General features: G+C 43.6%; 4 protein-coding genes across 10 annotated transcripts; 1 reads left to right on the plus strand and 3 right to left on the minus strand.

Moving 5' to 3' along the window:
- Positions 1-7,507: 7,507 nt before the first annotated feature.
- Positions 7,508-11,594, plus strand: lhx8a (LIM homeobox 8a). 4 transcript variants are annotated; one of them, XM_014190324.2, is made up of 8 exons: positions 7,508-7,774; positions 8,946-9,095; positions 9,409-9,530; positions 9,980-10,218; positions 10,425-10,522; positions 10,634-10,729; positions 10,819-11,029; positions 11,163-11,594. In XM_014190324.2, the coding sequence occupies exons 1-8, from the start codon at positions 7,691-7,693 to the stop codon at positions 11,237-11,239; spliced, it is 1,077 nt and encodes a 358-aa protein (XP_014045799.2). In that variant the 5' UTR covers positions 7,508-7,690; the 3' UTR covers positions 11,240-11,594. The 4 variants fall into 4 exon arrangements, with proteins under 4 accessions (XP_014045799.2, XP_014045800.2, XP_014045801.2 ...); XM_014190325.2 differs by having other exon boundaries at positions 7,509-7,774; positions 9,980-10,200; positions 11,163-11,589; XM_014190326.2 differs by having other exon boundaries at positions 7,510-7,774; positions 10,819-11,005; positions 11,163-11,578.
- Positions 11,595-24,944: 13,350 nt separating this feature from the next.
- Positions 24,945-98,376, minus strand: LOC106599157 (choline transporter-like protein 5-A). 2 transcript variants are annotated; one of them, XM_014190269.2, is made up of 22 exons: positions 98,235-98,374; positions 45,225-45,273; positions 36,225-36,298; positions 31,706-31,790; positions 30,720-30,804; positions 30,191-30,319; positions 29,993-30,053; positions 29,790-29,913; positions 29,588-29,671; positions 28,749-28,861; positions 28,472-28,603; positions 28,117-28,216; positions 27,915-28,007; positions 27,594-27,681; positions 27,211-27,473; positions 26,927-27,021; positions 26,728-26,831; positions 26,481-26,554; positions 26,313-26,383; positions 26,078-26,166; positions 25,901-25,985; positions 24,945-25,575 (listed from the first exon to the last, which is right to left on the minus strand). In XM_014190269.2, exons 1-22 carry the CDS (start codon positions 98,317-98,319, stop codon positions 25,481-25,483), a joined length of 2,178 nt encoding a protein of 725 aa, XP_014045744.1. In that variant the 5' UTR covers positions 98,320-98,374; the 3' UTR covers positions 24,945-25,480. The 2 variants fall into 2 exon arrangements, 1 of the variants encoding a protein (XP_014045744.1); XR_006769079.1 differs by lacking the exon at positions 26,481-26,554 and having other exon boundaries at positions 25,485-25,575; positions 98,235-98,376.
- A 6,361-nt stretch (positions 98,377-104,737) lies between these two features.
- sdr16c5a (short chain dehydrogenase/reductase family 16C, member 5a) lies at positions 104,738-122,097 on the minus strand. 3 transcript variants are annotated; one of them, XM_014190272.2, is made up of 7 exons: positions 121,963-122,097; positions 115,209-115,540; positions 112,853-112,984; positions 112,492-112,591; positions 111,711-111,855; positions 109,889-110,014; positions 104,738-105,977 (listed from the first exon to the last, which is right to left on the minus strand). In XM_014190272.2, the coding sequence occupies exons 2-7, from the start codon at positions 115,527-115,529 to the stop codon at positions 105,881-105,883; spliced, it is 921 nt and encodes a 306-aa protein (XP_014045747.1). In that variant the 5' UTR covers positions 115,530-115,540; positions 121,963-122,097; the 3' UTR covers positions 104,738-105,880. The 3 variants fall into 3 exon arrangements, with proteins under 3 accessions (XP_014045747.1, XP_045570541.1, XP_045570542.1); XM_045714585.1 differs by lacking the exon at positions 121,963-122,097 and adding an exon at positions 116,197-116,233; XM_045714586.1 differs by lacking the exons at positions 104,738-105,977; positions 121,963-122,097 and adding exons at positions 108,191-108,962; positions 116,197-116,233.
- A 3,405-nt stretch (positions 122,098-125,502) lies between these two features.
- LOC106599210 (proenkephalin-A) lies at positions 125,503-130,583 on the minus strand. The gene is made up of 3 exons (XM_014190330.2): positions 130,283-130,583; positions 129,918-130,058; positions 125,503-126,909 (listed from the first exon to the last, which is right to left on the minus strand). Exons 2-3 carry the CDS (start codon positions 130,053-130,055, stop codon positions 126,361-126,363), a joined length of 687 nt encoding a protein of 228 aa, XP_014045805.1. The 5' UTR covers positions 130,056-130,058; positions 130,283-130,583; the 3' UTR covers positions 125,503-126,360.
- Between the last annotated feature and the right edge of the window lie 13,596 nt (positions 130,584-144,179).

Consider the following 144,179-nt stretch of genomic DNA (forward strand, 5'->3'; position numbering starts at 1 on the left):
CCAGCAGCAGGACCGCTACCTCCGCCTTTGTGCAAGGAGGAGCAGGAGAAGCACTGCCAGAGCCCTGCAAAATGACCTCCAGCAGGCCACAAATGTGCATGTGTCTGCTCAAACAGTCAGAAACAGACTCCATGAGGGTGGTATGAGGGCCCGACGTCCACAGGTGGGGGTTGTGCTTACAGCCCAACACCGTGCAGGACGTTTGGCATTTGCCAGAGAACACCAAGATTGGCAAATTCGCCACTGGCGCCCTGTGCTCTTCACAGATGAAAGCAGGTTCACATTGAGCACGTGACAGACGTGACAGAGTCTGGAGACGCCGTGGAGAACGTTCTGCTGCCTGCAACATCCTCCAGCATGACCGGTTTGGCGGTGGGTCAGTCATGGTGTGGGGTGGCATTTCTTTTGGGGGCCGCACAGCCCTCCATGTGCTCGCCAGAGGTAGCCTGACTGCCATTAGGTACCGAGATGAGATCCTCAGACCCCTTGTGAGACCATATGCTGGTGCGGTTTGCCCTGGGTTCCTCCTAATGCAAGACAATGCTAGACCTCATGTGGCTGGAGTGTGTCAGCAGTTCCTGCAAGAGGAAGGCATTGATGCTATGGACCGCCCGTTCCCCAGACCTGAATCCAATTGAGCACATCTGGGACATCATGTCTCGCTCCATCCACCAACGCCACGTTGCACCACAGACTGTCCAGGAGTTGGCGGATGCTTTAGTCCAGGTCTGGGAGGAGATCCCTCAGGAGACCATCAGCCACCTCATCAGGAGCATGCCCAGGCATTGTATGGAGGTCATACAGGCACGTGGAGGCCACACACACTACTGAGCCTCATTTTGACTTGTATTAAGGACATTACATCAAAGTTGGATCGGCCTGTAGTGTGGTTTTCCACTTTAATTTTGAGTGTGACTCCAAATCCAGACCTCCATGGGTTGATAAATTGGATTTCTATTGATTATTTTTGTGTGATTTTGTTGTCAGCACATTCAACAATGTAAAGAAAAAAGTATTTAATAAGATTATTTCTTTCATTCAGATCTAGGATGTGTTGTTTAACTGTTCCCTTTATTTTTTTGAGCAGTATATATATATATATATATATATACACACACAGTTGAAGTCTGAAGTTTACATACACTCAATTAGTATTTGGTAGCATTGCCTTTAAATTGTTTAACTTGGGTCAAATTACTTTGTATCATGCACAAAGTAGATGTCCTAACCAACATGCCAAAACTATAGTTTAACAAGAAATTTGTGGAGTGGTTGAAAAACGACTTTTAATGACTCCAACCTAAGTGTATGTAAACTTCCGACTTTTATATACACACAATACCAGGCAAAAGTTTGGACACACCTATTCATTCAAGGGTTTTTCTTTATTTTAACTATTTTCTACATTGTAATCAAAATATATTTAAGAGTGGCTTGAATTGTAAATAAGTCACTGACCATGTCACCAGCAAAGCAACCCCACACCACCTCCTCCATGCTTCACGGTGGGAACCACACATGCGGAGATCATCCGTTCACGTACTTTGCATCTCACATGGCGGTTGGAACAAAAAATCTATTAATTTGGACTCAACAGATTTCCACCGGTCTAATGTCCATTGCTCGTGTTTCCTGGCTCAAGCAAGTATCTTCTTATTGGTGTCCTTTAGTAGTGGTTTCTTTGCAGCAATTCGACCATGAAAGCCTGTTTCACGCAGTCTCCATTGAACAAGTGATGTGTCCGTTACTTGAACTCTGTGAAGGATTTATTTGGGCTGCAATTTCTGAGGCTGGTAACTCTAATGAACTTATCCTCTGCAGCAACTCTGGGTCTACCTTTCCTGTGACTGTCCTCATGAGGGCCAGTTTCATCATAACGCTTGATGGTTTTTGCAACTGCCCTTTAAGAAACTTTCAAAAGTTCTTGAAGTTTTACGGATTGACTGATCTTCATGTCGTTTCTCTTTGCTTATTTGAGCTGTTCTTTTCATAATATGGACTTGGTTTTTTTACCAAATAGGGCTATCTTCTGTATACCACCCCTACCTTGTCACAAGACAACTGATTAGCTCAAGCGCATTAAGGAAAGAAATTCTACAAGTTAACAAGGCACACCTGTTAATTTAAATACATTCCAGGTGACTACCTCATGAAGCTGGTTGAGAGAATTGCAAGAGTGTTCAAAGCTGTCATCAAGGCAAAGGGTGTCTACTTTGAGGAATCTCAAATATAAATATACTTTGATTTGTGCAACACTTTTTTGGTTACTACATGATTCCATGTGTTATTTCATAGTTTTGATATATATATATAAACTTCATGATTTAATAAAAAACAATAGCCATAGGTAAATGTTCTGTGCCTGTCCATCAACACAGAAAAACCAAGACATAGCTTCCTTTAGGTTTGTTATTCTTATATGGCTAATGATGAGATGCAATGATTTGAGGGGTATTGTCTTACACACAGGAATATCTGTGGAGCCAGTATATCTCCAATAACACAATAGAGAGAGCCCTGCAACAGACGTAACTGGAAGAACAATTGCAATGCATGAGGAAAGGGGGATGTGAAATGTTTTCAGACTGTTTTGAGGGAGGAAAAATAGCAACAGAAGTCTTAAGTAAAGGATCCATTTCCTATTTTTTTTACACTTTGATCACTTATCAGCTCACTTTGTAGTGTCTATCATTCACCAGTTGTTGTAAGTGTTACCATTTCTACTGTGTGTAAATGCTAGTCCCTCCTCTGACTTCTGCTTCCTCCACGTATGTGTGTAACAGGATGGGGGTTTCACTGTGATGGGAAATCGAAAGAACGCCATGAACACAAGAGAATGGAGGAACCAAGTCACCCTTGGATTGGGCCCATTTCCCAACAACGTTCTAGAATGTGGCGCAGCATCAGAATTCAGAGGGCCCCTCCCCTCTCTTTCGAATACACAGAATTAGGATTAGTAAAATGGAGCAGACTCTCCAATTTAAGTCAACGTTTCAGAGTGGATACACTGGCATCGATATTTTGTGTAACACCCAGAAATCTCTGGACTGACAAGCTTTGTCCATTTAATGAATTATATTTCTATGGTTGTACCCACCCAGAGCTCAACATGATATGCGCTTGGTGACTCACACATAGTAAAGTGAAAAAAGAGAGGCAGAGAGAAGCCAAGTAACAAAAATGATTCAATCTTCAGCTGTGCTGCAGGACTTGCCCAGGAGTTGTGTACCTTGTACATTTTGTTTATTTAGCAGGTGCCCTTATACAGAGCGACTTAGTAAGTACTGTAGCAAAGAGTAACACAGTGCACTTTGGTGATCACTGCAGTTCTATTTGAAACCATTTTTTCAGCACAGGTGGGGAAAAAACAGTCATTGAGTTTGGTGTCAGAGAGGCAAACACACACTGATGTCAAGTCAACCAACAGTATTCCCCCAATGTCTTTTAAATTATGTCATCTGAATTTATACACTACAATACCAAAAGTATGTGGACACCTGCTTGTCGAACATCTCATTCCAAAATCATGGGCATTAATGTGGAGTTGCTGCTATAACAGCCTCCACTCTTCTGGGAAGGCTTTCCACTAGATGTTGGAACATTGCTGCAGGGACTTGCTTCCATTCAGCCACAAGAGCATTAGCATGGTCAGGTACTGATGTTGGGCGATTATAATTAGCTCGCAGTCGACGTTCCAATTCATCCCAAAAGTGTTCGATGGGGTTGAGGTCAAGGCTTTGTGCAGGCTAGTCAAGTTCTTCCACACCGATCGACAAACCATTTCTGTTTGAACCTCGCTTTGTGCACAGGGGCATTGTCATGCTGAAACAGGAACTGTTGCCACAAAGTTGGTAGCACAGAATCGTCTAGAATGTCATTGTATGCTGTAGTGTTAAGATTTCCCTTCACTGGAACTAAGGGGCCTAGCCCGAACCATGAAAAACAGCCCCAAACCATTATTCCTCCTCCAAACTTTACAGTTGCCACTATGCTTTTGGGTGGTTAGTGTTCTCCTGGCATCCGCCAAACCCAGATTCGTCCGTCGACTGCCAGATGTTGAAGCGTGATTCATCACTCCAGAGAACGCGTTTCAACTCCTCCAGAGTCCGATAGCGGCGAGCTTTACGCCACTCCAGCTGACGCTTGAGATTGTGTATGGTGAATCTAGGCTTGTGTGCAGTGGTTTGGCCATGGAAACCCATTTCATGAAGCTCCCGACGAACAGTTAGTGTGCTGACGTTGCTTCCAGAGGCAGTTTGTAACTCGATAGTGAGTATTGCAACTGAGGACAGATGATTTGTACACGCTACGTGCTTCAGCACTCGACATTCCGTTCTGTGAGCTTGTGTGGCCTACCACTTTGTGGCTGAGCCGTTGCTGCTCTTAGACATTTCCACTTCGCAATAACAGCACTTGCAGGTGACCGGGTCAGCTCTAGCAGGACAGAAATTTGACAAACTGACTTGTTGGAAAGGTGGCATCCTATGATGGTACCACATTGAAAGTCACTGAGCTCTTCGGTAAGGCCATTCTACTCCCAATGGTTGTCTATGGAGATTGCATGGCTGTGTGCTCGATTTTATACACCTGTCACTAACGGGTTTGGCTGAAATAGCCAAATCCACTAATTTGAAGGGGTGTCCTCATACTTTTGTATATATAGTGTATCATAACTTAGCCAAAAGATTAGACTCAATACACCTTCATCTGAGCTTTGTACACAATGGTCTGAGTAAGAGAGAGCACTAATTTAGCAGATGACAAAATCCAGATGACAGTTTCGGCAATGATGTCAGGCATACATTGATTTATCTCTCCTATGGACCCATAACAAACTATCACAATAATAGTAGGGCGGCAGGCGGTTAGAGCCTTGCGCCAGTAACCAAAAAGTCGATTACCCAAGCCGACACGTTGGGCACATCGACAGATTATTCTTGAACAAGGCACTTAACCCTAATTAGCAATTGCAGTACAGGGTGCATCTATGGCTGACCCTTTAAAACAATACATTTCTCTGCACCTATTTGGTGATGTACGTGACAAAACGTCTATTTATTTTTTCGAAACAATAGCTTCCTCTTTACAAACTCTAGAAAACCTGTTTTTAGTCTTTCTGTCTGTCTGTACATGATTAAATTAGGTGAATGTCCTCATATAATATACTGTTGGGAGCTCCAAGACTTTGAGAAAAGTGTTATAGAAAATGTGATCCACAATTACGAGGGAATCAATTTGAAAAAAAATGGTGTCATACATGTGATGGACTATACAGTATATCTAACTAACTAATAACATTAACAGCGATTACAAACCAGGAAAAAAAGTTCTGAAATGGGCCATTAGGTTTGTTACGTGGTGAAATTCCCGGAATTCCCTTTGTTACGACGGACTTAAATCATAGGGGGTTTACAAGTACATGTTACAAAAAAAAAAAAACATTTTCCCCTTGCGTCTGAAAATTGATATTTTGAACGCTTGTGGCTTTGCTGTGAAATGTCCACATAGGGAGAAACACAGATGAAGGGGCTGATATTGTCAATCACACACTTTTAAAAAAAATGAATCATGCTTGCATATTTTAGTAAGCATACCGTTCATTTGATCCGATTCAGTGGTTTTCAGTAGTAGCCCAGTGAGAGGTTTAAATTGTTCGGTCTGCTTTTGTGAAATAACATATTCTAGTTAAGGTGAATCTAATAAAAGTAGACATGCATGTTAACTATAGACTACCGAATGTTTAGTCTCGACACATTTTTCCCATGACGAAAAAAACGTCTTGCCCATTCGACAAAATTTGGTTCAAATCGAATTTCTCAAATTATCATTTAACAACGTGGAAAATCATAATAATAATAATAATAATAATAATAGGCTCATTTTGATTAATTTAAAGATATTGGAACGTTTACATTATAGGACTATCTGAAAGCAGTATGTTGCTGTTAACAAATAAATACAGTCTATTTGAAAGAAAGAATAGTTACATTTACAAAACAAATTCATAAAATATTTTTGTTGGTGATGATAAAAAAAATCCGCTGTGTTTGTGTGTGTGTCAGCGCACATGGAACGTACGAAAGCAAAGTCAGAGCTGTCAGTTCACTGTCTTAGAAGAAAAACAATAACTTTGCAAAAACTTTGCAAAAACGAATCAAAGTTCGATGAAATCAAATGTACAGGGATGCAAAGTTTGCACAGGCTATCACAATTTAGGGAAACGTAGGCCTACAGTGAATAATGAATATCAACAACAACAAAAATCGAACAGGATAATTCAACATTAAAAAAAGATTGAGTTGTATTATGCTGGCTATTATAGCAAATTGGTACAATTTCACCTCAACATTATAATAAGTAGGTATTTGTATTATGAAAACGAAAAAAATGGAGTCCTACTGAAAAATCTTGGTACCAAAAAAATACATAAATTCCTGCAGTGGGCCATAGCCAACATTGCATAACAACATAACAGAGGCATGATGACAATTGTTATAGTGCTGAAGATTGCACATCTCTTTTTTTAATCAGATACTTCGAACAGTAAGCTTTCCTATTGAAAAGGGTCCCCACGCCTTTTATATATTGTTTTACTAAAGCTTTGGAAAAACTAAGAAAACATGGGCACACGAAATTATTTTAAAATGATAGTGTCACACCCTGACCTGAGAGAGCCGTTTTTCTCTGTTTGGTTAGGTCAGGGTGTGACATGGGGTGGGCATTATATGGGTTATATTTCTATGTTGTGTTTCTTCCTTTGATTGGCCGAATATGGTTTCCAATCAGAGGCAGCTGTCTATCGTTGTCTCTGATTGGGAATCATACTTAGGCAGCCCTTTTTTTCCCCCCTCCTTCTGTGTGGGATCTTGTTTTTGTCAGCTCAGTAAGGCTGCAAAACGTGACGTTCGTGTTTCCTTGGTTTGTTATTTTGTTTGAGCGTTCTGAGTTACAGTAAATATAAATATGAGCACTTTCCAGCTGCACCTTGGTCTACTCATTACGACGACCGTCGCAGATAGGGGTTTCACAAACCTACTTGTATTTAGCAATTATAGGACCCATCGTTCATTGAACTACCGTCACCATCATCAGCTGCAGCAATAAGATGCTGAACTCAACTACGGGACAATAAACCCAATTGGGCTGCTGTCAGTTGCTCTCTGCCCAGATGCTATCGGTTAGTCCGAATGGGATGGATTAAAAACGAACTGATTGCCGCAATGCGAGTTATTTCTTTTCTGAAACTAAGGTTGCAAACATTGGGCTATACATTTTAAGAGATTAACAAAGCCTAAATTATCTGTTACATTTCTTTTAGTTTATTTTCACCTTTAGCAGCAGCGTGTGAAATAAAACGAAATTTATGACCATCTTATCACGGAGGATTGTTGTATTATGTAAAAATAACGAAAATAAAAAGCTATATCGAGAGATGTGCTATCACCTCTGACGTATTACTGAAATACTTTCCCTATGTATAACATCTCATATCCAAGGCGGGCATATGTTTCAAGGAGGTGCGGCCAAGACAGTCAAAAGGAAAATGGAGAGGAAAAAGTTCCACCCTCACTAATGCAAAGATTGCTTTCGCTAGGGCATGGGGTTAGTGCAGCTGCCTCTGACACTGGATGGAATCTATATGGGACTATTATCGTGGTGGATTTGCGTTTTGTTCTAGGGCTACAACGTAATGTATTGGAAAAGCGAACAAATGTTGGCTTGCTCCGAGGTGGATGACATTGAAAATGGGTTTAACTCGACCTTCGACAGCACGGTATGCCTATATCCATATTGAAAGTCTGAAGAAATTCTCGAGCATTCATTGTTTAGCGAATTTTTCGATTTTATTTGGTGCTATTAGGCCTATCATTTATTGTTTAAAAATCCTACATTCGGTAAAATGTTAGGGTACTCCAAACCGACGGGCGACTGTTACAAGTTAATAATTTTAGATGCCCACCCATTCGTTTTCTCTGCACAAATCAGTGCATTACCTGAGGGAGGTTGCGTTACAGGCTAATCAAAATACATGGCTGCGTGCGCGTTGGTTTGGAGAAAGCTGCCATACAAATCTGTCTGTTTGATTTGGCCATTCGGCTTTTTTGTTAAGTCATTCGTCCTGAATGTGATCATTTTACAAGAATTGCCCTTCTGCAGAGAACTAATGTGATTGACAGCAGAAATGGATAGGCGTTGAACCATGAACGTTATTTTGTTGACAAGTGGTTGAACATTTCAAGAGTTTTGGTTCATGTGTACAAAAAAATTAAAGGGTCCTTGAAGATGGCATCTTAGTCCTATTTTTTTCGTCGTGGTTGTCATAGTAAGCAGAAGTGGAGTAAAAGGCCACCCCCCAGTGCATATTTTGCACCAACCTATTTTGACTAGTCACTATGCCTAAATAAAGGTGAAATAAATTAAAAAAGGAGGGATGTGGAAGGGCATCTTCCGATTCTTTGAGTATACTTTTTTTTTATTTAACCAGGTAGCCCAGTTGAGAACAAGTTCTCATTTACAACTGCGACCTGGCCAAAATAAAGCAAAACAGTGAGACAAACAGTTACACATGGAATAAACAAACGTACGCCGACAAGTAGCATAAGGAAGAGTAATCAAACGGGTATACCGGTAGCCTATTTTTAATAGTAGGCCTATGCGTGAAACCTTACCAGTGGAAATTAGGCCTATGCCTTCACGGGTGCCTTCATTTTACATGTCAATAAGCAGACTCTTATCCAGAGCGATTTAGTTTGGGCATTCATCTTAAGATAACTAGGTGGGAAAACCACGTCAGTCATAACTTCTTTAGATGACAAATGTATGTACTATCAGGAAAGTCAGATATAGGCCTGGTCAAATTTAGGCATATGAAATTGTTCTTAATTTATGCATGGAAAGTTTGCGTTATATCAATCATGACTTATTTTTCTGTTTTATATATCTAGGGCACATCGGATTACATTTTTGGAGATGAGTCGTATTCACCATCTTCGTCTTTGTCTTCCTTGACACTGCAGACGATGGCATCAGCCTCTCTGGGGAAAAGCCTTTGTACAAGTTGTGGTTTGGAGATAGTTGACAAATACCTACTCAAGGTAAGTTGCCGAGCCTATGACCGGCTTAGATATTCAACCAAGGCCTAAAATGCGTATGTAAAAAAATGTTTCTTCTCCCCAACGTCCATAAACTCATAGGCCTAGGATCCCTAAAGTGTTCACATTTTTAACTGTGACAGGAACAAAAAGTTTGACGTAGGCCTATTCGGTAAATAAAATTATATTTAAGTTAAGCAAAATTGTTACTATTAACATCGAATGGTGTTCATACTTGCCTAATTTTCGTGGATAAAACTGTAGACCAGGCTACTCTTTCGGTCGAATAAATCTGACTGTTGTGGCTACATTTCAGGTGAACAACTTGTGTTGGCACGTGAACTGCCTCTCGTGCAGCATGTGCCAAACTCCTCTAGGAAGACATGTCAGTTGCTACATCAAAGACGAGGTGGTGTTCTGCAAACTCGACTACTTCAGGTAGGTGAAAGGGGTGGCCTCTTCCATACAGGGAGGGTTCTAGCGCGATTAGCCAAGTAAAACTCAACTCCACGATGTACTTCACGTCAACGGAGAGGAGTTGAGTTTAGGCTACATCTGAAGTTGCAACTTTGACATGACATTCAATTGTTATCTAATGGTGTTAATGAGACTTTCTACAAGGCAAGATAAATGGCTGTTAACCTTGTGGTTTGACGTTATTACCCTTGGGCCCTCTAGTATTTATAGCCACAACATTCATAGTAGCACTTCTCTACAGCCTTCAATTTAAATTAAATGCATTTTTTTGGGACGACCTATTTCTAGATTCATGATCAAATAATTTTGTTGATATAAAAATGGTTAAAATTGTTAAAAAAAGAGTAAATGGCTACCCTGCCTTTAGTGGTTTTGATCTGTAGTTTGTTTGCAATCCAACTTTCCCACAGGAAGTATGGAACTCGATGTGCCCACTGTGGCAGGAACATGCACTCCAAAGACTGGGTGAGGAGAGCAAAGGGCAACACCTACCACCTGGCCTGCTTCGCCTGCTTCTCCTGCAAGCGCCAGCTCTCCACGGGGGAGGAATTTGCCCTGGTTGAGGAAAGGGTGCTGTGTCGAATCCACTACGACTGCATGCTGGACAACCTGAAACAGGCCATGGAAAGTGGTAAGCAACATTTAAAAGGTGTGTAGAAAGAATAAGGCCTGCATTTTTAAAAATGTGTTAATTGTACTCTAGCTGTTTTTCTACACATGTATGATTGATGTAGCAATTTAATTCTTTTGAAACAATTGATAAATATGAGATTCTAGATTTTCCCTTATCAATTAGCCATCCTCATTTTCCTATGCAATGTGATGACCTATGTGGTCATGTGTTTACATGAAAAGGTGTTACTGTAGAGGGAGCCCCACCATCAGAGCAAGAAGGGTCTCACCCCAAACCAGCTAAGAGGGCTCGCACTAGCTTCACCACAGACCAGCTACAGGTAAACATTTATTACTTTCCTGTCACTCCAGAAATGACTATCCTGCATGTTTGCATATGAATGATATGATTGTGTGTGACCATCTTACATTCTCTGTATCTTGTCTGTCAGGTGATGCAGGCCCAGTTTGCTCAGGACAACAACCCAGACGCTCAGACACTCCAGAAGATGGCAGAGAGGACTGGCCTCAGTCGCAGGGTCATTCAGGTGAGCTCTCTAACATTAGTCTAGTCAAACAATTCTAGGTGTCCCTGAAGTTACAAATGAAGCTTAACCCATCCCTATTGAATATCCAGGTTTGGTTCCAGAACTGTCGAGCTCGTCATAAGAAGCATGTGAGCCCTCAGCACCATGTTCCATCTGCAGCGATGTTGTCACTACAGCAGTCCAGGCTTTCTCTGCCTCTTATGGAGGATCTACACTACACATCCTACATACCAACAGACACACCTGTGCTTACAGCACTACACACTTACATGGATGGTGAGCAAAACCAGCACATCACAGGTGCATCTTTTTTAGGTCTTGTGGTTTAAGCTTTCTTTGTAACATCTTATTCGTTTTGCTTTAGAATTCAGTGCAAAGATCTGAAATCACAATATTTCATAACCTAATGGGCTATTATGTTTGTTCTTCACAGTGCATTCTCCCTCCTCCCTGGTGTTCCAGCCTCTTTTATCCCATTCCATGACACAGCTGCCAATCAGCCATGCCTGATCTTCACATCCCGCACCCTGCAGAACCGGCCCTTACCATTGGTTAGAATGCTGATGAGCCAATGCGATACCCCTGTCCATTAAAGGGTGGGGTGCAAAATTATTTGCTATGGGGATTTATCGAAGGAGATCAAATTCAGATGTAAAATAAGGTTAATATGTAAACTTGTTAATGTATTGTACATATTGGTTGGCATTTAATTTATGAGGTATGTGACTGAGCACTTTGTAAAAAAATAAAAATGTATTAATAGATTAGTTGTGTACACTGAACATGCAACAATTTCAAAGATTTTTACTGAGTTACAGTTCATAAGGAAATCAGTCAATTGAAAAATTAATTTGGCACTAATCTATGGATTTCATATGACTGAATACAGCTATACAGTGCCTTCAGAAAGCTATTCAGACACCTTGACTTTTTCAAAATTGTGTTACATTAGCCTTCTAAAATGGATTAAATAAAAAATCCTCAGCAATCTACACACAGGGTAATGACAAAGCGAAAACAGGTTTTTAGAAATGTTTGCAAATTTATTAAAAATAAACATACCTTATGTAAATAAGTATTCAGACCCTTTGCTATGGGACTCAATTGAGCTCACGTGCATCCTGTTTCCATTGATCATTCTTGAGCTGTTTCTACAACTTGATTGGAGTCCTGAAGTAAATTCAATTGATTGGACAAGCACACACCTGTCTATGTAAGGTCCCACAGTTGACTGTGCGTGTCAGAACAAAAACCAAGCCGTGAGGTTGAAGGAATTGTCTGTAGAGCTCTGAGACCGGAATGTGTTAAGGCACAGATCTGGGGAAGCATTGAAGGTTCCAAGAACACAGTGGCCTCCATCATTCTTAAATGGAAGTTTTGAAGCGGTCCGCCTGGCCGAACTGAGCAATAGAAGGGCCTTGGTCAGGGATGTGACCAAGAACCCGATGGTCACTGACAGAGCTCCTCTGAGGAGATGGGAGAACCTTCCAGAAGGACAACCATCTCTGCAGCACTCCACCAATCAGGCCTTTATGGTAGAGTGGTCAGATGGAAACCACTCCTCAGTAAAAATGCACATCACAGCCTGAATGGAGTTTGACAAAAGACACCTAAAGACTGACCACGAGAAACAAGATTGAACTCGTTGGCCTGAATGCCAAGCATCACATCTGGAGGAAACCTGGCACCATCCCTTCAGTGAAACATGATCGTGGCAGCATCATGCTGTGGGGATGTTTTTCAGCGGCAGGGACTAGACAGGATCGAGGCAAAGATGAATGGACAAATTACAGAGAAAGATCCTTAATGAAAACCTGCTCCAGAGCGCTCAGGACCTCATTCTCGGACAAAGTTTCACCTTCCAACAGGACAACACAGGAGTGGCTTCTGGACAAGAATCTGAATGTTCTTGAGTGGCAGAGACTTGAACCCGATCGGACATCTCTGGAGAGACCTGAAAATAGCTGTGCAGCAATGCTCCCCATCCAACCTGACAGAGCTTGAGAGGATCTGCAGAGAAGAATGGGAGAAACACCAAATACAGGTGTGCCAAGCTTGTAGCGTTATACCCAAGAAGACTGAGGTTGTAATCGCTGCCAAGGGTGCTTCAACAAAGTAAAGGGGTCTGAATACTTATTTAAATGTGGTGGTTTATTTAAAAAAAAAAACATTTCTTAACCTGTTTTTGCTTTGTCATTATGGGGTATTGTGTGTGTAGATTAAGGGGGAAAGAAACTATTTAATCAATTTTAGAATAAGGCTGTAACCTAACAAAAATGTGTAAAAAGTTAAGGGGTCTGAATACTTTCCAAAGTTACTGTATATCTGTTGGTCATGAATCCCTTAAATAAACAGGTACAGTATGGGCAGGGATCAGAAAACCAGTCGGTATCTGGTGTGACCACCGTAAGCCTCATGCATATCTTCTTTGCATAGAGTTGATCAGGCTGTTGATTGTGGCCTGTGGAATGTTGTCCTACTCTTCAATGGCTGTGCAAAGATTTTGGATATTGGTGGGAACTGAAACATGCTGTCAATCCAGAGCATCTGAAACATGCTCAATGGGTGACATGTCTGGTAAGAATGCAGACCATGGAAGAACTGCAACATTTTCATCTTCCAGGAATTGCGTACAGATCCTTGCCACATTGGGCCTGTGCATTATCATGCTGAAGCATGAAGTGAAGGCGGCGGATGAATGGCACAACAATGGGCAATCTCATAACGGTATCTTTGTGCAATAAAATTGCCATCGATAAAATGCAATTGTGTTCGTTGTCTGTAGCTTATGCCTGCCCATACCATACCACCACCACCACGGGGCACTCTGTTCACAACGTTGACATCAGCAAACCTCTAGCCCACACGACATCTCCTGGGTACAGTTGAGACCGGGATTCATCCGTGAAGAGCACAGTGGCCATCGAAGGTGATCATTTGCCCACTGAAGTCAGTTACGACGCCGAACTGCAGAAATTCTTCGGTTGTGCAAACCTACAGTTGCATCAGCTTTCCAGGTGGCTGGTTTCAGACGATTCCGCAGGTGAAGCTGGATGTGGAGGTCCTGGTCTGGCGTGGTTACACGTGGTCTGCAGTTGAGGCCGGTTAGACGTACTGCCAAATTCTCTAAAACAACGTTGGAGGCAGCTTATGTAGAGAAATGAACATTGAATTCTCTGGCTACAGCTCTGGTGGACAAAAAACTTAAGACATCTTTGGCATTGTGTTGTGACAACTTCACATTTTAAAGTGGCCTTTTGTCCACAGAACAAGGTGCACCTGTGTAATTATCATCCTGTTTAATCAGCTTCTTCATATGTCAAACCGGTCAGGTGGATGGATTATCTTGGCAAAGGAGAAATGCTCACTAACATGGATGACACAATTTGAGAGATCAGCTTTTTGTGCATATGGAACATTTCTGTAGGACCAACACTTTACATGTTGCGTTTATATTTTTGTTCATGTATAAATGTATTTATGTTTGGACACACCTACACATTCAAGGGTTTTTCTTTATTTTAATATTTTCTACATTGTAGAATAATAGTGAAGACAAAACTATGAAACACATGTAACCAAAAAAAAAGTGTTATACAAATCAAAATATATTTTATAGTTGAGATTCTTCAAAGTAGCCACCCTTTGCTTTGATGACAGCTTTGCACACACTTGGCTTTCTCTCAACAAGCTTCATGAGGAATCATCTGGCCAGGTCATCTGATGCAGCACCATCACTCTTCTTCCTGGTCAAATAGCCCTTACACAGCCTGGAGGTGTGTTTTGGGTCATTGTCCTGTTGAAAAACAAATGATAGTCTCACTAAGTGCAAACCAGATGGGATGGCGTATCGTTACAGAATGCTGTGGTAGCCATGCTGGTTAAGTGTGCCTTGAATTCTAAATAAAATCACTGACAGTGTCACCAGCAAAGCACGCCCACCATCACACCTCCTCCTCCATGCTTCACGGTGGGAACCACACATGCGGAGATCATCCGTTCACCTACTCTGCATCTCACAAAGACACTGCGGTTGGAACCAAAAATTTCAAATTTAGACTCATCAGACCAAAATGATAGATTTCCACCGGTCTAATGTCCATTGCTCGTGTTTCTTGGCCCAAGCAAGTCTCTTCTTATTGGTGTCCTTTAGTAGTGGTTTCTTTGCAGCAATTTGACCATGAAGTCCTGATTCACGCAGTCTCCTCTGTCCAGTTGATGTTGTGATGGGTCTCTTACTTGAACTCTGAAGCATTTATTTGGGCTGTAATCTGAGGTGCAGTTATTTGGCGATTTCTGAGGCTGGTAACTTTAATGAACTTATCCTCTGCAGCAGAGGTAACTCTGGGTCTTCCTTTCCTGTGGTGGTCCTCATGAGAGCCAGTTTCATCATAGTGCTTGATGTTGTTTGCGACTGCACTTGAAGAAACTTTCACAGTTCTTGACATTTTCCGGATTGACTGACCGTCATGTCTTAAAGTTATGATGGACTGTCGTTTCTCTTTGTTTATTTGAGCTGTTCTTGCCATAATATGGACTTGGTTTTTTTACCAAATAGGGCTATCTTCTGTATACCACCCCTACCATGTCACAACTCAAATGATTGGCTCAAACGCATTAAGGAAAGAAATTCAACAAATTAACTTAACAAGGCACACCTGTTAATTGAAATGTATTCCAGGTGACTACCCCATGAAGCACACAAGAGTGTGCAAAGCTGTCGTCGAGGCAAAGCGTGGCTACTTTGAAGAATTTCAATTCTAAAATATATTTTGATTTGTTTAACCCTTTTTTGGGTTATTACATGATTCCATATGTGTTATTTCATAGTTCTGAATGTCTTCACTACTTTTCTACAATATAGAAAAACCCTTGAATGAGTAGGTGTGTCCAAACTTTTGACTGGTACTGTATGTATATGTGTAAGTGAGGACTTGGTGGTCTGTATATTCTTTTGGTTAGGTTTTCCCTAATGTGTTCGCTCCCGTGTGCTGGTAAGGGCACAGAGGACAGACAGGTAGGATTCCAGTTGAGGTGGTTTAATAACGCTGAAGATGCACAGGCACGGAACAGCACCGCATAGTGTATGTAGTGTGGATGGGCAACTTGCTTCAACCAAAGGTGTGTGTGTGGTCTGCAGGTAAAGATACAATAGTGAATGACAATAGAATCTCCAATTCACATCTCTTATAAACAATATGCTTGGATATAACATTACTATAATGACTTAATGCTATACATGACCATACAGCGCAATACAATGTGACTAATACTAATTTGAGATAAAAAGGGTGCCGCAGCAGGTGTACTACAAAGCATAGCACCATCATCTTCAGTACAGGGCTCCAATTGCACAATGAACTTGAATACCTCTAAACAATGAAATACAATGTAATACCCATATAATTATGTACCATACACCTATACAATTACAGGGCATATAAAACAACACGCTGGGGGACATTACAAACACAGGGTTAAATGTCCAAAATGATAAGACAACCAAACCAGAGCTAGCTCGCAGTATAAACTACTAATTAGCATAACCATAAATATGACATAGTCACAGAGTGCATCTTCAGACATAAACACCGGAAATATATGAAAGATGTACTTGTATATCAACAAGGATGCACACAGCTAACTGGTGGGAAAACACAAGAAGGGCTGGAATTCTTTCTCACTTGACTACTCTGGAGCTGATCTTCTCTGAGCTGGAGATCACCCAGCATGCTCTGCTACACTTCACTGGTGGGCGGAGCTACAGCTCTGATATGATGAACTAACATTACTGATATGATTAACTACAAATACTTCACAGCCTTTTGTTTTATATATATAGATCGATAGATAGATAGATAGATAGATAGATAGAGAGAGAGAGAGAGAGAGAGAGAGATAGATAGAGAGAGAGAGAGAGAGAGAGAGAGAGAGAGAGAGAGAGAGAGAGAGAGAGAGAGAGAGAGAGAGAGAGAGAGAGACAGAGAGAGAGAGAGAGAGACAGAGAGAGAGAGAGACAGACAGACAGACAGACAGACAGACAGACAGACAGACAGACAGACAGACAGACAGACAGACAGACAGATAGATAGATAGACATCTATTTTGGAAGGCTGTGAAGAAATCTAAATGAAAGCCATATGATCACTGCTGAGAGGGACTGGACTTTATAGATGCGGTCTTGTTTTGACGGTCATGACAATCGTAATGCCATTTGACGCGCTTTACAGTTTAACTGACTGAATAGACTGTTTTGTTGTATGAGGCATGTGTGGGCACTCTAAAGCACAGGGCTGCGTTCAGTACGTTTTTACGTTCTGGAACGTTCAATTGAACCAAAGCGATGCTGTAACGAACAACCAGTTGAAAAACTGTACGGATTTGGTTGTGGGTCGGGGAACGCTGTCAGCATAGCCACTGCCCTTTAAATACGTCACCCATAGCTTCAAGCCACAGCCACCAAATGGGAACAAACGTACCTCAGTCTGTTCAAGTACGTACAATAACGTTTTGGAGAAACGTGTCGTTCAGTACAAACTGTTCTGCAACATAGCAAACGTTCAAGCGAACTGAACGCACCTCTGGTTTTCAAACATCTCCTCGGGGACCCTCAGACGTTTCACAATGATTTTGCCCGCTTGATTAATCTACTGAAGTGTCATGTCTAGAAGGGATGCTGCTAATGTCATACTGAAGTCAACACTTACAAATTACATCTGAGAACTTTTGCATTTTAGCTAACCCTTTTCCCAACTTTAACCTCATTATCTAACCTGCTGTGTAAATTTTAACCTGCTACGAAAAGTCACTTGACATTAGCGGCATCCCATCTAGTCAAAACCCTATCATCAAGCACTTAATAAATTAGTTAGCGAGTTGAATCAGGTGTGCTACCTCTGGAGATCCAATACATGGAACGGTCGGGGATTCTCGAGATGTATTTAAAGCCCTGCTCCAAAGTATGTGTAGAAGTCAAATTTCTCTGATGCTGGTAGACAAGATGCTTGGGCGTTGGCTGTTGCCCATGGGCAAGCATGCTGCTCAAACTTTCAGGTGCATTCTCTCCTTCTGAATCTTTTATTCTCCTCTTCCTACTACCTCTGTCTCTTCATCTGGCGACTGCGGAGCACCTCCTCAGAGTTCTAGTCAAATGCCCGTATTCCGGCGCTGACAGAGATGGCCGCCTCACTTCGCGTTCCTAGGATACTATGGAGTATTTTGTTTTTTTTATGTTAATTATTCTTACATTGTTACCCCAGGAAATCTTACGTTTTATTACATACAGCCGGGAGGAACTATTGGATATAAGAGCAACGTCAACTTACCAACATTACGACCAGGAATACGACTTTCCCGAAGCGGATCCTCTGTTTGGTCCACCACCCAGGACAATGGATCGGATCCCAGCCGGCTACCCAAAACAAAGGGGCAGACGGAGCGGTCTTCAGGTCAGGCTCCGTAGACGGGCACATCGCGCACCGCTCCTGAGTATACTACTTCCTAATGTCCAGTCTCTTGACAACAAGGTAGACGAAATCCGAGCAAGGGTTGCCTTCCAGAGAGACATCAAAGATTGCAACGTTCTTTGTTTCACGGAAACATGGCTCACTCGGAATACGTTATCAGAGTCGGTACAGCCACCTGGTTTGTCACGCATCGCGCCGACAGAAACAAACATCCCTCTGGTAAGAAGAAGGGCGGGGGTGTATGCCTTATGATTAACGAGACGTGGTGTGATCATAACAACATACAGGAACTCAAGTCCTTTTGTTCACCTGACATAGAATTCCTTACAATCAAATGCCGATCTACCAAGAGAGTTCTCTTCGATTATAATCACAGTCGTGTATATCCCCCCAAGCAGACACATCGACGGCCCTGAAAGAACTTCATTGGACTCTATGTAAACTGGAAACCATATATCCTGAGGCTGCATTTATTGTAGCTGGGGATTTTAACAAGGCTAATGTGAAAACAAGGCTCCCTAAATTTTATCAGCATATCGAATGCACGACCCAGGCTGGAAAAACCCTGGATCATTGTTACTCTAACTTCCGTGACGCATACAAAGCCCTCCCCCACCCCCCACCCTCCTTTTGGAAAATCTGACCACGACTCCATTTTGTTGCTCCCAGCCTATAGACAGAAACTAAAACAGGAAACGCACATGCTCAGGTCTGTTCAACGCTGGTCCGACCAATCGGATTCCACGCTTCAAGATTGCTTCAATCACGTGGACTGGGATATGTTCCGCATAGCGTCGGACAATAACATTGATGAATACGCTGATTCGGTGAGTGAGTTTATTAGCAAGTGCATCAGTGATGTTGTACCCACAGCGATTATTAAAACCTTCCCCAACCAGAAACCGTGGATTGACTAAAACCGCGAACCACTGCTTTTAATCAGGGTAAGGCGACCGGAAACATGACCGAATACAAACAGTGTAGCTATTCCCTCCGCAAGGCAATCAAACAAGCTAAGTGTCAGTATAGAGACAAAGTAGAGTCGCAATTCAACGGCTCAGACAGGAGAGGTATGTGGCAGGGTCTACAGTCAATCACGGACTACAAAAAGAAAACCAGCCCCGTCGTAGACCACGACGTCTTGTTCCCAGATAAATTAAACAACTTCTTTGCTCACTTTGAGGACAATACAGTGCCACCGACATGGCCCGCTACCAAATCCTGCGGGCTCTCCTTCACTGCAGCCAAAGTGAGTAAAACATTTAAACGTGTTAACCCTCGCAAGGCTACAGACCCAGACGGCATCCCCAGCCGCGTCCTCAGAGCATGCGCAGACCAGCTGGCTGGTGTGTTTACGGACATATTCAATCAATCCTTATCCCAGTCTGCTGTTCCCACATGCTTCAAGAGGGTCACCATTGTTCTTGTTACCAAGAAAGCTAAGGTAACTGAAAGCTAAGGTAACTACCGCCCCGTGGCACTCACTTCCGTCATCATGAAGTGCTTTGAGAGACTAGTCAAGGACCATATCACCTCCACCCTACCTGACACCCTAGACCCACTCCAATTTGCTTACCGCCCCAATAGGTCCACTGACAACGCAATCGCAATCACACTGCGCACTGCCCTAACCCATCTGGACAAGAGGAATACCTATGTAAGAATGCTGTTCATTGACTACAGCTCAGCATTTAACACCATAGTACCCTCCAAACTCGTCATTAAGCTCGAGACCCTGGGTCTCGACCCCGCCCTGTGCAACTGGGACCTGGACTTCCTGACGGGCCGCCCCCAGGTGGTGAGGGTAGGTAACAACATCTCCACCCCGCTGATCATCAACACTGGGGCCCCACAAGGGTTCGTTCTCAGCCCTCTCCTGTACTCCCTGTTCACCCATGACTGCGTGGCCATGCACGCCTCCAACTCAATCATCAAGTTTGCAGACGACTCTACAGTGGTAGGCTTGATTACCAACAACGACGAGACGGCCTACAGGGAGGAGGTGAGGGCCCTCGGAGTGTGGTGTCAGGAAAATAACCTCACACTAAATGTCAACAAAACAAAAGGAGATGATTGCGGACTTCAGGAAACAGCAGAGGGAGCAGCCCCCTATCCTCATCGACGGGACAGTAGTGGTGAGGGTGGAAAGTTTTAAGTTCCTCGGCGTACACATCACGGACAAACTGAAGTAGATAGTGTGGTGAAGAAGGCGCAGCAGCGCCTCTTCAACCTCAGGAGGCTGAAGAAATTCGGCTTGTCACCAAAAACACTCACAAACTTTTACAGATGCACAATCGAGAGCATCCCGTTGGGCTGTATCACCACCTGGTACAGCAACTGCTCTGCCCATAACCGTAAGGCTCTCCAGAGGGTAGTGAGGTCTGCACAACGCTTCACCGGGAGCAAACTACCTGCCCTCCAGGACACCTACACCACCCAATGTCACAGGAAGGCCAAAAAGAACATCAAGGACAGCAACCACCCGAGCCACTGCCTGTTCACCCCGCTGCCATCCAGAAGGCGAGGTCAGTACAGGTGCATCAAAGCTGGAACTGAGAGAGTAAGAAACAGCTTCTATCTCAAGGCCATCAGACTGTTAAACAGCCATCACTAACATTGAGTGGCTGCTGCCAACATACTGACTCAAATCTCTAGCCACTTTAATAATTATAAATTGGATGTAATAAATGTATCACTAGCAACTTTAAATAATGTTAACATACCCTACATTACTCATCTCATATGTATATACTGTACTTTATACCGTCTACTGCATCTTACCTATGCCGTTCGGCCATCGCTCATCCATATATTTCTATGTACATATTCTTAATCATTCCGTTACATAAGGTAGTTGTGAAATTGTTAAGATTACTTGTTAGATATTACTGCATGGCCGGAACAATAAGCACAAGCATTTCGCTACACTCACATTAACATCTGCTAACCATGTGTATTTGACAAATAAAATTTGATAGGCTCGAGCTGCTGAACGAACCATCGTTGTACCAGAGAGGAAGAGAGGGGCCCAACACGGCGGAAAATCTGTCTCCCCTGAGCAGGTGGCGTGTTTTCGTTGTTTTAGCCCTCCAAGCAAAGACTTTTTGTATGGCGGTCAATGAGTGTTGAATTTGGTAAACAAAAAATGTATGGTTTATTTGATCGAGTTGAAGTTTCCAAATGCTTAAGTTGTTATGAGTGTACTGATTCACTACACTCTCATTCCATTAATATGGAGTTGGTCCCCCCTTTGCGGCTATAACAGTCTCCACTCTTCTGGGAAGGCTTTCGACTAGATGCTGGAACATTGTTGAGGGGACTTGCTTCCATTCAGCCACAAGAGCATTAGTGAGGTCAGGCACTGATGTTGGGCAATTAGGCCTGGCTCGCAGTCAGCGTTCCAATTCATCCCAAAGGTGTTTGATGGGGTTGAGGTCAGGGTTCTGTGCAGGCCAGTCAAGTTCTTCCATACCGATCTCAACAAACCATTTCTGTATGGACCTCGCTTGGTGCTCAGGGGCATTGTCATGCTGAAACAGGAAAGGGCCTTCCCCAAACTGTTGCCACAGAATCGTCTAGAATGCCATTGTATGCTGTAGCGTTAAGATTTCCCTTCACTGGAAAAACAGCCCCAGACCATTATTCCTCCTCCACCAAACTTTACAGTTGGCACTATGCATTCGGGCAGGTAGCGTTCTCCTGGCATTCGCCAAACCCAGATTAGTCCGTCGGACTGCCAGATGGTGAAGTGTGATTCATCACTCCAGAGAACACATTTCCACAGCTCCAGAGTCCAACGGCGGCGAGCTTTACAGCACTCTAGCCGACGCTTGGTATTGCGCATGGGGATCTTAGGCTTGTGTGCGGCTGGTTGGCCATGGAAACCCATTTCATTAAACTCCCGACGTTGCTTCTGGAGGCAGTTTGGAACTCGGTAGTGAGTGTTGCAACCGAGGACAGACGATTTTTACGTGCTACGAGCTTCAGCACTCAGTGGTCCTGTTCTGTGAGCTTATGTGACCTTCACGGTTGAGTTGTTATTGCTCCTAGACATTTCCACACAATAACAGCACTTACAGTTGACCGGGTCAGCTCTAGCAGGGCAGAAATTTGAAGAACTGACTTATTGGAAAGGTTGCATCCTATGACAGTGCCACGTTGAAAGTCTCTGAGCACTTCAGTAAGGCCATTCTACTGCCAATGTTTGTCTATGGAGATTGCATGGCTATGTGCTCGATTTTATACACCTGTCAGCAACAGGTGTGGCTGAAATACCCCGAATACTCTAATTTAAAGGGGTGTCCACATACTTTTGTATATGTAGTGTATAAGTAGGTCACTTGAAATCCCGGCAACTTTGAGAACTATACCAGAGTTGTCTTGAGACGGCTATGCATATTAATGGCATGTGGCTAGTAGCATAGCATCTCTCTACATTGAATACAGGTGGTTGATGTCAACAACCCTCATTGAATATTTTAAAAAAGATGACAATAAATGAGATGTATCCACCAATCTAAAGAAAGGATAGGCAGGAGCTAGACAGCCCACCGTGCCGCTTTGTGGATAACGACTCCCATTGTTAGGGCGGAGAGACGAGTACCTTGTCAGAATTTCCATAATCTTTGGTTGTACTCTTGATCCAGCACTGGAAATAAGGGGGCTATTCAATCCGCATTGAGGAAGTTCAGCTCTACAGCTGGGATGAAATTTTAAGGCAATGTTCCCACTTTAGTGGAGATTGCATTCACGGTAAACGCTGCATATTTTGGCTCAATCGTAAATGACCTTAACATTTCTATAGGAGAATCTGTAATGCCTTCTGCTTCAGCGGTTCAGATCGAATAGAGCCCTCAGAGTTGAAAACAAACTCAAAATGAGGAAGAATAGACGGGTAATTGGGATTTATGGATTCTACAGTGATTTTGATGTTTTAGCTGCAATAGCTGTAGCTTTGCACAATATTTTAATATTGCCCATGTTTTCACACTGTAGAAGTTGTTGGTGTAAACGCATTACATGGCACATCAAATGCTGTAAAGCACATGGAACTATTCAAATGTATTTTATTTATAAAGGTCACTTCACATTCTCATTGACTAAATTTTACAAAAGAAAATCCCAAATTAAATATACATTAAATATTCATCCCAAAATGTAGAAAAGAGCATGTACATGTAATTGACATTATAAAAACTTTTTTCATCTGTACTACCACTGAAGTACAAATTCTACCAAAATGTCATTGACATCCTTCCATTGTCAGGAGTCTAAAAAGGTGTTTAGCCTAAAGTAAAAGCCTCCACTATCAACCAGCTAGGCACATTAACTAGAAAATGCAATTAAGTCGTACATAAAACCTTATGCTCAGCTAGGTAAACAGCATTTATTTTTCAATGGATCTTAAATTGCAGTGACACAGACTTATCTGAATATCCACAGGATCTGCCATAGCCTTCTGTTTAATATAGTGGATACTTTTGACCAGTGTTTTGTACACATCCTCTGTATTTGATAGTCTCCCCAAGTATTTGCCAGAGCCAGGGTGGTCATCCAGGTAAAAGGAAAAATCAGTACTTCAGACAACTGTAATCCACCATACAGCAACCAAAGCTAGGCATAGGGATTTTTGTTTGCTTGCAGGTTTTCCTATCACACAACATACAGTATGTCTGGATTATGGAGAGTAGTCCATTGGCCAAGGAGTAACACCATTCAGTTGTAATGAGATCCTATCAGGACCAAGAGATCACATGACTTCAAAATCAAATCCTGATTTGAAAGTGAAACCATTCAGTTTTGACGAAGTTGAAACAGTAGGATTCAATATTCATACAGTAGGACAGCAGCATATCAGATATACAGAAGCCCTTATTCGGAACAGCTCGTTCCTCCAAACATACATCAAAGGAGGTTGGTGGCACCTTAATTGGGGAGAACAGGCTCGTGGTAATGAGTGGAGCGGTATCAGTGGAATGGTATCAAACACATGGTTTCCAGGTGTTTGATGCCATTCCATTTGCTCCATTCCAGACATTATTAGGAGCAGTTCTCCCCTCAGCAGCCTCCACTGACATACATGTACGGTGTAGTATCACACACACAATACAGGCTACCCGTACTGTACCTGAGCCCATTTGTGGGTGTAAAGTTGACAACGGTTTCACGTTTTGACCGCAAACTGCACTGTTGACTGCAGTAGTGTGACAGGGTAGAATTTTCTCATGATTGTCCTTGACACTGTTGTTGCCTAGCCTTTAGTGGCTAAGTATTTGGAACTCCATTAGTAATGAATATTGACTTCGAGTAGCATAAAATCAACCAGTTTGAGCATTAACTAAAAGACAAAGTCTGCAGAACAAGTGTTGGTCAGACTACAATTTAGGGTTCTGTCAGAGTCTGCTGCACTTGTCTTTGCAGTAAGGTCCCTTGTTCATGTAAACTGCAGTTACAGTATAGCTGCTGAAGATGAATGAAGATGATAGGGACAATAGTAGTGTCCTGCAGGTTGGATATGCATAGCCTCTGATGTGTTTGGAGCTCTCTCTCTCTCTCTCTCTCTCTCTCTCTCTCTCTCTCTCTCTCTCTCTCTCTCTCTCTCTCTCTCTCTCTCTCTCTCTCTCTCTCTCTCTCTCTCTCTCTCTCTCTCTCTCTCTCTCTCTCTCTCTCTCTCTCTCTCTCTCTCTCTCTCTCTCTCTCTCTCTCTCTCTCTCTCTCTCTCTCTCTCTCTCTCCCTCTCTCTCTCTCTCTCTCTCTCTCTCCTCTCTCTCTCTCCCCTCTCTCTCTCTCTCTCTCTCTCTCTCTCTCTCTCTCTCTCTCCACCAGAGAGTTAAGAGTTTGTTGGATTAAGTCACAGTGAAGTCTGACCACCTGTCCTTGTTCCAAAAGAGTTGCTGCCTGCAAATTCCTAGTCTTGAGGTAAGGCAGTAGCAAAGTCTTCATGCCTAATAGTCACACTATTAGTCTCATTGTCCGTGTCCTGTACGTCTAATAATTATTTGAATGATCACGAATGTCATAGTCAATGTAAGAGTTCTTAGGAGGAGTCTCATAGTCCCTCAAAATCACAGTCAGTGTTAATTCTGAAGAGTTGAGAAGGTTCTTGAGTTGCAATAGTCACAGCCAGTGGTCTCATCGTCCATTAGAGACTGATATTACTTGCTAGCTGATAGACAGCATAGTGTAGGTAGCTAGTGTTCAGCTCTGTTCAGTTGAGTTTAAAGCATGCTAAATATCTCAGAAGAGTAAAGCTATTAGTTTGTAGGACAGTTTTGTTGTGTGTCCCTCAGTGGTGGTCAGTTTTTCTCAGAATACTGTGGAGCCCAGCGGACATGAGGAAAGGCTTCTCAGAGCTCCCATCATTCCTCTCCAAGTCCTCACCTGGAGGGGTGTATGGGAGGAGTGGAGAAAGGGATACAGGAGGAAGGGAGAGGAGAGAGGGGTTAGAGGTGCTCAGATCGAATGTGAAGCAAGTGAACAGCCATGGTGTTTTTTACAGTTGTAAAGCAGCCAAAGCCTTGATATTGGGATCGACTGAATAGCCAATCCAAGATGCCAGAGGTCAGGATGAGAGCAGGCGTATTCTTTCAGATGTGATTTTTTTGCTTTCAACCATAATGAATACCACAGTGTTTTGGAAGCATATCTATATACCACAGTGTTTTGGAAGCATATCTATGAAGAGGAATACAGAGGTTTTACTTACAGAAACACAGAAACAGTGTGTCTACACACATTGCATATACACTGAAGAATCCATGAGCGATCAAATAGGACCCGAATATCACCGTCTGCCAATGATAAGACACGATAATACACCATCAATACCCAGCTGAATGTAGGATATACCCACTGCTATACCCTTTCTAGATGGGCCTCTTACCAGTAAAGGTACCCAGTAGTAATGCAAGGTCGGCACTTCTTCCTGAAAGATGGGCATTTTGTGTGTGAAGAAAAAGAAGGCTATGACGCCTGCAACACACAAACAACATTGTAAATACCCACAGATACGCTTCATCAAATATTTATACCTTTGACTGATTTTAAATTCTCATAACCTTAGACTAAAACGGTTAGAAGTCACAATAACAAAAATACGTTTTTTTGCAATGACTCACCTACACTCCCTGCTATTAGCACTTTCCCCAGGAACAGTAGGAAGTCAGTCACTCTGTCCAGCACTGCCACCCTGCAGTAGAGAGGGGGGAACCCAGTGAGGTTAGCTCAGTAAGGTGCCACCAACTGGGTAGCCTAACAATCCAGCCCCTGGCTTCAGAGGGCCTTACCTGACTACGTTTCTCATCAGTAGGCAGAAGGCATCTCGAGCTGACATGCAGAAGCCCTTCCCATATATCGCAATCTAGAGTGAACACACAGACCATGGTACCATATTGAGTTACACTATAGCCTACAATTGAGTTGTGCGGTCACATTCAGCTACCCCTGACTGTCGCTAAATTAGCACCACTTCACACCGAGGAACAGCTATGTAAGTGTCAGTGCATATGGACGCCCACAAACCACCATACTCACCATAATGTAAGCATTTCTGTTCATGAATTTGACGAAGCGCTCTAGACACCAGAAACAGCATTTGAGGCAGCAGAGTACGAAGCGTGCTGCCACGTTATTGGAACCTGAACACAAACCATTAGTGACGAGTTACTCCAAAGTCACATTCAGGACTAGATTGTGTAATACTGTACTATACTGTCCTAAAGCCAAAACTCACCTTTGAGTTTAGAATCTAGATACTCCAGGATAATTCGGGCCATCTGAACCACGGCCAGAATTAGAGCACCAAACGCAAGTGAGCCTGTGTGATACCTGTAACCCAGATACGCGCACACGCTCATCTACTTTAGTCAGTCTATCATTAATAAAAACCATCACCTCCCAAACCCTCTAAACACATAAAGACCTGGTTCAAACAACTCCTGAGCCATAATGAAAGTAACTTTTCCAATAACCCTGCTAATCTATTGTATTTGTAGTCTGGTATGAAAGGCTCCTTACCGTATGGCCCTGCTAAATGAAGAGAACAGGGGACAGGGGGGGATGTCCTGGGGCTTCCTCCGGGCCCAGTAGTAGGAAGCGAAGGCCCCAGCCAGGGTACACTGTCCCAGGGCGATGGTGAAGTTGACCAGCCACAGGAAGATGAGCAGGTTGGACAGCTGGAGGATGAAGAGGTAGCGGTGGTAGGGCGTCTCCCCACCGTAGAACGCAAATGTACACTGGGCGCCCGGACATTCCTTAGACACGTTGGTCTTGTTGAACGTCTGAGATGGAAATAGTGAAAATACCGGATTACAATCCATGCAAATCTGGGGTACTCAAAACCCGAGTTTCTGTGTGTGTCTGCAGGATACTTAGATTGAGTGGAGAAAAAGGGGGCTTACCTCAGGATTACATGTCTTGTTTGCATACATGCAGTTGGGCTCAGCAGCCATTACTTTATAGATGGCATCTCCAGAGGAGGCCAGGAATCTGGGTGTAACGCTGATTAAGGTAAACAAAAAAAATTGCTCTTGTACAACAGTACACAATAGAACACCACTTTCTTCAATTAATTCTGTGTCTCTGTATTCCATAAGGCATTCAATACAACAACTGTATAGAATCTGGGAGTTTGGTGGTTATCATGAATGGCACGCTAAACAAAGAAATGCAGAAACAGCACCCTCTAGTGGAGAAATACCACACCAGTAAGAGTAAGATACACAGAGGTGACGGCAAAATAGGAGCTGCAGACGGCCAGCAGCAGGAAAGTGATGATTGGGTAGAAGAGTGTTGACATCATGTAGCTGACGGCCCTAAAGACCAGAGGCACAAGAAGAACATCAGTCATTGAAAATATACTCTTGAACTAAATGAAGAAAGAAAGTGAGAGAACGCCGAAACTGTTACTATTAGTTGACTTACTTGCTTCCCTCTCTCAGTAGAGCGATAGCCACCCGTACTCTCCTCCTCAGGAAGATAAGAATGATCAGGATAGAGGCTTCTATGGTACCCAGAGCTACCACTAACAGAGAGAGAGGGGAGGAGAGACAGCAGAATGTTAGAGAGTCTGAGCCAAACCATACTATCAATCCTAACCAAACATTTTCTTAATTTGTAATGTGTAAAGTAAATGAAAGAATGTATTACAGAACAACCATATACTTTGAGAAATGTTTTACTTTTACTGAAACTGGTCATCAGGCTAAATGCTTTGAAAGAGACTCAGCCCTGAGATAAAGCTGAGAGAGAGATCGTCATGAGAGAGGTGATGACTCACAGAAGATGAGCCATGTCTGGCTGAGCTGCAGGTAAACCATGACATCTGTCTGGAAGCCGATGTCTACGATGGTTACGTCTGCCCTGGGCTGCTGCCTCAGCAGGGAGAACTCCAGGTAACAGTGCCATATTCCTACAGAGTCACAGAAAGCAGAGGTTAAAGAGGTGAGAAGACACTGGTAACACACACGGCTACGCACGCACACAATTGCACACATTCACATAAACACGCACGCAAGCAAACAGGTAGATACGCACAGGCACACACACACACTGACCGTATGCAATGACCAGTATGACTGCGATGATGGTGAACCAGAGGAGGAGTCCGGCAGTGAAACGTAGCAGCAGGATGAATATCAGACTGACCACCAGAGCTATCACCAGACCTCTGGAAATATAATATACAGTACACTCTCTAAATATAGCATTTTACAGTACCGTAAAAGTACCATACAGAACAAGTCATTGTCCATTATAATAACTCAAACCAGTGTATCTCTGCCAGTAAGAGTTCACACATGAAAAAGTACTATAAATACTATAGTATTACTCATTAGTGTTTTTGTAGACTTTACTGTAGTATAAATTCTGTAGTAAAATAAAAGCGTAGTATATACTATAGTAATTCATGTAGTGTTTTTGTAGACTTTACTGTAGTATTACTATAGATCATGTTTTTATTTTGTTTGATGAAGAAGTGCAGGCTACTACTGGTGAAATACTAAAAGAGCACATTTTCCATAACCTGTGGTAGGTAGCTATGTAGGACTGGGGTCTGAACAGATAGTTCATAGCTACTATTCTTTTCTATAACCTGTAGGGAACACAATATATGGGCTATACTTGGCATTTAGGTTTCTCACTTATGGGTGGCACACATTGGGAAACGGGGGAGGGGAATGTTCAGGATATATGCAAATTCAATACTGAAGTATTTATTATAGGGTTTTTGCGGACATTACTGTAGTATTTTTGTGGATAATACTGTAGTATGTAGTAGATTATATACTAAGTATTACACATGATAGAGGGACACTACAGTATGTAGTAAAGTATTCTACAGTTTACTACAGAATTCTATAGTAAGTACTGAAGTATTCATGTAGGTTCTTACATTAAGATCCAGTTCCATGAGGCGGCGTAGTCCTCCACAATCTTCATCCCAACCTCCTTAGCATCCACCAGACCTGTGATGCCACTTTAGGAGACAATACTATTCTAAAACTGCAGTTCTTACAGAAGTGTCTCTGTGTGTTTGTGTGTGTATGCATGAACACGCACATCAACATGTGTGTGTGTCGGTCTTTGTAACTCACTTGGCAGCGTCTCTTAGTTCAGTCACACTGCGGGCTGTGTCCAGGGCATCTTTGAAGTGGGTTCTTTTGGCCACCGTCAGGGTTCCATTCAGAGTGATGAAGTCAGGAAAACAACGCTGCAGGACTAGTAGACAAGACAATTCAGTACCATCACTTCACAATTGCCTGCCAGTTGCCGTCTCTCTCCCCCCCCCCGTACATACATGGTCTGCTAGGCACGATCATCGATGGACAGTCCTCATCTCGTAACACTTGTGCAACGGGCTGAAAGTAAAAAGCAAAGATCAAGATGTTGCATTCAATGGAAACACAGTTCTCATCCTAACAGTATCCTGCCTACACACTGCCTTTGAGAACCAGTATACTCACACATGCAAACAGCCTACATACATGGTACTCGCCTTTGTTGGGTTGTTGAATCCTGGTTTGCAGAACTGCCTGTAGTAGTCCCAGGGTGCTGCAGTGATTTGGTATTGCAACTGCACATCTGTATAGGTGGAAAATTTGTCCGGGCACTTGGAAACACACATCTGTTTGGAAACACACACACATACACACATTTTTATTAAAAGTCAGTAAGATGATATCACAGGAGGCTGGTGAGAGGAGGATGGCTCATAATAATGGCTGGGATGGAGTGAATGGAATGGTATCAAACTCCTGAAGAAGGCAGAGTGATGCCGAAACATTGGTGATTTACCCAATAAATTACTGGGAGTGAGACTATATTTATTTTTAATATCATACTCATGGAAACCACGTGTTTGAATCCATTCCATTAATTCCGTTCCAGCCATTACTATGAGCCCCAAGGTGAACTCATACTGTGGCTGATATGACCCCCATTTCTGAACAGCCACTACACTTAAATACTCCATTACTCTGTTATTTTCTCTATCTGATATCACTTGACCAATATGTTATGAATACCTGAGTGGTTGGGCACTGTAGGTTGATGAGGACAGCAGGGTTGGCACATTTCAGGATGTTGAAGTAGAACAGTGTGGATTTTTTTCTATACAAAGAACAAACATTGACACAGTTTAGAACTGATACAGTACTACCACTAGGTGGCTGTGGAGCACAGAGGAAAGATTCAGAGAAAAGCCCTCATATAGTCTGACATACAATGATGTTAAAAAAGACAACCATTCCTAATATCCGTCTTAATTTTTGTAAAATTGTAGCCTGTATGCTCCAGTGTTTCAGTATAATGGGTGAAAGAGTGGTGTAGTCTCTTCTCTACACGTGTTCCAGGCTAAACTCCATCACAATCCCATAATCCTGGGAGAAAAACACAGTGCTAATTATGAGCTGCTGAGATCTGAGGGCCCTAGCTAGCTGGGAGTAAACACACTACTCCCTATCTCATAGCTTACAAACAGCCTTATCACAGCTTTACAGCCGTCGATAAAGAACAAATCTTCGCCATGGTTACAGCCTGTCAATCACGCTTGAGTTCTATGAGGGGAATTCAACACCGAGCACTTTAGTGTGGGGATGCAGTATTAGACTTTGGATTCACTGGGTTTGGTTTCACTGACAATGGGAACTGTGTGTGGTGGTGAGGTGCCTTTTAATTGTAATGGTCAAATGGTCAATGTAATAGCGTTGAAGTACTTAATGCTCAGATAAAGAACCAGCCAATGGTTCAGCGGACCACACTAGGGCTAGATGGAAGTTAAAGTTAACAACAGATCTAGGATCAGATTATCCTTAACTGAATTCAGGGGGATGAAAAAGTATCTGACGCTGTAGCAGTGGTAGGGGAAACCTCTGACAGGTGTGTTAATTGGCAGGTAAGCACCAATTAATAGCAGCAAATAGGGTACAGGGGAATGATCATGACCTCAAAAGGATCTAAGGCCTATTTAGTACTAATGTTATACTAATCACTCACTACAGTAATTACTCACGCGTTTGGAGTGCCCTTCTGCCCACAGAACTGTCCGTAGCTGTCTGTAGGGTAGATCACCTTCCTGGGGTCACCTTGTAGCCACGCTGGAGAAAAAAAAAGAACGAGAGAGAGAGAGACACGGAGAGACAGAATGAGAGAGAAAGAAGCAAACAGATCGAGAGAGAGAGAGACACACAGAGGGAGAAAGAAGGAGATGGAGAGATGAAGCAAGAATAAATCATCCTCTTTTATCTCTGTTTTCGAATACCGAAATAAAATAAATATAGATGAAAAGTCTGGATAGACTAGAGTCTTATTCCCACTCCCTGAATCAAACTGTTCAGATTCTTTTGTATCGGAGAATCTCAACGTGTTCTTCAGCTCCTCTGGCAGGGTTTTAAAGACGAGGTCATTGTGTGTCTAACTGCTGCTCTGCTGTAAAAAAACGCAATCACACTTCTCATTCCAGAGGCTACTGCTCTTCTAAGGCTTATTTTCTGCATCGTTTACAGCATTGTTCAGAAAGCATACAGGAAAGGAGATTTCGCTTTCTAAGACACCACATGTTTGTCTGTGTGTGTCGATTCGTTTTGATCAATAGTAGTACCTTTTCTCTATGAATGAGAGGCTGTCAGTGACTACCTCAGTCTAACAGTCTGACTGACTGAAGAATCATTAAGGTGGTTTTCCAGAGCCATCAGATTCTAAATGGAATGCTTCTGTACAGTATCTGAAACACTTAGTGAATGCCAACGACAGACTTATAGGGAGATATAGAGCTGGATGGGCATGTGCGGACCTAGCCCTGTTGATATATGGTATGGTTGCAGCTGCTCTACAAATCAAAGCGAATCAGTAATTATGTTGAATAAATCATATACTGAATGATGTCAGAATTCATCTTTCTAGTATGGTCAAAGTTTACTGTAAATCAGCACAGCCAGAGGATTTCCCCCAAACCACACAAGATGCCTCTGGGATGAGAGATCAATTGTGTGTGTGTTAGAGATGCCAGCAGTTTGTTCATCCGCACCTGCCCGCAATTCCTAATAACTTGACTATATGTGATAAAGTTAAAATCTGAGGCCCACACCTGACCTGCTAATAGGGCGATAGAAAATGTCCTGTTCAGTCAGAGACGGCAGAATAATTTGACAGGGGGTGCAGTATTTCTTTGTTGTTGCCTGTTTTAAGGAAATTAAAAGCAGTGAAAATAACCCAACATGTTTCTGATAAGATTTCAGTTTCGGCTTAGATGCATATTTTATCAGCTTTTATGATGCTGATAAGATAGCACCTTTACAGACGGTCCCTAACTTCACATTCTGAAACAAATAAATAATATTTCTCCACTCCTGTTCCTATGTCAATTTACATTTGATGTATACATTTTACTGTAAAAAATGCTTAATTCGGCAGGAGTTAATATTAAGACAATGTGAGAGGTTATAAACCTCCAGTCAGTCCAGATTTCAGTTTCCATTTAACCCATCAGAACAGTAGGTTAGAGTTCCTTGACGTGCTATAGGCCTATTTGAAGTCCCCATCTTGTGACTGTCTAATATGTATAGTGCCTCACAATCACACATAACATAGCTGGCACTGCTATCATCCTCTTTTAACACTTCACCAAATCTTTCCCAAACATTACTTTTCTGATCCTCATTCTCTTTCTTTTCAACTCTCCATTTCGTACCTTTTCTTTTATTGAATTAAGCTCAGACATTGTCTTTTTTGCCTCAGTGGATCGACGTTAAGATTCTGCCCAAGTTCCCAAAAGCATTTGGCGATTGCCGTGTATTTGGCACATGTACAGTAAGGCAATAAAGCTTAGGCTTACGCACTAATGGCAGATAAAAAATTATGAGAAAAAAAACCCAATGTAGCCTATAGATATGAATTGCACAAAAATGATACATTTATGGACTTTTAATGCATTGTTGTTTTCTCTTTATTAAACCCGCTTGCTACACACCCGCACTTCATCCATACAATATTTTATGACCCTAAACCCGCCCGCGGATATAACCACAGGGACTGCCGGTTATTCCCGAGTGTGTGTGCGAGAGAGAAAGGCGAAGGCAGAGAAAAAGAAAGAAGATTGAAGTGAGTGAGTGTTCTTGAGAGGATGAAGTCATTATGGGTGTTTGTGTGGTGTAGAGGGGCTTGGAGTGGAGTAGAATGTAGTAAGGTGTGTGTGTGTGTGATTTTGCACGTGTGTGTATTTTGTGTGGGTTTATGCATATGAAGGAGGGGGAGGGGGGCTCTGCTCTCCTGGTGGCATGAGGTCATTGGTAGCTGGCAGGCAGTATGAAGAATTAAGAGTGACTTCATCATCACTCCAATATCAAGCTCTCTAAACGCTCTATTGGTTTTGACTGCCAGCATCCCTACTGCTCTTTAAAGAATGAGATCACACTAAAATATGAGACCAGAACTCCACACGCCTTTTCCGAGGTGAACTCATACTAAAATATGAGGACAGAGCTACCACACGCCATTAACGAGGTGAACTCAAACATGAGATGGAATGGCCGTGACATATTGAAAAATAATGAACTCATACAAAAATATATGAGTCTATAGCGCTGGGTTGCAGCAAAAGGGGACAACTTATATTATAACGGGACTGTATGGCAAGGTTAAATAATGACATTGGAAGGAATAAGGCCAGATCGGCAATTAAAGGTCATGGGTAGCTGATGGCCAGTAAGTTGCTTCTATGAATTTGAATCAGCTGCATCAAAGAAGGGTTAGGATTGGGATGCTCCTCATCTCAATGTTTCAGAAGCTGAATATATCAACAACAACAAAAAATGATGCCTGCATTCACTTATTCTGAAAATTGGAGGGATTTATTTGTGTGCTGACTTGCCAAGGCCATTCTCTGGTTAAATTTGGCTACAGGACAAAATGTATGTTTTTATAGTGTGCAACTAAGGACTGCAAGTTAGGTTTTGATTGAATGAAGCTCTACGTTCTCAAAGGCAATGTCACAGTATGAAAAGGTCCCTTTTTCAACAGAGATCCCATGTTGGGACTGTCAAAAGGCCTGAATCAAAAGGATTTTTGAACAATGGCTTCTCTCTTCTCTCTCTCCCTGCCTGTTCTTTTCTGAATATCCCTTTATTCAACACTGACCAGATATCAGTCAGAACCCAACTCTACTACAAGAATCAATACACAGGATTGCTGTATATCCCTTTCTGCGTTTTATCCTTCCCTCTTTTCTCAACGATACAGCTTCCTTTTATTGAGCTACAGTTGGGCATAGGGAGTCGGGCTGCCTATAACGTTTGTACCTAGTGGGGATAGTATAAGGGGAACAATTGATTGCATTAACGAGGAAGTATTCACAAGGGGGATGTGTCCACTAACAGGGGAAATTGTAGAGTACAGCATGCATAGTAAATAGCTGCTTGTATTCTATTTTGAAGCAACTTTATCTTCAGTGCAGTCACTCCTAAACCTACACTTTTAATTTGCTAGCTGCTTACCATTTCTGAGATCATTACTATGAGAAAAGGTACAGAACCTTTGAAGCAGAACCAATCATTGAGCAATGGATTGATCTTTAGCAGAAGAGGGGAGAGAGGGAGTAAATAATAAAGAGATAAGAGAGAGAAGAGAAGAAGCGCTTCATAGAGCTGTGGGAGGGACATGAAAACAGTCATTTCTACCATCTTTCAGAGGTGATGTGAACCCAACATCTTCAAACTGTCTCTGAATAGAACAGATGCTACACACCTCTCGCTCTCTCTTTGTATCTCTCTACAGCACAATGTATGATCTGTAGCTATGCTCACTATTTCTCTCTCACACTTGCTACTTTCTTTCTATCTCTTGTTTCTCTGACACAAACACACCCTTTCTTGTGTTTATCTTACTACTCCACCATCTAACTAAGTACTTAGAACCGACTGCTACTCGGTTTTATCTTTCTCTAACACGGTGGTGAGTATTGATGGTGGGATTTCAGAGCCCTCTGATCAAAGGTTCATCTACTGACTCCCACTCAGGGGGACAGTGTGTTTGGGTTTGGGCCAGTGTGTTTGGGTTTGGGCCAGTGTGTTTGGGTTTGGGCCAGTGTGTTTGGGTTTGGGACAGTGTGTTTGGGTTTGGGACAGTGTGTTTGGGTTTGGGCCAGTGTGTTTGGGTTTGGGCCAGTGTGTTTGGGTTTGGGCCAGTGTGTTTGGGTTTGGGACAGTGTGTTTGGATTTGGGCCAGTGTGTTTGGGCCACTGTCCATTATCATTTCTTACAGTAAAAATGTCTAAACACAACTCATGTAGCGTCTCCTTTTCATTGCTTGTTTACACTGTTTTGAACGTAACAGAACTTTGACTCAACTAGGATGATGAAATAAAGGATAATGCTTGTCTCACATTGGCATAATTCCTAGCCATTTGGGAATGCGTGACAGCTGGACATCGAGTTTTGTCCAATGCATGTAGACCTATACGTCATGAAGAGTTGTGAGTTTCCATGTATAGACATCCTTACACTGCCCTGGTAATATAGTGGTCATGGTCCACTCACCCACAGTCCCCAGTGCTATGTATCCGAGGATGACGATGACGAAGATCACACAGCAAAACAAGTCTGTGCAGCTTCTGTAGAGAGGGAAAAAAACAAAGGGAGAAAGAGGTAGATACAGAGAATCTCAATTGCACACTACTTCTCAAAACCCATTGGATGAGAAAGCAAGAGGTCCCTCCCTCTGACCTTCTCGAATGGGTTTTGAGAAGGAGGCAAGGGGAGAGGATGCGAGGAGTATGCAATTGAGATTCTCCCATTGAGATGGAGAGAGAAAGAAGAAAAGGTCAATATCCTTGAGGCTTTCAACATACCCTGAGAGAGAGAAACGAGAGGCGAGCGAGATGAGAGAGGGTGTAAAGAGAGAGAGAAACGAGAGGACAGAGAGATAAATACCCATCAAGGCCTTGCTCATTATTCTGGTAAAGATCAAACAACAGCAGATGGGACCATGGTGATGAGATGCTTTCACAACGGAAATTAAATATTAACCTCAATCTGCTGCTATGACTCTCTCTAGACACATCACATTCCCATACTCTCTTTCTCAGGGTTTGGCAATCAGAATTGCTCTTGCAGTGTGTATACCTGTGTGTGCCAAGTGCTGACATCTTTCTATCCAACCGGTGACGGGATAGTGTCACATATCCACAAACAGTAGTACATGTGTACACATGTGGGGGGGGGTATGTTTACACATGTTCCCATCCTGATTATTGTCAGCGTGTCTTCCAGGAAAATCAGCGACCTACAGTACCAGTCAAAAGTTGGGACATACCTACTCATTCAAGGGTTTTTCTTTATTTTTACTATTTTCTACATTGTAGAACAATAGTGAAGACATCAAAACTATGAAATAACACATATGGAATCATGTAGTAACCAAGAAAGTGTGAAACAAATCAAATTATACTTTATATTTGAGAGTCTTCAAAGTAGCCACCCGTTGCTTGATGACAGCTTTTCACACTCTTGGCAATCTCTCAACCAGCTTCATGAGGTAGTTGCCTGGAATGCATTTCAATAATCAGGTGTGCCTTGTTAAAAGTTAGTTTGTGGAATTTCTTTCCTTCTTAATGCGTTTGAGCCAATCAGTTGTGTTGTGACAAGGTAGGGGTGGTATACAGAAGATAGCCATATTTGGTAAAAAACCAAGTCCATATTACAGCAAGAACATCTCAAATAAGCAAAGAGAAATGACAGTCCATCATTACTTTTTTATTTTACCTTTATTTAACCAGGTAAGCTAGTTGAGAACAAGTTCTCATTTACAACTGTGACCTGGCCAAGATAAAGCAAAGCAGTGCGACACAAACAACAACAGAGTTACACATGGAATAAACAAGCGTACAGTCAATAACACAATAGAAAAAAAGAAAGTCTATATACAGTGTGTGCAAATGGCGTGAGGAGGTAGGCAATAAATAGGCCATAGTAGCGAAGTAATTACAATTTAGCAGATTAACACTGGAGTGATAAATGAGCAGATGACGATGTGCAAGTAGAGATACAGGTGTGCAAAAGAGCAGAAAAGTAAATAAAAACAATATGGGGATGAGGTAGGTAGATTGGGTGGGCTATTTACAGATAAACTAGGTACAGCTGCAGCGATCGGTTAGCTGCTCAGATAGCTGATGTTTAAAGTTAGTGAGGGAAATATAAGTCTCCAGCTTCAGCGGTTTTTGCAATTCGTTCCAGTCACTGGCAGCAGAGAACTGGAAGGAAAGGCAGCCAAAGGAGGTGTTGGCTTTGGGGACGACCAGTGAGATATAACTGCTGGAGCGCGTGCTACGGGTGGGTGTTGTTATCGTGACCAGTGAGAAGAGATAAGGCGGAGCTTTACCTAGCATAGACTTATAGATGACCTGGAGCCAGTGGGACTGGCGACGAATATGTAGCAAGGGCCAGCCGACCAGAGCATACAGGTTGCAGTGGTGGGTGGTATAAGGGGCTTTGGTAACAAAACGGATGGCACTGTGATAGACTGCATCCAGTTTTCTGAGTAGAGTATTGGAAGCTATTTTGTAGATGACATCGCCAAAGTCGAGGATCGGAAGGATAGTCAGTTTTACTAGGGTAAGTTTGGCAGCGTGAGGGAAGGAGGCTATGTTGCGAAATAGAAAGCAGATTCTAGATTTGATTTTGGATTGGAGATGTTTAATGTGAGTCTGGAAGGAAAGTTTCCAGTCTAGCCAGACACCTAGGTATTTGTAGTTGTCCACATATTCTAGGTCAGAACCATCCAGGGTAGTGATGCTAGTCGGGCGGGTGCGGGCAGCGAACGGTAGAAAAGCATGCATTTGGTTTTACTAGCGTTTAAGAGCAGTTGGAGGCCACGGAAGGAGTGTTGTATGGCATTGAAGCTCGTTTGGAGGTTAGTTAACACAGTGTCCAAAGAAGGGCCAGATGTATACAGAACGGTGTCGTCTGCGTAGAGGTGGATCAGGGAATCACCCACAGCAAGAGCGACATCATTGATATATACAGAGAAAAGAGTCGGCCCGAGGATTGAACCCTGTGGCATCCCCATATAGACTGCCAAAGATCCGGACAACAGACTCTCCAATTTGACACACTGAACTCTATCTGAGAAGTAGTTGGTGAAGCAGGCGAGGCAGTCATTTGAGAAACCAAGGCTGTTGAGTCTGCCGATAAGAATGTGGTGATTGACAGAGTCAAAAGCCTTGGCCAGGTCGATGAAGATGGATGCACAGTACTGTCTTTTATCGATGGCGGTTATGATATCGTTTAGTACTTTGAGCGTGGCTGAGGTGCACCCGTGACCAGCTCGGAAACCGGATTGCACAACGGAGAAGGTACGGTGGGATTCTAAATGGTCAGTGATCTGATTATTAACTTGGCTTTAAAGACTTTAGAGAGGCAGGGCAGGATGGATATAGGTCTATAACAGTTTGGGTCTAGAGTGTCTCCCCCTTTGAAGAGGGGGATGACCGCGGCAGCTTTCCAATGTTTAGGGATCTCGGACGATACGAAAGAGGTTGAACAGACTGGTAATAGGGGTTGCAACAATGGCGGCGGAAAGATTTAGAAAGAGAGGGTCCAGATTGTCTAGCCCAGCTGATTTGTACGGGTCCAGGTTGTGCAGCTCTTTCAGAACATCTTTTATCTGGATTTGGGTGAAGGAGAAGCTGGGCAGGCTCAGGCAACTAGCTGCGGTGGGGGGGGGGCTGTTGGCCGGAGTTGGGGTAGCCAGGAGGAAAGCATGGCCAGCCGTAGAGAAATGCTTATTGAAATTTTAGATTATCATGGATTTATCGGTGGTGACCGTGTTACCTAGCCTCAGTGCAGTGGGCAGCTGGGAGGAGGTGCTCTTGTTCTCCATGGACTTTACAGTGTCCCAAAACTTTTTGGAGTTAGAGCTACAGGATGCAAATTTCTGTTTGAAAAAGCTAGCCTTTGCTTTCCTGACTGACTGCGTGTATTGGTTCCTGACTTCCCTGAACAGTTGCATATCGCGGGGACTATTCGATGCTATTGCAGTCCGCCACAGGATGTTTTTGTGCTGGTCTCGGGCAGTCAGGTCTGGAGTGAACCAAGGGCTATATCTGTTCTTAGTTCTATATTTTTTGAAAGGGGCATGCTTATTTAAGATGGTGAGGAAATTACTTTTAAAGAACAACCAGGCATCCTCGACTGACGGGATGAGGTCAATATCCTTCCAGGATACCCGGGCCAGGTCGATTAGACAGGCCTGCTTGCAGAAGTGTTTTAGGGAGCGTTTGACAGTGATGAGGGGTGGTCGTTTGACCGCGGACCCATAGCGGATGCAGGCAATGAGGCAATGATCACTGAGATCCTGATTGAAAACAGCAGAGGTGTATTTGGAGGGCAAGTTGGTTAGGATGTAATCTATGAGGGTGCCCATGTTTACGGATTTAGGGTTGTACCTGGTGGGTTCGTTGATGATTTGTGTGAGATTGAGGGCATCTAGCTTAGATTGTAGGACTGCCGGGGTGTTAAGCATATCCTAGTTTAGGTCACCTAACAGAACGAACTCTGAAGATATGTGAATTGATTGCCCCTCATCTATGGTGTCCAGGGCACAGCTGGGAGCTGAGGGGGATCTATAACAGGTGGCAACAGTGAGAGACTTATTTCTGGAGAGAATGCTGGTTGAGAGAATGCCAAGCGTGTGCAAAGCAGTCATCAAGGCAAAAGGTGGCTACTTTGAAGAATCTCAAATATATTTGTTTAACACTTTTTTGGATACTACATGATTCCATATGTGTTATTTCATAGTTGTGATGTCTTCACTATTATTCTACAATGTAGAAAATAATAAAAATAAAGAAAAACCCTTGAATGAGTAGGTGTGTCTGAACTTTTGACTGGTACTGTATCTAGCATCATGTTTAATATATATTAATCAGCTTATATGTCAATCGAATGCATAGGAATCCCTGCCTGGCTTCCCAGTTGACTACTTAGAGAGCACTGAGGTAATGGCTGATTAAACAGACCATGACTGTCAGGTTGTGTGTTCAAGGAATAGAGACCAGGTTGTGATTGGCAGCACTGGGACAGGACTGTTAGAGGGTCATGTGTGTCACTGAGGTTATATTGCGGCGTCAGTGAGAGGCCTGGTGTTAAGCTGCACAGCAGGCTTTCACAAACATACATAACGCTCCCTGCTGCTCAATAATTCAGCCTTTAGCTGAGCTCAGGCAGCACTTTCCCCTGGTCTAACAGAAATGTATAGACACACAGAACTGTACACACACGCACGGTGAGCAAGAATGTGAGGAGTGGTGGGACAGGTTGAAGTTAACTCCGTCTTTCCTAATCAATCAAAATCATTGTTCCTCTCCTTCTCCATGCGAAATAAACCCTCCTGCCTCCTTGTTGATAGTAGGTCTGTCCGGACTAGTCAGTGTTTTCCTGCTCTGTTTATGCAGTCCTGTCCTTTCCAATCCTCTGGAACGACCCTGCTTGATGCTGAACTGCTGCGCTGCACATTCTGTCCTCTCCTCTTAACTCTCATTCACCAGCTGTTGAGCAGAGTTAAACACACTGAAATGAGAGCAGAAACCTTGGCTAAATTCAGGCAGGGAGAGATGGAGGAGAAGAGAGAGTGTGTTTGTGTGAGAGAAAGAGATAGAAAGAGAGATAGTTCTAGAAACCCGGAGGACACTCAACAGGGCTGTGCTGTTTGCTGAGTCGCTGTCATGGATTCAAATTTCACAGGATAGTTTGGAAGGAAAGAAACAGTCAGTGAGAATTGATGCGACCTGGGATTCAATAGCCTGATCCCCGATCTGTTCGTGCTCTTTTGCCAACTTGTAGCATTGAGTGACAAGCAGTTGGAAAGAGAACACAAACAGATCTGAGATTCAATAGTCGACTGGTTTAATCTACGGCCATCTCTAAAATCACTTAATTAAACGACTCCATATCTCTCACTCAAAATAGACATTGAAGAGACGGAATTAATTTCTAGTTTCTAATTAAAAGCGCTAATCCATTGATCCTGCAGGACTACTTTATGTCTCTGAATCGGAACTCGGTTAATGATTCTAACTATGGCTGTGAACGGTAATGAGAAGTTGATTAATGATTCTAACTATGGCTGTGAACGGTAATGAGAAGTTGATTAATGATTCTAACTATGGCTGTGAACGGTAATGAGAAGTTGATTAATGATTCTAACTATGGCTGTGAACGGTAAATTGACAGCTGGTGAAAAATGGTCTTGAAATTATAACGGCACAGAACAAGAACAGTTCAATATTTTTGTACTGTATGACTTTAAAACAGATAAACCACTTACATATATTTCTATGACTTTAAAATACCAAACATTCATCAAACAGGCTAGGTTTTCTGCATTCTCCATTTGCGCTAGTCTACTGTAAATGACTGGATAAAATGGAATAGACAAGATAAACAGACTAGCTATAACTTCGCCACTACCAACAAACTGCAAGTAGTACATTTGCCACGGGTCTCTTTAGGACGAAAGATAAACAACAGCATTTACTGATGAAAGAGCAAGCGACTCATGCAGGTGTCTCCAGGTGTGAGTCAGCAAGTCTCTCCTACATATGCCTCCTACTGTGTTAGAGGTGAAAAGGGCATTGAACTGGTAAAGCTGGCAAACCAGCACTCTAAAGCAGCAGCCTCACTGCTTTAACATAACAACTAACTTGGTAGGTTCCCATCCACATGGATACACACAGTTGAGTCTGCAGCTTTGCAAAAACTCTAAAAGAGTTTGTCATCTGGGGAGGATCTCTGTATTGCTGGGTAGCTGGAACAAAGCCAGTGTGTCATCAGTAGTTCCTTTAGCTAATAAGATACCAACTGAGGCCTGAAATTACTGCTGGGGTGAAAACACATACAGAGAAATCGTAAAATAATCAAATAGAACAAGATAAAAGCTGGATGCCCGGAAACTTACTGTGTAGCTATAAAAAGTTTTGGTAATTGAATTATTTGTGTGTAATTTTTGCCACCAAAAGAGCTTCACAAGCAGCACCACACACACGCAAGGAAAATCTATAATTACATCTATGCCGCTCCCTGCTCTGACTAAGGGAAGCGTTCAGTAGAAGATCAGAGGAAGTGTTAAAATGGCAGAATGAATTTCTTCTCTCTGGGAATAACAGCAATAATCTAACACGGCATTCCCCTGATCACCAATTAACAACATAGAATCTCCACAACACAACTCCTTCAGCAGAGTCCTACAACAAGATCCATCCCTCTACCCACTTTCAAAACCAATACACTGCAATCCTCACAACACAACAAGCCACTCCTGCCTCTTTTATTCAGCCACTCTTTTCTCCTGGATGGGTTTTGTCAGTGAGTTCTAATTAAGGATTTAAAGGGTCCTCCTCATTTCTTATTTACACATCCAACTCTGCTCCGCTCCCCACCACCCATCTCTGTCTGGGTTAGTGGGGCTCTTCTAGCCCACTGACCTGGTTCCAGTTTCAGCCGGTTTCAACTGCAGCCACACTGATTGCAGCCAGTTACCGGAGTTTCTAATAGCCATCGATTTCCTCCCTGTTTTTCTTTTCTTTGACATGCTTTTATCTGTGACGCTGTCAGACAGGAGGGGGGGTTCTCTCTCCGGCTTCTCTCAGGTTTAATGCTCTGTCTATGAGATTGGTAGGGAAGGGAGGGTCTGTAACATCGATGAATGTTGGCTAGAGAATCTCAAATGTTTGGGTTTGGTTTATAATGGAATGGAGGTTTGGTTACTGCTTCTGACAGTGTTGTTGTGATGTAGTGGCAAATAATTGTATAACATGGATGGTATTAGAATAGATATAGAACATTTGTATCTTTATGGGTAATAGTCTGTCTGAACATTTTGAAGCACCAAATCCTGTTATTGAATACTGTGGAATAATCTTCAGTTATGTCACCAAATAATAATCTCTTATATTACCTGAAATGTAATTGGTCAACACTGGGTTAAGCACAACGGACATTTCAGAGGGTCTGTATGAGTTTATGCTTAGCTCACAGTAAATATTAGCTTTAAAGTTAGTATTAGCTATAGCCTATAAATGTAATTTCCATGACAGTCATTTTCATTTCAGTCAGAGATCAGAGCAGACCATGGGGTCTGTCTCAAATCACACCCTATTCCCCGATTAGTGCACTACTTTTAAAAGGGTAAGGGACGTTGCCCTTAATTCATTTACATGTTCTATTCTATATCAAAATCAGACTACTGTCGATATAGCAAAGGGACTAGCCTGCCAGCAGGGCAGTTCCATGGTGACTACAGCTCTCTTGTGAATGTGTGTCTTTAACATTGATGTGTAGTATTAAAAGTTGTGTAGTACATCACCAAAGCCTTAAAACATGTGTACTACAGTACATCACCAGTGGGACAGCCCTTTGGCAGCACACTCTCCTTTCATAATCACTCCTAGCTATTGGGTGTGTTCGAGTAGTAAGACCAACGAAGCTGACTGTAGACGAAAGTCGATGAGGTGAAGTCTGTGACAGCCAAAAGTCAGACACTGTTGTGGTTTTCAAACAGCAAGGCTCAGATCCGCATGACAGTGTTACCATAGCTGCTATTGTTCATAAACATTTCTTTATAAATGTTTAAAATAAAAATGTTCAATACTCCCATATCATACACTCACTGAAAACATAAAGTGTGTGCAAATAATTGGTTAGAGAGAGGTCTCAAATAAAACTTTCATTTGTAGCCCCTGTAGCTTTAGAATTTTGGCAATGTTGGTTCCTGTTTCAGTCATGTCTTTGATCACGTTCGCGTGGTTAAAAAAAACACCCTAATGATTGGTTGACAAATAGCGCCTCCCACAATGCAGGTAATGGCTGCATGGTGCAGTTACTGAGAAGCAACTACAGCGACTTCATCAAAAACTGCATGACCTTTGATCACATCCATGCAGTCGACATTGTAGGCGCAAGTCGGAACATTTGTATCCCCATAATGCAACACATTTTGAAAGTTGGTGAACAACGATGGTCACCGACTAGACAAAATGTATCCGCTCGAACGTGTCCATTGGCAGCAGTGTATTGAAGAGGTAGCCTCGCAAGCCGCCTGATCTTGCAAGCTTACATTAATGTTCGCTGGCTGGATCAGGCGGCTTGTGAGGCTAGTGAAGAGGCACTGAATCTACATGAACACTCACTGTCTGGAAATGGGATTACACATTCAAATCTTAATTTTACCCTGCTTCTCACAGCAGGAAAATAATCCTGCAGCAACAGGAAAACTGAATTATTATGTGGATTATAATTCATGGACATTTTTACAGGGGTTGATACATTTTTCGTTAGATCAAGTCAAGTCTGAAATTTTCAAGTTGAAATTACTAACTTTTTAAACCTTGAATACATTACAATTTGCATTTCCTGTTGTGCGGGAACAACAGAGTGATCAAATTAAGATAACAAATCTGTAGCAACAAGTCCTCAGTCACAGCAATCAAACAATCAAGACGCACAGTTAAACTGTGATAATGCAAAAGCAAAGTGAAACATTACCTGTTGCAGATTGGTCCTCTAAATGTTGGGTCAAACTTGCGTGGTTCTCCTGAAGAAGAGACATTTCCACATTAGTCAAAGTGATGAAGTGATACAAAGAATAACGATACAAAACATGATTAAGCAGGTGTCAGCTAAGCTAACTCAATGGCCGAACAGCAAGACCCAAAGGGTCCATAGACAAGGAGTGGAGAAACTCTGCAGTGGAGTGTATTGGTCTTTGAAAGATAAATTATAATAAGATAGAGAAGTTCAGGACCAGAGTTTGAATTGATTGATTGAATTTATTTGACAATATTTTAAATACATACATAAGGGCGCTCCAGCCGGTGACGCCTCCACATACAATTTAAGAAAATCAAAGACAACACAATGAAGCTTAAAAGCTTATTTCCATGATGGTCCTTTTGGAGGGGGAAGGGGGGGATGCAGCAAGGTGTTCTGCTAATACATTTTGTATGGGTCTCCGCCGGTATAGTTCCACTTGTCAGTGGTAGGAGATATGGTGTGTGGAGAGAGTAGTGTGTGCAAGCGAGAGGTGAACCGCTTAAGAATCCGCTCCTTTTAAAAAAAAAATTTGCCTAAAATTACATACCCAAATCTAACTGCCTGTAACTCAGGCCCTGAAGCAAGGATATGCATATTCTTGGTACCATTTGAAAGGAAACACTTTGAAGTTTGTGGAAATGTGAAAGGAATGTAGGAGAATAACAATAGATCTGGTAAACGATAATACAAAGCAAAAAACAAATGTTCTTTTGTATCATCATCTTTGAAATGTAAGTGAAAGGCCATAATGTATTATTCCAGCCCAGGCACAATTTCGATTTTGGCCACTAGATCGCAGCAGTGTATGTGCAAAGTTTTAGACTGATCCAATGAACTATTGCATTTGTTTCAAGACTGCCCAAATGTGCCTAATTTGTTTATTAATAACTTTTCATGTTCACAATTGTGCACTCTCCTCAAACAATAGCATGGTATTTTTTCACTGTAATAGCTACTGTAAATTGGACAGTGCAGTTAGATTAACAAGAATTTAAGCTTTCGGCCAATATCAGATATGTCTATGTCCTAGGAAATGTTCTTGTTACTTACAACCTCATGCTAATCGCATTAGCCTACGTTAGCTCAACCGTCCTGTGGATGGGACACTGATCCCGAAAAAGGTTTAAGAGATTGAAGCAGAGAGAGAGTATGTGATTCTGGGCAAAACATTACTTCACTGTGGGTTGTTGAAGGTGACTTTTCTGAGTTTGTGTTTTCACATTTTCACTCAGGTGTATGAACTATTTTTTCTCCTCTCTGGTTTCTGTCATCTTGTCTGAATAATGCAGTTGGATTTTTCAGAGTCAGTTTTTTCCCCCTCCTTATTTTACCAGGTAAGTTGACTGAGAACACATTCTCATGTCTGGCAACAACCTAGGGACTAGTTACAGGAAATGAATGAGTCATTTGGAAGCTGGGGATGATTAGGTGGCCATGATGGTATGAGGGCCAGATTGGCAATTTAGCCATGACACAAGGGTTAACACCCCTACGATAAGTGCCATGGGATCTTTGGTGACCACAGAGAGCCAGGACACCCGTTTAACGTCCCATCCAAAAGACAGCACCTTAGACAAGGAAATGTCCCCAATCGCTACAATGGAATAATTTTTGGGGAGATCAGAGGAAAGAGTGCCTCCTACTGAGCCTCCAACACAACTTCCAGCAGCATCTGGTCTCCCATCCAGGGACTGACCAGGACCAGCCCTGCTTAGCTTCAGAGGCAAACCAGCAGTGGGATGCAGGTCAGTATGCTGCTGGCTAGTTTGTTCACTGAAAATCTGGTACTTAATTTGATTGGTGTGTGTGTGTGTGTGTGTGGGGGTGAAATAATTGTGTTGAATGAGCAAAGCATTAAAAAGATATTCAGTTGATTGGCAGGCCACATTTTGCAGAATGAGCACCTAAATTCAAGGTGCCTTTAAAATAACTACTGGCATGCAGTACCTAAACTACAGTATACATACTTACTGCTGTCCAGCTACCTTCAAACTACTCCCCCGGATAACCAGCATCTCCAACAGCATTCATTCCACTGTGAAATAACATGAACCCTGACCCAAGATGGAGTAGGTAACTGAATAATCCACATTTCTCAAGATTAAGTGAAAGCTTGTGTAAACTACAGTACTGTAACTCTCAATAACGGTCTCAGTTTGTGCATCGTCCCTCCAGTCTGCTAAGCAGAGGGAACAGAAATTGTCCAGATAGTGTTAATCTAATTTCTTACTCTTTCATAAACGGTTAAATCCAATATGGTATCAAAAGAGAATAGGCCACTGTGGAGAGTGTGGGAGTTGATTATCAGGTTTTCCTGGCAAGGATCCTAGATCTCTTTGTATGTCATTGTGATCTTTTCAGAATATGAGTAGGATCAAGAGATTTTCCTGACGTGACCTCGACAGACATTCATATTCACTAAAAAAACAAACACTCTTTCTCTGTCCGTCTCTCCTCCTATCCATCTTAAAGCCACTCTCCCTATTTTCCTTTCTTATCCATCTCAGGCAGTCTCAATACCTCAGGCTTACCTTGGAGTGGCAATCGATTTTTCTAGCCTAGACAGCTGACCCCCTGACCAAACTGCTTCGTGGGGGGGGGGTTGCGCATGAGTCTGGGTGCACATATATATATATATATATATGTGTGTGTGTGTGTGTGTGTGTGTGTGCTTATTCATTTGTGTGTGTCTGAGCGCATGTGTGAGTATTCGTGCATGTGTGTAGAGAAAGAGAGCAGCAATATTGTGTTTCCTCCAGTCAGGCAAGACTACAGCGAAGAAGCACGGTGACTATTGATCGGATGTGCAGGTCCAAACCCCCGCCAAGTGCCTGCTGGCATGGCCAACAGACCCATATCATCCTTGGATTGATCTTTGTATGTGGCTGGAGAGAGAGCCTATACAGATTGAAAAGAGTTGTAGCAGAAGCACCGCAACAAGATGTCAATAATACAGTGCCTTCAGAAAGTATTCACACTGCTTGACTTTTTCCACATCTTGTGTAACAGTCTGAATTTTAAAATGGCCTACACACAATACCCCATAATGTCAAAGTGAAATTATGTTTTTTGTCATTTTTACAAATGAATTAAACATTTTAAGCTGAAATGTGAGTCCATAAGTATTCAACCCCTTTGTTATGGCAAGTCTAAATAAGTTTAGGAGTAAACAAGTCACATAATAAGTTGCATGGACTCACTCTGTGCAATAGTGTTTAAAATTATTTTTGAATGACTACCTCATGCATGTACCCCACACATACAGATAATTGTAAGGTCCCTCAGTCGAGCAGTGAATTTCAAACACAGATTCAACCACAAAGACCAGGGATGTTTTAAAATGCTTCGCAAAAAAGGGCACCTATTGGTAGATTTGAAATGTTTTCCAAAGCAGACACTGAATATACCTTTGAGAATGGTGAAGGTATTAATTACACTTTGGATGGTGTATTAATACACCCAGTCACTACAAAGATACAGGCGTCCTTCTTAACTCATTTTCCAGAGAGGAAGGAAACCACTCTGGGATTTCACCATGAGGCCAATGGTGACTTTAAAACAGTTAGAGTTTAAGGGCTGTGATAGGACAAAACTGAGGATGGATCAACAACATTGTAGTTACTCCACAATACTAACCTAATTGACAGAGTGAAAAGAAGGAAGCCAGTACAGAATAACAAATATTCCAAAACATGCATCCTGTTTGCAAGAAGGCACTAAAGTAACACTGCAGAAAATGTAGCAAATCAATTAACTTTTTGTCCTGAATACAATATGTTATGTTTGGGGCAAATCCAATACAACCCATCACGGAGTACCACTCTCCATATTTTCAATCATAGTGGTGGCTGCATCATGTTATGGGTATGCTTGTAATTGTTAAGGACTGGATAATTTCTCAGGATAAACAAAGAAACGTAATGGAGTTAAGCACAGGCAAAATCTGGTTAAGTCTGCTTTCCACTAGACACCGAGAGATGTCCTTTCAGCAGGACAATAACCTACAACACAAGGCCAAATGTACAGTTGCTTACCAAAACGACAGTGAATGTGCCTGAGTGTGCCAAGTTACAGTTTTGACTTAAATCTGCTTGAAAATCTATGGCAAGACCTGAAAATGGTTGTCTAGCACTGATCAACAACCAATTTGACAGAGCTTGAAAAAAAATGCGAAAAGAATAATGGGCAAATGTTGCACAAAAAGCTGTGGAACGCTTTTAGAGATTTACTCAGAAACTCACAGCTGTAATTGCTTCCAAAAATGATTCTAACATGTATTGACTCAGGTGGTTGAATACTTATCTAATCAAGAGATTGTAAAAAAAAGAAATATAAAACAATGGTGTATATCATTGACAAAAAATGACAACATGTGGAATAAATCAAGGAGTGTGAATACTTTGACGGCACTTTATGTACATTAACTTTTCAATTTACATTTGCAACGGAATGTCATGTGCCAAGAGAGGGTACGGGAGCTTGGCAAAAGACAGTTAAAATGTACCGTAAATATCCCAGTATAGCCTCTAACCAGTACACATGTTTTTAACCCTTAAGAGTCTAGACCATTAGATGGCAATATCTACTAAGCTAACATATGGAATTGTTTTAATATGGTCATTAGATGGACCCTTTAGCTATTTGATTGAGTTTTAGGACCTCTGTAGGTATCCCCCAAAAATGTGTGATGAAACATTGCATTTGGTCTTACTGCCATCAGCCCATAGAAACACATTGAATAATACATCATACATGGCAAAAGATAGTCCAGAAATTAAATCAAAACTAAGTATGGTTTGAGGTGTCTGAAATGTATCAGAGATATACAGGAAAGAATTTGGTACAAAAAAAAGTTACATGTGTAACCCTTGTTCCCCAAAGAACAATTTGAGTTTATTCATTTTTCATTAATTTTTTACCATACTATGAAGCATTCAGCACCATAGTTCCCTCCAAGCTTATCACTAAGCTCAGGACCCTGGGACTGAACACCTCTCTCTGCAACTGGATTCTGAACTTCCTGTCGGGCCGCCCCCAGGTGGTAAGGGTAGGCAACAACACATTCACCATGATGACCCGCAATACGGGACCCCTCAGGGGTGCGTGCTGAGTCCCCTCCTGTACTCCCTGTTCACCCACGACTGCATGGTGGCGCACGACTCCACCATCATCATGAAGTTTGCTGACGACCCGATGGTGGTTGGCCTGATAACCGACAACGATGAGACAGCCACATAGGGAGGAGGTCAGTGACCTGGCAGTGTGGTGCCATCACCTTCTCAGTGGGTCAGAAGTTTACATATACTAATTGAGTGTTTGGTAGCATTGCCTTTAAATTGTTTAACTTGGGTCAAACATGTCGGGTAAAGGCAATGCTACCAAATACTAATTGAGCGTATGTAAACTTCTGACCCACTGGGAATGTGATAAAAGAAATAAAAGCTGAAATAAATCACTACTATTATTCTGACATTTCACATTCTTAAAATAAAGTGGTGATCCTAACTGACCTAAGACAGGGAATTTTTACTAGGATTAAATGTCAGGAATGCGAAAAACTGAGTTGAAATGTATTTGGCTAAAGTGTATGTAAGCTTCCGACTTCAACTGTATGTGCCTCGACACAAACCTGTATCGTAGCTCTACAGACAATTCCTTTGACCTCATGGCTTGGTTTTTGCTCTGACATGCACTGTCAACTGTGGGACCATATATAGACAGGTGTGTGCCTTTCCAAATCATGTCCCATGAGTTGAATTTACCACAGGTGGAAAAAGTCAAAGTAAATGTAAATAAGGTTTTTCGGTTTGTATTTTTTTATAAATTTGCAAACATTTCTAAAAACCTGTTTCCATTTTGTCATTATGGGGTATTGTGTGTAGATAATTGATCAAATCATTTATACCATTTTAGAAATAGGCTGAAAAGTAACAAACTTTTGAAAAAGTCAAGGGGTCTGAATACTTTCCGAAGGTACTGTATCATTGTGTATTTATTCCTCCTGTTATTCACCTTTTTTTTCTCTCTGCATTGTTGGGAAGGGCCGTAAGTAGTCTACACCTGTTGTTTACGAAGCATGTGAAAAATAATATGTGATTTGATCATTTCCTGGTATGGACGCCATGTTGTTGCCAAAAGATGACATCCCTGTTATATGGCCTTATGATGAAGATATCAAGTATAATGTCACCTCTGTCTATAGGCATGTTTGTTCAGCAAAACCCTCTCTGCAACACAGTAAATGTGTTCAGTGCTGAGGACTCAGACCTAGTAAACACACCCAGTCATTCAGGCCCTGCATGGTTCAGGCTGTGTCACAGTGTCACTCAGTGACTTTAATCCTGACTCTTCTGTAACAATCCCATTAGCAACACCATGGCAACAATCTGTGCTGGTGTCTCCTAAATCCCTGTTTAGTTTGGCCTGCCGCACTTGTTTACATTAGCCTTATGTTCCTCAGTACAACACACAAGTCAGGGGTACAGGTCAAAATGGACCAAGCAAGGGTCTATAGGCCAAGCTAGGTGAGACTAACAGGGGTGTGAGACACACCAGTCTTAAACATCTTGATAAGACAGTGGACCTTTACAGCCAAGGGAGGTGACAGTAAGGCAGGCATGCACAACAAGGTCTTCAAGTGCATGTTTGTTTACTTACAATGATGTATTCGTAGATGTCCAGATCCCACTGCTGCCACCAAATGTAAGACAGTGGACTCTATTTTACAGGAAGGCCTGTCAAGTTACAGTACTTCAAGTTAGTATTCGGTATGAGTTCCCTCTCTCAGTTCTCCTTACCTACCTGCTTTGAGTCTCCCCACACCTCACGCACCACACGTTCCCCAGCACATTAACTACCAGGAAGTCTCCCGGGTTTAATATTGCTTTAATTCCCTGGCCTACAATAAAAACACACATTAGGACTATTATTGCTTGTCAGGAGCAGCCCAGAGGAATCAAAGTGCCTATGTTCCTCCTGCAAGCAGATTGCTGTGTAGCGGTGTGCAGAGAGGATGATGAGGAGGAGTGGAGTGGTTCTGCTCTGGGCTGGCCAATCTCATGGTCAGACGCTCACAGTCAAGTGGGTGCTAAGGGTTCTTACAGCTAAATGGTCACGGTCAGATAGATTGACCGTGGGTGGAGTTGTGCGGTCGAGTGGTCAGTTGAGTGTAATGAGATGTGTTGACTGTAGCGCAACAAGAGTAGAAGTTGCAGTGACACAGCAATTTCTACCTGGCGCATCACAACACACCAGTGCTGTAAAAAAGAACAAAAAAAATAAATTGTTGTTGCAGTCTTTCAGTTAAAAAACATTCCCGGGACATAAGCCTCAACGTTTTTCTCTTCACAGAAGTGCAGCTCCCAATACTGTGGTTGTTGCGTTTCATGGCCAGGAGGGGTTAACCAAGTGAGTTAACGGTCGTGAAGGCCACAGGACACGCTGTCTTCGACTTAGGGTTAACAGATGCTGTTGAAAGTTAATGAATGAGGGAGAGACGTTGAGACTTTCACTACATACCTCAACAGCTATTTAAAAAGACGTCTGCTTGTTAATGTGTAGTAGCTAGCTTTAAAGTGCAAACTGCTTAAGTTGGAATAGATGCCCAACATCTCTAAGATCGCTTTCACACATGACAACATTCCAAGTAGGCCTAATGAACATGTAGCGCTTTTATCCCAGGTCTTTTACTTGAGACACTGACGACAGGACTACTGCAATGGCTCAGTGCTACAACAGTAAAACCCACTTACAGCTACCTTCAGCAGAGATACAGAGAGACTTGATATTGTAACAAAGACAGAGGAAGCTTATTCCAGTGTTTTGGTGACCCCTCCCAGTACAAGCAGTGATAGATTGAGGTGCTTTGTTCCAGACAACCTGAATCAAACACCAACACCCAGCGTCAATGACTCTCCATCTACAGAAGCCAGATGGGCTCATTCAATCATAATAACACAGTGAGGTAGAGGAAAAACACTTAGTCCTGTCTTAGGGTGGTTAGAGCTCTGAGCTGACTCCACTTCCGGCCCTCTGAAATACATCACACAGGAACACACACATTCAGACAGACATAGCTCCATTGAGATACAGAATTACATGTTTAAAGGTGTTGAGGTACTACCATGATCAACTCTCAAATATTGTCATCAATCGACAATGTCTCTGTACTTAATCAAATAACTGAAATTGGAACATTAAGTTTGCAGTTCAATGGTTTGTTTGCTTGGAAGCTTTGTTGGTAATGGATCAAAAACTAGCTTGTTGTGGAATCTGCAATAGTGGAGGAAATTAGTGTAGAATTGCCATGGGGAGCAAAAAACATAAACAGTCGAATAGTGGAGGTAGTAGAAATTAAAGTTATAGAAACACGACTGAATAGAATATAGCTTGGTGGTGTTAGGATAATATTCACAGTTCATCAGTCTCAAGTGGCTCCATGTAAAATGTGTGATTTAGGCATTATAAACTGTTAGCCACCATAGACCCTTTCCCATCTATTTTCTAGTGCCTTTACAAGTACACTTTCGCAAGTGTGAATTTAGAGCAGGTTTTGCTGTGTGGTATATAGAGGGCGATACACCCAGCTGTGTTTGTAATAACAGTTTTCCTTTCTCCTGCACCAAACGTGAGGGAATATAATGCTGGCTAACAATTCATATTACATGGAGGGTAACAGTCTCCCTTATCATGCTGGCACAGGACGTCTTACACATAAATAATGGAGTTTCATCTCTGCTGATTTGGGGGCTTATCACTCTTTTTATTTCCCTCTGTCACTCACTCGCACTTACTTACATTATCTATAGTATTTCCCTCCTTCTTGGCCTTTATTTCCCTCTCCCTCTCCCCTTCTCTGCTCCATGCATTTATTTGGCTTTGGAGTTTCATCCACACAGTGGGGTATTCTGGGTAAGAAGAATAAATGAGAGGTATCCATCCATGACAACGGTACAGTAGGTATAAATAGAAACTGGACCTAACTCATCTAACACCTGCAAGGCAGACACTCAGAGCACTGTGGGGTAGCTGTAGTCTCAGACACCCTGAGTTTATCCACTGCTGGGCAATACAATGGATACAGTGGAGGTTCAAAGTCAGATACTTTCACCTTCGAAATCAAAGCAGGGTCAGAGTTCAAAAGCACTATCTGGACCATGGATGGACAAGATGGCCGCCTCGATGTAACACCACACATACTGGCTTTTAGAAAATCGACAACTATAAGTAGTCTTATTGAATGAGGCTCACTGACTGTACAGCCCATTGACTGTAGAACACACTGGCTGTATTAGTGCCTTTGTAAGCAATCCAGTCCATGTTTGTGCTAATTGTATCAGTTGGCCTCAAGTGGAAACAGGTGAAGTTGGCTGTCACGCTGAACACCACCTGCTAATGTATCTTGAAGCCTCACGCTTCAGCCAGGAAGAGTATGTCAAGAGCAATGAATGTAGAGAGACAGAACCAGACTAAGAGAACTTGAAGGAAACGTCCAGGTATAAGTCATTTTATACTGGATCACCATTACCTTGAAGTGTTTGACATTTCTATACATCGCAATTGAACCCTTGACGATTACCCAGACCACGCTTGGCTTTTAGTTGCTGTTTCATATACAGTGTCCAAGTTGATGAGACTGACAACTCCAGATGACATTGACAAGTCCTGCAGAGACGGAGGCTGTCCCAATATGAACACCATATCCATAGGGCCATTTTAAAACTGCCTTTACAGCTCTAAGGTAGAAAAAAAGACAGAAGAAAACCAATCGTGAGAACAGCACTTGAGAGATGGAGCTCCAGACAGTAATGGGATCTAGTTTGTTAGCAAGTATTAAAGTTTAATATGATGCAGCCTGTTCTGAACTAGGTCACATCCACTGGCTGTGTAGATCATTGCTATGGCAGAGGGAGAAAGTATACTACTCTTTATCTTTCCTTTTCCCTTCCTCTCATATCCTCACTGACACACACACATGCAGTGTCAGTCATAAGAACAGAAGTGAACATTTTGTCTGTTCTGGGAACGTTTATTTTAAGGTTGCAAGGATGTTCTGAGAACGTTTTACTCTGATTCCTTGAAAGTTTTATTAATGCTCTGAGAACTGAAATTATAGGTTATTTAGAGATTTTTTAATAACTTCCTTAAACATTTTACTGGATGTTTCAATAAGACTTTATAACACTGCTAGCTTACTTTGTGTGATTATTTTTTTTACTCCAAGCACAGATTGGACACATGGATTTTTGTGTTTTTTATGGAAAGTTTTCTAAACATTCTCAGAACATGACTTTAAATAAAACCATGAGGAAACCTGCAAGACACGTTATGCTGATGTACTGAAATTCCCACAGAAGAACGTTGTTTAACATTCTATGAACAATTTCAGAACATTCCCAATGTCAAACCAGTCGGAGAATGTTCCTAGAACATGACCAAAATGTAAATGAAATGTAACCACGTTTGAACTTTTAGGAAACCTTCTGTAGTAATGAAATACCAAGAAAATAACTTACTTTGTCAAGTTCCTTAAATGTGCTGAGAATGTTCAAAAGCCAAGTAACTATTTTGCACCATTCCCAGAAAGTTGTGGGATGGATGTATGCAAAATAACCATAGGACGACCACTCTCTCACCAAGCTCTAAGAAACATATGGTTCTCAGAATGTTATGTGCTAGCTAGGACAGTATGTGTAGCCCTTTAAACATTGATTGTTGTCAAGTCACGTTCAAAAAAAGATGCCGGATCCCTCCATATTTCATATTTTCAAATATCAACGGATAACAAGCTTCTGAGTCTTCATTATGTCGATAACAGTGCCTTGATTAGGCATAATGGGCAGTGCTCTAATTGACGTGATACAGGATCATTAACTATCAGCCATTAGACATTGATTAAAAACCATAAATTACTGTGTATAAAACATTAAGAACACCTGCTCTTTCCATGAGAGACTGACCAGGTGAATCCACGTGAAAGCTATGATCCCTTATTGATGTCACTTGTTAAATCCACTTCAATCAGTGTAGATGAAGGGGAGGAGACAGGTTGAGAGAAGGATTTTTAAGCCTTGAGACATTTGAGACATTGATTATGTATGTATGCCATTCAGAGGGTGTATGGGCAAGACAAAAAATGTAAGTGCCTTTGAACGAGGTATGGTAGTAGGTGCCAGGCACACCGGTTTGTGTCAAGAACTGCAACGCTGCTGGGTTTTTCACGCTCAACAGTTTCCAGTGTGTATCAAGAATGGTCCACCACACAAAGGACATCCAGCCAACTTGACAACTGTGGGAAGCATTGGAGTCAACATGGGCCAGCTTTCCTGTGGAATGCTTTCGACACCTTATAGAGTCCATGCCCCGGAAAATTGAGGCTATTCTGAAGGTAAAAAGGGGGGTACAACTCTATATTAGGAAGGTGTTCTTAATGTTTTGTTCAGAATCACTCACTCACTACCAAAGCATAAACTTATATTTGTACACATGCCTTAGCCAAGTTTAAACATGTAGGCTAGAGCACTGACATCTCCTTGTCTGGGTCTCCAGTGTCACTATCGATGTGACAGAGCTGAGGAAAGAGAATCCCTGAGCAGGCAGGTTAATCTGAACAAGTAGTGAGGTTTCCAAGACAACCTAAATCAGTGTCACCACTTGCTGAAGTGGTAGGCTTGTACTGTAACTCTGTCTCTGTCAGTCTCTTCTTCATTGACTAATTTCCAGTCTCCACTGTCCTGTCTGTCTATCCTCCCGCCTGTCTGTCCGCCTGTCCTCCCGTCTGTCTTTCTGCCTGGTCTCCCGTCTGTCCGTCCATCTGCCTGTTCTCCCCCCTGTCCGTCCGTCCGCCTGTCCTCCCGCCTGTCCGTCCGTCTTTCCCCCTGTCCGTCCGTCTTTCCGCCTGTCCTCCCGCCTGTCTGTCCGTCCTCCCGTCTGTCCTCCCATCTGTCCTCCCGTCTGTCTGTCCATCTGTCCTCCCGTCTGTCCTCCCGTCTGTCCTCCCGTCTGTCCGTCCATCCGCCTCTTCTCCCCCGTCCGTCCGTCTTTCACCCTGTCCGTCCGTCTTTCCGCCTGTCCGTCCGTCTTTCCGCCTGTCCTCCCGCCTGTCCGTCCATCTTCCCGCCTGTCCGTCCGTCTTTCTGCCTGTCCACCCGCCTGTCCATCCGTCCGTCTTTCCGCCTGTCCTCCTGCCTGTCCGTACGTCTTTCCGCCTGTCCTCCTGCCTGTCCGTCCGTCTTTCCGCCTGTCCTCCTGCCTGTCCTCCCGCCTGTCCTCCCGCCTGTCCGTCCGTCATTCCGCCTGTCCTCTCGCCTGTCCTCCCGCCTGTCCGTCTTTCCGCCTGTCTGTCTTTCCATCTTTCCACCTGTCCGTCTTTCTGCCTGTCCTCCCACCTGTCTGTCTGTCCGCCTAGCCTGTCCGCCCGTCCGTCTGTCCGCCTAGCCTGTCCGCCCGTCCGTCTGTCCGCCTAGCCTGTCCGCCCGTCCGTCTGTCCGCCTAGCCTGTCCGCCCGTCCGTCTGTCCGCCTAGCCTGTCCGCCCGTCCGTCTGTCCGCCTAGCCTGTCCGCCCGTCCGTCTGTCCGCCTAGCCTGTCCGCCCGTCCGTCTGTCCGCCTAGCCTGTCTGCCCGTCCGTCTGTCTGCCTAGCCTGTCTGCAAGTCCGTCTGTCTGTCCGCCTAGCCTGTCCGCCCATCCGTCTGTCCGCCTAGCCTGTCCGCCCGTCCGTCTGTCTGTCCGCCTAGCCTGTCCGCCCGTCCGTCTGTCCGCCCGTCCGTCTGTCCGCCTAGCCTGTCTGTCTGCCCTCCCGCTCTCCCGTCTGCCCTCCCGTCTGCCTGCCCTCCCGTCTGTCTGCCTGCCCTCCCGTCTGTCTGCACGTCTGTCTGTACGCCCGTCTGTCTGTCCTCCCGCCTGTCTTTCCGCCTGTCCTCCCGCCTGTCCGCCCGTCTGCCTGCCCGCCCTCCCGTCTGTCTGTCTGTCTGCCCGCCCTCCCGTCTGTCTGTCTGTCCGCCTGTCCGCCTTCCCGTTCTTTCCGCCCGTCTGTCCGCCCGCCCTCCCGTCTGTCTGTCCGTCCGCCCTCCCGTCTGTCTGTCTGTCCGTCTGCCCTCCCGTCTGTCTGTCTGTCCGTCCGCCCTCCCGTCTGTCTGTCCGTCCGCCCTCCCGTCTGTCTGTCTGTCCGTCCGCCCTCCCGTCTGTCTGTCTGTCCGTCCGCCCTCCCGTCTGTCTGTCTGTCCGTCCCGCCCTCCCGTCTGTCCGTCCGCCCTCCCGTCTGTCCGTCCGCCCTCCCGTCTGTCCGTCCGCCCTCCCGTCTGTCCGTCCGCCCTCCCGTCCGTCCGTCCGCCCTCCCGTCTGTCCGTCCGCCCCTCCCGTCCGTCTGTCCGTCCGCCCGCCCGCTGTCCTTGTCTGCTCCGCTTCGCCCGTCTGTCCGTCCGCCCTCTTGTCTGTCTGTCCGCCCGCCCGTCTGCTTGCTTTCGTCCGCCCGCTCCGCTTGCCTGCCTGTCTCGCCTGTCCTCCCGCCCGTCTGTCCGCCTGTCCTCCCGCCCGTCTGTCCGCCTAGCCTGTCCGCCCGTCTGTCCGCCTAGCCTGTCCGCCCGTCTGTCCGCCTAGCCTGTCCGCCCGTCTGTCCGCCTAGCCTGTCCGCCCGTCTATCCGCCTAGCCTGTCCGCCCGTCTGTCCGCCTAGCCTGTCCGCCCGTCTGTCTGTCCTCCCGTCCTCCCGTCTGCCCTCCCGTCTGCCCGTCTGCCTGTCCTCCCGCCTGCCCTCCCATCTGCCCTCCCGTCGTCCCGTCTGCCTGCCTGCCCTCCCGTCTGCCTGCCTGCCCTCCCGTCTGCCTGCCTGCCCTCCCGTCTGCCTGTCCGTCCGTCTTTCCGCCTGTCCGTCCGTCATTCCGCCTGTCCTCTCGCCTGTCCGTCTTTCCGCCTGTCTGTCTTTCCATCTTTCCGCCTGTCCGTCTTTCCGCCTGTCTGTCTTACCGCCTGTTTGTCTGCCCACCTAGCCTGTTCTCCCTGTCCGTCTGCCTGTCCGTCCGTCTTTCACCCTGTCCTACCGTCTTTCCGCCTGTCCGTCCGTCTTTCCGCCTGTCCTCCCGCCTGTCCGTCCGTCTTCCCGCCTGTCCGTCCGTCTTTCTGCCTGTCCACCCGCCTGTCCATCCGTCCGTGTTTCCGCCTGTCCTCCTGCCTGTCCGTACGTCTTTCCGCCTGTCCTCCTGCCTGTCCGTCCGTCTTTCCGCCTGTCCTCCTGCCTGTCCTCCCGCCTGTCCTCCCGCCTGTCCGTCCGTCATTCCGCCTGTCCTCTCGCCTGTCCTCCCGCCTGTCCGTCTTTCCGCCTGTCTGTCTTTCCATCTTTCCGCCTGTCCGTCTTTCTGCCTGTCCTCCCACCTGTCTGTCTGTCCGCCTAGCCTGTCCGCCCGTCCGTCTGTCTGTCCGCCTAGCCTGTCCGCCCGTCTGTCCGCCTAGCCTGTCCGCCCGTCTGTCTGTCCTCCCGTCCTCCCGTCTGCCCTCCCGTCTGCCCGTCTGCCTGTCCTCCCGCCTGCCCTCCCATCTGCCCTCCCGTCGTCCCGTCTGCCTGCCTGCCCTCCCGTCTGCCTGCCTGCCCTCCCGTCTGCCTGCCTGCCCTCCCGTCTGCCTGTCCGTCCGTCTTTCCGCCTGTCCGTCCGTCATTCCGCCTGTCCTCTCGCCTGTCCGTCTTTCCGCCTGTCTGTCTTTCCATCTTTCCGCCTGTCCGTCTTTCCGCCTGTCTGTCTTACCGCCTGTTTGTCTGCCCACCTAGCCTGTTCTCCCCTGTCCGTCTGCCTGTCCGTCCGTCTTTCACCCTGTCCTACCGTCTTTCCGCCTGTCCGTCCGTCTTTCCGCCTGTCCTCCCGCCTGTCCGTCCGTCTTCCCGCCTGTCCGTCCGTCTTTCTGCCTGTCCACCCGCCTGTCCATCCGTCCGTGTTTCCGCCTGTCCTCCTGCCTGTCCGTACGTCTTTCCGCCTGTCCTCCTGCCTGTCCGTCCGTCTTTCCGCCTGTCCTCCTGCCTGTCCTCCCGCCTGTCCTCCCGCCTGTCCGTCCGTCATTCCGCCTGTCCTCTCGCCTGTCCTCCCGCCTGTCCGTCTTTCCGCCTGTCTGTCTTTCCATCTTTCCGCCTGTCCGTCTTTCTGCCTGTCCTCCCACCTGTCTGTCTGTCCGCCTAGCCTGTCCGCCCGTCCGTCTGTCTGTCCGCCTAGCCTGTCCGCCCGTCCGTCTGTCTGTCCGCCTAGCCTGTCCGCCCGTCCGTCTGTCTGTCCGCCTAGCCTGTCCGCCCGTCCGTCTGTCCGCCTAGCCTGTCCGCCCGTCCGTCTGTCCGCCTAGCCTGTCCGCCCGTCCGTCTGTCCGCCTAGCCTGTCCGCCCGTCCGTCTGTCCGCCTAGCCTGTCCGCCCGTCCGTCTGTCCGCCTAGCCTGTCCGCCCGTCCGTCTGTCCGCCTAGCCTGTCCGCCCGTCCGTCTGTCCGCCTAGCCTGTCCGCCCGTCCGCCTAGCCTGTCTGCCCGTCCGTCTGTCTGTCCGCCTAGCCTGTCCGCCCGTCCGTCTGTCTGTCCGCCTAGCCTGTCCGCCCGTCCGTCTGTTCTCCTAGCCTGTCCGTCTGTCTGTCCGCCTAGCCTGTCCGCCCGTCCGTCTGTCTGTCCGCCTAGCCTGTCCGCCCGTCCGTCTGTCCGCCCGTCCGTCTGTCCGCCTAGCCCGTCTGTCTGCCCTCCCGCTCTCCCGTCTGCCCTCCCGTCTGCCTGCCCTCCCGTCTGTCTGCCTGCCCTCCCGTCTGTCTGCACGTCTGTCTGTACGCCCGTCTGTCTGTCCTCCCGCCTGTCTTTCCGCCTGTCCTCCCGCCTGTCCTCCAGCCTGTCCGCCCGTCTGCCTGCCCGCCCTCCCGTCTGTCTGTCTGCCCAGTCCTCCCGTCTGTCTGTCTGCCCGCCCTCCCGTCTGTCCGTCCGTCCGCCCTCCCGTCTGTCTGTCTGTCTGTCCGCCTGTCCGCCCGCCCGCCTTCCCGTTCTTTCCGCCCGTCTGCCTGCCCGCCCTCCCGTCTGTCTGCACGTCTGTCTGTCGGCCCGTCTGTCTCTCCTCCCGCCTGTCTTTCCGCCTGTCCTCCTGCCTGTCCTCCCGCCCTCCCGTCTGTCTGTCCGTCCGCCCTCCCGTCTGTCTGTCCGTCCGCCCTCCCGTCTGTCTGTCCGTCCGCCCTCCCGTCTGTCTGTCCGTCCGTCCGCCCTCCCGTCCGTCCGTCCGCCCTCCCGTCCGTCCGTCCGTCCGCCCGCCCGTCTGTCTGTCTGTCCGTCCGCCCTCTTGTCTGTCTGTCCGCCCGCCCGTCTGCCTGTCTGTCCGCCCGCCCGTCTGCCTGTCTTTCCGCCCGCCCGTCTGCCTGTCCGCCTGTCCTCCCGCCCGTCTGTCCGCCTGTCCTCCCGCCCGTCTGTCCGCCTAGCCTGTCCGCCCGTCTGTCCGCCTAGCCTGTCCGCCCGTCTGTCCGCCTAGCCTGTCCGCCCGTCTGTCCGCCTAGCCTGTCCGCCCGTCTGTCCGCCTAGCCTGTCCGCCCGTCTGTCCGCCTAGCCTGTCCGCCCGTCTGTCTGTCCTCCCGTCCTCCCGTCTGCCCTCCCGTCTGCCCGTCTGCCTGTCCTCCCGCCTGCCCTCCCGTCTGCCTGTCCTCCCGCCTGCCCTCCCGTCTGCCCTCCCGTCGTCCCGTCTGCCTGCCTGCCCTCCCGTCTGCCTGCCTGCCCTCCCGTCTGCCTGCCTGCCCTCCCGTCTGCCTGCCTGCCCTCCCGTCTGCCTGTCCGTCCGTCTTTCCGCCTGTCCGTCCGTCATTCCACCTGTCCTCTCGCCTGTCCGTCTTTCCGCCTGTCTGTCTTTCCATCTTTCCGCCTGTCCGTCTTTCCGCCTGTCTGTCTTTTCGCCTGTCTGTCTGTCCGCCTAGCCTGTCCGCCCGTCCGTCTGTCCGCCCGTCCGTCTGTCCGCCCGCCCTCCCGTCTGTCTGTCCGTCCGCCCTCCCGTCTGTCTGTCTGTCTGTCTGTCTGTCTGTCCGCCCTCCCGTCTGTCTGTCTGTCCGTCCGCCCTCCCGTCCGTCCGTCTGTCCGTCCGCCCTCCCGTCCGTCCGTCTGTCCGTCCGCCCTCCCGTCCGTCCGTCCGTCCGTCCGCCCTCCCGTCCGTCCGTCCGTCCGCCCTCCCGTCCGTCCGTCCGTCCGTCCGCCCTCCCGTCCGTCCGTCCGTCCGCCCGCCCGCCCGTCTGTCTGTCTGTCCGCCCGCCCGTCTGCCTGTCTTTCCGCCTGTCTGTCTGTCCGCCTAGCCTGTCCGCTTCCGTCCGTCTGTCCGCCCGTCCGTCTGTCCGCTCGCCCTCCCGTCTGTCTGTCCGTCCGCCCTCCCGTCTGTCTGTCCGTCCGTCCGCCCTCCCGTCCGTCTGTCCGTCCGCCCTCCCGTCCGTCCGTCTGTCCGTCCGCCCTCCCGTCCGTCTGTCAGTCCGCCCGCCCGTCTGTCTGTCCGTCCGCCCTCTTGTCTGTCTGTCCGTCCGCCCTCTTGTCTGTCTGTCCACCCGCCCGTCTGCCTGTCTGTCCGCCCGCCCGTCTGCCTGTCCGCCTGTCCTCCCGTCCGTCTGTCCGCCCGCCCGCCCGTCCGTCCGTCCGTCCGCCCGCCCGTCTGTCTGTCCGTCCGCCCTCTTGTCTGTCTGTCCGCCCGCCCGTCTGCCTGTCTGTCCGCCCGCCCGTCTGCCTGTCCGCCTGTCCTCCCGCCTGTCCTCCCGCCCGTCTGTCCGCCTGTCCTCCCGCCCGTCTGTCCGCCTGTCCTCCCGCCCGTCTGTCCGCCTAGCCTGTCCGCCCGTCTGTCCGCCTAGCCTGTCCGCCCGTCTGTCCGCCTAGCCTGTCCGCCCGTCTGTCCGCCTAGCCTGTCCGCCTAGCCTGTCTGCCCGTCTGTCCGCCTAGCCTGTCCGCCCGTCTGTCTGTCCTCCCGTCCTCCCGTCTGCCCTCCCGTCTGCCCGTCTGCCTGTCCTCCCGCCTGCCCTCCCGTCTGCCCTCCCGTCGTCCCGTCTGCCTGCCTGCCCTCCCGTCTGCCTGCCTGCCCTCCCGTCTGCCTGCCTGCCCTCCCGTCTGCCTGCCTGTCCGTCCGTCTTTCCGCCTGTCCGTCCGTCTTTCCGCCTGTCCGTCCGTCATTCCGCCTGTCCTCTCGCCTGTCCGTCTTTCCGCCTGTCTGTCTTTCCATCTTTCCGCCTGTCCGTCTTTCCGCCTGTCTGTCTGTCCGCCTAGCCTGTCCGCCCGTCCGTCTAGCCTGTCCGCCCGTCCGTCTGTCCGCCCGTCCGTCTGTCCGCCCGTCCGTCTGTCCGCCCGTCCGTCTGTCCGCCCGTCCGTCTGTCTGTCCGTATAGCCTGTCTGCCTGTCCGTCTGTCCGCCTAGCCTGTCTGCCCGGGCCATCTGTCCGCCTAGCCTGTCAGCCCGTCCGCCTAGCCTGTCCGCCCGTCCGTCTGTCTGTCCGTCTAGCCTGTCTGCCTGCCCTCCCGTCTGCCTGCCTGCCTGCCCTCCCGTCTGCCTGCCTGCCTGCCCTCCCGTCTGCCTGCCCTCCCGTCTGCCTGCCTGCCTGCCTGCCCTCCCGTCTGCCTGGCCGCCCTCCCGTCTGCCTGGCCGCCCGTCTGTCTGTCCTCCCGCCTGTCTTTCCACCTGCCCTCCCGCCTGTCTTCCCGTCTGCCCTCCCGTCTGCCTGCCTGCCCTCCCGTCTGCCTGCCTGCCCGCCCTCCCGTCTGTCTGCACGTCTGTCTGTCTGTCCTCCCGCCTGTCCGCCTAGCCTGTCCGCCCGTCCGCCTAGCCTGTCCGCCCGTCCGCCTAGCCTGTCCGCCTGTCCGCCTAGCCTGTCTGCCTGCCCTCCCGTCTGCCTGCCTGCCCTCCCGTCTGCCTGCCTGCCCTCCCGTCTGCCTGCCCCTGCCCTCCGTCTGCCTGCCCCTGCCCTCCCGTCTGCCTGCCTGCCCTCCCGTCTGCCTGCCTGCCCTCCCGTCTGCCTGCCTGCCCTCCCGTCTGCCTGCCTGCCCTCCTGCCTGTCCTTCCGTCTGTCTGTTCGCCTGTCCTCCCGCCTATCTGTCCGCCTAGCCTGTCCTCCCGTCTGTCTGTCTGTCCGCCGCCCGCCTAGCCTGTCCGCCTAGCCTCCCGTCTGTCTGTCCTCCTGCCTGCCCGCCCTCCCGTCTGTCCTCCTGCCTGCCCGCCCTCCCGTCTGCCCTCCCGTCTGTCTGTCCTCCCCCGTCTTTCCACCTGTCCTCCCGCCTGTCTGTCTGCCTAGCCTGTCTTCCCGTCTGTCTGTCCACCTAGCCTGTCCTCCCGTCTGTCTGTCCACCTAGCCTGTCCGCCCGCCCGCCTAGCCTGTCCGCCTAGCCTCCCATCTGTCTGTCCGCCTAGCCTGTCCTCTCGTCTGTCTGTCATCCTGCCTGCCCGCCCTCCCGTCTGCCCTCCAGTCTGTCTGTCCTCGCCTGTCCTCCCGTCTGTCTGTCCGCCTAGCCTGTCCTCCCGTCTGTCTGTCCGCCTAGCCTGTCCTCCCGTCTGTCTGTCCGCCTAGCCTGCCCTCCCGTCTGTCTGTCCGCCTAGCCTGCCCTCCCGTCTGTCTGTCCGCCTAGCCTGTCCTCCCGCCCGCCTAGCCTGTCCACCTGTCCGCCTAGCCCATCCGCCTAGCCCGTCCGCCTAGCCTGTCCGCCCGCCCGCCTAGCCTCCCCGTCTGTCTGTCCTCCTGCCTGCCCGCCCTCCCGTCTGCCCTCCCGTCTGTCTGTCCTCCCCCGTCTTTCCGCCTGTCCTCCCGTCTGTCTGTCCGCCTAGCCTGTCCTCCCGTCTGTCTGTCCGCCTAGCCTGTCCTCCCGTCTGTCTGTCTGTCCGCCCGCCTAGCCTGTCCACCTGTCCGCCTAGCCCGTCCGCCCGCCCGCCTAGCCTGTCCGCCTAGCCTCCCGTCTGTCTGTCCGCCTAGCCTGTCCTCTCGTCTGTCTGTCCTCCTGCCTGCCCGCCCTCTCGTCTGCCCTCCCGTCTGTCTGTCCTCCCCCGTCTTTCCGCCTGTCCTCCCGTCTGTCTGTCCGCCTAGCCTGTCCTCCCATCTGTCTGTCCGCCTAGCCTGTCCTCCCGTCTGTCTGTCCGCCCGCCTAGCCTGTCCTCCCGTCTGTCCGCCCGCCTAGCCTGTCCACCTGTCCGCCTAGCCCGTCCGCCAAGCCCGTCCGCCCGCCCGCCTAGCCTGTCCGCCTAGCCTCCCGTCTGTCTGTCCGCCCGCCTAGCCTGTCCACCTAGCCCGTCCGCCTAGCCCCATGTGGGTCTCCAAAGAGAGTAGACACACGGTTGTGTCTCAGCTTATTGTGCATTATACAGTAGCTAGTTACAGAGTTACAATAACCCTTCATTCTGCTATGGGCTGGTGGTTATAGCCTGTTCAGATACGATCAAATTAAGGCACTGTCAGGGCCTGCCTGGGACATCTAGGCTAATTATCCAAAATACAAAACTAGAGAGCCTAGACAAAGTAAACATTGTCTTTTAAAGACATCTTCTTGGTTGTATCTGAGTGTAATAATTTGAGTGCCTGGGAGGTAAATGAGATGAACACATATATAGTCTTAAAGTAATAGAGAGTGAGTGGGTGGCAGGGTAGCCCACAAAACAGGATAGATATTGAGTTGATCTTCACTGGTACAGTATAACAAGATTGTGTTTGTGAGTGAATGATACCCTCCTACACAGACCTGCTGAAGACTCCACTCGCTTGTATTTTCACAGTTAAACATTGTATCATTACTTCCCGGGGCCACCTGTATGTAAAATATATGCACATATGACTGTTAGTCACTAAATGGCATTTATTATATTAGAGAGAGAGATTAAAATAATGTTTTGTCAAAGTGGAGAGCACGCATGGCCTTTCTTTAAATCAGCAGTGTCATATCATATTACCCTCGCCCACACTACAGCATGACGCACACATACACATCTGAATGAGACCCTCTGCACAAAACAAAACAGGAATCAAAGCCCAATTAGGCACCAGATTGCTACTTAATTTCTCTCTTTTCAACAGAAGCCTGGTAATTAGAAACTGCAGTAGCATCTAAGCTGCTGAAACAACAGCTTTTTTACATAAAAGGATGTGAAGATTTATAAAGGGGGTGCTGGATGATTGAGAAGGAGGACAGACAGCGCAGTGAGCCTTGTGGTTGGCAACTTGTCCAACCATTTGTGAGATGTGTCTATGTTTCTCTGGCATCGTCACTCAAAATGTGTATACACAAGACAGAGGCGTGTGTTTGTGCGTGGATGTGCATACGTCTGTGTTTCCCAAAGCCAAGAAAGTGTTGACAATCTGAAACATCAGCAGCTCCAGCTTACATCATCTCTGTCAATCATACAGGCTTTCACACAAAAGTTCAACACGAATGAATTGAAAGTCAAAGTCTTGAGACAACCTAAGTAAAGAGAGAACCCACTGGACACACACACACACACACACAGGTTGAATCAACGTTATTTCCACTTCATTTCAATTAAATTACAATGAGCAAACGTGGAATAGACGTTGAATTGATGTCTGTGCCCAGTGGGAAGACAGTGACAGGGAGGATGTAGATCACAATCTGCTGTTTTCATCGGCCTGCTGAGGTTTGATTGCGAATGAGAGCTCTGGTGCGGCTGTAGTGTATGTCTCAGATCCAGCTACAGGCGTCGCTGGGTGAGAGAGGTCGACTCAGGAGAGAGAGACAAGGCCTCCAGGGCTTCGGAAGAAAACACGGAGAGAGAGAGAGGCTGTCAACGCGAGCCTTTGAGACCGTCTGATGCAGAACGAAAACAGAGATGTAAGGAGATGGGGGGGCTGGCTAGAGGAGTTTTGAATAATAAGAAAAACACAGAACAGAAACGATATCAAAGTGTAAAAAAAAAATGGGAAGAAAAATGGCAAGCGGAGGATCAGAGGTATCAGAATGAAATATATTCTGAGTATTCCGAGGAGTTGGGAGAATAAAGAGGGAGACAGAAAAGAGAGGCTATTACATAAAAACTAAGGCTCTGGGCCAGTCAAACTCTCCTGATGCCAACTGGTAACATTATCCAAAAATCTAGCTGGAAAACATGTGATGAAGTCAGCTTGTATTTGTGTGAAAAGGAAATGGAGCACTTTGTTAGATACAACACCTTATTTTACATATATATTACTATGCGTTCCCCAGGGTGAAATGAATGTACTCCGTAGTTAAACATTTAGCAATCAATTTGTAATAAATGGCACACACATGCAAAGTCACACAGAAATAATGACACAATTATGCAATTCTAGAAACTCATTCAGTGCAAAGATCTCTAATTGAACCGCTATTGATTATGTGAAAATCAAAGCTATTTCTTATTGCACAGAATGTGGCAGTGTCATTACTCTACTCAGAGCCTCCATTTCACTCATTTTGGCATTCTCATTATTAGCATGCACTGAAAGGAGGCCATTACTGTAACACAAAGCACCATCCTCAATCAGCAGTGAAAATCTATTTTGTTCTCTGTGTACGTGTGTAAGCCCTGCACTACCAAGGATATTTGAATTAAGAGTAGGATGCATACTCTGCAAAGTTACGAAATATGCTTTTCTTCCAAAATAAGTCAGATAGCATCATCTAGACAGAGATACTTTTGTTTTATATAGTGTATGTAAAAAAAATTATGTGGACCCCCATTCAAAAATCGGTGGATTCGGCTATTTCAGCCACACCCGTTGCTGACAGGTGTATAAAATCGAGCACACAGTCATGTAATCTCCATAGACAAACATTGGCAGTAGAATGGCCATACTGAAGAGCTCAGTGACTTTCAACATGGCACCGTCATAGGATGCCATATTTCCATCAAGTCAGTTCATAAAATTTCTGCACTGCTAGAGCTGTCCCAGTCAACTGTAAGTGCTGTTATTGTGAAGTGGAAATGTCTAAGAGCAACAATGGCTCAACTGCGAAGGCCACACAACGTGACTGCCGAGTGCACAATAACTGTTTGTCAGGAGCGTCATGAAATGGGTTTCCATGGCCGAGCAGCCTCACACAAGCCTAAGATCACCATGCGTAATGCCAAGTGTCAGCTGTAGTAGTGTAAAGCCGCCACTGGACATTGGAGCAGTGGAAACACGTTCTCTGGAGTGATGGATTAGGCTTCACCATCTGGCAGTCTGGCGGATGAATCTGGGTTTGGCGGATTCCAGGAGAACACTACCTGCCCCATTGCATAGTGACGACTGTAAAGTTTGGTGGAGGAGGAATAATGGTGTGGGGCTGTTTTTCATGGTTCGGGCAAGGCCCCTTAGTTCCAGTGAAGGGAAATCTTAACACTACAGCATACAATGACATTCCAGACGATTCTGTGCTTTCAACTTTGTGGGAACAGTTTGGGGAAGGCCATTTCCGGTTTCAGTATGACAATGCCCCCGTGCACAAAGCGAGGTTCATACAGAAATGGTTTGTCTATCGGTGTGGAAGAACTTGACTGGCCTGCACAGAGCCCTGACCTCAACCCCATCAAACACCTTTGGGATGAATTGCAACGCCGACTGCGAGCCAGGCCTAATCGCCCAACATCAGTACCCGATCTCACTAATGCTTGTGTATGAATGGAAGCAAGTCCCCAAAGCAATGTTCCAACATCTAGTAGAAAGCCTTCCCAGAAGAGTGGAGGCTGTTAAAGCAGGAAATGGGGGACAAATTCCATGTTAATGTCCATGATTTTGGAAGGGGGATGTTTGACGAGCAGGTGTCCACATACTTTTGGTCATGTAGTATATTCAATATACGTCTCTGGCATTACGCATGTAGACCGAAACCACAAAGCAGAATAGAGTATTGCACCTTCTCTGTCACTGTCCATTCTCAGACAGCCCTGACCTTTAGAGCTGTGAGTTTAGTAGTACACTGGAGCGCTACCTCTGGTGATATAACCAAAGATATCCCTCTGCAGTATCTGTCAACTCCACACTAAGGTCACCTCCAATAATAACATACAGTTCTGTCTCATCTCAGCACAGAGTGTGACTCACCTCTAATACAGTACTGTCTCCTCTCACCTCCAAATAGGGTTGCAAAGGGTCGGAAACCTTCCGGTAAATTACCAGAATTTATCTGCTTAAATTCATCTAAAAAAGTTGGCTCATAACAGTGAACCTTTTGTGTTGGATACACATAAGGCAATTCTAGGTCTTGTGGCATAGTTTGGTTAAACTATCCCCAATTCAATGGAATTGCAACACTGCATGCACAGTGCATTCTTCCATCACATGTGCAGTGCACTCTTCCATCACATGTACAGCTGATTCTCAAGATCTTGCACACTAATGAGATGCTATTGAACCCACACTACTACACTGTCTGAGACAAGGACTACATGCTTTCTGGTAAGTTTTGATTACAACACTGGATGGGGTGAATTTATTTTATATGGTGTAGATTATGTTTTGTTAACTAGTAAATAGTCACGTACAGCAAAGTGTTTTTAAATAATTTCTAACTTGTTAACAATTTCTGCTAGTTAGTTTTTTCTACCATGTGGGTTTTAGCTTGCTTGAGCCTGCTAACTGAGTGTTAATTCACCTGTTTCCATACATGTTAAAACATTTATCTTACAAAGGAGTTGTTTAATCTAACTGCTTAACTATTTATCTGTACATGGAATTGTATTTGGGTTTTTTTTACAATTTTTTTTCTAATCTTTACAGGAAAAGGCCATGGGCACTATCTGATGTGTGGAGACATTTCACTGCGGCTAATCAAAAAGGAAAAGCTGTGTACATTTGCAAATACTGTGCCAAATTGTATGTGAAGAACGCAAAAAGATGCAGAATCATCTGGGCAAGTGCATCAAGTTCCCTCAGCACTCACAACCTCTGACAAAAGTCCCTCTACTACTATTCGAGGTGAAAATGATGAATCAGACACCTTATCAATAGCAACGGCTCATGGTCCTCCTGGAATCAGAAGTTTTTTTGACTCAATGGAGGAACGTAGTCAGAGAAATGCTGATGAATGTCTTGGTCGAGCTGTGTATGCAGCTGGTTCACCTCTGATGCTCACAGGCAATGTGTATTGGAAGAGATTTCGGAATGTTCTTCGCCCAGCATACACCCCTTCAAGTGAAGGTCAAACAAATCATAGAGAAAGCAGACTGTATTGCAATCATCTCTGATTGGTGGTCGAATGTTTGTGGGCAAGGAATAATTAACTACATAATCTCCACCACAAAACCAGTATTCTACAAGAGCACAGACACAAGGGACAACAGACACACCGGTCTCTACATTGCAGATGAGCTGAAGGCAGTCATCAATGACCTTGGACCACAGAAGGTATTTGCACTGGTGACAGACAATGCTGCGAACACGAAGGCTGCTTGGTCTAAAGTGGAGGAGTCCTACCCTCCAATCAAACCCATTGGCTGTGCTGCTCATGTATTGAATCTGCTCCCCAAGAACATCATGGCACTGAAAACAATGAATACACTCTACAAGAGAGCCAAGGAAATGGTTAGTTATGTGAAGAGTCATTAAGTTATAGCAGCAATCTACCTCACCAAGTAAAGTGAGAAGAATAAGAGCACCATATTGAAGCTGCCCAGCAACACCCGTTGAGGTGGTGGTGTCATGTTTGACGATCTCCTGGAGGGGAAGGAGTCTCTCCAAGAAATGGCCATATCACAGTCTGCTGATATGGACAGCCCCATCAAGAGGATCCTCATGGATGATGTATTTTGGGAGAGAGTGGTAAGCAGCCTGAAACTCCTGACACCTATAGCAGTAGCCATTGCACGGATTGAGGGAGACAATGCCATCCTGTCTGATGGAAATGCAATATGGCAGCCGTGCCAACATATCTCATCAGCCACCTGGGGGAAGGGACATTGTGGATCTGAGGCCTTTTCCCCTGTTGCCTCCATCACCCTCCAAATCCCACCAACATCAGCCGCCTCAGAGCGCAACTGGTCCTTGTTTGGGAACACACACACCAAATCACGCAACAGGCTGACCAATACAAGGGTTGAAAAATTGGTGGACATCTGGGAAAATGAGGCTTTTTGAGCCTGACAACATCCTCAACAAGGTTGGAAAGTGACAGTGAAGATGAAGCCTCAGAGTCTGACGTTCAAGGAGGTGGACATTGAGGAGGTCCTGGGAGAAGACATGGAAGCCTGAGAGGAAGACAACCCAAGCTTTACTTTCTAAACTACCATTTTACAGATGCATGTTGAAAACGTTTATGGGAGATGCGATGGATCATTGGGGATCATTCAATATTCCCTTTCTTTTGTTGTTCAGTGAAATCATCCCATGTGAAGAGTCAACTAATTTAATTAAAGTTCAAATCGTAACTAAACATTTTTTTTCTATTGGAAGGATGTAATCATGTCTACTTATGATGAGGTAAAAGGTTTAATGTTTCTGTCTCATATGGCATGGTAAATAAACTCTCTAGAAAAAAGAAACGCACACCTATAAAGGCGAGGTGCTGGCTAGCGGAGTAGAACACTAGAAAATAAAGGAAAGCCGCACACTAAGAGCTCAGATGCAAAAATGTAATAACCAACGTTTCGACAGCAAAGCTGTCTTCATCAGGGTATCATCACAAACACTGCGAGATGAGTCATTTATATAGTGTCAAGAAACACACAGGTGTTTGTAATCATGGCCAAGTGTGGCCTAATATCATTGGTTAACTCAAAAATAAAAAAAAATGGCATACAAAGAACATACAAAAAGACAAACAAATGGATAGCATACGATCATAGCATTTGTAGTCTAAAATGTATCTAACAAACAATTACAATGGCAAAATCACAATAATCACAAGAATGGCTTCAGATCAAAGTCTACGTTGAGACCGAAGGGTGCGTGGGTCTTTAAATTAAAGATCCAGGCAGCCTCTCGTTTTAACAATAAATTATCAAGGTCACCCCCTCTCCTCGGGAGGGTGACATGTTCGATGCCAATATAACGCAGAGACGAAATCGAATGGTTTGCTTCCAAAAAGTGGGCCGCAACTGGGTAAGTCAAGTTTTTGCACCTGTAATCATGTCTACTTATGATGAGGTAAAAGGTTTAATGTTTCTGTCTCATATGGCATGGTAAATAAACTCAGCAAAAAAAGAAACGTCCTCTCACTGTCAACTGCGTTTATTTTCAGCAAACTTAACGTGTAAATATTTGTATGAACATAAGATTCAACAACTGAGACATAAACTGAACAAGTTCCACAGACATGTAACTAACAGAAATGGAATAATGTGTCCCTGAACAAAGGGGGGGGTCAAAATCAAAAATAACAGTCAGTATCTGGTGTGGCCACCAGCTGCATTAAGTACTGCAGTGCAGCTCCTCCTCATGGACTGCACCAGATTTGCCAGTTCTTGCTGTGAGATGTTACCCCACTCTTCCACCAAGGCACCTGCAAGTTCCTGGACATTTCTGGGGGGAATGGCCCTAGCCCTCACCCTCCGATCCAACAGGTCCCAGACGTGCTCAATGGGATTGAGATGCGGGCTCGTCGCTGGCCATGGCAGCACACTGACATTCCCGTCTTACAGGAAATCACGCACAGAACGAGCAGTATGGCTGGCGGCATTGTCATGCTGGAGGGTCATGTCAGGATGAGCCTGCAGGAAGGGTACCACATGAGGGAGGAGGATGTCTTCCCTGTAATGCACAGCGTTGAGATTGCCTGCAATGACAACAAGTTCAGTCCAATGATGCTGTGACACACCGCCCCAGACCATGATGGACCCTCCACCTCCAAAATCAATCCCGCTCCAGAATACATGCCTCGTGTAACGCTCATTCCGTCGACAAATGCAAATCCGACCATCACCCCTGGTGAGATAAAACCGCGACTCGTCAGTGAAGAGCACTTTTTGCTAGTCCTGTCTGGTCCAGCGACGGTGGGATTGTGCCCATAGGCGACGTTGTTGCCGGTGATGTCTGGTGAGGACCTGCCTTACAACAGGCCTACAAGCCCTCAGTCCAGCCTCTCTCAGCCTATTGCGGACAGTCTGAGCACTGGTGGACGGATTGTGGGTTCCTGGTGTAACTTGGGCAGTTGTTGTTGCCATCCTGTACCTGTCCCGCAGGTGTGATGTTCGGATGTACCGATCCTGTGCAGGTGTTGTTACACGTGGTCTGCCACTGCGAGGACGATCAGCTGTCCATCCTGTCTCCCTGTAACGCGTCTCACAGTACAGGCATCGCAATTTATTGCCCTGGCCACATCTGCAGTCCTGTTCACGTGCCCCATCTCATCACAGAGCTTAACTCACCTCCAATAATAACATACAGTACCGTCTCCTCTCCCCTCCAATAATAACAACATACAGTACCGTCTCCTCTCACCTCCAATAATAACATACAGTACCGTCTCCTCTCCCCTCCAATAATAACAACATACAGTACTGTCTCCTCTCCCCTCCAATAATAACAACATACAGTACTGTCTCCTCTCACCTCCAATAATAACAACATACAGTACTGTCTCCTCTCACCTCCAATAATAACAACATACGATACTGTCTCCTCTCACCTCCAATAATAACAACATACAGTACCGTCTCCTCTCCCCTCCAATAATAACAACATACAGTACCGTCTCCTCTCACCTCCAATAATAACAACATACAGTACCGTCTCCTCTCCCCTCCAATAATAACAACATACAGTACCGTCTCCTCTCACCTCCAATAATAACAACATACAGTACCGTCTCCTCTCCCCTCCAATAATAACAACATACAGTACTGTCTCCTCTCCCCTCCAATAATAACAACATACAGTACTGTCTCCTCTCCCCTCCAATAATAACAACATACAGTACCGTCTCCTCTCACCTCCAATAATAACAACATACAGTACTGTCTCCTCTCACCTCCAATAATAACAACATACAGTACCGTCTCCTCTCCCCTCCAATAATAACAACATACAGTACCGTCTCCTCTCACCTCCAATAATAACAACATACAGTACTGTCTCCTCTCCCCTCCAATAATAACAACATACAGTACCGTCTCCTCTCCCCTCCAATAATAACAACATACAGTACTGTCTCCTCTCCCCTCCAATAATAACAACATACAGTACCGTCTCCTCTCCCCTTCAATAACAACATACAGTACCGTCTCCTCTCACCTCCAATAATAACAACATACAGTACTGTCTCCTCTCACCTCCAATAATAACAACATACAGTACCGTCTCCTCTCCCCTCCAATAATAACAACATACAGTACTGTCTCCTCTCCCCTCCAATAATAACAACATACAGTACTGTCTCCTCTCCCCTCCAATAATAACAACATACAGTACTGTCTCCTCTCCAATAATAACAACATACAGTACTGTCTCCTCTCCCCTCCAATAATAACAACATACAGTACTGTCTCCTCTCCAATAATAACAACATACAGTACCGTCTCCTCTCACCTCCAATAATAACAACATACAGTACTGTCTCCTCTCACCTCCAATAATAACAACATACAGTACCGTCTCCTCTCACCTCCAATAATAACAACATACAGTACCGTCTCCTCTCACCTCCAATAATAACAACATACAGTACTGTCTCCTCTCCCCTCCAATAATAACAACATACAGTACTGTCTCCTCTCACCTCCAATAATAACAACATACAGTACTGTCTCCTCTCCCCTCCAATAATAACAACATACAGTACTGTCTCCTCTCCCCTCCAATAATAACAACATACAGTACTGTCTCCTCTCCACTCCAATAATAACAACATACAGTACTGTCTCCTCTCCCCTCCAATAATAACAACATACAGTACTGTCTCCTCTCCCCTCCAATAATAACAACATACAGTACTGTCTCCTCTCCCCTCCAATAATAACAACATACAGTACTGTCTCCTCTCCCCTCCAATAATAACAACATACAGTACCGTCTCCTCTCACCTCCAATAATAACAACATACAGTACCGTCTCCTCTCCCCTCCAATAATAACAACATACAGTACCGTCTCCTCTCACCTCCAATAATAACAACATACGATACTGTCTCCTCTCACCTCCAATAATAACAACATACAGTACTGTCTCCTCTCCCCTCCAATAATAACAACATACAGTACCGTCTCCTCTCACCTCCAATAATAACAACATACAGTACTGTCTCCTCTCCACTCCAATAATAACAACATACAGTACTGTCTCCTCTCCCCTCCAATAATAACAACATACAGTACCGTCTCCTCTCACCTCCAATAATAACAACATACAGTACCGTCTCCTCTCACCTCCAATAATAACAACATACGATACTGTCTCCTCTCCCCTTCAATAACAACATACAGTACTGTCTCCTCTCCCCTCCAATAATAACAACATACAGTACCGTCTCCTCTCCCCTCCAATAATAACAACATACAGTACCGTCTCCTCTCCTCTCCAATAATAACAACATACAGTACTGTCTCCTCTCACCTCCAATAACAACATACAGTACCGTCTCCTCTCCCCTTCAATAACAACATACAGTACCGTCTCCTCTCCCCTCCAATAATAACAACATACAGTACCGTCTCCTCTCCCCTCCAATAATAACAACATACAGTACTGTCTCCTCTCCCTCCAATAACAACATACAGTACCGTCTCCTCTCCCCTCCAATAATAACAACATACAGTACTGTCTCCTCTCACCTCCAATAATAACAACATACAGTACCGTCTCCTCTCCCCTCCAATAATAACAACATACAGTACTGTCTCCTCTCCCCTCCAATAACAACATACAGTACTGTCTCCTCTCCCCTCCAATAACAACATACAGTACCGTCTCCTCTCCCCTCCAATAATAACAACATACAGTACCGTCTCCTCTCCCCTCCAATAATAACAACATACAGTACTGTCTCCTCTCCCCTCCAATAATAACAACATACAGTACTGTCTCCTCTCCCCTCCAATAATAACAACATACAGTACTGTCTCCTCTCCCCTCCAATAATAACAACATACAGTACCGTCTCCTCTCCCCTCCAATAATAACAACATACAGTACCGTCTCCTCTCCCCTCCAATAATAACAACATACAGTACCGTCTCCTCTCCCCTCCAATAATAACAACATACAGTACTGTCTCCTCTCCCTCCAATAATAACAACATACAGTACCGTCTCCTCTCCCCTCCAATAATAACAACATACAGTACCGTCTCCTCTCCCCTCCAATAATAACAACATACAGTACTGTCTCCTCTCCCCTCCAATAATAACAACATACAGTACTGTCTCCTCTCCCCTCCAATAATAACAACATACAGTACCGTCTCCTCTCCCCTCCAATAATAACAACATACAGTACCGTCTCCTCTCACCTCCAATAATAACAACATACAGTACCGTCTCCTCTCCCCTCCAATAATAACAACATACAGTACTGTCTCCTCTCCCCTCCAATAATAACAACATACAGTACCGTCTCCTCTCACCTCCAATAATAACAACATACAGTACTGTCTCCTCTCCCTCCAATAATAACAACATACAGTACTGTCTCCTCTCCCTCCAATAATAACAACATACAGTACCGTCTCCTCTCCCCTCCAATAATAACAACATACAGTACTGTCTCCTCTCACCTCCAGTAATAACAACATACAGTACCGTCTCCTCTCCCCTCCAATAATAACAACATACAGTACTGTCTCCTCTCCCCTCCAATAATAACAACATACAGTACCGTCTCCTCTCCTCCAATAATAACAACATACAGTACCGTCTCCTCTCCCCTCCAATAATAACAACATACAGTACCGTCTCCTCTCCCCTCCAATAATAACAACATACAGTACCGTCTCCTCTCCCCTTCAATAACAACATACAGTACTGTCTCCTCTCCCCTCCAATAATAACAACATACAGTACTGTCTCCTCTCACCTCCAATAATAACAACATACAGTACTGTCTCCTCTCCCCTCCAATAATAACAACATACAGTACTGTCTCCTCTCCCCTCCAATAATAACAACATACAGTACTGTCTCCTCTCCCCTCCAATAATAACAACATACAGTACCGTCTCCTCTCACCTCCAATAATAACAACATACAGTACCGTCTCCTCTCCCCTCCAATAATAACAACATACAGTACCGTCTCCTCTCCCCTCCAATAACAACATACAGTACCGTCTCCTCTCCCCTCCAATAATAACAACATACAGTACTGTCTCCTCTCCCCTCCAATAATAACAACATACAGTACCGTCTCCTCTCCCCTCCAATAATAACAACATACAGTACTGTCTCCTCTCCCCTCCAATAATAACAACATACAGTACCGTCTCCTCTCCCCTCCAATAATAACAACATACAGTACTGTCTCCTCTCCCCTCCAATAATAACAACATACAGTACTGTCTTCTCTCACCTCCAATAATAACAACATACAGTACTGTCTCCTCTCACCTCCAATAATAACAACATACAGTACTGTCTCCTCTCCCCTCCAATAATAACAACATACAGTACCGTCTCCTCTCACCTCCAATAATAACAACATACAGTACCGTCTCCTCTCACCTCCAATAATAACAACATACAGTACTGTCTCCTCTCACCTCCAATAATAACAACATACAGTACCGTCTCCTCTCACCTCCAATAATAACAACATACAGTACCGTCTCCTCTCACCTCCAATAATAACAACATACAGTACCGTCTCCTCTCACCTCCAATAATAACAACATACAGTACCGTCTCCTCTCCCCTCCAATAATAACAACATACAGTACTGTCTCCTCTCACCTCCAATAATAACAACATACAGTACCGTCTCCTCTCCCCTCCAATAATAACAACATACAGTACCGTCTCCTCTCCCTCCAATAATAACAACATACAGTACTGTCTCCTCTCACCTCCAATAATAACAACATACAGTACTGTCTCCTCTCCCCTCCAATAATAACAACATACAGTACCGTCTCCTCTCACCTCCAATAATAACAACATACAGTACCGTCTCCTCTCCCCTCCAATAATAACAACATACAGTACCGTCTCCTCTCCCCTCCAATAATAACAACATACAGTACTGTCTCCTCTCCCCTCCAATAATAACAACATACAGTACCGTCTCCTCTCCCCTCCAATAATAACAACATACAGTACTGTCTCCTCTCCCCTCCAATAATAACAACATACAGTACTGTCTCCTCTCCACTCCAATAATAACAACATACAGTACCGTCTCCTCTCCCCTCCAATAATAACAACATACAGTACTGTCTCCTCTCACCTCCAATAATAACAACATACAGTACTGTCTCCTCTCCCCTCCAATAATAACAACATACAGTACCGTCTCCTCTCCCCTCCAATAATAACAACATACAGTACCGTCTCCTCTCCCCTCCAATAATAACAACATACAGTACTGTCTCCTCTCACCTCCAATAATAACAACATACAGTACTGTCTCCTCTCCCCTCCAATAATAACAACATACAGTACTGTCTCCTCTCCCCTCCAATAATAACAACATACAGTACCGTCTCCTCTCCCCTTCAATAACAACATACAGTACCGTCTCCTCTCCCCTCCAATAATAACAACATACAGTACCGTCTCCTCTCCCCTCCAATAATAACAACATACAGTACCGTCTCCTCTCACCTCCAATAATAACAACATACAGTACTGTCTCCTCTCCCCTCCAATAATAACAACATACAGTACTGTCTCCTCTCCCCTCCAATAATAACAACATACAGTACCGTCTCCTCTCCCCTCCAATAATAACAACATACAGTACTGTCTCCTCTCCCCTCCAATAATAACAACATACAGTACTGTCTCCTCTCACCTCCAATAATAACAACATACAGTACCGTCTCCTCTCCCCTTCAATAACAACATACAGTACTGTCTCCTCTCACCTCCAATAATAACAACATACAGTACCGTCTCCTCTCCCCTCCAATAATAACAACATACAGTACTGTCTCCTCTCACCTCCAATAATAACAACATACAGTACCGTCTCCTCTCCCCTTCAATAACAACATACAGTACTGTCTCCTCTCACCTCCAATAATAACAACATACAGTACCGTCTCCTCTCCCCTCCAATAATAACAACATACAGTACTGTCTCCTCTCCCCTCTAATAATAACAACATACAGTACCGTCTCCTCTCCCCTCCAATAACAACATACAGTACTGTCTCCTCTCCCCTCCAATAACAACATACAGTACTGTCTCCTCTCCCCTCCAATAATAACAACATACAGTACCGTCTCCTCTCACCTCCAATAATAACAACATACAGTACTGTCTCCTCTCACCTCCAATAATAACAACATACAGTACTGTCTCCTCTCACCTCCAATAATAACAACATACAGTACCGTCTCCTCTCACCTCCAATAATAACAACATACAGTACCGTCTCCTCTCCCCTCCAATAATAACAACATACAGTACCGTCTCCTCTCACCTCCAATAATAACAACATACAGTACTGTCTCCTCTCCCCTCCAATAATAACAACATACAGTACTGTCTCCTCTCCCCTCCAATAATAACAACATACAGTACCGTCTCCTCTCACCTCCAATAATAACAACATACAGTACTGTCTCCTCTCACCTCCAATAATAACAACATACAGTACTGTCTCCTCTCCCCTCCAATAACAACATACAGTACTGTCTCCTCTCCCCTCCAATAATAACAACATACAGTACCGTCTCCTCTCCCCTCCAATAATAACAACATACAGTACTGTCTCCTCTCCCCTCCAATAATAACAACATACAGTACTGTCTCCTCTCCCCTCCAATAATAACAACATACAGTACCGTCTCCTCTCACCTCCAATAATAACAACATACAGTACCGTCTCCTCTCACCTCCAATAATAACAACATACAGTACCGTCTCCTCTCCCCTCCAATAATAACAACATACAGTACCGTCTCCTCTCCCCTCCAATAATAACAACATACAGTACCGTCTCCTCTCCCCTCCAATAATAACAACATACAGTACTGTCTCCTCTCCCCTCCAATAATAACAACATACGATACTGTCTCCTCTCCCCTCCAATAATAACAACATACAGTACTGTCTCCTCTCCCCTCCAATAACAACATACAGTACCGTCTCCTCTCACCTCCAATAATAACAACATACAGTACCGTCTCCTCTCCCCTCCAATAACAACATACAGTACCGTCTCCTCTCACCTCCAATAATAACAACATACAGTACTGTCTCCTCTCCCCTCCAATAATAACAACATACAGTACCGTCTCCTCTCACCTCCAATAATAACAACATACAGTACTGTCTCCTCTCCCCTCCAATAATAACAACATACAGTACTGTCTCCTCTCCCCTCCAATAATAACAACATACAGTACCGTCTCCTCTCACCTCCAATAATAACAACATACAGTACTGTCTCCTCTCCCCTCCAATAATAACAACATACAGTACTGTCTCCTCTCACCTCCAATAATAACAACATACAGTACTGTCTCCTCTCCCCTCCAATAATAACAACATACAGTACCGTCTCCTCTCACCTCCAATAATAACAACATACAGTACCGTCTCCTCTCCCCTCCAATAATAACAACATACAGTACTGTCTCCTCTCCCCTCCAATAATAACAACATACAGTACTGTCTCCTCTCCCCTCCAATAATAACAACATACAGTACCGTCTCCTCTCACCTCCAATAATAACAACATACAGTACTGTCTCCTCTCACCTCCAATAATAACAACATACAGTACTGTCTCCTCTCCCCTCCAATAATAACAACATACAGTACTGTCTCCTCTCCCCTCCAATAATAACAACATACAGTACCGTCTCCTCTCACCTCCAATAATAACAACATACAGTACTGTCTCCTCTCCCCTCCAATAATAACAACATACAGTACTGTCTCCTCTCACCTCCAATAATAACAACATACAGTACTGTCTCCTCTCCCCTCCAATAATAACAACATACAGTACCGTCTCCTCTCCCCTTCAATAACAACATACAGTACCGTCTCCTCTCCCCTCCAATAATAACAACATACAGTACCGTCTCCTCTCACCTCCAATAATAACAACATACAGTACCGTCTCCTCTCCCCTCCAATAATAACATACAGTACTGTCTCCTCTCACCTCCAATAATAACAACATACAGTACTGTCTCCTCTCCCCTCCAATAACAACATACAGTACTGTCTCCTCTCCCCTCCAATAACAACATACAGTACCGTCTCCTCTCACCTCCAATAATAACAACATACAGTACTGTCTCCTCTCCCCTCAAATAATAACAACATACAGTACTGTCTCCTCTCACCTCCAATAATAACAACATACAGTACCGTCTCCTCTCACCTCCAATAATAACAACATACAGTACCGTCTCCTCTCACCTCCAATAATAACAACATACAGTACTGTCTCCTCTCCCCTCCAATAACAACATACAGTACTGTCTCCTCTCACCTCCAATAATAACAACATACAGTACTGTCTCCTCTCCCCTCCAATAATAACAACATACAGTACCGTCTCCTCTCCCCTCCAATAATAACAACATACAGTACCGTCTCCTCTCCCCTCCAATAATAACAACATACAGTACTGTCTCCTCTCCCCTCCAATAATAACAACATACAGTACCGTCTCCTCTCCCCTCCAATAATAACAACATACAGTACTGTCTCCTCTCACCTCCAATAACAACATACAGTACTGTCTCCTCTCACCTCCAATAACAACATACAGTACTGTCTCCTCTCCCCTCCAATAATAACAACATACAGTACTGTCTCCTCTCACCTCCAATAACAACATACAGTACTGTCTCCTCTCCCCTCCAATAATAACAACATACAGTACTGTCACCTCTCCCCTCCAATAATAACAACATACAGTACTGTCACCTCTCCCCTCCAATAATAACAACATACAGTACTGTCTCCTCTCCCCTCCAATAATAACATACAGTACCGTCTCCTCTCACCTCCAATAATAACAACATACAGTACCGTCTCCTCTCCCCTCCAATAACAACATACAGTACTGTCTCCTCTCACCTCCAATAATAACAACATACAGTACCGTCTCCTCTCCCCTCCAATAATAACAACATACAGTACTGTCTCCTCTCACCTCCAATAATAACAACATACAGTACTGTCTCCTCTCACCTCCAATAATAACAACATACAGTACTGGCTCCTCTCACCTCCAATAATAACAACATACAGTACCGTCTCCTCTCACCTCCAATAATAACAACATACAGTACTGTCTCCTCTCCCCTCCAATAATAACAACATACAGTACCGTCTCCTCTCCAATAATAACAACATACAGTACCGTCTCCTCTCCCCTCCAATAATAACAACATACAGTACTGTCTCCTCTCACCTCCAATAATAACAACATACAGTACTGTCTCCTCTCCCCTCCAATAATAACAACATACAGTACCGTCTCCTCTCCCCTCCAATAATAACAACATACAGTACCGTCTCCTCTCCAATAATAACAACATACAGTACCGTCTCCTCTCCCCTTCAATAACAACATACAGTACTGTCTCCTCTCACCTCCAATAATAACAACATACAGTACTGTCTCCTCTCCCCTCCAATAATAACAACATACAGTACTGTCTCCTCTCACCTCCAATAATAACAACATACAGTACTGTCTCCTCTCACCTCCAATAATAACAACATACAGTACCGTCTCCTCTCCACTCCAATAACAACATACAGTACTGTCTCCTCTCCCCTCCAATAATAACAACATACAGTACTGTCTCCTCTCACCTCCAATAATAACAACATACAGTACTGTCTCCTCTCACCTCCAATAATAACAACATACAGTACCGTCTCCTCTCCACTCCAATAACAACATACAGTACTGTCTCCTCTCCCCTCCAATAATAACAACATACAGTACCGTCTCCTCTCCCCTCCAATAATAACAACATACAGTACCGTCTCCTCTCCCCTCCAATAATAACAACATACAGTACTGTCTCCTCTCCCCTCCAATAATAACAACATACAGTACCGTCTCCTCTCCCCTCCAATAATAACAACATACAGTACCGTCTCCTCTCCCCTTCAATAATAACAACATACAGTACTGTCTCCTCTCCCCTCCAATAACAACATACAGTACTGTCTCCTCTCACCTCCAATAATAACAACATACGATACTGTCTCCTCTCACCTCCAATAATAACAACATACAGTACTGGCTCCTCTCCAATAATAACAACATACAGTACTGTCTCCTCTCCCCTCCAATAATAACAACATACAGTACTGGCTCCTCTCCAATAATAACAACATACAGTACTGTCTCCTCTCCCCTCCAATAACAACATACAGTACTGTCTCCTCTCCCCTCCAATAATAACAACATACAGTACTGTCTCCTCTCACCTCCAATAATAACAACATACAGTACTGTCTCCTCTCACCTCCAATAATAACAACATACAGTACTGTCTCCTCTCACCTCCAATAATAACAACATACGATACTGTCTTCTCTCACCTCCAATACTGACAGCTACTCTCTCTCCTGCTACTCTGCGTACCACAACACCTGTTACAGAAATCTGAAATTCCAAACACATCCACAGTACAGTATGCAAATGCATGTAGAATCACGCATGAATGCAGGAGCATAGATCAGGCACGCACATACCATTCCCTTACACACACTCCCACCCATGTAAACTCAATGGCAGGGAGGGGGGCAGTGGACTCCTGGTGTGTCTGGCAGGTGGCTCCAGCAGCCCAGGACAGCCTGTCCCCCAGGGGTGCCTCGTTCCTGGGTATCCTCCACGCTCCGCCAGCCTTCTCTGATCCACCCCTGGGGGACTCCCCTCCCCGGCTTGCTCCCATATTCCCACTGCCTCCTCCTTTTGACTTTGTGATGCCTTCTCTCTGGAGTTAACCATCACAGTCATGTCCAACTGTAGCCTGACACTTTCCTCTGTTAAATACATTTCTCCTCCCTTTGACTTTCCTCACTCGCTGTCTCCCCTGTCACTCTGCAGAATAATACCACTGTAATCCAAAGTTCCTCACTTCCTCATTGGGTTAAGTTACAACTTGCCCATCACATTGAAATAAGTAATTTACTCAAATAACTATGAGACATCAGACAGAAAAAAACCATGACGTAAGACCAAGCACAAGATTCAGTCGGGACGCAGCCATCACAGAAGGGTGTATAGTCAACAGCTTGTGCTGTAACCATATCCATAGAACCGTGTTATTGTGACCAGCTGCTTAGTAACCGATGACAGTGTCTGTAGGAGAGATACCTGAGGGGCTGATGGTTGTCTGTGTCTTACTGCTAACACATTGTGGCATCCCATCCAGAGTCCTGTCCTCTTGTATGAATCTACATTTCACTCGATTAATCCCTCTCACTATCGATTAGCTTCTCCACAAGTCAAGCAAACACGCGTGGTTACTAATGACTGAACAGGCATACACACATACATGCACGCATAGACGTACACACAGTTACTAATAACTGTACTTGCACACCAACAAAAGTTCCCTCCCTTACAATCCAAATGTCACTCAACAAAACCAAGACATGCAAACGCCAGCATCAGTCCAACATGTACTGTAGGCCTACCCTCTCTACCTAACACAGACAACCAAACTGTTAGTATGGATATGGCCTACCCTCTCTACCTAACACAGACAACCAAACTGTTAGTATGGATATGGCCTACCCTTTCTACCTAACTCAAACAAGCACAGTCCTCCAAACCACACCAAAAATGCTCAAGCATACAGAACAGGGGTCGGCAACAAAGCCATCCCGCGAGTGGCCCCCCAAAGTTTTTAGCTATCTTAAAATGACCGTGAAATCAGCTAAAAATGAGTTTAATTTAGGAAATCTGTTAACTTCTCTAGGGTAGTTGGCAGTATATTTCACGGACGGATGAAAAACGTACCCAAATTAAAACGGCCTACTACTCGGGCCCAGGAACTAGAATATGCATATTATTAGTAGATTTGGATAGAAAACACTCTGAAGTTTCTAAAACTGTTTGAATGGTGTCTGTGAGTATAACAGAACTCATATGGCAGGCAAAAACCTGAGAAAAATCTAATCAGGAAGTGGGAAGTCTGGTGCTTGTAGTCCTTTCAAGTCATTGCCTATCGAACACACAGTGACTTAGGGTTCATTTTGCACTTCCCAAGGCTTCCACTAGATGTCAACAGTCTTTAGAAAGTTGTTTGAGGCGTCTATGATGAACAGAGAGCGAACAGAGGAAGTTGGAAGTTGTTGACTCAGGAAAGCAAATGAGTTCATTTGCGCGCATTCAAGCGAGAGTTAGCTGTGTTCCAAAACGTTTTTCAAGACACTGGAATCGTCCAGTTGGAATATTATTGAAGTTCTAAGTTAAAAAGGCCCTAAAGATTGATGCTATACAACGTTTGACATGTTTGAACGAACGTAAATATAACTTTTTTTGACTTTTCATCGTGACATTTTGGCCGCGCTTCCTACACTTGGAGTAGCTTACTGAACGCGGAAACAACAAGGAGTTATTTGGACATAAATTATGGACTTTATCGAACAAAACATTTATTGTGGACCTGGGATCCCTGGAAGTGCCTTCTGATGAAGATCAAAGGTAAGTGAATATTTCTAATGCTGTTTATGATTTTAGATGACTCCAAAATGGCGGGTATCTGTATTGCCTGGTGTATGTTTCTGAGCGCCGTACTCAGATTATTGCAAAGTGTGCTTTCCCCGTGAAGCTTTTTTGAAATCTGTCACAGCGGTTGCATAAAGGAGATGTTCATCTATAATTCTTTGAATAACAGTTTAATATTTTATCAACGTTTATGATGAGTATTTTTGTAAATTGTTGTGCTGATTCACCGGCAGTATTGGAGGCAAAATATTTTCTGAACATCACGCGCCAATGTAAAAGGCTGTTTTTGAATATAAATATCAACTTGATCGAACAAAAAATGCATGTATTGTGGAACATGATGGCCTAGGAGTGTCACCTGATGAAGATCATCAAAGGTTAGTGCATAATTTTAGCTGAATTTCTGGTATTTGTGACGCCTGTCCTTGCTAGGAAAATGGCTGTGTGTTTTTTCTTGTGTTGGAACTGTCCTAACATAATCTAACTTTATGCTTTCGCCGTAAAGCCTTTTTGAAATCGGACAACGTGGTTACATTAAGGAGACGTGTATCTTTAAAATGGTGTAAAATAGTCGTTTGTTTGAGAACTTTGAATTATGACATTTTGTGGTTTTGAATTTGGCGCTCTGATTTTTCACTGGCTGTTGAATAGAGAGGTTAAAAAAAAAAAAAAGAGACAACGGTATGTGATCATGTCTCAATGTAATCAAGGTAAGAATTTATTGTTATTTTCAAATACAATCTCTTTTTGGTTGTGGTCAATTTGCAGTGTACAAATTATTATTATTATATATTTATTATTATTATTATTATTATTATTATTATTATTATTATTATTATTATTATTATTATTATGTTCCGGCCCACGACCATGCGATCCGACAAAAACCAGCCAGCGGCTGAATCTAGTTGCCTACCCCCGCCATAGACAAACAAACCCATCTAAGAACCCATTACAGTTCATTCTAATCTACACCGCTCAATAAAACCTTATGAAAGGGAGATCCTCTCCTTTCTGGGTTTACCTATACACAGACCTTCAATCCACCTCGCTAAATCTCTCCAGAATCCCTGTGAAATCCAGCAAACAAGACAGCTAATAGCGCGTAAAGAGCGTTAATGAAGTCAACGCTGAGCTTGACACTCCCACTTAGTAGACCAGTGGGAGTTGTCACTTCAAAGACCCAGAATCTGGAGTCCAGATTGATTAACCGATTTAGAATGTCTTATATTCTATGGATTTATAATTTCTTAAATTCTACTGATTTAGAATGTCTTACAGTAGACAAGGACAAAGCTAAGTTAAGCTGGCCTGTCTGGGAGAGAGAGTATGTTGAAGAACATGCATGATGGGTTTTGGGGGCTTATACAGTGGAGCATTTATTTTTGCCTGTGGATGTGTGAGTCTGTGGGAATGACCTTCATTTTCTCAACAAATTAACTAATTTCACTTCCATAGATAGAGATTTCAGCGAACATGCATGTACATTCAGAATGCATGCACACACCACGGATGATAGTCAGCTGCTAGCATGATACTATACTTCAACTGTCACTCCCACAGAGTTCTCCTCAAGGACCCAGTCCCACAAACAATCCAAAAATATCAGCTCGTTCCCTCTAGTCTACACAAACACAGCATCACTCACGCAATTACCTTGTGTTTACCTTACAGTAAGATAAAGTACCTACTAGTTACTCTCCGAAGGGAAGTTTATCAAGCAGACTGTTGTTTACTCTGAGTCAAGCCTACAGGGAGTCTTCCAGCAAGTACACTTGATGACGGAGCAATCACAGCAGTCCAGTCCAGAAAAACAAAAGCATCCAACAACAAACAACAATCCAGCTATAGATTCAAGACTGTTGTTGAGAATCATAAGAGAGAAGTGTTGAACTATGGGAAAGTTCAGTCATACACACTGCTCATTTATGTATTAAATGCCACCCCATACAGAATGCTACTTTTCCCCCCAAAAAAGAGGAATAGTCATCTGAGGACACTACTATTTTCAATGTATTTACTTATGTCATTTCACATGGACCATGTGTATTAATTAACATAACATTTCCAGTTTCACGTCAGTGTAAAAGTTCTGAAGATATGGTAGTTATTCAGTTCATGCATATTCCCTGTGAGGATGAACTGTCAGTCATCTGTAACTCCCAGATACAGTACTGGTCCCTTGTTATGTATGTCAATGAGCAAAGAGGGGACAGAGGCGCTAGGAGACAAACAGACAACAGAAAGCCTCCTCAGTGAGCTCCTCCCAAACACGCCTCTCAGAGTGTACAGTTAAATGGGAAAAAGCTCAATTATGCAAATTGCTCTAGCAACAGCTCACATCCATTTTTCTGAATAGTGGTAATGTATACTGAACAAAAATAAAAAATGTAAAGTGTTGGTCCCATGTTTATGAGCTGAAATAAAAGATCCCAGAAATGTTCCATATGCACAAACAGCTTATTTCTCTCACATTGTGAGCACAAATTTGATTACATCCCTGTAAACTTAAACGTAAAACGTTAGTGAGCATTTCTCCTTTGCCAAGATAATCCATCCATCCATCCATCCATAACAGGTGTGGCATGTTGAGAAGCTGATTAAACAGCATGATCATTACACAGGTGCACCTTGTGCTGGGGACAATAAAAGGCCACTCTAAAATGTGCAGTTTTGTCACACAATGCCACAGATGTTTCAAGTTGAGGGAGCGTGCAGTTGGCATGCTGACTGCAAGAATGTTCACCAGAGCTGTTGCCAGAGAATTGAATATTAATTATCTCCAACGTCGTTTTAGAGAATTTGGAAGTCTGTCCAAACGGCCTCACAACCACGCCAGCCCCGGAGCTTCACATCCAGCTCCTTCACCTGCGTGTCACACCCTGATCTGTTTCACCTGTCTTGTGTTCGTCTCCACCCATCACCAGGTGTCACCCATTTGTCTCCATTATCTCCTATGTATTTATACCTGTGTTTTCTGTTTGTCTGTTGCCAGTTCGTCTTGTCCTACCAGCGTGTTCTCTGTGCTCTTCTTAGTCGTCCCAATTCTGACCTTTCCCGACCCTGCCCACCGTCCTGTACCTGACTGATTACGACCCTTTTGCCTGCCCCTTGTACTATAATAAACTGAGACTCGTACTATCCGCCTCCTGTGTCTGCATCTGGCTCTTTGCCTGAGTCCTGATACTGCGGGATGGTCTGAGATGAGCCACCCAGGCAGCTGATGAAACTGTGGCTTTGCACAACCGAAGACTTTCTGTACAAACGGTCAGAAACCGTCTCAGGGAAGCTCATCTGCATGCATGTTATCCTCACCAGAGTCTTTACCTGACTGCAGTTCGGCGTCGTAATCGACTTCAGTGGGCAAATGCTCACCTTCGATGGGCTACTGTCATGCTGGAGAAGTGTGCTCTTCACGGATGAATCCTGGTTTCAACTGTACCGGGCAGATGGCAAGCAGTGTGTATGGCGTCGTGTGGGCGAGCGGTTTGCTGATGTCAACGTTGTGAACAGAGTGCCCCGTGGTGGTGGGGTTATGCTATGGGCAGGCATAAGCTACTGACAATGAACACAATTGCATTTTATCGATGACAATTTGAATGCACAGACATACCGTGAAGAGATCCTGAGGCCCATTGTCGTGCCATTCATCCGCCGTCATCACGTTTCAGCATGGAAATGCACAGCCCCATGTTGCAACGATCTGTACACAATTCCTTAAAACTGAAAATGTCCCAGTTCTTCCATGGCCTGCATACTCAGACATATCACCCATTGAGCATGTTTGGGATGCTTTGGATCGACATGTATGACAGCATGTTCCAGTTCCTGCCAATATCCAGAAACTTCGCACTGCCACTGGCTGCGTTGCAAACTCAGACAGCCCTCGGCCCTAAACCCTCAGCCCTTGGGGGAATCCCCGCAGTCATATGTCGTCGGTCCAAATGATTAGCCCAGCAAGGGAAGTTTGCATCATAAGCCCCTCAGCCCTCGTTTTTAAATGGAGTTTGCGAATGTAAAATGATGTTCACTTTGGGCCTGAAACACCCCATAATTCAATTCGCGATGACTGTACATCCGCTAAGAAAATTCAGCCAAGGGCCTCCCAGGTGGCGCAGTGGTCTAAGGCACTGCATCACAGTTTTGCTGGCAAGGCCTTACCTGTGCCACCAGAGATTCTGGGTTCGAGCCCAGGCTCTGTCGCAGCCGGACGTGACCGGGAGGACCATGGGGCGGCGCACAATTGGCCCAGCATCATCCGGGTTAGGGAGGGTTTGGCCAGCAGGGATATCCTTGTCTCATCGCGCACTAGTGACTCCTGTGGCAGGCCGGCTGCAGTGCACACTGACCAGGTCGTCAGGTGTACGGTGTTTCCTCCGACACATTGGTGCGGCTGGCTTCCGGGTTGGATGGGCATTCTATCAAGAAGCAGTGTGGCTTGGTTGGATTGTGTTTCGGAGGATGCATGGCTCTCGACCTTCACCTCTCCCGAGTCCGTACGGGAGTTGCAGCGATGAAACAAGACTAACTACTACCAATTGGGTATGCTTTTGATTGGTTAGCTTTTGGAAATTGTAGAAATAAAACAAATGTTCCTTCTTCAGAAGTAGCTAGGCAGGCTAACGTTAGTTAGCTAATTCATTTGCTAGCTATCATACAGTAGGCGTATATTAATAATGATATAGTTAATATAAGTAGACATGCAATCATAATTGACTGTAGCGCATATAAAGCACCCACAAGCTACCGGTCCATTCAAAAATCATTCCTTCCTCCCTCGCCCCTTGCCCTGCAAGTGTATACTTGTCAGACGTCATCAGAAGTGTCCACTTAATTTGAGGGCTGAGGGGATAGGATGTGTCTTTTAAGTGTTTGGAATGTAGCCATTGAAGAGGAGTGGGACAACATTCCACAGGCTACAAATAAACAGCCTGATCAACTCAATGCGAAGGAGACGTGTCATGCTGCATGAGGCAAATGGTGGTCACACCAGATACTGACAGGTTCTGATACACGCCCCTACCTTTTGTTTATGCATCTGTGCCCAACAGATGCATATCTGTATTCCCAATCATGTGAAATCCATAGATTAGGGCCTAATTTATTTATTTCAAATGACTGATTTCCTTATATGAACTGTAATTCAGTATAATCATTGATTGCTGCATGTTCCATTTATATTTTTGTTCAGTGTACAGTAAATAGGGGCCAGAATATATGCCTGTCTTCACAGACTACATGTCGGTGGAAGTGTTTGAGGGCTATTGGTGTGGTGTTGTCAATGATGTGTGTGTGTTGATGTTTATTTGCTGGCAAGGCCTTATCTGTCCTCGGACAGTGATTTGTCTGAGGACAGAGATAATCCCATCCTGTCACCCAGAGATAATCCTGCCTGCCTGCTCCCTCCGTCTGAACACACAGTACCTAGGAGAAGGTGTCTTACACATACATGCATCATGTTCTCACCCTTTCTCTCAGAAACCATCCCTCCCCAACTCATCTTAAAAACGATGTTCCAAAGACAATCCCTCACTGCCCCACATCCAGATACATATCCTACACCAAGGATGGGCAACTGGTGGCGCCTCCCATTCGTAGGCCGGCAGATCAGTTTCCAAAAATCCACAGAGTGTGTAAAGCTGTCAAGGCAAAGGGTGGCTAATTTGAAGAATCTCAAATATAAAATATATTTTGGTTACTACTTAATTCCATGTGTTATTTCATAGTTTTGATGTCTTCACTATTATTCTACAATGTAGAATAATAATACAAATAAAAGAAAAACCCTTTAAATGAGTAGGTGTGTTTTGGGACCCTTCCCCAGAGCTGTGCCTCAACACAATCCTGTCTCGGAGCTCTACAAACAATTCCTTTGACCTCATGGCTTGGTTTCTACTGTGACATCCACTGTCAACTGTGGGACCTTACATAGACAGGTGTGTGCCTATCCAAATCATGTCCAATCAATTTAATTTACCTCAGGTGGACTCCAATCAAGTTGTAGAAACATCTCAAGGATGATCAATGGAAACAGGATGCACCCGAGCTCAATTTCAAGTCTCATAGCAAAGGATCTGAATACTTATTTACATAAGGTATGTTTATTTTTATTAAATTTGCTAACATTTCTTAAAACCTGTTTTCGCTTTGTCATTATGGGGCATTGTTTGTAGATTGATGAGAAACAAAAATTATTTGATCAATTTTAGAATAAGGCTGTAACGTAAAAACTGTGGAAAAAGCTGTCTGAATATTTTCCGAAAGCACTGTGTCTTATGTTGTACACTTATTTTCATAATTTTTTATTTCATGAGAGATGTTGTACTTTATCATTTGTTTCACTTTAACACTTGTTCTTTTTGGGGGTTGTGTTAATGTCAGGATAATTTAATGGCACGTCTCATGCTGGACATGCAATTGCCAGTCAGGATCTCTAGTCTCCACCGAGTGTTGTAAACAGCCCATGGTTCCTCTTATCCAACAGTCGGTGGAGAAACAAGTTTAAGTGTTCAGAGATAAAACAAGTTCATCCGACTGGCATGGAAGTGCCTAGAGTCTTCAGAGGTGTAAGGATAATTAGGAGTCTGAAACTAGGGAATTTGGTGCAGTGATACAGCTTTTGTTTCTAGCAAGAAAAGGAATGGCCTCCCACTGTGATAAGTAGCTATCACCAGCCTGTGATAAGTAGCTATCGGCAGTGAGAATCTCAGTGTGTTTCATGCTTTAGTTTTTATCTGGGAGCTCTGTAAATCCTTTAGGTTTAGGGAGTGAGGATGAAAGGTAAAGATTATCTCTATTTTCACAGAGAAAAAACAGCTTGCAGCTCTTTATTAATCTGATGATAACAATTGTTATCACAACCAATTACGGTATAGTATTGTCTACTATAATCATGTAGGATCAGTGCCATTCAGCATCCTTGGGACATCTCTACCTAACCAGAACCCATACCTGACCCTAGCCTTTACCATTTTAAATGTCAACTTCAATGGGGTAGGGATGTCTCAAGGATCTTTACAGACTGACAACTCACAAGGTAAAGACATAAATGTGTAACCACAAGTGAAAACTGTCATTTGACAGTTGCAAGAAGAGAGAGCACCAATAGACAAGGCAAACAAACCTGTTGTACAGTTATATTCACAAGAACAAGCAACTCATGTCCTGTCTTTGTTCCATTTTCCATTTGTGTGTGTTGCCTAACTTCTCATGATGACTTCCACCCATTTGAGGGTAACCAAGTGTAAAATACAGTGGAGATAGATCAACCTTTACGACACAGACATTTAAAATAAAATCTATTATTGATGTCACCTCATAAAAATTTCAATCTCAATTCCTAAAACACTGAATAATTCAAGCCTTTTATTCTCTAGCCTCACCTAAAATATGTTCATTCATATCTGTGATTTTACCATTTGGTGAGATGTTTACAAGCATAATGAGGAGATGTTACTGGTGGCAAAAACATCAAACTGACTCGGGAAGGTAGTGAACAACTTGACTGCCACACATGAATTACCAAGAGTAGGGTTGCAAAATGATTTCCCAAAATTCACAGGTTTTCCAGAATAACGCATGTCCTGATTTCTCCCCCCATCCCCCTTAGAGTTGTTCCTATTTTGTTGCATTACAAACTGTAATTTAAATTGATTTTCATTTGGATTTCATGTAATGGGCATACACAAAATAGTCCAATTGGTGAAGAAAAAAAACTTACAAAAAAAAAAAAGAAAAATGCATATGTATTCACCCCCTTTGCTATGAAGCCCCTAAATAAGATCTGGTGCAACCAATTACCTTCAGAAGTCACATAATTAGTTAAATAAAAGTTCACCTGTGTGCAATCTAAGTGTCACATGATCTCAGTATATATATATATATACACATACATATATATACACATACATATATATACATATATATATACATATATACATATACATATATATATATATATATATATATATATATATACATATATGTGTATATACACCACACATATATATACACACATATATACACATACACACATATATATACACATACACACACACACACATACATACATACATACATACATACATCAGTTCTGAAAGGCTCCAGAGTCTGCAACATCACTAAGCAAGGGGCACCACGAAGACCAAGGAGCTATTCTAACAGGTCAGGGACAAAGTTGGAGAAATATAAAAAAATATCCGAAACTTTGAACATCCCATGGAGCACCATTAAATCCATTATTAAAACAAATAGAAAGAATATGGCACCACAACAAACCTGCCAAGAGAGGGCCGCCCACCAAAACTCACAGACCAGGCAATGAGTGCATTAATCAGAGAGGCAACAGAGACCAAAGATAACCCTGAAGGAGCTACAAAGCTCCACAGCAGAGATTGGAGTATCTGTCCACAGGACCACTTTAAGCCATACACTCCATAGAGTTGGGATTTACGGAAGAGTGGCCAGAAAAAAAGCCATTGCTTGAAGAAAAGAAATAAGCAAACACATTTGGTGTTTGCCAAAAGGCATCTGGGAGACTCCCCAAACATATGGAAGAAGGTACTCTGGTCAGATGAGACTAAAATTGCGCTTTTGGGCCATCAAGGAAAATGCTGTCTGGCGCAAACCAAACACCTCATCACCCCGAGAACACCATCCCCACAGGGAAGCATGGTGGTGGCAGCATCACACTGTGGGGATGTTTTTCCCTGTCGGCAGGGACTGGGAAACTGGTCAGAATTAAAGGAATGATGGATTGCTCTGGATACAGGGAAGATCTTGAGGGAAAGCTGTTTGTCTTCCAGAGATTTGAGACTGGGAGGGAGGTTCACCTTCCAGCAGGACAATGACCCTAAGCATACTGCGAAAGCAACACTCGAGTGGTTTAAGGGGAAACATTTAAATGTCTTGGAATGGCCTAGTCAAAGCCCAGACCTCAATCAAATTGAGAATCTGTGCTAGGACTTAAAGATTGCTGTACACCAGTGGAACCCATCCAACTTCAAGGAGCTGGAGCATTTTTGCCTTGAAGAATGGGCAAAAGTCCCAGAGGCTAAATGTGCCACGGTTATAGAGACATACCCCACTATACTTGCAGCTGTAATTGCTGCAAAAGGTGGCTCTACAAAGTATTGACTTTGGGGGTGTGAATAGTTATGCACGCTCAAGTTGTTTTTTGGTCTTATTTCTTGTTTAACAATAAAAAATATTTTGCATCTTCAAAGTGATGTTGTGTAAATCAAATGATACAACCCCCCCAAAAAAATCTATTTTAATTTTAGCTTGTAAGGCAACAAAATGCCAAGGGGGGGTGAATACTTTCACAAGCCACTGTAAGGAGTTGGGAAGACAGCACAAACAGATCTGGGAACATGACTAGTTGAAGCACACAGAATTTGGCCAGCTTGTCCTGGGCCAAGAGCCTCACAGCCTGTGCCTCACAGCCTTTTGGATTTAATAGTTGAGGTTCTCTAAAAAACACATCTGGATTGATGCAAAGCCAGAACAAACTGCAGTCGATGGACTAAATCCCTGTGGCTATTACAGTAACTATAACACAGAACTCAGGCAGTTGATATGGTCTGCAAAAGTGTGTATTTGGTTGGTCTGTATTGGTTGGTTTCTAATGTCTTAAGCATATTATCTATTGCAATATGCAGTGTCCGCTCACTGGAATTGAGCCTTTATTCTCAAACAAATGTTTTCGGTCATTAATTTCCTCATGGATCATCATTATCTTCATTTCAATGTGGGCACACACACACACACAGCTGTAAACTGTGAGAAGACAGAAATGAAAAACAGGTACAGAGACAGGGAAGCAGCAGCATGCAGAGAAAATATGTTCTTCAGAAGAAAGAAATCTTTCAGAGGAGATAATAGCCTTTGAAAATCATGAGGAACCACACAGCTACCTTATACAGCAACCATTAGGAGGACTGTCAGCGGTTTCCCTCCCGCACACACCGTTGCCAGGCAGCTCGAGGGAAGAAACTAACAGATTAAAACCACATCTCTGGATCAGAACGATGCAGCAGAGACACCACGGGGGAGCTGCTTCATTATTCATAAGCCTTTGTAAACAGGGGAGAGAAACTTCTCCAAGTACAAAGACACACTGGCCTCCTCTCTCCCTCGCTACACTGCACCACCTCCAGCCCTACACTGTAGTCACCTAGGAAATGACACACAATCCAGTGATGTCTGTCCTTTGGAGTTTTTACTGTCACCAAGTGGATACTGAACCCTGGTCATCAGTGCGAATCGAGACCATGTTAGCCCATTGAACTAAAGCCTTGACACTGGGATACTTCAGGTCTCAGGCAAGGTTAGCTAAATCTGCATGGGCAAGAGAAGAAGTGCCAGGCTTTGGAAATGGAACCCTGAGGAAATCACTGTCAGCAAACAGCTTGACTTTGACTCAAGGACCACAGAAAGAGTACCAGTGCTTTACACTCCATGTAAATGTGTTGAAACTGATCTGAGGCCCGTAACACACTCCAGAATAGAGCTGGGACAATAAACCGCAAATTATCGATACCGACCAAACCGACCATTTATCAAGGACATTTTACTGATAACATTCCTCTAGTAAAGGCTACTTATCGTTAAGTTAGAAATTAAATAAGTCTGCTAATATGGGCTAACGGAACAATGATAGTCACAACTTTGAAAGTAGTAGTAGTTTTAGGGGTAATATTAAAAAAAATAACTGGTGCACATTAATGTTAAACTTATCGTTGAATTGACCGTTATCGTGATAATTCAGCCAATATATAGTGATCTAGATTTGTCTATATCGCCCAGCTCTACCCCAGAACACATTCACACACCTCACCATCACACCTGCACTGCTTCAATGCCTCCAACAATGGATTGTTCAAGTGAGAGAAAACCATTTCCCCACTCTGCTAAGGCATGCAGGCCAGTGAACATAATACTGGTATATACTGGTCTGGTGCACATCCAACTCTTTCACTCAAATGGCAGACTATACACATGCACACCAGAGGCTGGTGGGAGGAGCTATAGGAGGACACGCTCATTGTAATGGCTGGAATGGTATCAAACATAAACATACCAAAACCGCATATTTGATTCCGTTTCATTCATTCCATTCCAGGCATTACAATAAGACCATCCTCCTACAGCACCTCCCACCAGTCTCCTCTGATGCACACCTGACAATAGTTGACAGATTATTTTGACTGAGCAGAATGATACTGCACTCCAAAAACAGTGCAGGTTGCTGTATCCAGCTGGCACTCCAGAACCAATCGACTGTGTCACAGAGAGCCTGGTATTCAGTAGAGCAGAGGGAAATATTCTGTAATTATGAACACAGCAACAATAGCCAGTAGGCTACAGTGTTTCGTGGTGTCTTAATGTCCTTGAAAACCAGAAGTAGACTAGGAATGTTTTTTGTGAAACGCATCAGAAAATAGAGAAGGTCACTTTAATGTTGACAATAATAGAAAATCTTTCTTGCATCATCTTCAAATTCTCAGCGCACTTACCTGGGTATAGACTGCCTGTGTGTTTTGTGCTTAAGGTTTAGTGTGCAAAGAGCAACAGTAAAATAATTTGGGTCGTCTAGTTAAACTCAAATACAGTCATTGGCCTATAAAAGTAGGCAAAAAATGATGAATAGTGTTAAACACAGAGGGTTCCGTTACAGTTCACTGTCAGATGAGGTTGCAGTACAGTTGCCATCCTGCATATATACCGCGCCGAGATTTGCCCTGTGCGCGAGCGGCACACGACGTCTTAGCAACAAAGTTGCATCCCCGGCAATACGCAGGCGAGCGGCTCCTGCCATTGGTTAACCTCCGCGGCTTCGATTCGGACGGCGGACCAAAATAGCAAAGCTAAGTTAATGCGGAGTTGAGGATTTCACGCAGGATTGTTAAGTCATAGCTAGCATTCATCATGTCCCATAGACCAACATTTTCTAATCAATGCATTTGGATGGCAGGTGGAATGCTCAAGGAGGCTCGAGAACGCGCTAGAATTAGTGGTCAAATTAACACCATAATACCCTGATACAAAAATAGACTTAAAATCCCTTTTCCCTGTTGTTTTTACAATATTTGAAAACAATTTCCCGTTATACCATAGAAATATCATGTGCCGGCCCGGTAGGATATCTGAGGGTACAATTTCTCACCTATGCTATTGCTACACACGCAGTTAATGTGCCATATTTATTTAATAACAGACCCCATCAATGTGACACACTTTACTTCAATGAGCCTAGGTTAGGCTACTCACCGTAATAAAGGGAAGGGACGTCCGTTTTTCTTGCCATTTCACTGTGGACGGTAGAATTGTCTGGTGTGTAGTGGTGCGATGGCATGGATGTTGGGAGTCAATGAACACTCCCGTATTTGGCTCCAAGTTTATAGGATAGATCCTCTCACCTGTGTGAAGCTAGCCACAATAAGGATTAGCCACAATTGTGGAATTTGTGGCTCGCCTTCAAAATAAAAGTCCCTAATTGAAAGCGATTTAAACGGATGCCAATGCCATATTTGGACAATATAAAGAATGCTGAACAAGGTCGGAATGTTGTTATATAATTTCCACAAAATAAAATAATTGGGTCATTCCTTCCAATTGGTGCCCTTTCTGTCGCCAGGATAAATCACTACTTATTTAGTGTAAAATAGTGTAAAATGTGGATTCCAAAAGGCTTTCAATATAAGGTAAGGTGTCCTTTTTACCTTAAAACCACAAAATATGAATATTGAAAGGGAATTTTATGCATTTTGAACAAGTATTTTATTTCAGTTGATGGAGTTTTTGCCATGTCCCCAGGTGTTATTTGTCAAGTTCCACAAGAAATAGAAGCCATAAAATAAAATATTTAAAATACAGCCTTACCTATGGATCTTGGGCCCATGAAACGGGGTATCAGCCTACTCAGTTACTCCAACAGATTACAATTCTGAAGCGTTTATACAAATAACGTTGTAGCTCTTTGTGGGACTGTGAAACCACATAGTAGGTTTACTGGTGATATTTTGTGTCTCATTTCATAGTGGTTTCAGAGTCCTACAATAAGAGCTAGGACGCTAACATTTGTGAAAGCTCTTCACAGCTGTGTTCTGTTGGTGTCACTGAGTAGGCTGATGCCCCGTTTCATGGACCCAAAATCCATAGGTAAGGCATTACAGTGCATATAGTATGCCCCCAATGCAATACTAAAGTATAATACATCCACAGATGCCCCCAATGCAATACTAAAGTATAATACATCCACAGTGTGATTAACAGATGTAGCTTTTTTGTGTTTTGTTGAATTGATACACTCACCAGCCAGTGTATCACCCAAGTCAAAGACAGTTTTCTCTGCTACCGCATGGCAAGCAGTACCGGAATGCCAAGTCTAGGACCAAAAGGCTCCTTAACAGCTTCTCCCCCCAAGTCATAAGACTGCTGAACAATTAATCAAATGGCCACCAGACTATTTACATTGACCCCCCCATTTGTTTTGTACACTGCTGCTACTCGCTGTTTATTATCTATGCAGTCACTTCACCCCTACCTACATGTACATGTCGACCAACCTTTATCCCCGTACATTGATTCAGTACCGGTGCCCCCTGTATATAGCCTCTATTTTATTGTGTTACTTTTTATTATTTTTTTACTTTAGGTTATTTGGTAAATATTTTCTTAACTCTTCTTGAACTGCACTGTTGGTTAAGGGCTTGTAAGTAAGCATTTCACAGTAAGGTCTACACTTGTTGTATTGCATGTGACAAAAAGCTTGATTTGATTAGGTACACCACCCTGTTCACGAAAAATTGATTGCTCCCTACAAGACAGTGAGTCACATGGCCGTGGCTTGCTATATAGCACAGGCAGACAGGCATCAAGGCATTCAGTTACTGTTCGATTGAACATTTGAATGGGTAAAACAAGTGACCTAAGCGACTTTGAGCGTGGTATGATCAACGGTGACAGGTGTGCCAGATCCAGGACCTCAGAAACGCCCACCCTCCTGGGCTTTTCACGCACATTGTCTGAGGTTTACAAAGAATGGTGTGATAAATAAAAAACATCCAGTCAGCGGCAGTCCTGTGGGCAAAAACAGCTTGTTGATGAGAGAGGTCAAAGGAGAATGGCAAGAATCGTGCAATCAAACAGGCAGGCCACAGACAGACAAATAACGGCGCAGTACAACAGCAGTGTGCAGAACGGCATCTCGGAACGCACAACTCGTTGATCCTTGTCACAGATGGGCTATTGCAGCAGACAACCACACCGGGTTCCACTCCTATCAGCTAAAAACAAGAAGAAGCGGCTCCAGGGGGCACGCGATCACCATCACTGGACAATTGAGGAGTGGAAAAACTTTGCCTGGAACATGACAGCGAGTTCAGTTTACTAGAGTGGCCTGCACAGTGGCCAGACCTCAACCCAATAGAACATCTTTGGATGAGATGGAATGGGTTGTTCGCAGCATGAATGTACCGCCTTCCAATCTGCAGCAACTGCATGATGCCATCGCATCAGCATGGACCAACATCCCTTTTGGACATCCCTCCCCCTGCTACTACTTTCCCTATTTAGCCCATATCCCAATGACCCAGGGCAGTGATTGGGGACATTGCCCTGTGTAGGGTGCCGTCTTTTGGATGGGACGTTAAACGAGTGTCCTGGCTCTCTGTGGTCACTGAAGATCACATGGCACTTATCGTAAGAGTATGGGTGTTAACACCGGTGTCCTGGCTAAATTCCAATCTGTCCCTCATACCATCACAGTCACCTAATCATCCCCAGCTTACAATTGGCTCATTCATGCCCCCCCCCGTAACTATTCCCCAGGTCGTTGCTGTAAATGAGAATGTGTTCCCAGTCAACTTACCTGGTAAAATACGGGTTAAATAAAGAATATGAATCTCTGAATCTGGAACATTTCCAACACCTGTAGAATGCCCTGAAGAATTCAGGCTGTTCTGGAGGCAGGTCTGACCCGATACTAGATGGGTGTACCTAACAACATTAAGACATTTTATCAATATCTAGTTCAAATATTACATCATTCCACTATTTGTATCCATTTGAATTACTTTCAATAGGGGGACCTCTATTTTGAAGGCTAACTGCAAATTCCACTATTGTGGCTAATCCTTAATGTGGTTATTGTCACACAGGTCCTCCTCACCTCTACCTCCTTTCTCCCCAAGGATGCATGCACATACATAGCTCAGAGAGCCAATTTAGGCCTAGCACCTCTCAAATCTTGTAACACTGAGAGCTCAGTATAGCTCCGCATTGACATAATTGGTTGGTAGGTGAGGGCGGGAGGTCCTGTATAAAACACAAAACTCACTTCCTTGACAACAGCTCTGCGAAGGTTAAGAAGTATGAATGCCCTGACCTCAGAGGCCACATCACCATAAAGGCGCTGCACGGTCAATCTGTGTCTGCATTGGCCGTGCAGTATTTACGGTGATATGGCCTCTGCAGAAGTCAGGGCATTCATACTTCTTGCACTTCACTAAGCAGTGCAAAACTGTTGAGGGAAGTTGTCAAGGAAGTGACTGTGTTCATACAGAACCTCACCTAGTCAACCAATCATGCCAATGTGGAGCTATACTGAGCCCGCCACATTGTTACAAAATGTGAGAGGTGCACCGCGATGCGGTATGGAGCTATTCCCTCCGCAAGGCAATCAAACAAGCTAAGCGTCAGTTTCGAGACAAAGTAGTCGCAATTCAACGGCTCAGACACGAGAGGTATGTGGCAGGGTCTACAGTCAATCACGGACTACAAAAGAAAAACCAGCCCCGTCGCGGACCACGATGTCTTGCTCCCAGACAGACTAAACAACTTCTTTGCTCGCTTTGAGGACAATACAGTGCCACGGACACGGCGCACTACCAAAACCTGCAACCTCTCCTTCACTGTAGCCAACGTGAGTAAAACATTTAAACGTGTTAACCCTCGCAAGGCTGCAGGCCCAGACAGCATCCCCAGCCGCGTCCTCAGAGCATGCGCAGACCAGCTGGCTGGTGTGTTTACGGACATATTCAATCAATCCTTATCCCCTGTTCCCACATGCTTCAAGAGGGTCACCATTGTTCCTGTTCCCAAGAAAGCTAAGGTAACTGAGCTAAATGACTAATGCCCCGTAGCACTCACTTCCGTCATCATGAAGTGCTTTGAGAGACTAGTCAAGGTCCATATCACCTCCACCCTACCTGACACCCTAGACCCATTCCAATTTGCTTACCGCCCCAATAGGTCCACAGACGACGCAATCACACTGTACACTGTCCTAACCCATCTGGACAAGAGGAATACCTATGTAAGAATGCTGTTCATCGATTACAGCTCAGCATTTAACACCATAGTACCCTCCAAACTCGTCATTAAGCTCGAGACCCTGGGTCTCGACCCCACCCTGTGCAACTGGGACCTGGACTTCCTGACGGGCCTCCCCCAGGTGGTGAGGGTAGGTAACATCTCCACCCCGCTGATCCTCAACACTGGAGCCCCACAAGGGTGCGTTCTCAGCCCTCTCCTGTACTCCCTATTCACCCACGACTGCGTGGCCAATGCACGCCTCCAACTCAATCATCAAGATTGCAGACGACACTACAGTGGTAGGCTTAATTACCAACAACGACAAGACAGCCTACAGGGAGGAGGTGAGGTGTCAGGAAAATAACCTCACACTCAATGTCAACAAAACAAAGGAGATGATCGCAGACTTCAGGAAACAGCAGAGGGAGCAGCCCCCTATCCACATCGACGGGACAGTAGTGGAGAAGGTGGAAAGTTAAGTTCCTCGGCGTACACATCACAGACAAACTGAAATTGTCCACCCACACAGACAGCGTGGTGAAGAAGGCGCAGCAGCGCCTCTTCAACCTCAGGAGGCTGAAGAAATTTGTCTTGTCACCGAAAACACTCAAACTTTTACAGATGCACAATCGAGAGCATCCTGTCGGGCTGTATCACCGCCTGGTACGGCAACTGCTCTGCCCATAACCGTAAGGCTCTCCAGAGGGTAGTGAGGTCTGCACAACGCATCACCGGGGGCAAACTACCTGCCCTCCAGGACACCTACACCACCCGATGTCACAGGAAGGCCAAAAAGAACTTCAAGGACAACAACCACCCGAGCCACTGCCTGTTCACCCCGCTATCATCCAGAAGGCGAGGTCAGTACAGGTGCATCAAGCGGGAACCGAGAGACTGAAAAACAGCTTCAATCAAGGCCATCAGACTGTTGAACAGCCATCACTAACATTGAGTGGCTGCTGCCAACATACTGACTCAACTCTAGCGACTTTAATAATGGAAAAATTGATGTAATAAATGTATCACTAGCCACTATGAACAATGCCACTTATGTTTACATACCCTACATTACTCATCTCATATGTATATACTGTACTCTATACCATCTACTGCATCTTGATGTAACAAATGTATCACTAGCCACTTTAAACAATGCCACTTTATACAATGGTTACATACCCTACATTACTCATCTCATATGTTTATACTGTACTCTATACCATTTACTGCATCTTGCATATGCAGTTCGGCCATCACTCATTCATATATTTTTATGTACATATTCTTATTCATTCCTTCACACTTGTGTATAAGGTAGTTGTTGTGAAATTGTTAAGATTACTTGTTAGATATACTGCATGGTCAGAACTCGAAGCACAAGCATTTCGCTACACTCGCATTAACATCTGCTCACCATGTGTATGTGACAAATAAAAATTGATTTGATTTTGATTTGAGCTCATTTTGGCCTCGGCATCCCTCTGGAGGATCCGCAATTGCGTCACACCATCCTTACGGCGCCTCTGACCACATACGTAGATCAAGCATAAATTGGCTTTAAATGCTGCATGGCCAATGCAGACATTGGATTGACCATGCACTGCCTTTCAGCGTGCACTGTTTAGAGCATGTAACGTCATCAAGAGAGCCAAGGAAGGGATGTATGGGCATTGCGCACCTTAGAGAATAACCTTAATCACTTATGATTTGCATTGTGAAATGTCTGTTCTGGAATACAGTATTCCCACATAAATGAATACATTTAAACTATCAAAGTCTATGGAATACAATTCTGTGCAAGAGAACATTTTTTGGTACCAGACTAGAATTTGTTGCACTGTATTTCAGGCTGCTAGGCTTCTGAGGGTTCCAAGAACAGTCTATCCCCTCTGTATGACCAGTGACCTCTAGTGAACAAAATGTAGTATTGCAATGTCCCAAATAATCTCATTTACACTACATACAAGACTATGCAACTCTACACCAAGGTGAGCATCAGTTGAACATTATTTCACATCAGTTATGATAAAACAAGATCAGTATCAGTAAGTCAACTGTACTTAACAATATTGCAATTCTCTCCAGATGAGACAACAAACTGAAGGGTCAGGAGGTTAAATCGGATATTTTAAAAGATTATCTAATACATTATATGAATACATCAAATCTCCCCCAGAGTATCCATTGTATTTGGAGACATCTGGTTTGAATCCAACTGTTGTCATTCACTAGCCTGGCTGATGTGCTGACCGACATGGTACACAGCGAGGAGAGTGATGTGCAGCCCGAGTCTGTCCCTTTAATCAGGAAAGTCATTGACAGGACTAGAAAGGGTTAAGTTCTCCACAAGATGGGGCTATGATCACACAATCACCAAGTAAACACATTTAGTACCTTGTCGGGGACCATTCCAGAACCACCGGAGGAATTAAAAAAATAAATGCCTGACAGAAGACTTTGATTTCAAACTTTTTACTATTAATAAATGTCTCATGACATTTGTCTTTCAACACAAACACATCTAAAAATGGATAATGTTCAGATACCAACAGTTACACACATAACATAATGCTAAAAGAGCAATAATTAATATGTAACATGGTTAAAATAAAATGATTAGCTCATATTGTCAACTCTTCAGTGTCAAAGGAAAACATCTTCCTTTAACCAATAAACAGCTAATTTGTTCAAATATAAAGGGTAGGTTCAGAGGACAAATACTGTATATGCAAACTATTTGATAATTTTCCAACAAAACATTATCCTAACCTTCCGATCCTATGCCTAACACCTCTGTACAGAGCCATTGAATGCATGTGCATTATTACTTCATTGATTATCCTATTGGCAGTAGAGTAAACCTTCATCTGGCTACTGTAGACTTAGCAAACTTCACAAAACTAGTCCAGTACACACAGGTGTCATCCTTTACATGACAGTTTCCTGAGCTTCTCTACTAGACCTTTTCTAATGTATATTGTGCATGTGTGCGCATGAGGTAATCTAACCACTAATGACAACATGGCAGTATACTGTACCTCCATACTACTCTACCACTAATGACAACATGGCAGTATACTGTACCTCCATACTACTCTACTGTGAAGTTGGTTCTGGTTACCACTGTGGGTGAAACTGCTTTGACATCAAAACAATGGACCTCATGACACAAATTCATCAACAAAAAAAAACTAAAAACAAGTGCATCAATAATAAAAACCTTCCAATTTTCCTTTAGACCAAAAAGAGGACGTATTCCACTGAATGTTACAAGAGTGAAATAGCTACCAAGGTTAGCAATACTTACGTGTCAGTGTAGTGAGCTAACACCTTATGTTTATGCTACAAAAATACAATGTTACATAAACTTTTTTTTTAAGGCAATACATTAATTATTTGATTAACAATACAGCCTACACATATCATTTGTCTGCAGAGTTAAACTAGTATGTAGGCTTTTCTTCATACACTAAAATTAATTATAAACAAGAATAAAACATGGAAAAAGAGAAACAAATACAGAAACATGACAGGCACTATTAATCTCCTTTGAGGCACTAATATTACAGAGTATTTTGTCTCTTTTTTCCCTCTCTTCTCTACTCCACCTTCTTCACGCGTCCTTTGAAAGCATCCATAAAGTTGAACGCTCCCAGATACATCCCCAGCAGAATCCCAAGCTTGACGGGCATAATACTGTGGTGATAAAAACAGTCAATTAGGCTACATATTATCAATGATCACTGCAATGCGCAATTTATAGCTTATTAGGAGAACAAACATCGTCTAGAAGAGAAAGTGAGTCCAAATTACTTCATTGGAACTTCATTAGAACCAACTACATTAAGTTATCTATTCTGTTAGTTAGGCTAACTGGTAATCACAGTGAGACTAAATTAAACCCCTTAATTAAAGATGAAAACTGATGAAAATCCAATAAATTATTCAGGGTATAATCGACGCTGTTTGAATGTCTTCCGGTCCAGTAACAAAACTTATTTCAAAGGGCATAATAACCTCATAATTGCACTACTTAAGATGTTAATAAGAGAAGCCATTTCATGCTTTAAATCATTGTCTAATTGGTGGCGAGTGATTACGTCTACTGTATTCGTCATGGCTGTATTCGACATGAAGCCAACGACTCACTCTTTCATTCAGACTCATTCTCAAAGGCCTCAAGGAACTAAAGTAGCCATGGAAGTCATTCCAAATCAAGACTTCCCCACCAGACATACTCAGCCTGTTCAAATTTCTAAAAGCCCTCTTTATCAAGGACATTTCCATAACACAAAAAGCCTTGTGTAGATTTAAAATGTTGAGGTTGCAGATAATTTGTCAACTGCAGTCCTAATCAGGTGTAGGTCTGAATAAATCTGTGTTGTATCCAGCTAAATGTAGTCTTGTAGTCCACTCAACCAGGTGCTTCTATAACAGCAACTGCTCATTGGCATCTGTATTTTACATAAATGCATAAGAAAGTGCTTAGCAACAGCCCAAAGGCTGGCAGATGGCGATATCGAGTCATTTCCATCTTACCATCCAAACGCATTGTATGCAGCCGGTAATAGACTTGTATCCTCCTGGACCGGTTCGTAACTAAAACATTATCCATTCAGGCTGCAAAGGCATCGATTTCCTCCTTAACTAGATTTAATGGCAGGAAGGCCAGAATATATGCATACTTTCTTTATGAAAACACCCTTTTCCACCACCAAGCTAAAGTGGCTAATGCCTAGGAATGCTACTCTCAGGTGTTACGTATCACGTTTAGCCAATCAGGTTGCAGCAGTGTGGTTTACCCCTGACTGAACTCCGGGTGCAACAGTAAGTAGCATTAGCCACTATCTTGGTGGTGGAAAATGGTGTTTCAAAGAACGTACTCATATCTTCAGCTTTTTCCTCCTTCTCACCATTAAAATGTAGGAAATCGACACCTTTACAGCCGGAATAGAAAATGTTTTAGGTATGAACCGGTCCACGGGAATACGAGTGTATTGCCAGCTGCATACAATGCATTTGGACGGTAAGATGGAACCATCAATTCCAGATCAATAGCTCCATCTGTGGCCTTTGGGATAGCTCGGTAAGCGTTTACCGGTACCTGCCAGCCTTATGGAGATACAAAGGCAGCCTAATTCTGATCTTTTTTTCCCCACTAATTGGTTATTTGGCCAACACCTCAGAACTTTTCAGAGCTGATCGGATTGGGCAAAAGACCAATTAGTTTAAAAAAGATCAGAATTCAGCTTACTGGGCAAATACAGCCAAAGACGAGGTGTTGTGATGTCACGTTGGCAGAGGGGGGAGATTGATGACCTTTTGATAGCCTTCAAAATAAATTGAAAAAGTGATTTTTTTAATGATATGATCGATGCAATATGCCCTGGGGTGTACCCAAGCAGCTCTGCCATTACAACAGAAACTGTTTCCTCATTTCTAGGGGCATGTTCAGGAGGGTACAACATTATAAAAAGTTCTGATAGAACTGTATGGGGTAGATAAGAAAATATATGGTTGTCGTACAATTAGAGTCATGTGTCAGGTTGTTTCCCCTCAAACGCACCCCTGTAACGACTGTATTAGCGCTGACTAGGTTTACACTGGGTATGAGTGAGGGTTTGCTGAATGATTGTAGAGTCTAGACTAACAGATGACTTCATCCCATCTGACTAGGTTTGCACTGGGTATGAGTGAGGGTTTGCTGAATGATTGTAGAGTCTAGACTAACAGATGACTTCATCCCATCTGACTAGGTTTGCACTGGGTATGAGTGAGGGTTTGCTGAATGATTGTAGAGTCTAGACTAACAGATGACTTCATCCCATCTGACTAGGTTTGCACTGGGTATGAGTGAGGGTTTGCTGAATGATTGTAGAGTCTAGACTAACAGATGACTTCATCCCATCTTACAAAAACAAATTTTTTATTATAATTCTTGTAGTAGTCACATATCCCGATGGGATTTACAATTATCGCCATATAAAAAGTTGAAGATACACCCAACCACAAAAGTGCATTTCTACATACTGTAACAGGTATTTAATTGATGCACAATGCCTCTTTAACAATGGCATTAGGCCCAAGTGAAACATTCAAACAGCTTTGACAGATTTTTGTAATGCAGTAGTCAAACACAAACTCCCTCACTAGTTCCCTAAAATATGTATCTGTTTGCAAATTCATCAATGCACATGTACAACCCTTCTACAGGGCTTTGGGTGAGGTCTTTGTTTCACAAATAAAGTGACAGAATGTACCTTCAGTACTAGTGATAATGCAGTAACACTATGCAGATTGAATTCCCTGATACCTCTGGTGAAAATTGAATGCTAACAATTTACCTCAAGCTGTTGGATAATGTAAATGCTATGCTAACAGAAATCACCTCGGAGCCCTCTCTTAACAGTGTGAAATGTAGACATAACCGTTAAATCTACATTTTGCTATCGGCAGCCAATGACGCTGATGCACGAATGGCTTCGTATGTTACAGAAAACAATTCACACCCTGAGGGTGTGTGAGTTTGTTGACCATAGGTATGGTTTAAATGATGGTCAGAGTGCAAGGGGCTCAAGTGAAGATCAGTGCAGCTTAAGGCTTGTTGTCTCACAGTGCTCTGGGTTCTCGAAGGCACCCAGGTACTTCCCCAGGAGAGCTGCCTGCTTCCACCTCAAGGAGCTATAAGGACACGGTGAAGGGAGGTCAGCAACTTTATAAACACTCATGTGTGTTTGTGCATTAACCATCTAAGATTAATAACCATCCATAGTGGGTCTGAAGTGACATTTTCAACCAGAACCTGTGATCATTAATATGTGCCCCCAAATAACCACATTGTGTCACAATTTCTTAAGACACCACATGTACGTTAGTGAAAAAATAACATGTAACAAGTTTCTTTGAACTATATCAGAAATGACAGCCTGCCTGATGTAGTGAAGAAACAAGCTTCATAAGTGCTCACAGTTTAGCCTAGCAATGCATTCGTCCATAGACAAAATACTAAAGCTGTTGCTTGGCAACCCAGCTCAACTGCTTGGGTCCACATACACCAACAGTATAAAAATGCTTTGACTTAAAGCTTGGGGTGGTCTGGTTTCTCTACAACTGCTAGTCACTAACCAGATGTTTAAATGTTTGTCTGTCCATCCTCCCTCGTCAATTACTACACTATTTACTACACTAAATAATTCACCATCCTGTCTGAGACTTGAAGACTCACCAACAGGCTAGTTTGGGTCAGGAACAGTAAAAACAAGCCGTAAAAAAAAAAAAAAAGTGACACCTAGGGAAGATATGGACTATGCTAATTAAAAGACTTGAAAGTAAACTACTTCTGTCAGGGAGGGAGGCAAGAAAACTAGACCGAGGGCACACTAACCTGGGCATATAATAGTGAAGGAAACAGTTTGTGACCAGGGGTATGACAATACTGTGCATTTTGAGCATGTAACCATTTCTGAGTATTGGAATGGAGTGACTGACAGTGTCATTGTGCATGTTTGTGCAGCAGATCTCTGTGATTGAGGCAGTGCGACAAATAGCTAAACCCAGCATGCTATCCCATCATGAAGTGTAGAGTGGAAGAACATGAAGGGACTCACTTCTTTAGGCCCATGATAAGATACATGGTCTTTGGGAGCAGAAGGTAGACCTGGTCAGTTAAAATGGCTTCAATGATCTTGTTCGCTACGTAGTCTGGATCCAGGATGGGCAACAAGAGAGGCCACCTGTGGGGGGGGAAACAATTTATTTTACCTAATAGCACAACTGTAGCCAGTCCATAGTATGTAATGCTTCTTCTTGTGTACAGTACACACTTCTATGTTTGTTGTTGATAGTGATAAATTATACAATGTGTGGGTATAATACTGGATGCTGATTGGTTAAAATCGCATTCCAGTCAATATCTATTCCACAAGTTACCACTGGTTAAATCTATGACGTTCAAATGCCCATTTACTCTGTTCCATCTCACTTCGCAATCCACTGTTTTATCAGCCCAGCCAGGCTATTTATAAACTTGATCTCCATTATAAAAAGCATCTATACATGATCTCCCACTTATTTTATACTAGCATTGATTTTTCAACAACGGAGATTTGTATAAACCTTGCTGTCGGTCTCTCCAACATTGTTTCAATATTGAAATTCGATCTTCAGCTGTCCCATAATAATGAACATGTCGGGAGGAGACAGACATGCATCGTTTCTCAGCCAGTGTAAATCATGAATCAGCTGGCATCATTTTTAGGGATATATACAAAGAAATGTCAATAGAAACAGCTAAAACAAAATGCGGCGAGTTTGCCGTCTTTCCAGCTTCAATTTAAAGTGATAGTGTTAGCTGTGTTGTTGCCTAGCTCCTCTGAACAAGTGTCCTGACGAGAGAGCAGATTTCCTATGCCAGGTGAAATTGCGCATCATTAGCTGATTGGTATGGATGTATCCAAATAAAATGTCACTAGAAAACAGATTAAACAAACGCAAATGCAGCTAGTTTGCTGTTATTCTGGCTGCACTGTTTGACGTTACTGTAAGGTAGCCGTAATTGGCTAGCTAGCAAGAGATAAAAACGTTGCCAGACCGTTCTAAATGTTCCATTGCCATACTAACGACTGGGTCGCGTCCTTAGATACAGAACAAAAAGACTGAACGACTGGGCCGCGTCTCTGGCATCTGAACCGATAGAACGAACGACCAGCCGGCTTGGGTAGCAACCCTAGATTTGTGTCAGGACTATATCTTGTGGAAGGATGAAATAGTATGAATAAATTAATCAAAATTACATTAATGAAAATTTGTCAATCATTATTTGAATATATTGGTAACTCGTAGTATAAAAGTGATAATGCCTTTGAAGCCAGTGTTTGGAGGATATATTGGAACGATTTGCCCAACATCCCTGCCAATACATCCTCCAAACGCCAGCTTCTCTGGCATTATCACTTAATTGTACCATAGGGCTAGCAATTTTGACTAGCAACGTTGAGCATCAGTCCACATACTTGACCAATATGCGTGACCTTTTACACATAGTGTTGTGACAATAGGCATTAGTAACTCACAAGCACACAGCTCAGAGAGAAAGTCTCCCAGAACTTTTGTAAGTCCTGCACAACACAATCTATTTTGCCCTGTCAATGCTGAGACGAGGTCATTCAAAAGAACCAAACACAATTTCAAAGGTCTCTCGTGGAGAGTTTCAAAGAAACAGAACTGGCCCTGGCATTTAAAGGGATTGCATATTAAAAGTAGTTTTCTACATGGATGCATACCCTTTTAGCAGGATTCAATCTCAAACTTCTAATGAGAAACTTTATAAAAATATATGCAAGGAGGATAACCCTTTATAAAAGCATTAAAAATATGACAACTTTAAAGTCAAATTAAGTCCCGTATAACACCTTATGGCAGATAACTTACTTAGTATTGCAGCCATCGAACATGCCAGTATTGATGAAGTATGGACACACTATGGTAGTCTTGACTCCATCCTTCCCAGTAGCCAGTAGCTCCAGAGCCACAGACTCAGCAAAGCCAATAGCAGCAAACTTACTGGCACAGTAATCTATCAGGAGAGAGAAACATGTTTTTGCAAACAGTTTTAGAGCAGGTTAAACAAAAGGTCTCTACAGCAAGATAATGTTTGTCTATACTAAATTGTGAAATTGGCAATGTCAACATCAATTGAATGTTGAAATAGTCTGTCCTTGAACCATTTTTCAGTCCATCTACCTCAGTCTGTCTTTGGAACCGTCAACTACAGTACAGTAGTACAATAAGTTACACATTAAACCTCTACCCCATTCGAGGTCGACTGATAACATTGTATCGATCAGCTCCATGATAGGAATCTGATTGCACAATGTACTGGCCAGAGTTTACAGCATTGACAAAGGCAATGTTCTGCACAATGGCTACAGGGTGCGTAGCACTTTTGGGAAAAGGACCTGTAAGTAAGCATTTCACTGTTAGTCTACACCCATTCTTTATGAAGCATGTGGCAAATAAATGTCCTTAGATTTTCTGTGCAGGCTTTTGTTCTTGCATTGCACCAACACCTGATTAAGCCAGTCATCAAACATTGATTAGCCATCAGGTGGTGTCTTGGTGCTGGACCGGAACAAAAGCCTGCACATCCTGTCACTCTCCAGGTCCAGTATTGAGGAACATTGGAGTAAGTCATGCATAGTGGGTGATTTACCTGCTAGCCCATTGACACCAATCAGACCAGCTGAACTGGCAATGCTGACCAGATGACCGTGGTTGTTGGCAGCCATCGCTGGGAGAAAGGCTTTATATGTCTAGAGAGAAATTAGCGGGAGAACTTTTACAATGAAATATGAATCAGTACACAGATCTGTGTTCATTTGATGGGTGTGGGTGGAATTGACAGGGACATAGGCCTACAATGAAGTTAGAGCCATCACATTTTTATAAACATATTGGTGGATTTAGGATAATGCTTTCACATTTAAAATGCATGCACTGACTGACAAAGACAGCAAGTGAGAGAAACCAGACAAGACAGTAGCAGATGTGCACTAGTCATCTCATTTGCTCACCCAGAAGTGTGCCATGGTGTTAACTTCAAAGGTTTTCTCAATGAGGGAGTCTGGTGCATCCATGAACTTCCTGCCCGTGACGATGCCTGCGTTGTTTATGAGAATGCTTACGTCCCCCACCTCTCTCTTGACCTAAACATAGATATGTGTTAACTTTTACCACACTACTTCAAAAACACACGTTGACTCAACACACACGACATCTTTTTGTTTCCTACATCCTGGCAACCCACTTATGGTAAGGATTATATAACATTGTTGCTGTGTAATTATGGACATGGGTAACAGATTGAACCTGGGGGGGGGGTATTTTAAGAGGGAGTGAACTGGTTGATTTCCCAAGTGTTTTTCTGTTGCTCAGATTTCAGTCTTGGGGGTGTGGTTCGATGTGGGTGTGTTATCGTACCCTGGCAGTTAGTGTTGTTTGTCGCTCTAGAGACACCGTAGCAACTAGAGACACCGTAGCAACGTACGGGGGAAAAAAATGTATGAAATGAAATGTAAGGTCGCTCTGGATAAGAGCGTCTGCTAAATGACTAAAATGTAAATGTAAACATAGCCAATAGCATACCAGTTCCTCAAAATAGTCAGAATGAATCAACAAATCTATCATTCATTGACATTTTTGCCAAGGACATTTTAGTCACAATTGGGGTTTGGTGCAGTATTTCGCAAGTTCAAAAATGTGCATGAAAGCTAGTAGTGCACTGTAGACTATCAAGTCTGCTGCTGCACAGGACAGCAAGCTATCGCAAATAAAGCACAAGTTACTGTTTATCAGTGCCAAAAAACACTAGCTAGCAAAGTTCCATCTTTGTTTGTCAATGAAGCTAGCTAGTAGTAGCTTGCAGGCACATTGAGCAGGGAAGCCACGTTAACTATAATCAGCTTATCAAGTCACTGGTGAGCGCGCTAAGGTACTGTTATGTTTTTACAACTTTCTCACTATTATTATAGAGTGCGTCTGTCTGTGGCAGACTCAGTGCTCGACTTGGGAAGGAGGGCATAGAACTGTGTACCGGCACCTCACATTTTCTACCGATTGAGTTCCTGCACCTCTTATAGAATATTAGCTAAAAAGTATAGTGGAGTCCCTGCGCCTTAATACAAAATGGCATCGTCACCCATAATGAGTAGCCAGCTGGCTCCTATTTCCATCCAAGTCAAGCACTGGGCAGACTCAAGTGAACACTAGCAAACACATCAACAAGTGGCCACTCCACAAAGGGCTTAGGGGCCAAGTGTTCTTTCAACATAACATTGGCAACATGTTAACTTATGTAAACAAGTCCGAGGCGCTGCGTAATGTGTCGCACCATCTGTGTTCTGCCGTACGATTGGATGGTGCACAATCAGCACATACATGACAATTCTCCCTACGCGTTACCATCCGGTGTTAGTGGGCATGATTGAACTCAAAACCCAACCTCATGTCAGTCCTGATGAACTCTATTACACAAGTCTCAGTTTTGTAATATACTGACTTTATAACCAAAATGACCAAACTTCCTTCCTACTTGACAAAGAGACAAAAATGGTATCCATGAGTTCATCTGCCTATGGGGAAGGAGATAAATGGCCTCAAATCCCAACGTATCCATTTAAAAAGGTTGTCAGTGTTTCTGATAAGGTTGACAATTACCTGCTAAATGTATTAGTGTGGCTACAATATCTTTAGCTCACAACATTTTCTGGTTTGCAGAGAAATGCATTGAAAGAGAGAAATGACACTTCTGAGGTCTAATAGATCTAACTTCTGATGCATGGATTTGATTGATGTATTCGATGTACTCTCACTGTTCTTTAAATAACTAAATGGCAAGCAAACTCAAAATCAAACTTTATTTGACACATGCGCGGAATACAACAAGTGTAGACTTTACCGTGAAATGCTTACTATACAAGCCCTTAACCAACAGTGCAGTTCAAGAAGAGTTAAGAAAATATTTACCAAGTAGACTAAAACAAAATGTAATGATAAAAAGTAACTCAATGTACAATTGTTCTGTGGTTACTTTTAATTTTTCAGCGGCCGTGTTCACTACACGACAGGATCAATTACATTGATCTCTTGCACTAAATGATGGCAGGTTAAACTGTAAGGATTCTGTGACGTATTCCACTGGGAGAGGACTGTAGATAGTTTATTATGCATGTATGAGCTATACATTGACACGAGTCCAAAATTGAAGGTTTTTTAAAAAATGAGGCAGTTTTCAACCCTCCGGAATCTCTATTTAATATCCCTGCCATCAAATCACAGGACACCATAAGACTTGCTGAGAATTACCCAACAAAGCAGCAACACAAATATACTCTTGATGGAAGACTAGTTGATAAGGATCAGGTGGCTTACCTGGTCAGCCACTCTGTAGACTTCGGCCTTGTCACTGCAGTCACATAAGTAGTAGTGGACCTTAGTCACCCCTTTCTCCTTCACTAGCCTTGAAGTCTCCTTCACGCCCTCCTGGTTGATGTCCCACAAGACCAGAGAAACGCCCAGGGGAGCAAACTTCTCAGCCATGAGCCGGCCAATGCCACTGCCCGCCCCAGTGATGAGGACGATTTCACCGGTGACATTTTTGTTCTTGGGTGGGATGAACAGTCGGACAAACGCCTCCATGTTGTAATAGATCGACATTACGATCACTTGAAGGGTTTCCAGGAGGAAATTCATTTTGCTGATCCCTGGAAAGACAGTTGTGACAATTAAAAGTGAATTTGTTTGTTTGCCAACTTCCGTTTGATTTGATTGTTTTATGCAGGCTTATTTGTTTGTCTATTGAATAGATTGCAGATGAGTGTTATAGCCTAAACTTTGCAGTTTAGTGTTCTGCTTTTGTAGTTGCCAAATATATTTCTGTAGCCTATAGAATCAGCATTCTTTGATATGAAAAGGATAACTTTCAACTGATAATATAATGCATGAAATGCAACTAGGCTATTCATAAAAATCACAATTTTGATTGTGATGTAAACAAAATGCATGTGCACTGAATTAGGGCTGGGCGATATGGACAAAATATCATATCACTGTATTGAAGAAAAAAATTGGATGGTATACTTAATGTTTTTGAATAATAAAAAGTTTGACATTTGGTTAATGAGAGGCGCGCAACCCTAGGGTGGTAACATACCGTAATTTCTGGACTATTAAGCGCACCTGAATATAAGCCGCACCCACTGAATTTTTTTTTAAGTATTATTTTGAACATAAATAAGCCGCACATGTCTATAAGCCGCAGGTGCCTACCGGTACATTGAAACAAATGAACTTTACACAGGCTTTAACGAAACACGGCTTGTAACAAAAAATTTAAAATTTGCAGTAAACAGTAGCCTACCAAGAAAGTCATTGGTCACCATCTTCCTCCTCCTGTGCACTGAAACCACTGAAGTCCTCTCCTTCGGTGTCGGAGTTGAATAGCCTCAGAATTGCTTCATCCGATATTGGATCGTTTTCATTGTCGCTCTCGTCACTTTCATCCGGAGGCAAATCCCCCGTTGAGCCCTCTTCAACACGCAGCAGTCCAGCCTTTCGAAACCCGTTGATGATAGCAGATTTTTTGACAATGCTCCACGCTGTCAGGACCCACTGGCAGACTTGACCATAAATTGCTCTTCGCATGCGGCCCGTTTTAGTGAAGGATTTCTCCCCACTTGTCATCCAAGCCTCCCGCTGAACACGGAGCGCCACCTTAAATGCACGATTTACACTGATGTCGAGTGGCTGCAAATACTTTGTTGTACCCCCAGGAATCAGGGTGAAAAAATGACTCCCGTAATCAGAATGATGGGAAGTTTGAGCGCGCTCGATTTAATCTAAACAGTAAACAAAAAAGATGTTTGACCGTAACCCGTTCGGCAATTTCATTGGTCTAATGAAAGCTTCATGCCGCCAAAAAACTGAGCACGTCACAGAATGTGTTTTTTTGGAGAAAAAATGTTGAAAGTGGGAAAAATCCATATATTAGCCGCTTCATTATTTAAGCCGCTACGTTCAAAGCCTGGGAAAAAAGTTGCGGCTTATAGTCCGGAATTTACGGTACATGCTAAGTGATTTCAAAATCAGTCTTCTCTATCCTGATTGTTTTATACTGTTCTATACTGTTCAATTCAACTTCAACCCAAAATAATTTATACATTTCCTGCACTCATTTGAGATCATTTCCACACTGCCATGTAGGGCTGAACCATCTCGGCCTTATTTTGAACCAAATGTTGCAATTGCAAATTGACTTGCGATTTAGAGCAAAACACTTGGGATAGAATGACTTTTCAAATTCTATAGTTGGAATATAATAGTGGACACTTTGAATATAGTGTTTCACATGACAACGAATGAAAATGCCACGGGGAGGAGTTATTGTGACAGAGTAGGAACCAAATTGTTGACAAGTGTTTCCTAGGGAACCCTATAATCTTCGGCTACATTGAATGTTCTCCCTTAGCTACTTCATGTAGCTAACATTCTTACATCGCGTATTTCTCTGATTTAGAAGACAGTTGCACAAACATGCTGATCTAGGTCTACACCAACACTGGTATTGTCAGGCTGTATAGCTAATTATGTTTGCTCTGATTCAGTACATTTATTAGCTAGCTAGCGATTAGCATTAGCGGCTTTAAAAGATTTAGGCAAAACTTGCTAAGAAAAGACAAACTAGCTGTTGCCAGATGTAAGAATGTATATTAAGAAGCAAAGTGAAAACAGCATTGTTGTAAACATTGTTGCATGCGCTGCATTGACCATGCTGACTGAACGCAAGAGTCTCGTGGTCGAGGAACAACAACTGTGCTCCTTGAGTGACAGTGGGTGGGGCTAGGTCTGTGTGGAAAGCGGCATGGAGAGAGCTGACTGAAGTAGCGAAGTAAACTATAAAAATTGACATTAAACATGCAGTAACACATTTAACACCAAACATTCAAATACCGTTATAGAAGGTAAAGTAAAAACCCAAACCGGTCCGTGCATCAATACCGGTATATTATAAAATACGGTATACCGCCCAGCCCTACACTAAATGACAGGCAAGAGCGAATACAAAGTAGCAAAAATATAAAACGTCAGCGTTTCAAAATGTATCCACATTTTACCGACGCAAAAGTTAGGCCTAAGGTTTCCATCAAATTGGCGAATATTCTAAAATCCTCATAAAACAAAAAACAATATGCCAGAGGGGTGTCTGCATTAAACTGTGCGTGATGACGTAGTGCACATAAATTACGTTTGCGGTTAAAATTACCATGTACCGAAAAAGTCACATTTTCAACTCTGATGGTTTTGTTTGTAAGAATGTTGTGTTATATAGTGAATGTGCCGACTGGTCTTGGCACGTGCGCTCTAGCCAATAGTTCACACATACAATGCGGGTATAGCCTAAATCAGGGATGGGCAACTCCCTTTTTTAGGCATGCGGATCAAAACAAATATTACAAAGAAAATAAGGAAATCAGTCGAGTCTCAACCAGGGCTGTGGCGGTCACGAAATTTCGTCAGCTGGTGATTGTCAAGCAAATAACTGTCGATCTCACAGCAATTGGCATTAACACATTCAGCATCTCCTGGCTTCCTACAAGCCACTGATGCAGACCTTTAGAACATCTACATTTTAAAAAGTCTAATAAATCCATGTAATATAGCCTACGCCTTCAAAATAAATCCCTTATTTATTCTAGACAGGTCTAAAGAAGCATGATATGAAGAAAATGTAGTCTATTTCAGAAGAACAGAATAGCATACTCTTGAGTTGTCCTTATGTTAGGTCGTGATGTGGCTATGCCAAATGGCTGTGGGCTACACTAGTTAATTTAGCTGACAAGATTTGCTTAAAATTCTGTGGCATTATTTTATATTATGAAGAATACAATTGAACAAAGCTGAATAAAACAAAGGATATTTTCTCCAAATGATTTGAGGGAGTGCGCACATGCGGCTATTCTGTGTTGAGTGATTAAGAAATAGGTATTCCTACACACTTCCTAAATATTTAATTCACAATTTGATAATGCCTCGAATTTCATGGCAGCATTCTCTTTGTGTGGCCATAATGACCCTAAAAAAAAAAGAATAATCCTTTTGTGGCCAGAGGCTGTTGTTCCCTTGGCCCAGTATGCTGCGCGCTCCGAAGCACCTCTCACTAGCATGGCTCTCCATCAAGTGATCGGGTCTTTCTCACAGGCTACAAGTGAAGACCGACATCGGAGAAGCAACTGCGCACATCCTTATCCAATTGTATTTATTTGACCTTTATTTAACCAGGTAGGCTAGATGAGAACAAGTTCTCATTTACAACTGCAACCTGGCCAAGATAAAGCAAAGCAGTGCGACAAACACAGAGTTACACATGGAATAAACAAACAGTCAATAATACAGTAGGAAAAAAAATTATATATACAGTGTGTGCAAATGAGGTAAGGCAATAAAATAGGCCATAGTGGCGAGGCAATTACGATATAGCAATTAAACACTGGAGTGATAGCTGTGCAGAAGATTAATGTGCTAGTAGAGATACTGGGGTGCAAAGGAGCAAAATAAATAAATACAGTATGGGGATGAGGTAGTTGGATGGGCTATTTACAGATGGGCTGTGTACAGGTGCAATGATCTGTGAGCTGCTCTGACAGCTGGTGCTTGAAGTTAGTGAGGGAGATATGAGTCCAGCTTCAGCGATTTTTGCAGTTCGTTCCAGTCATTGGCAGCAGGGAACTGGAAGGAAAGGCAGCCAAAGCAGGAATTGGCTTTGGGGGTGACCAGTGAAATATACCTGCTGGAGCATGTGCTGCGGGTGGGTGCTCTTATAGTGACCAGTGAACTGAGATAAGGCGGAGCTTTACCTAGCAAAGACTTATAGATGACCTGGAGCCAGTGGGTTTGGCGACGAGTATGAAGCGAGGGCCAGCCAACGAGAGTGTACAGGTCGCAGTGGTGGGTAGTATATGGGGCTTTGGTGACAAAACAGATGGCGCTGTGATAGAGTGCATCCATTTTGTTGAGTAGAGTGTTGGAGGCTGTTTTGTAAATGACATTGAAGTCGAGGATCTGTAGGATAGTCAGTTTCACGAGGGTATGTTTGGCAGCATGAGTGAAGGATGCTTTGAGGTGCATATTGAAGATATTGGAAGAACTGTCCACATTTACTTTGTCAGCCAACAAGATAAGTAGGCCTAATGAACAGCAAAAGCACTAGCCTGTCAATCTACTATCCCCCATAGTACAAAAGTCAACCTCTTCTATTCTGTGCGAGAAAAAAATATTCCAAACAAAGTCTGGGACAGTTGTGGGATGCAGTAGATCCCAAATTAATACAACCACTAGCATCAACAAAAAAACATTTATTTATAAAAGTTTGTAGTCTTAATATCTGGCACAATTGCCAGAAAATAGCCTAACATCGTTTTTGAAGTTCTTCCAAGTGTTTCTTGCACAGAGATTGAGATCCTCTTTTCAACTTTCAACACTCAAACTCTATTGTCGTATGTGTCTATAGTTAAATCGACATCCATTGATGGAAAATGGTCTGGAGAGTTTAATAAGGGCGATTTATATTTTAACTTGCGACATTCTTCACCTCACAATTATTATTTTTTGGAAAAACGAATTGGCAGGTTTTTAGGGGTCTTCACTCTTGACATTTTAGCTAGACCTGGCAACCCTAACCATTGAACAGTTGGAAAAATGCTAGAGAAAGGCAAGGGACAAGTCCTGTATGGCGAAACTTTGAGAGGTTAAATGAGAAGGAAATACAAACTTTGCGAGGTGGAATTGAAATACAGTAATGTTAATACAGGTGCAATGCATCTGAACTTGAGCACCGTGAGACCCAAACTGTTGCAGCAGCATTGTGAACTCACGTGGAATGATGTTTTTTTTTTACAAAATTTGATTTTACCGCATTTATTTTGTTAGTCACCCTAACTCAGATATCGCATTCAAAACTGCTAAATGTTTCTCCACCCGAAGGCAAAATTGGTAGAGTAGCAGGAAATGTGTTATGAAATTACTAAATCTTTTAACAAGCCCCATGGCAAAATGTGTTGCAAATTGCAATGGCTAGGGCTGGCACTGACTTCATAATTTGTATTTGTCAAAACAGCAGCCAAGACTCGATCATCATGTTACCAGGATAAGACCCTCGATATTTATTGGAAAGGAGCATCAAGATAATTACCGTGCACTTTCACCAACCTGTTCATATCTTAGTTCATCTGTTCATATCTTATTTCATCTGTAGCCTAATAAACTGCAGGCTTTCCAGAGTCGTAGTGGAAGGACCACACAACTGTATCGTGTGACTCCCAAATTCACTTCGATATGATGGTTTAATATATCAAAGATGGTCTATTATATTGATAAGATAGTCAAGTGACCGCTCTAACAATGGAAATACATGTCCTCAAAGATGGAAATCAGGCGAGAACAGGTGGGACCATTCTAGACAATGAGGACAGATACGCGTGTGAACAGGCCATATCGATAAATGACTCATCTTTGTAGCCCTCAATGGCAATGTCCATACTAACGAGTCCATCGCTCTATAAACAGGCACAACTGGTTAAAAGTTGTATTTCCACAGTTGCCGAAATGCCACGTGCGTCCACCTTATAGCAGGGAATATCAACCTAACCATTGCGAAACTTCTATTTGATTAAATAAGCCTCACGTAGCAAATGATCAATTACATTTTTTTAACCAAATGCAACACTGATCTCCATACAAACATTCCTCACTTCGTGGACATGTTTGAGTAAAACCTCTCGCTTCGCCACTTCCCCTCTGAACATCAACATCTGTGCATAAAGGCGTTTCTGCCGTAATTTCTCGCATAATACATTTAACGTATTTTGTCGACATTTGTCAAGTTTACCGACAAATTCAATGTTTCTATCAGGCCCGTCGTGACACTAACAGAGACGTCCTTGACTCGCATTAAAAAAATGCTGGATGTAAACCTGGTTTCTTAGATATTTTGTAACAACGTTCGCTTCATTTCAACACTGTAAATTCGGGTCTGTTAACGACTTGTGCACTCGCGAATGAAAGCAAATAAGACATTAACTGAAACAGGATTTCGTCTCCTTATGTTGAGATATGTCTTCGGTGACGTTACCTGCACCTTCAGCGTGGTTTATCCGTTGCTTTTCCCGTCGTCAAGTGCCTGAACAGCGCAGCCTACTTTCCTTGAATTGAGCTGGAGCCTGGTTATGTAATGTCACATGACACCCAATCAAAGCCACTGATCAAATCCAGAAAGGAAGATAGGCCCAACGCGGGAAAATCTGTCTCCCTCCAGCAGGTGGCGTTTTTTCGTTGTTTTGCTCACCTAGCAAGGAGTATGGAGGTCAATGAAAGTGTTGAATATTATTTATTTATTTATTTTTTACCTTTATTTAACTAGGCAAGTCAGTTAAGAACAAATGATTATTTACAATGACGGCCTACCAACAGGCAAAAGGCCTCCTGCGGGGACAGGGGCTGGGATTAAAAATAAAATAAAGATATAGGACAAAACACCGATCACGACAAGAGAGACACCACAACACTACATAAAGTGATACCTAAGACAAGAACATAGCATCGTAGCAACACAACATGGTTGCAGCACAAACATTATGGGCACAGACAACATGCACAAAGGGCAAGAAGGTAGAGACAACAATACATCATGTGAAGCAGCCACAACTGTCAGTAAGAGTGTCCATGATTGAGTCTTTGAATGAAGAGATAAAACTTCTAGTTTGAGTGTTTTTTGCAGCTCATTCCAGTCGCTAGCTGCAGCGAACTGAAAAGAGGAGCGACCCAGGGACTTGGTCAACGAACAAATAATGGCTTATTTGCTACGTGAGGTTTATTTGATTGAATAGAAGTTTCGTAATGCTTAAGTTGTTACAAGTGCGCTGATATAAGTAGGGTATGTGACATCACGGCAACTTTGAGAAAAAAAAAACACTTTATATCGGATGAGGCTAGTAGCATCGTATCTCTCCATTGAATACAGGCGGCTGACGTCAACAACCCTCATCGAATATTCAAACATGATTGGGAGCTAGACAGCTCGCCCATGTTGCTTTGTGGACAACGACTCCCATTGTTAGGGCACAGAGACTTGTATCTTGTCAGTATATCCATGTTCTTTGTCAAAACTCGAGCTCTGGAACTACACAAGGAATTATGGGATTTATTGATGTTTGTCATTCACAAGTGCCTGCAGACTATATTTTAGAACATTATTTAGATAGTTTCTCTTGTAGAATGTCAAAACAAAAATTTCCACACATAAAAAAAGTTCAAGTTTTTAGTATATGTTTTTTCAAGATGAGTGATATATTTTGACAAAACATTATGACAAAACATTAAGACCCAGGTGCCGACTGTGTCGAAGTAACAGTGTTTATTACAGCAACAGGGGCAAAGGTACAGGACGGCATGCAGGCTCAAGGTCAGGTCAGGCAGAGGTCGGTAATCCAGAGTAGTGGGGCAAAGGTACAGAATGGCAGGCAGGCTCAGGGGCAGGCAGAGTGGTCAGGGGGCGGGTACAGGGTCAGGACAGGCAAGGATCAAAAACCAGGAGGATGAGAAAAGAGAGACTGGGGAAAAGCAGGAGCTGAATACAAAAACGCTGGTTGACTTCACAAACAAGACAAACTGGCAACAGACAAACAGAGAACACGGGTATAAATACACAGGGGATAATGGGGAAGATGGGCGACACATGGAGGTGGGTGGAGACAATCACAAAGACAGGGGAAGCAGATCAGGGTGTGACAGAACTAATCAAACGAACGACTGGGTCGTGTCTCTAGCAACCAAAAGATGAGAAAGTATGAAGTTGCTTATATAAATTAAAATATCAAAGACAACATTTTATTTATATTGCTTATATAAATTAAAATATCAACGACAACATTTTATTTATATTCGGTAAATGTGTGTGTTAGTAATGTTTTCTTTGGCAACTGTGGTATAAACGGGATAAACAGTTTTAACAAACGCAACAGAATAAACTTTGCAGTTATTCTGGCTGCAGAGGTAGTGACTGTGCAGCCATGGCTAGTTGGCTAGCTAGCAGCAAGCAAGAGATTAGAACGTTGCCAATGAACATGGCAACGGAACATAAAGAACGAATGACTGAGTCACGTCCGTAAATGTCGAACTAATCAAAAGAACAACTGGGTCGCATCTCTAGCAACCAAAAGATGAGAAAGTATGAATTTGCGTGTGCTTTCATATTGTTTTCTTTGGCAACTGTTATAAGCGGGATAAACGCCAATGTTCTGTACATAGAACCCCACAGTGGAGGTGTCATAAGACCCATAAAACCTAGCGGTCAAACAGGGAAATGGTTCCTATCGTTTTTAAACCATTAATTTTTCCTATAGGGAATTTTAGAAACACTTAAAATAAGGGCTGTGTTTCGTGTAGGCTTATCCTGGCGTGATGTTTTGATAACATGTAAATCTCTCTCGGACAAGGTGACTTATCAATATATTCAGCTCTATTTACTCTCAGATTCTAAAATGCTAATTAGCATCAAAGTAGGCCTCATGCAAAACTACAAATCCCTGCAAGCTCCTGCACGTCATCTCTAGCTGACACCTTTGCTAACAGGTATTGTGTCAATTTAAAACTTGCATGAGACAGTTCACAGAATTATCAATTCAAAGAAATGTAGCCAAATTTTGAATTACTACATTTAGCTAACATCAGAGATTCTTACCTTTGCCTCGATTCGGCAGTCTCATCCAGATCATCATGGCATTTGTAATTCTTTATGATAGCCAAATTAGTAGCTAATTAGCATTTCATTTTTGGGGGTAAATACAGGCGAATATACTGATAAAAGTCACCTTGTCTTAGTGAGATTTTCAAAACGTCATGCCTGGGTAAACAAACACAAAACACTGCCTTTATTTTAAGTTTTTCTAAAATCCCCTTTGGGAAAAATGAATGGTGGAAAAACGATTGGAATCATTTCCCTGTTTGACTGCTAGGTTTTATGGGTGCTTATGGGTATTACTGTGGTACTCTATGACCTTTGAAAAATGAACTACACAAAGGAACTCGGCTCCGCCTCATCCCGCAGCGTCGTCCATTATTTCCCGAGGTAATGTAAAAAACATACGCGTTTATTCCTTACATTATGTATGTATCTGCCAACATTTTGGAAGTTAATGGCTGTGGATATAGATAGGGTGGTGCCTTTGGAAACAACTACCATTGAGAAGTGAAGTTAGAGAAATTAAAAATATAAATTAATGTGTCTGACAGGAGAGGGGGCTATCTATCCTGTTTTGTATATCTAACTTGTGAGTCATTTAAAATACTGCCTTATTGTGAGGAAGAGCATTCTTCATATAAACCTCTGGGGGGAGATTAAGTTAAGCAAAATATCAATCAGTGAAGTTTTGGTAGTCTGAGACGTTAGGGAGCTAAGAAACTAAAAACGGTTAATATTTTGCGCTCACTTGAGCAATCTGTACAAAAAAAGATAGACATAGGGCTAAGTGAAGCTGAGTGAATGCATCAAATAAATACAATCTTCACCATGAACACCAGAGTTATTATCTCAGGTGGGCTTGGCAGAGTGAGGCAGGAACATTGGCTCCACTTCCCAAGCAGAAAAACACATCAAACAGCCAGTGGAGTCCACTTATTTTTGCAGGATACATGGGTTTATTATGTTTTGTACAACTAATTGGTCTGAAATGCTGCTCTGTTCTCAATGGAAAGAAGAAAAAATGAGGGCATTTATCGACTGAAAGCAACATGTTTCAACATCAGCATACTGGGATAAGTGTGAGCACGGTGGAAAGAGCAACATGGTTATTATAATAACAATGAAAAGCGACCGACACACTGCCATTAGATGGATAACTACAACACACTGGTATAGCAGTACTTAGAGTAGGGTACCTCCATGTTCCAACAACAAAGCAGATAACATTGATGGGCCCTTCAGTTCCAAAGACCAAACCACCAATGGAAAGGCCACAATAGCCTACTCCCCCATAGTTACAGCCTTTTGTGAGACTTTGTGGTGGAAATGGAAGCTTCAGAAAATGTTCTATGGCCACTTAAAGCGATAATTAACTTTTTTGAAGCTGTAGCTTATTTTAATTTTACCTCGCCAGGAGATTCTGGCCATTACTAAATAACCAACTAACAAACTTAAAAATAGTTTGGATGACAGTTTTTAAGTGGAAACTCGACTAACATTTAAAAAAAGTGAACTATCCCTTTAAAAACCAGTGGCAAGACAAAGGGAAAGAAAACAAACAGGTCATGCCACGATTGGTTTTCCACACATGCCCCAGCCTCGTACACCACAATGAACACAGGTTATTTTATAAATAACCAAAACCATAAAACATACAGTACTCTTTTTTTGTCACATTAAACCCAATCAAACAAAAAGCATGACAGTGAAGCTTTACAACGGAACAAGAATGGATAATCTAATCAACATTGAGAGTCCAGACTCAGGAGAGGTTGGAGGAGGGGCCGACCCCTAGTCCATGAATCCTCCATATCTCTTCTGTATTTCAGCCAGGGGGGAGTCACCCCGCCCCCCCTCCCAGGAGCGTTTCAGGAGACCCCCCTGGTTCTTCTGATCCTCCAGCCACTCAGGCCTTCCCACCCTCCTCATGAAGCCCCCGTAGCGCTTCTTCAATGGCCTGCCCACCCCCTCCAGGCCCCCCAAGTCCCCCCCTCTTCTCATGAACCCCCCATAGCGCTTGGCCACTTCTCCATCCCTCTGGTCCTCAGCCTCTGCATTCAGAATCTTCAGGATCTCCAGACGGATGTCCTCTTCCTCAGCCACAGGGCTGTTCTCTCCTCCCTGCACTCGCCCCTCCTCTACGGGTGAGCGCCTCCTGATCATGAACCCCCCGTAGCGCTTCATGAAGCCGCCATACTTCTTGGCCAGTTGGTGCTGCTGGCCCTGCACCTCTTCCTGTTTGACGTCATCTACTACAACGCGCTCCTCCTCTAATAGGACGTCTCGGCAGAGGCGGAGCTTCGTGGTGTCCAGGCTGCCCTCACATTCTATTGAGCATGTCTGTAAAGACAGGAAGGGAAGAGGAACCTCAAAACACAGAGGTGGATCAGCGCTCACAAACCCATACCTTACTGGAAATCTAGTTTCATTGGAGACTTGTCTCTATCAAGGGGCTCATGGTACACAGCCGTGAAGCAGCAATGGCAAGAAAAAGTATGTGAACCCTTAGGAATGACCTAGATTTCTGCATAAATTGGTCATAAAATTTTAAGTCACAACAATAGACAAACACTTTGTGCTTAAACTAATAACACAAATTATTGTATTTTTCTTGTCTATATTGAATACATAATTTAAACATTCACAGTGTAGGTTGAAAAAAGTATGTGAACCCCTAGGCTAATGAATTAGACAAAAGCTAATTGGAGTCAGGAGTCAGCTAACTTGGAGTCCAATCAATCAGACGAGATTGGAGATGTTGGTTAGACCTGCACTGCCCTATAAAAAAAACACTCACTAAATTTGATTTGCTATTCACAAGAAGCATTGCCTGATGTGAACCATGCCTCAAACAAAAGAGATCTCAGAAGACCTAAGATGAAGAATTGTTGACTTGCATAAAGCTGGAAAGGGTTACAAAAGTATCTCTAAAAGTATCTCTTAAAGCCTTGATGTTCATCAGTCCATGGTAAATTGTCTATAAATGGAGAAAGTTCCTCACTGTTGCTACTCTCCCTAGAAGTGGCCGTCCTGCAAAGATGACTGCAAGAGCACAGAGAATGCTCAATGAGGTTAAGAAGAACTCTAGAGTGTCAGCTAAAGACTTACAGAAATCTCTGGAACATGCTAACATCACTTTTGACAAGTTTATGATACGTAAAACACTAAACAAGAATGGTGTTAATGGGAGGACACCATGGAAGAAGCCACTGCAGTCCAAAAAAAACATTGCTGCATGTCTGAAGTTCGCAAAAGAGCACCTGGATGTTCCACAGCGCTACTGGCAAAATATTCTGTGGACAGATTAAACTAAAGTTGAGTTGTTTGGAAGGAACACACAACACTATGTGTGGAGAAAAAAAGGCACACCACACCAACATCAAAACCTCATCCTCAACTGTAAAGTATGGTGCAGGGAGCATCATGGTTTGGGGCTGCTTTGCTGCCTCAGGGCCTGGACAGCTTGCTATCATTAACGGAAAAATGAATTCCCAAGTTTATCAAGACATTTTGCAGGAGAATACCAATTGAAGCTCAACAGAAGTTGGGTGATGCAACAGGACAACGACCCAAAACACAGAAGTAAATCAAGAACAGAATGGCTTCAACAGAAGAAAATACGCCTTCTGGAGTGGCCCAGTCAGAGTCCTGACCTCAACCCGATTGAAATGCTGTGGCATGACCTCAAGAGAATGGTTCATACCAGACATCCCAAGAATATTGCTGAACTGAAACAGTTTTGTATAGAGGAATGGTCCAAAATTCCTCCTGACCGTTGTGCAGGTCTGATCCGCAACTACAGGAAACGTTTGGTTGAGGTTATTGCTGCCAAAGGAGGGTCAACCAGTTATTAAATCCAAGGGTTCACATACTTTTTCCACCCTGCACTGTGAATGTTTACACGGTGTGTTCAATAAAGACATGAAAACGTATAATTGTTTGTGTGTTATTAGTTTAAGCAAACTGTGCTTGTCTATTGTTGACTTAGATGAAGATCAGATCAAATTGTAAGACCAATTTATGCTTAAATCCAGGTAATTCCAAAGGGTTCACATATTTTTTCTTGCAACTGTATTGACTGGAGTGACAGAGTGATGTATTTGTTTTCAATAAAAAAAAGCATATTTTACATATAAAGTAGTGTTTAATTAAACAATATTTAACACGGGATAAAACAAGTCAAATTCTGGTGCATGGAATACTCTGGGTGTGGCTGCTACTCTCGCCATTGTCGGAGAAACACGGTTGGATGTATGAACAAATTCATTCTATTTGCCTATTCCAATGTGATGTTCATGCTCTACTCGTTTTAAGAGTCATTATATTGAAACAGATGGAAAGACACTTATCTGGTGCATTTGACCACTTTTTAGAATAACAGTTAATGAGACATGATGTTCCTCAAAGCCTGATGTTCCTCAAAGCCTACATCTTTAATGCCTCATAAACATGTATTTTTATGTCTGAGCTGTCAAAGCAGAAGGAGAAGAGTGCTTTTGTATAGCCTACATATAATTCTAAATACATTATCTGATAGAAAATAACTTCTCAAATGAATGTTTATTTTACTGGGGGTATTTGAATGATATGAAAATATGCTATCTACCAACATTTTTATTGAGGCTGTATTGGACCACCAACATGCTGCCCCCTGATGGAGCTAAAACATGCTAAGGGCCACAAATAAAGACAGGTTTGATGGAGATACTGAATTTATGCCATTGTGGTAAGATTTTATACTTTTTGTTCGATGTTGAGAATTTGGGATAGGCCAGTACTATTGAATGGCTAATCAGACACTGATTCAGTCACTCCTCAATTGCCTTTAATAGCCAACATTTCAAGAATCGAAGTGACAAGGCTCCCGTGAAATTGATGATGCGCAACAGTCTTGGTTTTACTACAGGCTATATGTAATAAATGAAACCAAATCCTCATCTAATTTCAAAACTTCATGAAGCATGGCAAAAAGAAATGCCTCGTGGTCTCATGTTGTCGCCAGTTAGACCAACAACACAAGTTGTAGCCTAGATTAAAATCCAACCGACATGAATCATTAATGTCAAATTGATGCAATTGACATTATCGGTTGCCTAATTTAATTGGTATTACATTGTCTACGTGCATCAAAATAAATGAAAAAGAGTTTAATAAAGTCGTGTTCCAAGGATACACGCACCTCATGGAACATTGCCTATCCATTGCGTCTTTTGGTGACCAAAAAACACAGGTGCGTAGCCTACTGCGTAATCTTTCCTTACGAACAAGTTAGACGCGGGAAAAAGTATCACCCCGTTACTTTACTTTAAATATATGCTTTAAAACATGTCCAAATGTACTTGACCTACCAGAGTGGTAATCGCCGTCTGATGCCCCCGTAGACGGCTGAGGCAGAGCGCACAGTCCTTCTCGCAGTCCGCTCCGACCGTCAGCGCAAAATACGCACCGAGAAGCAGTATCCGTAGTGAGTTCCCCGGCACAGCCATAGACTAGAGAAAATATTTTGGGCAGAGAAGCAAACAAATACTGGATTAGAAAACGTTTGTGATGAAGAGTTTTACTTACTGTTAATTTCTCACGAAGTGATAAAACATGGACAATACGAAAAAAGCCATGTATGTGCCCAAGTGGACACTAAATTAAACTCAGTGATCTTCTTTCCAAAGTAACAAAGTTGCCAAGAAGAAACAAACCAAGAAAAGCCAATACTTGCCTCTGTTTTTCTGTTTAGTCCAAGTCCTGATGTGTTGCTGTAGGAACTGTTGATTGTGAGGCTCTGTAACAAATATATTACCCTCTTGCAGTTAGAAAAAAACCACTTGCGATTGAGCCAATCAGCTTTCTTTGAAATCGCACGGCTGGACAAGCTTGTGTGTCACGAAGCCAAATACTCAGGAGGATGCTCAAAATGTATGTTGTATGAGTTAAGTTCATAACGCAATTTTAGTGTCTTGATAGGTATAAGTACTTCTCCAAAAACGTCATCATAATGTATCCAGTCATCAGAAGAGAATTTCACGCATAAACGGACGCAATTCCTTAGATTTATTTTACCTTAGATAATAGGATATTTGTGAAATTGTACTTTGACATGTATTATAATACGCTTTGTGTTTGCCTTTAATAATGGAGTAAATATGTAAATTTACATAATGAAAATGTTCACTAGATAACAGAGATCAATAAAATGACTTCTCAGTCATAAAACATGAGATGATCCCGATGCTATCACATTAGTTCTGTCATAAAGTAGGGTGCTAGACATTACAGCTGAGATATTCACAGACATACTCATCTTGCTCTGAGAGATTATATCACATAGAGCCAAGAGTTAGCACCTGTATAATGAAACCAAATCCTCATCTCATTTCAAAACTTCATGAAGCATGGCAAAAATAAATGCCTCGTGGTCTCATGTTGTCGCCAGTTAGACCAACAACACAAGTTGTAGCCTAGATTAAAATCCAACCGACATGAATCATTAATGTCAAATTGATGCAATTGACATTATCGGTTGCCTAATTTGAATGCTACCTGTACCAGACCTGCTGTTTTCAACTCTCTAGAGACAGCAGGACTGGTAGAGATACTCTCAATGATCGGCTATGAAAAGCCAACTGACATTTACTCTTGAGGTGCTGACATGTTGCACCCTCGACAACTACTGTGATTATTATTATTTGACCATGCTGGTCATCTATGAACATTTTAACATCTTGGCCATGTTCTGTTATAATCTCCACCCGGCACAGCCAGACGAGGACTGGCCACCCCTCATAGCCTGGTTCCTCTCTAGGTTTCTTCCTAGGTTTTGGCCTTTCTAGGGAGTTTTTCCTAGCCACCGTGCTTCTACACCTGCATTACTTGCTGTTTGGGGTTTTAGGCTGGGTTTCTGTACAGCACTTTGAGATATCAGCTGATGTAAGAAGGGCTATATAAATACATTTGATTTGATTTGATTTATAAGATACTGAATATGCACCTACATAAAACATAACAGTCAAGATGAATCATGAAGTTAATATTTGATTGTGCATTAGCAATGTCTTCAGTCAATATATGTTTCACATAGGGATTTGTTACAAAAGCGTCCATTGAAATATGTCTAATTGAGTCGTTATAAAACGTTTCCTTGCTGAATTTCTTCTAGGAACCATATCTGTAGAACAGTCCTAGTCAGTCAAGGACTGATCCTTTTGTATTGGGCTGAATGTAGGCCGTCATCTCTCTTTTAATTCAAACTGTCTTGATACTGTTAACAGCTTTATTAACTGTGAAAGTGTTTGTTGGGAAAGAAGAGCTACAGGCAGATAAAGTTGAAAGCAGCCAGTTGCCATAATGATGGTCTACAGCTGTCTTGTCCTTATCACAGTTTGCCCAGTGAGTAAACAGTCAAAAGGGAGAGGACAGGTTGGGAAGGATTTGAGCAATTACTTTCACCTCTGATGATTGCTGATGTTGCCTCTGTCTAGGGTATTAATGGACCTGAATACTATAGTTCGTAGAAACCAGAAACCCTAGACCCACTCCAATTTGCATACCACCCCAGCATATCCACGGATGATGCAATCTCTATTGCACTCCATACTGCCCTTTCCCACCTGGACAAAAGGAACACCTATGTGAGAATGCTATTCATTGACTACAGCTCAGCGTTCAAAACCATAGTGCCCTCAAAGCTCATCAATAAGCTAAGGACCCTGGGACTAAACACCTCCCTCTGCAACTGGATCCTGGACTTCCTGACGGGCCACCCCCGGGGGGTAAGGGTAGGTAACAACACATCTACCACGCTGATCCTCAACACAGGGGCCCCTCAGGGGTGCTTGCTCAGTCCCCTCCTGTACTCCCTGTTCACTCATGACTGCGCGGCCAGGCACGACTCCAACACAATCATTAAGTTTGCCGATGACACAACAGTGGTAGGCCTGATCACCGAAAACAACGAGACAGCCCATAGGGAGGAGGTCAGAGACCTGGCAGTGTGGTGCCAGGACAACAACCTCTCCCTCAACATGATCAAAACAAAGGAGATGATTGTGGACTACAGGAAAAAGAGGACTGAGCACACCCCCATTCTCATCGAAAGGGCTGCAGTGGAGGAGGTTGAGAGCTTCAAGTTCCTTGGTGTCCACATCACCAACAAACTAACATGGTCCAAGCACACCAAGACAGTCGTGAAGAGGGCACAACAAAACCTATTCTCCCTCAGGAAACTGAAAAGATTTGGCATGGGTCCTCAGATCCTCAAAAGGTTCTACAGCTACACCATCGGGAGCATTCAGACTGGTTGCATCACTGCCTGGTACGACAACTGCTCGGCCTCCGACCGCAAGGCACTACAGAGGGTAGTGCGAACGGCCCAGTACATCACTGGGGCCAAGCTTCCTGCAATCAAGGACCTCTATACCAGGCGGTGTCAGAGGAAGGCCCTAAAAATTGTCAAAGACTCCAGCCACCCTAGTAATAGACTGTTCTCTCTGCTACCGCACGGCAAGCGGTACCGGAGCGCCAAGTCTAGGTCCAAGAGGCTTCTAAACAGCTTCTACCCCCAAGCCATAAGACTCCTGAACACCTAATCAAATGGCTACCCAGACTATTTGCATTTCACTGTTGTATTCGGCGCATGTGACTAATACATTTTTTATTATTTGATTTGATTTGATAACTGTGTTTAAAAAGTTAATCCTATTGAAGTGATATGAATGTGCATGCTGTTGTGTGTGGCAATGCCAATGATTATGCAGATAATTATATTGATGACAATGACGATAACGACGAAGGTGAGAATGATGGTGACAATGATGAAGACTAGTCCTGGTTGAGTCACAGTTTATGTAAACCCATGGTGCTATTACACCCACATTACAGCACTCAGCTCTCCAGATGAGATCGGCATGTCAGATGGCACCCGTAATAGCTGTTATTTCATTTAAATGTGTTATTTTTCCTGGAGCAAGGGAAGCCAGTGGGCCAACAGGCTGGGTAGATGACATACTACTGTGCAACAATATGGCTTCCCATGTCCCCTGACTCCTGATGTCATTCTATTCTAGAACCCTAATGGAAGTCTCAGTGGTTGGATGGGAATACTGGTATGAACCAAGAGAAAATAATTTCAGTCTAGCCTACACAATTTTTCGTATCGTTTTTTTTTTCGTTCAAAACGATGAACTATAAGCTTAATCTTTAAACTCAATTGAAGTGGTTATTCCCTTATTTTTGCAGTTTGTGTGTAATTTTTCTGTGTATGAAAGTCCACTCCAATCCAGTGATATCTGATTTCTAAACTAAATACAGTGTAGCTCAACCGTGTGTGATGTGTGTGCGCCTAAACATGAATAATGTAGGAAATCCTTGTTAAGCCTTTCACAAAAATGTCCACTGTACAAACAAACCATCCCCGATGATGACTACTAATATTCAAACACATCCCTGTTTACAATACAACATGTGTTCACGCATCACAGGAAATGATTCTCCTGGCAACACAGCTTCTAGGAACCTACTCAATATGAGGAGTCTATTAGTTATGGGAAGTAAATACTCTGGATGCGTTCCACATGGCACCCTATTCCCTATGTAGTGCACTACCTTTGACCAGGGTCCTCTGGTCAAAAATAGTGAACTATATAGGGAATAGGGTGCCATGTTGGACGCACCCAGAATGACACCATGCTAAACAAGATCAGATATCAGTTTTGACTGCATATCCTGGATGCTGAGCCATATGACAATGAGGTTTTGCGGTTGTGAAACCATTAGGATTTAACCAATCCTGTGTCATGTTGCATTTGATCATTGTGATCCCCTTTAAGGTGATCTGTAGTATTAGCTGTAACAACAATTCCCCCTCCTTATATAAGCTACTGTCCATCTTTGAGTTGTGGGCTTTTACGTCAAAGATACCCTAGTACTGGTCTCTGCTCTATGCTGCCGCTGTCATACGATTTACATATGCAAAATGATCAAATTACTCATCTGATTTAAAAACAAAACCCTTGGTTTTCCACTCTGATGAGAATGATAGATTGTGTTATATGCCCACACATTGTAAATGTCAACCTTTGTTTTCTCATCATCATTTTCATTATTTTCATCATGTTCACCTCTTTCTCTCCTTCCAAATTGCTGTCTGCTACTGTAGAATGCTACATTGTTATCAAAACAATGAAAATATGCATCATCCTGTTTCTGAGAAAGAGCCTATTACGTACACTATGCAGTACGGGCATGAATGTGAATAAAGGATCTTTGTTGGAGTTTAGTACATCAATTCCAGAATCCAGATTATACTCTTTCTTTCTTTCATTTTTTCTGTCTATAGGTCCCTGTCACCCCCTTCTCTCATTACCTCAGTAACTTTGATTTGAATGTAGACCATTATTCACTATTCACACTTTATGATTAAATAAGCTAAAAGAACAATAAACACAGCGTCTCTTGTAATTAAACTGTCAGACAATAGTCAGGCTCTAGTAAAGTGCAGTGATGGCCTGAGCAAGCAAACCTTTAATCATCTCCCATATTCAATTTCCTGTGGTGTGAGAGAAGCAGGGGGGGTTCAACCTGGTAATGACTGTTTAGGTAAGACTGGAGCATGGAGAGATGACAGGAGAGATAATTATTGTGTAGGTAAGACTGGAGCATGGAGAGATGACAGGAGAGATAATTATTGTGTAGGTAAGACTGGAGCATGGAGAGATGACAGGATAGTTCATTATTGTGTAGGTAAGACTGGAGCATGGAGAGATGACAGGAGAGTTAATTATTGTGTAGGTAAGACTGGAGCATGGAGAGATGACAGGAGAGTTAATTATTGTGTAGGTAAGACTGGAGCATGGAGAAATGACAAGAGAGTTAATTTACTGTGTAGGTAAGACTGGAGCATGGAGAGATGACAGGAGAGTTAATTATTGTGTAGGTAAGACTGGAGCATGGAGAGATGACAGGAGAGTTAATTTACTGTGTAGGTAAGACTGGAGCATGGAGAGATGACAGGAGAGTTAATGACTGTGTAGGTAAGACTGGAGCATGGAGAGATGACAGGAGAGTTAATTATTGTGTAGGTAAGACTGGAACATGGAGAGATGACAGGAGAGTTAATGACTGTGTAGGTAAGACTGGAGCATGGAGAGATGACAGGAGAGTTAATGACTGTGTAGGTAAGACTGGAGCATGGAGAGATGACAGGAGAGTTAATTATTGTGTAGGTAAGACTGGAACATGGAGAGATGACAGGAGAGTTCATTATTGTGTAGGTAAGACTGGAGCATGGAGAGATGACAGGAGAGTTAATGACTGTGTAGGTAAGACTGGAGCATGGAGAGATGACAGGAGAGTTAATTTACTGTGTATGTAAGACTGGAGCATGGAGAGATGACAGGAGAGTTAATTTACTGTGTAGGTAAGACTGGAGCATGGAGAGATGACAGGAGAGTTAATATACTGTGTAGGTAAGACGAGCCTGGAGAGATGACAGGAGAGTTAATTTACTGTGTAGGTAAGACTGAAGCATGGAGAGATGACAGGAGAATGAATAGGTAAGACTAGAGCATGGAGAGATGACATGAGAGTTAATTTACTCTGTAGGTAAGGCTGGAGAGATGACAGGAGAGTTAATTGGTAAGACGAGAACATGGAGAGATGACAGGAGAGTTCATTTACAGTGTAGGTAAGATTAGAGCATGGAGAGATGATAGGTAAGACTAGAACATGGAGAGATGACAGGAGAGTTAATAGGTAAGACTAGAACATGGAGAGATGACAGGAGAGTTCATTTACAGTGTAGGTAAGACTAGAGCATGGAGAGATGACAGGAGAGATAATGACTGTAGAACCCTGGCTCTCTCTCTCACATGCACACACACGCATGCACAGGAGCATGCACATCAGTGGAGGCTGCTGAGGGAAGTACGGCTCATAAAACGTCTGGAACTGAGGTAATCGAAACCATGTGTTTGATGTATTTGATACAATTCCACTTATTCCCATCCAGCCATGACCACAAGCTCGTCCGACCCAATTAAGGTGCCACCAACCTTCTGTGGTGCACACACACACACACACACACACACACACACACACACACACACACACACACACACACACACACACACACACACACACACACACACACACACACACACACACACACACACACACACACACACACACACACACTTACTGAAGAGACTGCAGGGTGCATGTAGGGAGTCAGCTGCACTCTAACATTTACGTAGGCCTGCTGAACTGTATGGAGTCCCAATGCCAGAATATTGGTTCATTTGAGTCCTTTATTGTCATTACACTAGTAACTACATATGGATGTTCTAGAGTTGTACGAGTTGCACTCTCTAACTCCCTCTGACTAAAGACAAACGAGACAGATGAACTCTACCCTTCCACCCCAATATAGTACAGTACAGAGGAGACATACTGTCATCTCAGTTTGGTTTGCATGTTAAATAGGGCCCATTATTGAAGTATTCACCATCTTCATCAGCAAAACGCTTCGCTCAAGAGCAACTGTTTTTCCTGAAGAGAGTTTTTACTATAGATGCGTCATATGATTAGTCATCAAACGGCCTGTTCTATCTAATCAACCACTCTGCACTGTTCCCCTGCCCAGTGTTTAATAGAATATGATCCTCTGTTCTATCTAATCAACCACTCTGTACTGTTCCCCTGCCCAGTGTTTAATAGAATATGATCCTCTGTTCTATCTAATCAACCACTCTGTACTGTTCCCCTGCCCAGTGTTTAATAGAATATGATCCTCTGTTCTATCTAATCAACCACTCTGCACTGTTCCCCTGCCCAGTGTTTAATAGAATATGATCCTCTGTTCTATCTAATCAACCACTCTGCACTGTTCCCCTGCCCAGTGTTTAATAGAATATCATCCTCTGTTCTATCTAATCAACCACTCTGCACTGTTCCCCTGCCCAGTGTTTAATAGAATATGATCCTCTGTTCTATCTAATCAACCACTCTGCACTGTTCCCCTGCCCAGTGTTTAATAGAATATGATCCTCTGTTCTATCTAATCAACCACTCTGTACTGTTCCCCTGCCCAGTGTTTAATAGAATATGATCCTCTGTTCTATCTAATCAACCACTCTGCACTGTTCCCCTGCCCAGTGTTTAATAGAATATGATCCTCTGTTCTATCTAATCAACCACTCTGCACTGTTCCCCTGCCCAGTGTTTAATAGAATATGATCCTCTGTTCTATCTAATCAACCACTCTGCACTGTTCCCCTGCCCAGTGTTTAATAGAATATGAGGCATTTATTTATACGTTATATTCTTCAAGACTCAATGGGTACATATCATGAATTTATAAATCCCAAAATGAATGTAGCAACTGCTGATTGCCCCTTTAAATGTCCTGAACACAATCCGTTTCTATCTAAGGCGTATGATTTGTATAATTGCAGTAACCTCAACTGCAGTCTTAATAGGAACCTTATTTAGTTATACCTTAATGTTCTAATTCAAAGTTCAACATTTACATAAAAGACGGGACAATAACAAATCTGCATGCGTACAGGACACAACTGTGTAGGCTTTACGTTTGGGTCACCGCAGAAGATAGTCTGCGAAAGGGAAAGTGAAACACTTCATTAACAGAAAGAACATGGTTTAGGGGGATGCTTAAAAAGTCAGCACAACGTCCTGTATGTACTGCCTGTTGAAATTCAGACGTTAATTTAGAGTCTAGACTCCAAAGCTTTGTCCTAGGAGATATATTCAGCAATAACCCACTCAGTGATGAAGGAATGTCACCGTGACTTACGTGACACTGACTGATTCAACTCCCCCACTCTAACAGAATGTGAAACCAAGATGCCATTTGAGTGAGAAGCGACGGAGTAGATTTTTGGGTTTGTTTGTTAAATCCAGAAAATCTATTTGGGGTCAGCCACACTTCGAGAAAGTCTGTGGCTTTGCTGAAGGTTTTTCAGCCACGCAGCTCACTCATGTATTATTCAATGTTGGGACATTCAATCATTTTTTCAAGTTCAAGGTTTTCTACCCACATGGCAGTCATGGACACTGAAATACATATAGTGAGGGAAAAAAGTATTCGATCCCCTGCTGATTTTGTACATTTGCCCACTGACAAAGAAATGATCAGTCTATAATTTTAATGGTAGGTTTATTTGAACAGTGAGAGAGAATAACAACAAAAAAATCCAGAAAAACGCATGTCAAAAATGTTCTAAATTTGATTTGCATTTTAATGAGGGAAATAAGTATTTGACCCCCTCTCAATCAGAAAGATTTCTGGCTCCCAGATGTCTTTTATACAGGCAATGAGCTGAGATTAGGAGCACACTCTTAAAAAGGGGGTGCTCCTAATCTCAGTTTGTTACCTGTATAAAAGACAACTGTCCACAGAAGCAATAAGTCAATCAGATTCCAAACTCTCCACCATGGCCAAGACCAAAGAGCTCTCCAAGGATGTCAGGGACAAGATTATAGACCTACACAAGGCTGGAATGGGCTACAAGACCATCGCCAAGCAGCTTGGTGACAAGGTGACCACAGTTGATGCGATTATTCGCAAATGGAAGAAACACAAAAGAACTGTCAATCTCCCTCGGCCTGGGGCTCCATGCAAGATCTCACCTCGTGGAGTTGCAATGATCATGAGAACGGTGAGGAATCAGCCCAGAACTACACAGGAGGATTTTGTCAATGATCTCAAGGCAGCTGGGACCATAGTCACCAAGAAAACAATTGGTAACACATTACGCCGTGAAGGACTGAAATCCTGCAGCGCCCGCAAGGTCCCCCTGCTCAAGAAAGCACATATACATGCCCGTCTGAAGTTTGCCAATGAACATCTGAATGATTCAAAGGATAACTGGGTGAAAGTGTTGTGGTCAGATGAGACCAAAATGGAGCTCTTTGGCATCAACTCAACTCGCCGTGTTTGGAGGAGGAGGAATGCTACCTATGACCCCAAGAACACCATCCCCACCGTCAAACATGGAGGTGGAAACATTATGCTTTGGGGGTGTTTTTCTGCTAAGGGGACAGGACAACTTCACCGCATCAAAGGGACGATGGATGGGGCCATGTACCGTCAAATCTTGGGTGAGAACCTCCTTCCCTCAGCCAGGGCATTGAAAATGGGTCGTGGATGGGTATTCTAGCATGACAATGACCCAAAACACACGACCAAGGCAACAAAGGAGTGGCTCAAGAAGAAGCACATTAAGGTCCTGGAGTGGCCTAGCCAGTCTCTAGACCTTAATCCCATAGAAAATCTGTGGAGGGAGCTGAAGGTTCGAGTTGCCAAACGTCAGCCTCAAAACCTTAATGACTTGGAGAAGATCTGCAAAGAGGAGTGGGACAAAATCCCTCCTGAGATGTGTGCAAACCTGGTGGCCAACTACAAGAAACGTCTGACCTCTGTGATTGCCAACAAGGGTTTTGCCACCAAGTACTAAGTCATGTTTTGCAGAGGGGTCACATACTTATTTCCCTCATTAAAATGCAAATCATTTTAGAACATTTTTGACAAATGCGTTTTTCTGGATTTTTTTGTTGTTATTCTGTCTCTCACTGTTCAAATAAACCTACCATTAAAATTATAGACTGATCATTTCTTTGTAAGTGGGCAAACACACAAAATCAGCAGGGGATCAAACACTTTTTTCCCTCACTGTAGGTATAGATGGCCAACATACATTTTTTTTTTTACAATTACACACAATTTAGAAGACTCAAAATGCACTCCCACTCAAGCTTTTTAAGGACAAACCACCAAAGAAACAAATCTGTTTCCATGAATAAACATTCTACTAATCAATAAAAGCACCGAAGCATGTTTGTTGGGATCCGTCAGTGATATCCCATCTACTTTCATCAGGCACAATAGTGCTTTGATATGAAATGGTTATGTTGGGTCATTTGATGTCAAACTGTAATAGGTGTTACCAATTGTGTTATCTCTCTTGTTTCTGCTGGACATAATCTGCTATACATATAGGCTAGCTAAGTGATGATTGTCAGTGCAGCATTACACTCTACCCATGTTTTATGCTAAATGCATTGCCATGGCCATTGGTTTAGGGAGAAACTACAGTGCAATCGGAAAGTATTCAGATCCCTTGACTTTTTCCACATTTTGTTACATTACAGCCTTGTTCTAAAATGGATTAAATAAATAAAATATCCTCATTAATCTACACACAATACCCCATAATGACAAAGCAAAAACCGTTTTCCAGAAAAACCTTATTTACATAAGTATTCAGACCCTTTGCTATGAGACTCGAAATTGAGCCCAGGTGCATCCTGTTTCCATTGATGATACTTGAGATGTTTCTACAACTTGAGTCCACCTGCGGTAAATTCAATTGATTGGACATGATTCGGAAAGGCATATAAGGTCCCACAGTTGACAGTCGATGTCAGAGCAAAAACCAAGCCATGTGTCAAGTCCGTTTGTAGGAGGAGACCAAGGCGCAGCGTGCGTATCGTTCCACATCTTTATTATATTGTGAAACTTAGCCAAACAAACAATAAACTATAAACAAACAACAAACCGTGACGACAGAGGTGCAACATGCACTAACTCAAAATAATCTCCCACAAACACAGGTGGGAAAAACAACTACTTAAATATGATCTCCAATTAGAGACAACGATGACCAGCTGCCTCTAATTGGGAATCATACAAACCCCAACATAGAAAAAAGAAACTAGAACACAACATAGAAAAAATCAACTATATAAACCCCCAGTCACGTCTTGACCTACTCTACCATAGAAAATAAGAGCACTCAATGGTCAGGATGTGACACCATGTGGTCGAAGGAATTGTTTGTAGAACTCCGAGACAGGATTATGTCAAGGCACAGATCTGGGGAAGGGTACCAAAAAATGTCTTCAGCATTGAAGGTCCTCAAGAACACAGTGGCCTCCATCATTCTTAAATGGAAGAAGTTTGGAACCACCAAGACTCTTCCTAGAGCTGGCCGCACAGGCAAACTGAGCAGTCGGCGGAGAAGGGCCTTGGTCAGGGAGGTGACCAAGAACCCAATTGTCACTCTGACAGAGCTCCAGAGTTCCTCTGTGGAGATGGGAGAACCTTCCAGAAGGACAGCCGTCTCTGCAACACTCCACCAATCAGGCTTTTATGGTAGAGTGGCCAGATGGAAGCCACTCCTCAGTACGGTGAGTACAGTGAAGCGTGGTGGTGGCAGGATCATGCTGTGGGGATGTTTTTCAGCGGCATTTGATGTCAAACTGTAATAGGTGTTACCAATTGTGTTATCTCTCTTGTTTCTGCTGGACATAATCTGCTATACAATGGGGACTAGGAGACTAGTCAAGATCGAGGGAAAGATTAACAGAGCAAAGTACAGAGAGATCTTTATGAAAACCTGCTCCAGTGCGCTCAGGACCTCAAATTGGGGCAAAGGTTCACCTTCCAACAGGACAACGATCTTAAGCACACGGCCAAGACAATGCAGGAGCAGCTTCAGGACAAGTATATGAATGTCCTTGAGTGGCCCAGCTAGAGCCCGGACTTGAACCCAATCGAACACCTCTGGAGAGACCTGAAAATAGCTGTGCAGCGACACTCCCCATCCAACCTGACAGAGCTTGAGAGGATCCGCATAGAAGAATGGGGGAAACTCCCCAACTACAGGTGTGCCAAGCTTGTAGCTTCCTACCCAAGAAGACTCAAGGCTGTAATCGCTGCTAAAGGTGCTTCAACAAAGTACTGAGTAAGGGTCTGAATACTTGTAAATGTGATATTTCAGTTTAAAAAAGAATAAGGCTGTAACTTAACAAAATGTGGAAAAAGTCAAGGCGTATGTATACTTTCCGAATGCACTGTATCCCAATTAGATTTTCACACCTCAAAAGCAGTGTGTATAGAGTAGATAAGGGGTCCCCAGAGCCCACAATATCTGCAGCTTTCAGCTCTTGCCTTTTTAAAAGTGGTTGATTTAGACCTGAGAAATCAGATGTGTGAGCTCTTTGCCTTGTCTTAAAAACAGAACTGCCCATTATGCATCAAAGACGCAGGGGTCCATACATGTCTGAGTGGACAAAACATTAAAACATGGATTTGAACCACTAACACGTCTTTAAATCTATATTTACATGCAACACCAAATTAGCAGAAGGCTCCAGGTATTCCTGGAAACAAAAGTCAACTTCTGTCAAGGCAAATCCAAACAGGGTGACCTTTATGAAATGAATTGGATAAGCGAGGGGCTACAACCTTTGGATAAATGGGAACCCTCCTATATTAGCCACTTTGACATTTGGTAAGGTTAAGTGTCAGTCTGAGCCAGAGACTGTCCACTGAGCTATGGCTGCCGGATAATTACCACACTGCATAATGAGCAATTACACTAAATGAAATTAACAAAAGCACCGGTCAGTCATCATATGGATGTAATTATCGTCATGCCAAGCCGTACAGCCTAATTGTTTGCATAACTGTTAAGTGTAAAATAAATATTTGTTTAGATACTTTTTCGTAAATATATTGAGCTCTAATTGTAAGTATTCATTAGGTCTGAGTGTAAAAAAATAGATTTAATTGCTCCTGAAGTTTGTGAACTAACTCAGAAATCTAACCTTGCTTGATATAACCTTTAAAATACCAACAGTGTCTATAATCACTAGGGATCCAATATTAAAATTGTTTTTCAAAGATGAATAACGACAAACAACATTGTTTCCTAAGTGTTTTTGTTTGAGAGCAATTTACCTGAAAGGTACAGATCAAAGTTGTTCTCAACTGACCAAGGGAAACAGGTATAGATGTGGGATCTTAATTTGAGCCAGTTTGCTACAGCAGGAAAATAATCCTGCAGCAACAGGACATGTGATTTATTATGTGGGTTATAATTCATGGACATTTTTGTAGGGGTTGGTAGATTTTTCGTCATGGCAAATCAAGTCTGAAATGTCAAACTTTGGAAGATTTTTAAAACTCAAATAGACAGCAAGTTTGTAAAATTCTCAGATACAAAAGAGTGATCAAATGAATATCCTATTTCTGTGAATGTGTAAATGATCTATGAGTAATGACAGTCATCCTCATCTCGGAATGAGACCTGTCAAACGGAACTATGGATTTGAATAAATCTTCTATCAAGAGTGATTGGGCTAAAAAACTTCACGGAACATTTCTCTATTCATTTATACACATGTAATTGCTGGGTTTGCTTTCTGCAGACTCAGATGACTACGTTTCTAGATCTCCTCCATCCTTTCACCCACTGTTTGAATATATATGAAGAGGACAATCTGTCACTGCTTTCTGTCTCTCAAATAGGTACAATTACTGAAACCCCAAGACAATACTTGATGGCTTAAGCACAGCCACCATCCATTTATTTCCCAATTTACACATCGACAAAGACAACTTACATATGTACCAAGACTGAAGGGTTCTTGATAACGCATTCCACTGTCAATTTAACACACACAAAAAAAGAATCATGTTTGAATAACAGTGATTATGGCTCGAGTCTGATTTCTTATTTTAAATGCAACATAGGGCAAAGAACATCCTTCTGCAACATCTTTTGACCGGACACAACAAATTCAAGAGGTGGAGGGTG

The sequence above is a fragment of the Salmo salar genome, chromosome ssa03 (assembly GCF_905237065.1).
Source record: "Salmo salar chromosome ssa03, Ssal_v3.1, whole genome shotgun sequence".
NCBI lineage: Eukaryota > Metazoa > Chordata > Actinopteri > Salmoniformes > Salmonidae > Salmo > Salmo salar.

Excerpts from the sequence above, each read along its gene's own strand:
- lhx8a (XM_014190324.2), top strand. The coding sequence starts at position 7,691 with ATGTATTGGAAAAGCGAACAAATGTTGGCTTGCTCCGAGGTGGATGAC. Across the intron at positions 10,219-10,424 it reads TGGTAAGCAACATTTAAAAG|GTGTTACTGTAGAGGGAGCC; the intron begins GTGTGTAGAAAG and ends TTACATGAAAAG. Across the intron at positions 10,730-10,818 it reads TCAGTCGCAGGGTCATTCAG|GTTTGGTTCCAGAACTGTCG; the intron begins GTGAGCTCTCTA and ends TTGAATATCCAG.
- LOC106599157 (XM_014190269.2), bottom strand. The coding sequence starts at position 98,319 with ATGCCATCGCACCACTACACACCAGACAATTCTACCGTCCACAGTGAA. Across the intron at positions 29,914-29,992 it reads GATCGTGCCTAGCAGACCAT|TCCTGCAGCGTTGTTTTCCT; the intron begins GTATGTACGGGG and ends CTTGTCTACTAG. Across the intron at positions 26,384-26,480 it reads CTGATGAGAAACGTAGTCAG|GGTGGCAGTGCTGGACAGAG; the intron begins GTAAGGCCCTCT and ends TCTCTACTGCAG.
- sdr16c5a (XM_045714585.1), bottom strand. The coding sequence starts at position 116,218 with ATGGTGACCAATGACTTTCTTG. Across the intron at positions 112,592-112,852 it reads ACACCATGGCACACTTCTGG|ACATATAAAGCCTTTCTCCC; the intron begins GTGAGCAAATGA and ends ATTTCTCTCTAG. Across the intron at positions 110,015-111,710 it reads TTCGATGGCTGCAATACTAA|GTGGCCTCTCTTGTTGCCCA; the intron begins GTAAGTTATCTG and ends CCCCCCCCACAG.
- LOC106599210 (XM_014190330.2), bottom strand. The coding sequence starts at position 130,055 with ATGGCTGTGCCGGGGAACTCACTACGGATACTGCTTCTCGGTGCGTAT. Across the intron at positions 126,910-129,917 it reads AGACGGCGATTACCACTCTG|ACATGCTCAATAGAATGTGA; the intron begins GTAGGTCAAGTA and ends CTGTCTTTACAG.